The sequence below is a fragment of the Cupressus sempervirens genome, chromosome 8, assembly GCF_028749045.1.
Source record: "Cupressus sempervirens isolate cs-2001-9-10 chromosome 8, ASM2874904v1, whole genome shotgun sequence".
In the NCBI taxonomy this organism is placed as follows: domain Eukaryota; kingdom Viridiplantae; phylum Streptophyta; class Pinopsida; order Cupressales; family Cupressaceae; genus Cupressus; species Cupressus sempervirens.
In genome coordinates, this window is record NC_143125.1 from 370,308,947 (window position 1) to 370,453,125 (window position 144,179).

The 144,179-nt window shown below is 33.9% G+C and overlaps 1 protein-coding gene and 1 pseudogene across 1 annotated transcript; both read right to left on the reverse strand.

Moving 5' to 3' along the window:
- Positions 1 to 9,368: 9,368 nt before the first annotated feature.
- Positions 9,369 to 10,943, reverse strand: LOC149542856 (uncharacterized). The gene has a single exon (XM_089795762.1). It carries the CDS (start codon positions 10,941 to 10,943, stop codon positions 9,369 to 9,371), a length of 1,575 nt encoding a protein of 524 aa, XP_089651888.1.
- Positions 10,944 to 32,527: 21,584 nt separating this feature from the next.
- LOC149542857 (uncharacterized) lies at positions 32,528 to 115,100 on the reverse strand (annotated as a pseudogene).
- Positions 115,101 to 144,179: the final 29,079 nt, after the last annotated feature.

Genomic DNA, 144,179 nt, shown 5'->3' on the forward strand with positions numbered 1-144,179 from the left:
GTGACATGAATTTTGAGTATGTGAAGAGTACACCTTGTGACCTCTGCAAATACATTCAAGAAAATATAAAATCAATATCAAGTACTACTATGAGGTTGGAAGAAGTATTATGAAGTTGGTTTTATGAATCAAGATTTTTCTATGGTATCTCATTCATATTATCACTCTTTTGAGGTTTGATCTTTGGGATCTCGTGTCTCAGGAAGTAAGTATTGTTAGCATTGCCTTGAATTTAAAATGTTGGTTTATGTTTAGAATATATCATATACTTATTCTATTAAAAGTGATGGTTGGTGGTTTCCCAAACTATGAAAGTTGCACTGACTTCATTACATGACTAGTTTTTTTTCTCTTTTGCTAGGGTTATGTTGGGATTTATGTGAATGCTACTTTTTTCTGTGAGCTTGTTGAGGTCCTAGGATGGGTTGATTATAATTTACATTATTTTTACCGTCTCCAAATGTTAGGGTCTTATTGGTTTCATTGCCTCTTTACCCATTATCATTTTGACATATGAATTATTCCCAACTAGATATTGATCTCCCCAATTTTTCTCATATTAAACACAAACTTTAAACCATATTTGCATGCATTAAATTTTCTATTATCGACTAGTAAAACTGATATGTACTAAAATAAAAAACCTTAATAATTTTATTGTATTATAATAATAAATAATACAATAACAATCACATAATCCAATCTAATATACAATAATAACAACCAAATCAGAAACTACTAGAAAAGAACTTATAACTCCATAAGTGAATTTCACTATAAATTCACTGAAAATGATGAACTGAGTTTGTGTTAGATCCACCAAGAAGCCTAAATGCTTCCATTCTTAGGTTCTATAAGTAAAAGTTGAAAGATTCCCAAGGTTCCCTAAGAGAAAACTAAAATCTAAACCAATATCGATGCATGCTGAAATGAACCAAGTCTTCTTTTAATGCCCATGTAGTGACACTTCAACTTCCCCTTTGCTATCTTTTATCATATTTTTCCATTTTAATAGTAAAGTGATTTAAAAAAAAATTGCGTTCAGCTCCCAATTAATTTACTTTTAATATTTTATTAATTTGGGTTACAATTTCCTAATGTCCCAAAAAGGCATCATTACAACATACCATCTAGTTTGTACAAGAGGTCATAGGACTGCTACATTTCTTTTCTAAAGGGTGTAATACATTATTTGAAGTTAAAAATAATGCCATATTGTCAAATCAAAAATAAGGATGCATATCATCCATTAGTAAGATCCTTGGATCCCAAGTCAACCTTAGAAACATTGCTACATCTACTTACTGTATTACTTTGAACATAACTGCACCAAGCCTCAAATAGTAAAACAACTCGTCATAACCCACAAAAGGCAAAGTACTCATCCTATCAACTCTTGGATCATAAATCAATCTATTGATCCAATCTTGGCACTAGAATTATATGTTTATCATCTTACCATCTTCCTGTAACAATCATATGAATGAATGATCTACCTAATAGATCTCAAGCACACCTCCAATATGCACAAGAGTCAACCCAATAGGCCACCAATGTCACTACTATATGATATGCTAGAATTAAGTATGATGCTGAAGGTGTTATTATTCTCAAGTATATGAAAGAAATAAATCTCATGTGCATTATCTAACACATGGTCATTTCCCCACAAATGCCCATGAAATTCAATAACTCCTATAGACCAAGCCAAATCTGAAAATGCAATGTGAGACGAAGCAAGGAAACTACTAATAAAAAAAAAATGGATGAGGAAAAAATCACCAACCAATAAGCAAACAACTATCATAACATAAGAACTTAGTGATAAATCTATAGATGAGTTGTAGGAGTCTTCATTACTACTCAAAGACAACTCTAAAAGATTTGATTCAAGTGCTACCAATTAAATTAACATCTTTACTAATGAAAAGATTGCCATGAAGTGGTATTCCAAAAATGGTTTCAATTGGTTCATCTTTATCCTCATGATATTGTAAAGGTATATAACTATTGATATACAAATTTGAATTCTGGTAGTTCCCTAGTATCATATCCTCACTCATTTCAAACACCTTTTCACTGAAAATATTATGGATAATACTTGTATCAAGGTTACCAACACTTGTAGACCCCTAATAATATTTGTTTCTATGTGTTAAAGATACAATTTCATGTGAGTGTGAAGATAAACAATTTTTTATCCCAAATGAAAAGCTTAGACTCTAATTACAAACTTTCTTTGGATTCATGCACGTCCAAGGAAATTCTATCATGTGATACTTGAAAGTATTGCACACCCATTGGAGAAATTTTGTATGATACTAGAAGAGTATAACACAGACATAGAAACTTTATTGCCTAGACCTTGAAAGTATCACATGACCATTGAAGAAATGTCATACGGTATTGGTAAAGTATTGCCTAGGTTATATGGAATTATCGCTTAGGTCTGTGAGAAAACCTACTTGAGCAACCAACAAGCACTTTTTGATTTGACTAAAAGGTTTCAAGAGGTGATAAGGATGCCATTTATGGAGTTCTCAAACCTTAATGTTTGACCTTTCAAATTCAGGATGTTTTAGATTCAAATGCATTTTGTGACTTCCATAGTTTTCCATTTTTGTTCAATAGTGGCATTTGGAGATCTGTTGGTGTTTGGATGTTTGTTTAGCCTTCCATTGCAATCTTCATGATCCTTGCATGAAGTTTTCATGTGCATCCATACTTGTTTTATAAAAAAAATATCTTGGTTTTTATTTATCCTTGTTCCAAGGATCTCCAAGTAGGGTATTACACATCTCCCCACAAATGACCATGAAATTCAACAACTCCTATAGACCAAGCCAAATCTTAAAATGCAATGTGAAACCAAGCAAGGAAACTAATAATAACAAAAAAATGGACGAGGAAAAACTCAGCAACCAATAAGAAAATAACTGTCATACCATAAGAAATTAGTGATAAATCTATAGATGATTTGTAGGAGTCTTCATTACTCCTGAAAGACAACTCTAAGAGATTTGATTCACTAGAAGTGCCACTAGTTAAATTAACATTTTCACTAATGAAAAGATTTCCATGAAGTGGGATTTTAGAATTGGTTTCAATTGGTTCATCTTTATCCTCATAACATTGTAAAGGTATATAACTATTGATAAAAAAATTAGAATTCTAGTGGTACCCTGGTATAATATATTTACTCATTTCAAACATCTTTTCACTAAAAATATTATGGATAATACTTGTATCAAGGTTACCAACACTTGTATACCCCTAATCACATTCATTTCTATGTGTCAAAGATACAATTTCATGTGAGATAAACCATTTTTTATGTAACACCCCACCAAGGGATCCAAGAGAATTAACTTAAAGTTTTACTAAGTTTGCCAAACATTTAAAAAAAAAAAATCATGAAAGATAAACCATTCATATCAAACACATAGTAGTGGAAGCAATAACATACATACAACTAAAAACATACATAAGCATACATAATAAGTTACATTCCTTAAGGATCCCAAGACATTGAGTCACATTTAATCTAATTAATAGTAAGTCTAACAACTACCACATCCACATGAAAGAATAATGAAAATTCCATTGTCCCTAAAATAATATACATTTGTTTTGAATGCCTCTTGGCAATTAAATTTAGAATGCTCAATCATCCACTGTACATGTCATAGGGTATGAAAGGCTTAAAAGATTAAACATATGTAAAATTAAAGATACATCATCCTCTTCAACCATGATACAAGTGCAATAAAGTAAATGAAACTATTAATATTCATGATACATCCATCCATCAATAAAGATATAAAAACCATCATAAAAGATAACCATCCATCATAAAACACAACTAACTAAGTGCGTAGATCCTCCCAACCATCAATAGTATCATTAGACCATCATGGGCTCTAGCCATCCCTCGTGCATAACATCCCAAGCCACTGAAGAGATCATTGGTACTATAGTAATAGGGATGTTACTCCTAAAACATGCTACACCATATGCATAAAGAAATCTGACATGCAATAATAAAGCATAAGATGATCCTACAAAGTAGATAACATCCTTAGTTACATGCTAATCATCAATATAAAGAAACATGTTAGTAAATATCATCCATCATAAGATCCAAGAACATAATGAAGGTAAATGGCAACAAAGAATGCTCCAGCCATGGTGACTACATACAAATCTCAAATGGTAAGAGTGAAAAAGCACTACCACCTGACCACGTGGAACCTAAATGGCCCACTCCTACTGCACTGAGGAGATAATCTCAAGTCCCAAACAAGATGTCAAATCACATAACACAAATACTCTTTAAGTTCAAGAATCCTATAAGTAAGCTAACTCAAAGGTTTCAACACACGGATTGACATCTAAACCCATAGGCACACAAAGACACGTAGGAAATCTACTATGTAAGTAGGAAAGTGTCATTGCATGAATCACACTAGATTACCCTGGTAGTTTCTCAATAGACCCCAGTCCCCTAGTGATCCCTATGTGGCCACTAGTATCCTCTTATACTGACAAGGCATACTATGGAATGCAAGGTCACAACGAAGCGTTCTCTCTACTCCCATCCTAGTCTGTACTAGCACTCAAGGCATGGGTGAGAACATACAATTAACTCTTTTTAGATTCATTTTAATCTCCATTTGGTGTAATGTTTTCACTTATTAAAACAACCTACAATGAGTTAACCTGATAGCCACTTAGGGCCCCGACCCCCATTGCAAGCCACTTCCCAACACTACATATAGATAACCTACCCTAAGCTCATAAAATCACAAATCACATGATCACCTCAGCCCTATACAAGTGACTGGAAAGCACCAAAAGATAATCCACAATAATCACATCAGTTCTCCATGAGTAGCTAAAGGCATCAATGATAATTCACAAATATCCAACGGTTCTCAACGAGCAACCACAATAAATCACAATACCCATCGATTCTCAACAAGCAATCAGAAAGTATCCCATAATAAATCACAATACCCCTCAGTTCTCAATGAGCAACTGGAAAGTATCTCAAAGTAATACTGATCAAAGACTCCAAAATGGTCAAGTCAAGCATGTCACAACATGACCTCATCAAGATAAAAAATAAACACTTCAGTCCCATCGAGGTGATTGGAAAGGAACCCAAGTATAACTGATCGAGACTCAAAATGGTCAAGTCAAGTATCTCATATACATACATCTCAACTTCACACAAGAAGACTGGAAGCATCAACAAATAGTAAATACAAGCATCTTATAGAACATACCACCACATTACCATGGTTGGGCAACCAAGATTGAGTACAAATCAAAATGATACCACATTCACATAACTCTCAAGCCTCTAGTAGACATCCTATAATTGGTCAACAACCTAGTCAACCCCAAAACTCCAAAACACAAACAATATACATACAACAATGTAAGTTTCATGTTTGGGTTTAGTCTTAAATACACAATGTCAATTTATAGTAAAGTTCCAATTTTCATTTTAGTGTGAGTTTTCAAATTTAAAGGGGTAAATCTTACTCCATATAGTTTAACCCATTCTTTTCTTCAAATAGAATACAAAATCACCCCATTCAATTTCTTGAAATAATCAAGATGCAAATAAATGTTTTAGTTTGCTTTTGAGATCACATAGTTATGCCAAGTATGGGGTTTTAGTTTTCATTTCAAGTATATTTCAAGAGTATAAGATTCTTCATTTAATCTCCAAGTCAACTCATTTATCTTTTCGAATAAAACATAGAATTGTCCCTCCATTATTTTAAAGAAATTTCCTAAAATAATCAGAAGAATAATTATTTACTTGTTTAAATCATTGAACTAATTCCCATTGAATTTTAATAAAATCATTCACATTATTCTACTAAAATCAATGTTACTAATAATTAAATGAAACTCCCTTAAATCCAAGAGCATCTCCCATTATTCAAATCATTAGAACAATGCATAGCAACTTTCAAATAAATAATTTACCATTTCCTTAAAATACTCTAAGGATAATCTTTTATCTAAAATAATCTTTATTGATTATAAATGAAATAACCGTCAATTTCATAAAAACTAATTTCATTAATAATTCAATAGATATATAATTCCATTAACTAATTAATCTTAATTAAAATTATATTCAATTAAGATTAATTAACAATTATATAACTAATCGTACTAATAAATCTATGACCAAATTCATCATTATAAATATTAATATCTCTTTTCTTTTAATATTAATTAACAAATTATTATTAATTAATAATTTATTTTTAAAATTGTTAATATAATAATAATAACATTAATATATATTAAATAACATATAATATTTAACATATATTAATATTAATAAATATATATACATCATTAATTAAAACCTATTATTAAAACTTTACCATATATTAATAGGAAGGGCATTTTAAAGTTTTTAAGTGATTTAATATTGCTAGAGGATGATTTAAACTGTCGCCATTAATAGCTGTGCATATATAAATAAGCCAACTATGTGGCCTGCCCTCTGTCGCAGGGCCTGCGATGGCAGTCACAGTACTTGTGATAGCGGGTACGCGACCACCAGTGGTTACAAGTGAGTGAGGATGAGGTGGGATAAAACCCCCCCTCCCAAAACATATTATATATATATTTTAAATTTTAAATTTTTAATTAAAAACTTTCAATAGCGACGGCCTCCCACAGTTATAAATATATGTATATATTTTTTAAAGAAAAGATTATTGTTAAATAGACAACCAATACTCCCCCCATACATGTTTAAAATTATATATATATGAAATTTGCAGTTATCGTCTGATAGACGAATTACTATCAACTATTCCAATTTCTTACTCCATAATTTACTTTTTTCTATCAAACCTCAACAAAATTCAATTCTCAATTCTATTTTAATTCAAACCCAAACTCAATGTAATTTCCAAATCTTGATTCTACTAAGGGAAGGATTATAATGATATTTTTTAATTCCCATAACTAGATGAAACAACATGCATGCCCAAATTCCAAATTACAAGATTGAAGATCTCTCCACAGAGAATTATTTAGACAAACACTAGCAGGCACAATGAAGACAAGAAAGAGAAAGAGCATATCAAGATATGCAAAAATCTCAAGCATCTACTTGGACACTGATGCTAATCGCTATGCCCCAAAAAATTGTAGAGAAAATTCCTCCTCTCAGAATCTCCTCCTTTCCAAAATTTCCTTCCTTCTCCAAAATTCGTGGCACAATCACACAGTAGGCCAAAGAGTATCATCAATATGAATGCTCACTATTATCCAAAGCATTTAAAAGCATGTAGAAGCATATGAGCTTGTCCATACACACTAGGAGATCCTGTATATAAAGGCCTCTAAGATGCATCTAGAATGTGTCTAGAAAGAACTAGGAGATAAGCATGACAACTAAGCACATATCTTCCACGATAAGAAGATAAACATGATGAGGTGTCTAGAATGTTGTAGAGTCCATGTGCTTAAATAATGTGCTAACTTCTAAGTGTAGGCAACATGTGCATAATTCGAGTGTAAACTCCTATGTTGTTAACATGACAACTCACAAGAGTTTGCATACTCCTAGGTGAGTAAGTATTAAAATAATACACATTAATTTATTTAATATTCATTTGACTCCTTTTTAAATTAATTTATTAATTTTAAATCTCATGCACTTATCATGTGGTCATGAAATTTTAATAAATTAATTTTTTTTCCACTTTCAAATTTATTTACGAAACTTAATTGATAAAATATTTATTAACTTAAATAATAATATTATTGAATTAATTTCTGGGGAAGATTGTGTGAGAGTTTTTTCATCAACGTTTCGGATCATACTGTATGATCCATCATCAAGATGCCACTGAGTCACTGAGAGCAAAAAATGGAGTGCAGATCTAAGAGAGGGGATAAAAAGAGGATGGAGAGGAGGGAAGGGGCACAGAGACTGAGGAGGCACGGAGGACGGAGAGGGAGAGAAGTCAAAAGAAGAAAATGCGAGGAAGAAAGGATAAGAAATGAAAATGATAAGGAAAACAAGAATAAAATAAAAAAGTATAAAAACGAGAATAAGTATATATATATATATAAAATCAAAAATTCCAAAACAGAAAACAAGAACAAAAAATCAATAAATTAAAGTAATAAATAACAAAAAATAAATACCTAAGCCAGTAATCAGGCAAAAACCAAGAAACAAAAAACAAAAAATTACATATATATCTAAGGGGATAAATGAACATCTATATGAATATATATATCTATGAGAATATATGTATAAATATATATAAATATGAAAGAAAATCTAAATGAATGAATAAATCAATGTGAATAAATTCGTATAGATATATATACGAATATATGTCTATATGAATGTAAATATCAATAAGAATATATATATATATATATAAGCCAAAAATACCAGAAGCGATAGAACACGAACGCAAGAAACTAAAAAAACTAAAAAATAAAACGAACAAGAGAAACAAAAAATAAGAATGATAAAAAGAAAAAGAAAATGGTGCGAGGCAATAAAAACAAAAGAGTTTAAATAAAAATAAAAAATAAAAATAAAACAAACAAAAAATAAAAATAAATAAATAAATGGAATGCGAATAACAAGAAAAATAAATAAATAAGTGTAAAAAGTCAGAAAAACAAAAATAATATCCCCAAATATATAAAAATATAAATATAAAAACCAAAAATAAGCAAAACGAAAGTAAAATAAAAATAAATAAATGTAAAAAAACAAAAACTAATCAGATAAAATCAGAAAAATAGAAGTCAACCCAAAATAAATTAATAACTAATAAAAAGATAACACGGAAAGAAAACAGCGAAGTGACCAAAAAGAAAAATAAAAATTGGAAAAGAGAAATAAGACAAGAGAAATTTTATAAAAATACAATAAAATAAAAATAAAAAATAATAAAAATAGAAAAAAAAAAATAAAGAAAAAAAAAAGAAAAAAGAAAAAAAAGAGAGATTAAAAAGAAAAAGAAAAATGGAAAGTAAAAAGAATCCAAAAACTAAAAAATAAACTGAAAGGAATACACACATAAATAACTGTAAAAATAAGTGCAGACCGCAAAAAACTAAGGCAACCAACAAAGAGAAGAAAAAAGGTTGGGGACCCCGAGGAGAGAAACAAGACCGAGGGTGACGAAGAGGGAGGGAGAGGGAGAAAGAGGGGGAGAGAGAGCGAGAGTGGAGGAGACGAGGACAGGCATCCACCCAGAGCTGGAAAGCGAGGGGGAAGGGGGAGAGACAGAGGGGTACAACAGAGAGCCAAGAAAGAGAAAAGTGGAAGAAAAAGGGGAGGGAAGAAACCCGAGCTAGGAGGGAAGAACGCGAGGCGAAAGAGGAGGGAGGGAAGACAAAAGAGGATGCCAAGAGGTGTTCAGGTTCCAGCCGTCATCGTGATTGAGGTTGGAAGGGTTGTTGAAGATTTCAACAGCCTCTTTGAGTTTCCTCTTGAAGAAGTTGTCTTCCCTGCACACAACATGAGCGTTTTCTAGGGAGACATGATGCTTAGTGGCGACGGAGTGTTCTGCCAAGGCTGATTTGGCCACTCGTTCATGCCTAATGTCAGCAGCATGTTCTTTGATCCTCGTGTGGATAGAGCGACCAGTTTCACCTATATAAGGAGTGCCACATGAGCACTGGATCTTATAGATGCCCGATTCCAAGAAGACATCCCTGGGGTCTTTAAGCGAGGGGATGCAATTTTTTAAGGTGGTCAAGGGTCTGAAAGCCACCCGCACACCATGCTTGGTAAGAATTTTGGCGATCTTGTGAGAGATGCCGGCAACGAAAGGAAGAGAGACAAAAGAAGAGGGGTCTGGGGGAGAAGAGGAAGGGAGCGAGGAGGCACGCGAGAAAGACCTAGCGAGCTTGAAAGCCCGAGAGATTTGTTTGTGCAAGTAGCCATTCCATAGGAAGACTTGGCGAAGGTGGGAAAGCTCAAGGTCTAAGTTGTCCACATCGCAAATACGGAAGGCTCTCAAGGCAAGAGTTTTGATAATGCCCACTTTTTGGCTAGGGTGGTGATGCAAAGCAGCATGAAGATAGTGGTCGGTATGAGTGGCTTTGCGGAAAACCTTGCGACCTAAGGAACCATCAGGTTTCCTGATAATCAAGATGTCAAGAAAAGGTAAGCACTTGGCAGATTCAACCTCTTTGGTGAAAGAAATGCAAGAAGCCACATTGTTGAGATGCGCATGAAACTCTTCAAGCTTTTCAAGGCCATGGGGCCAACAGACGTTGGTGTCATCAACATAACGTTTCCACCATTTAGGTTTGAGAGGGGAAGAACGTAGAGCAATGTCTTCGAAATGTTCCATATAGAGGTTGGCGACAAGTGGAGAGAGGGGTGAGCCCATGGCTACACCATCCACTTGCTCGTAGATAACCCTTTGGAAAGAGAAGAAAGTGGATCGAAGACATAACTCTACTAAGGAGGCAACCTCAGAATTGACCTTGCGCTTGATGATGTCAATAGCATCGGTGATGGGGACTTTGGTGAAGAGGGAAACAACATCAAAGCTGACCAAGATATCCCTATCATCACACGAGGCATCACGGATAAAATCAACAAAGTGTTGCGAGTCCTTGACAAATGAGTCAACATTAGCGACATGAGGGGATAAGAGCTTAGCTAAGAAGGAGGCAAGCTTGTAGGTAGGGGATCCCATAGTATCCACAATGGGCCTTAAAGGAATATTGGCTTTATGGATCTTAGGGATGCCATAGATACGAGGAGTAAGCTCTTTGGAGGGCAAGAGACGCCTCTTGGTGGCATCGTCAAACGAGGAGTTGGCGATGGCCAATTTGACCTTCTTCAAGATTTTGCTGCATGGGTTGCGATGAACAACCCTATAGCTGTCAGGGTCTGAGAGAAGGTCATACATCTTGGAAATATAGTCCGATTTATCCAAGATAACAGTGGCATAGATCTTGAAACTTGGTCATTCCTCATTTGGTTTCTACTCTTTTGGGAAGATCTTGAAACTTGTATGCCCATTGCTATCAACTCACTTTCCATCGTGTGATCCTCACATGACAATTTTAATGCATGTTGTCACATTGTCTAGATGATGGTTCTTGTACTCCCATAAGAGACATCATAACAACTGAAGAATCATTTTTTCATAGCCTACATCCAAAATGACAATAAAAAAGTCCAATTTTCACAATACATTCCAAGGCCTTCACCTTCTTACCAAAAAGTAGGGTGCTTGACAACATGTAGCCCACATAAACAAGAAATCATTGGTCTTAATCATTCATTTAGATATTTCATTAACCTATATTATAATATGGAAACCATCAAGGGCTAAAAATCTCAATTCAAGAGCCTCTAATTAGAATGATCCATTTTGGATAGACACGAATTTGATTCTAGTAAGAACATAATCTACACTTCTCATAAACTTCAATTGCAACCCAATAATATACAACTCATTTCTTATTTATTTGTATTTCAGAAAGTCTCTTAATTTTTCCCCATTAAAGATGTCATTAAATTATTTTGAGAGTACTTTGCATTTCAAAATTTAAGTGATCTTTATTATGTCACTAAAAAAACTCCTCTTGTGAAACTAGAATTGCCTTATTATTTGGTCAAACTATTTGTATTGCTTATAAAAAAATCTGTTATAATATTTACTGAATCTTGCCCAATTTAAGACTTCTATGGTAGAATTTCACAATGAAATAATATTCAAAAATTTTCTCAAACAATTTACATATAATCATTCATAACCCAATTTCGGATATGCCAAACAAAGTGATATTCTTTTTGCCATGTAGATTAATAAAAATGATATAAAATTAGAAATTAGGAATATTGGAAAAATTTACCCCTTCAATTGTAATTAACAAAAACAAAATAATTGAGAAACTATGAAAAAAAATGATATGTTTTGGAAAAAGGAAATTTTTGGGACAAAATAAAAAATAGGAAGAAAGAGAAAACTCAAAGGATGCACACGAATAAATGGGAGGCAAGGAAAATAAAGGAAATGGACAAACCAATGATTTGAATTTTCATAGTTTTTTCTCTCGACTCTTGATTTAATGCTTTAAATTATCATAAATGGTTCGTGTTCAACAACAATTATTGTTGTCTATTGAAGAAATTGTGTGATGGACTTTATCAAACCTTGCTTCATTTTGTTTAGATCTTCTTAGAGATTATCAACCTACCCTCTTTGTTATATAATTAATTCCTTGTCTATTTTTCCATTTAGCTTTCTCATGACTGACCATTATGGCTGGGGGTGATTTAAGTTTCCACTCTTGGCATGGAATGCCTAATTTTTATTCTAATATCCATAAGACCCTCACTTCCACATGATAATATGTATTAGAAACTAAGAAAATGCATATTGTAGTAGCTCTTCTCCCATCGCCATTTTGCTATCTTCTTGAGTGATTGTTGAGATTTGATAATTGAGTGGCTAGGCTACCTAGCTCTTTGTACCCACACTCATGTTATGTTTTTTTTGCTTTTCTTTGTCAAATTTTGCTGCTGTAATTTTTCCCACACCACAACCATCATTGTAGGCTTGAGTCAATGCTTTAGAGGGAAAATCGATTATCAGGCATCAATCCCACTCAGCCTAGTAATGTGGTTTAATGAAACAACCAACTTGCTAATCACCCAACCTTATTACTATACAATGCCTCTACCATATGGAGTCCATTTTATTATTTTATTTATAAATCTCTTAGAATTTAAAAAAAATGTTCCTTGGGGGATAGTAGATTGGTGCCTATGTGTTTATGTTTTTCAAAGAAGGCTGCTCATAAAATATTTTATTTAGGCTTGTTTTATTTATCATTTTTGGCCTATGTTGACATCCGTCACATGAACCTTTTACCCTCTCTTTGGTTTGATCTATCTTGTCTAGTTGTGCATTGTTTTCTCTGTGAGAGATATATTCCCCTTTCTCAAAACCCTTGTCAATAAGGATTTCATTTGTAATATGTCCTTTATCTTGAATTAGGTATAAGAATGCAGGGTATCTCCACAATTTGCAATAGATCTACCGTAGTCAACCCATCTGGTGCCATGGATGTAAGTGTGCATCAATGAAGAAGATAATATATGCTTCAATGGAGATATCCTCCCTTGATGGCCAAAAATAAGCTAGATCTTGAAGAGGAAATGTTCAGAAAGGATCCTTCAATGTTAGATAGGAATCTCCTTGCTTGAATACTTGAAAATGCTTGATTATCTTGATTCCATGAACTCATTGAATGCAAAAGGAAAAAATATTGACTTGAGAACAAGAACCTAAGATTACTTGAGAGTGTGATCTGAAAATGAAGCTTCCAAGCCTCCCTATACATGAGTTTTTAGATGGGAAAACAATACAAGCTGACTAGAGATCACAACAAAACTAATTTAACCCTTGAGTCCTTTTAGGCCTTGAGCCCCATAATCACTTAGGACTAGGTCAACTTGCGGTCAAATTAGTCTAGAATAGGTCAAACCAAGTTGACTTGGTCACATAGATCAGTTCTAGAGTGCCATAGAAAGAAGAGGTAGTCACCAAAAGGAATAGGGTAGAAAGTGGAAGAAGATAGGGGAAAAGGTGGGCATAGGTACATCCATTGTTTGAAAAAGGTATTATGGAAAGGTTTCTAAAAGCTCTATCTTAAAAGAAAACTATGTCAATTTTAAGATGATACTGTAATCATCATGAAAATTAATGCTATGATATTGCTATGAGGATGATATTATTACACTTATGCAATTACATTAACATGGATGTATCTATGTATGATGTGAATATCCATGATGTATGATGAAAATTATGTTATTCTTATGTATATGATGGAATAGTATAAATGAATGCATTTATGTTGATGGCATTGGATATAAATTTGATGTAGTGCAAAATATGATGGTTATAAACATATCATCAAGTCATTAGTCTGTCATGCAACTCTCTATAATGACACTAATACATTTGGCATCGATTTGCGACGGCCAAGTGTCAAAATTGCGACGCAAATGTGTCACCATTGTGACGGCAGCAGACGTCATTATTTTTTAGTCACAAATTATGACGTCTATTCTTTGACGTTGCAATTTTGACACCTATCCATCGCAAGCTCAACATTCTATCCCATCATTGCTCCCATCGCAATGGATGTGGTTCCCATCGCAATTTTGACGTCTTCACCACGCATTGCGATGGGGTGGTGTCGACATCTGCCCATGGGTTCGCTGAGGTAGGAGCCTTTATAGTTCTTCCGTGGGCGTCGCACTTGCGACGTCCATGGAAACTTGCGACAGTGCTAGCGGCGCGGTAGTGCTGCTGTCGATGCCGCTGGCCATCGCAATGTTTGCGAATGTGTCACAATTGTGATGCAAAATCATCAATTGTGACGATGTCGCTATGCACGCGATGCTTATTTTGTCACAATGCACGTGCAAACGTCGCAATTGTGATGTCAATGGTTATCAATATGGCGGGGCCGCTGTGGTGGCGACGCCAACTGCCGTCGCGGCCACAATGGCCTCGCCACAAGCATCATCTTCAGCTGCTAGCTCTAGCAATGTGTTCGTAGTCATGTCGAGCAGTTGTATTGCTCCTTCATCAAATGCGGTTGCCCATAGCTCCCCAGTGTGGTCTTACAATTATAGGCGGACCATGTAGCTATAATTGCATTCCGTAAATTGCTTGTTGCATTTTTTACTGTACCATTCTTCATTTGCATTTTTAGACAACTTTTTCTTGCATTGCTTTCCTGCCACTTGGTTGGGGCAAGCTAGGTAGGATAGCTTGTCTGTGTTGATCTCTATAATGGTTGCTTTCACGATGCACTTTATAGCACAAGTAGAATGCACAGTTTGATCATGTATGTCATGAATTGTCATTCTCAATACTGCAGGAGGTTGTGGGGCATAGCTAATCGATGGCTCACTGTTGTCCTTAACATTGTCATCGAACCATGACTTTAACTCCGCTATCTCTGGAATTTGGAGATTGATCATCAGTTGTGTATTACCTATGGTGTTGAGTACTCTTCCATTGAACTCAGTAACACGACCTCCCTTAACCACTAGAACTGTAGTGTCTTGCAAGTAGTAGCTTTGTTGCAATTCACTGCCCACTTGCTCAGCTACTGAGCCCCAAAGCATCAGATCAATGGGCCTACGAGTCATATCAAGAAATTGGATGGCATGCCGAGAAACTTCCATTCCATTTGCTCTTCTTATTGTGGAGGTTGGTTGTACACATATTGTTTGCCGGTGCCCTGTTGTTGCTCCCTCGGCTAGTCTTGGAGATGGTAACAACATCCTCTCGATCTTCTGACTCCATTATGCAGCTAAATGAAATATATATTCTCGCCTTTTTGCTACCCATGCTTCTAGAATTTATACTTTTTACTATAACATTGTAATTCTCATAAGGTGTAGCTTGCTAAAGAATCACTGGTATGAGGATGAAGCTCCATGGGTTGTACCAATAGAGATATATACAAGCTTGCTTTAATTTATATCAATAACCAAGTGTCAAATTAAATCATAGTAACAGGAATAAGACATTGAAGTTAGTGAATTACAGGACCATACTATCTTAAACAGAAGAACAGAACACACACATCATTATATGTAAAATTGAGCTTGTTACAATTGAAGAATAAAAATGGAATTTGAATAAGATGATGAGATGCTAATTAATTACAAAAAACCTAAAGCAAATTTTGCAATGCAAAATATGAAGTTCAATGGAGTGGCTCATACACCTACCTATGTAGATGTAATTTATCCAAACTTTAACGGATCCCGTCAGAAAGACCCCAGTGTGAAACAACAACTCGCTTGGAGGTCACGTAATCTGACACAACCACCAGTAAAGACAGGCAAACTGAATTTCCTGGCCATCACAAGTAGCAGCGTGAGGATTTCAGGGCAGAATGGTTTTGGTATAAGTTTTCAGAGGCTGACAACCTCAAGGATCCTGCAGAATAATGATGTAGAAGGGTGGATTGGTAGAACTAAAAATTCCAAGAGACCAATACCTACAACAACTAAATTTAGGCCAGTGAAGGCATGGAACAATATTACACAGCCCTAACTGGATATTGTCAATATTTTCATCATTTGACTACTGAAGGTTAAAGAGCACAAAAGAGATAAGGTACACAAACTCAATAGTAAAATTGAGACTCCAAATCTATAACAAATTTGTACACCAGTATTAAATAGGGACGAAGGCTAAAAATCCAAATTTCACAACAGAAGAAGCTATCAAACCAAATCAGAACACCATAGAGCATGGAATTGCATAATGGCATTTTACCTAAATCACCGAAGAGAACTCCAAACACTATTGTCCACCTCTCCTACCGTTGTCCCAGTTCCTGTAAGAGGTAACAAAGAATGATGTAAGCAAAGTTATTGAGAAGCAGAAAACATGCATTCTTTCCAAACGATAGCAATCACACTTATCTATTCTAAATTTTATTAGTTCTTTAAATCCACTTGTTGCACAATCTTCGCAGAAGCAATTCTGTTTAGTAGTATGGATTGCAAGAACTTGCAATCTCTAAGAGAACTCTTTGGACAGATCCATAAAAATATTTAACATGAGTATGTTTGTGCAGGTTCTGAAGCTGAGTATCCCACAAATTTGATAATTTTTTGAAATGAGCCACTATTACTTTCCAATCAATACACCGCAGAAACCTACAATGAAATGCAAGTTATATAAAGCAAAAAAAAATTCTTGTGGAAGAGCTACCTTAACAATTCAGAAAAAATGGGTATTAGCAAAATTTTGATCCAACTGGAATCCAATGCATTAATTACATAGTTACAAGAAAACCATCCAAACAGCCAAATATGTGGTTTTTAATATCCAATCTCAATTGCCAAATTGTTTTTTGAGGCAAGTTATTAAGAGATTTAGTTTTCATCAAATTAGAACCAAGCACATGGATGAACTACTCGTTAACCCCAACCATGCACATTGTTATTTATAAATTAAATGTATTTTGTAGTATTTGGGGTTGATAGGCATGTAGCATCTTACATCCTCCCAAAATCAATAGCATATTGGTTGCCCACATTTATGCTGACATGTCATAGAAACCAACCAATATCAATGTAGAAACAACCAAAGAAAACCAAGCCCTTATTGGCACAATTTGTGTGGCAAGTGAAGGAATCGAGGATTAAGCTGCACAAAATATGGCAGAATAGAAATACAATGTCCATGTAAGATTTGGGGTTTTGATGAAATAGTTCTTATTGCCAGGAGATGGGACCAAACTGACGTGGAAGTAGCCATTGATGATGTTGAAAAAAAATTGTTGTTTAATTTGAGCAGCTGCCAAAGAATGTGGGCATACCAGCCAAAAATAAATTACACCTCAGCTTATAGATCTTAGACCACAAGAATGGATCCATTCACTATTGTGATTGGTGGGGAGGAGCAGAATATTGCTGTATGTGTCGAGAGGGCTTCCATTGGTAAAACCTTATTCCGCCTTAGGCATATAGTACACACATTTGTTAGAAGAGTCTCATCCCTTTCGGCAGGGTGGTTTTCTTGGGAAGTTTAGTTGGGCAGACTTTAGAAAATTGCATCCTAAATTGAGCTTGTAGATTGATTAAGGTATGGATAGAGACAATGCTATGAGCCTAGGGCTTGCCATAACACAATTTTTGTAATAATTTGAAGCCTGATTAAAAGGCTAGACCATCCAAGTAACATGTCAAACTGCGAGGAAGTGGAGGTTCAAGCTGGAAGGAATCACCAAATGTTTTGAATGGCCTACAGGGGAAGTATAAGTGTGCCGCTTATAAACTTGAGGATTTGTTTGATCGCTTATATGTCATAATGCTCCAATTGACAACCACTCAAAAAAACACTACAACACGGGAACAATATTTTTTTTTCATTTTTTGACAATCATTAATAACATTTCCGACATTCCTCTTCTAGGGTTGATGAAGTTAACGACACAGGAATTATCTCATCATGCAATCACTAAATTAATGCATTTGAAAGAATAGCTCTGAAAATTTTCTTAAGTCATCCAATGATATTCTAGAATGATTTCACAATAGTAGCACTACCCCTCAACTTCCTATGAATGCAATGGAAGTTTGAACCTCTTTTGTAAGAATATGTCAGTTTAGCATTGTGATAACGTTCTTTGAAGGACGAGGATAGTTTTCCATGAGTATCTTGGGGATGTTTCTCTTATCTAGCGATTTAGGACAATTTATCAGATCCTCAAACAAATGAGTAATGGAAATACATGCACTTCCATTTGTATTCTTTCAATCATATTCTAATCAAATCTTTCAAAACCACTCTTGAAAAATAACATCCTCTTTGCTTTATTCACCATAATAACATTAAATTCCCTATAATAGATTTTGTCATCTCAAAATTGACAATTGCAGAAGCTTCAACTTAAAATTTGGTTGTCTCCCCTCTTAAGCTACAACAAATTTTGTAACATAAAATTCAGTCCACTGCATCATCATGCACCAGTGTTCCTAGCATAATACCAGGCGTATGCTATGAAACACCATACTTATCAAACATAGATCCCTTATGAAGCATTGGATCACATAAGTAAATTGAGCTATCTCAACCAAGTATTGGCTTATGGCTTTGGAAAATCAATGTAGGTTCTTTGGCCTACATATTGAAGGCTTGGATGAAGATTGAATGGACAATTTTATTTGGCTTTTTAAGGAAATGGTATTTGAACTCATAAGAAATTAGAGTGGTGATCTCTTATGAAGTGTTGGAGTTTATGAGTGTATCACAACCTATATGGAGAATTAACACACATTCGTGTGTTTTGGGGTAGGGTGGTTATTTGAGTATATATCTTATGTTTCTTTTCTCCTCTTGTTTTCTCTTATGTCAACACTCTTATTAATTTTTATTGATTTGGTTTTGTTGCTTTATTATCTTCAACGGTCTAAGGAGGAGTTCATTATATTTTCTTCTAGTGTCAATAAAGTAAATATCAAATGTCTTACATGAAGAAGTACAAACAACTTAGATAAGTATTACTTTCAACTAGCCAAAAACTATTGTTATTGACACAAAATTTTCTTGTGCATTAACAAGTTATAAGTTTTTTTAATGTTGTGATGTTGCTATCAGGATTCAATTGTGTAGTTTTTGGTCAAACTCATTGGTCTATGTTTATGAGTAGTGTTTCACAATAACTTCTTTCTCATTAGAATGAATAGAACACTAAATACTCATTGCATCTAGGTTTGCTCACAGAGGTGAAGCGTTGGGCTTTCTTGAGATGTTACCCACCCAAGCACCACTCCAACCCAAATGTTCTTAACCATGGAGTTTTTTAAAGGTTAATGTCATGCTCAAAAATCAAGGCTAAAGCACACAATTTTTTTTAAAAAAGGTAATAACAAGTATCTTATTGAGCTTCACTTTGTTTCGAGAATAGTTTAATATTCTCTACTAAACAGGGCCAACCACGTGAAGGTGGAAGCTCATTTGGCCCCACCCCCCTCCCCCTAACATCACTCTACATTCCCCGTTAACATCTAACATTCATTCATTCTTTCAACCATTAATAAAATGTAACATTCATTGAATATCACATGATAACATTCAATCAATATCACATGATAACATTCATTAACACATTAGATTCGTTAACATGCAACATTCATCAATATTCTGCATTAACACATAATTCATGAACATTCATTAGCACATAATTAAATTCATTGAGACATAAAATATAGTCATTATCAATTAAGGTATGTAGTGACAATCATTTCTTTTTTTTCTTTCTATTTCTTTTTTCTATGTAAGCTCTAAGAGGAGAATCAGTGTCATCATCAATTCCCCCCTCATTAATTGTTCTGTTCTCTGTTCTTGATGATCTCAAATTCCTATGCTGTTGCAAAGGGGGGTCCTCTACAATAACAAATAAAAGAGTTAAATTAAAAATAATTTATTATAATTGTTACAAGTATTTAGTTATTTTAAATAACATAACTGTGTCTCTTTACCTGATCTGACCACATCATTTTGTCTGGACTCAACATCAACACAGTCATGAACATCGACCCCTCGATCCTCTACAGCTGCTATACAAAATGTTACGTTAATCCAAACACCAATTGCAATTACATATAAAAAATTTAATAGATAACATATACCTCCACCACTGGGATGCACATCATGCGAACCTTCGACATCCACAGATTGTGTAGAAGGATTGTCAGGCTGCATTCTAACATCCTATGCATTGTTATCATTGCTTGCTTAAAATAGATATACTCACTTTATATTGGAACTTAAAATCAAATAGACTAATTGGTAAAGTATTCAATTTGAAATAAATTTCATTTAGCTTATTTACCTGTGGCTCAGATGCATCAGTATTAGAACCTTCCACACTAATTTCAGCTCGTAGCCATTCAGCCACGGCTCTATAGCCTTGTTGGAAGCCAATTCTCTTATCATCTTCTGTGAGGCATCTCTTGAACTATGAGCCCTGCATTTTTGCATGGTATGGTGAATTTTACTTGCATTGTTTCATCAACCAATGGAGGGTAGTTAAAATATCAACAACAAATCATCTATATCCATCACAATATAATAGGAGAAAAATTGAGTAGTTTTGATGGAGCAATCTACTACATAAATGTTGCGTGTTTGTATGCTTTTCTTGTACCAACATATTTTCTCCAAATTCTTAAGTTGGGTAAGAGTTAGTTCAGCTCTTTGGAAATAAAAATGGCTGCAAGTGCTGCTGCATTCCCTCATTCTTTCAATCACTGCCTTTATTCTCAACTATTGGAGGAAAATTCAGTCAAGGGTGAGATTTTAAATAATGTCATATTAGTGAATCACAAGTTTTCTTCACTAATCTAGATTGTAGAGTCTTGACTTCAATTGTTGAATTGTTTATATTGAATATGAAAATCCACTACTGTTATTATATTCTATTGACCTATTTATAATTGATGAGCTAAATAAGGGATTCCTAGAATTTCCCTTCACATTATATAAAAAATTTGATACAATTTTTCATTTACTAATACTTACAACTCTTGCTTGAAGTTTCGAAAAACCACCAGAGCCGAGCTTGTGTGTCCTGTGCTTTTCTAGTCTTGCCTTTGTTGCCTTTGATGTGTTAGGCAATCTATGAAAAGTTTGAAATATGTTAGATAGTATAAATATGGAGGTTAATTAGTACATAATTAAATTCTCAACAGTATCACATACCTTGCTGTACTCTCCACTGGTGTAATATTATTTTTCTTGTCAGCTTTATACTTTCCATCCAAAATTAGAGCCTGCCACTCAACGTCAGGAACATAGGGCGGACGCTCGTACCTGGGGTTATCCCATAAATTTTTTCTGTACTGGTCCCTAATATACTTCAAACATAAACCAAATTTTTCAAGGAGCTTGTTTCTCTCGAATGCACGAGGTCCAAAGAGTTGGGTCATGCTCTCTATAAGATCATCCTTCAACGATTTGCATTGGTGATTCCACCTTTTAAGTAAAAAAAAACATGTTAGACTCATAAATGAAGTGAAGCTACCTTTAATATAGTTCAAGAAATGGACGAAAAGGAAAACTATTATAGCAATGATATGAAATCAAAATAGTGGTTTGGGGTTTTAGTTAGGATATGATGTTCCACCAGGTACGCATGGTGGGCTCAAATATTCGCAAACACTCATCACCAAGTTTTCTCCAAAAAGATCATTCCCTACAAAAAAATCATGGGATCATTAGTCGATGAAGAGTGATCAAAAACTAAATTACTATTATATCACTATAGAATAATAATAACTTTAAAGTACCTGGAACTTTGGCTACTTTTAATGGAATGCCTTCATCGTCGCTGACGATCAATGTGACATCCTTCACCGTTCCCGTACTAGGAACATAGGAACATCCAGGAAATGATGTTGCAGGTCCTATTGCAAAAAGTTTCATAAGTTTCATAAGTCATTGTCATGATTGAAGTATAAAAGAACAAATGATAATTGATGTTATAAAGTTGTAAAAAAGAAACTGTTTGTTGCTGTCATAAGAGAGAAAAAGAGGGATTTGTGTACCAGCAGATGGTGCAACAGTCTATGCATGTAAGCTGCGTGTTGCTAACTCAACAGTCAAAAAGAGATTTGTGGTTGTCCTGGATGGAGGCGGCGTCATTGTAGGATTCAATTGATGTGAAGCTGAAGAATAAAATTGTTAGAGCATGCATAAATATAGAATGCGTGGACTAGCATGGACAAGATTGTTAGAGCATTAAAAAAAAGGATTGTTTGAGCATGTATTGTCAATGATTATGATCATTCCTATATATATTCAGTGGAAAATAGAAGTGAGGAATGGAACATGCGATCTACTTGAACCACCTGCAGCACCCTCATCATGGGAACGAGGCTCAAAATCAAGCAAAAAACTTTGTAAAGACAACACATCCATATTTTAATTAATGCCATAAAAGAGCATAACATAAAAACCATTATTGAGCTCTTGTTATAATTAAAAATTTCATTAATACTTACTTTTAAGGACTCAGAGGTGTGCAACAATTCAGATGCCCTATCTTTTATTTGTTGAGTCATAGGCTTTATGGATGCCAAACGTAGAATTTCTTTGCTAATTTTCTTTAAATTAATTTTAATCGAACCGATCGGGTCATCGGTCTCTGCTAAATCGATATAGAAAGGGGCCTCCTCAGGGGGGGCCTGCTGAGGGACTGCAGGTTCCTTTCCCTCCCTCCGACCACTAGCCCTCTGTGACAAAAATAGTATTAGTATTATCAAAATTACTCCAAAACAATAAAGAAAACAACATTAAAAAAATAACATTTTGCTTCTATCTAGTTTGCACAATTACAAATGAGTTTTACCTGCTCATGTGTAGATGAGCCGGGAGCATCGTTAGCATCCCCTCTGGGTGGTTGCTCCATATTGTGCCCCTGTGTCAAAGATGAAGTACAAAAATGTTAGCCAAAAATTTATTGACTAAATGGTATGTTGGAGTCATTGATTAGAAGTTGGTTTAATAGTATGTACCACCCCCATGATAGTAGCCTCGTTTGTATCTATGCGGTTCAAATTGTAATCAATAAGAAGTTCTTCCCCTGCACGTATTGATTTTATCGCATAGGTGAATACACGATTTCCCTCGTGCGCCTCAAATATGCAATTGGGTTGCTTTATAGTTGACCCAGGTCGTGTACTATTTATAAAACCCGCAATATTCCCTGTTTCTTTTGGCCTTCCATCAATGTATATAGTGTCATGTCCCCTTTTCAAATAATTAAAAAATAATAATCTTTGCTAAGGCAGGCAGGCCCAAGAAAGTGAAGTTTCAAAAAAAGGGGGTTAATCTTTGGAAACCGTTGGACTAATAAATGAAAATTATTATTAAAATAGGTTTCATTAACCTCTCTTGGATGTGAGTTACAGTTATGCCCTCTTTTAAGGGGTTTTGGAGGCATTTTGGGCTCATTCCAGAACTTGATTTTGCTGATTTCTTTGTTATTCTTCAGAGGCTGCCAAACCTGTGGAGAAGGAGACCCAAGAACGGGAGTTTGTAGGTTTCCAGGGAGACCCAAGAATGGGAGTTTGTAGGTTTCTAGGAAGGCTAAGGATGGGAGTTTGAAGCCATTCCATGTGCATGCTCATACAGAGTTTGCCTTTGTGCTGAACAATGTAGATTTGTGGATTTTTGGGTGTGTTTTTTGCATGAGTTTGGTGTTTCCAGTTGAACATTTCATATCAGTTTTGGTTGCTACTGTATTTTAGACTTTAAGCTGTTAAAATAGAGCTGAATATATGTATTGGGACATGATTAAACTTTTGAGATAGTTTATTAGTGTTTTTGTGGTGTTTTCGGGCATTTTTGTGTTAATTTCGGGAGCCCGATGAGCATAGTTTTTGTCCTACATTTGTGAGCTGTTGTGTAAAGGCTATATAGATCTGGAAATTTCATTTTTTAGGCTGTTATGCTGCTGAAATTTTTGTAAAAATTTCCATTTTCAGATTTATTAATAATAGGTGAAGCTGTGAAGCTTTTGGCACTATTTTTAGCATACCCGATTTGGGGTTTCTGGAGAAATTTGGTGGATCTTTGTGATATTAGTTGTTTGATCTTAAATATCTGATTAAAGGTTGGAAATATCATAAAAAATCAGAAAAGGGACATTTCATATAGCCACACTTTTACTTTGATTATTGTCTTGCTGTTGTATATAATTTGCCGAGAGGGCATACCTACGCATACTTTTTTTATATTTAACAATATGCATCCAACTTTTGTAATCGTAACATGGTCCAACATACTCCATCAATTCAGAAAATTTGTTGTAAGACACCTTTATTCCGTCCATAGAAAATAGGCCCAAACCATGTAGTGATGATGGTGCTATACGATATATCCTCTCGTTAACACAAAAATCAGTGTTTATTGGAGGAAGTTCCTTGGGTATCCAATGTTTTTGTAGATGTTGGTACCTCAAGGGCACCTCGATGTCTCCTTTCATCTCATCATCATAAGAACATGACCCCCCTTGAGCAAGGAAAAATTTCATGCGTTTATTGAATTTCCTTCTAGTCCTTTAACCTCTAGTTAATCTCCCTGTTCTAGATAAACTGCATGTCTCACTTTCCTCTTCTATTCCTATATTTCCCTCACTCGAGGAAGAAACTTCTGACAAATACCTATTCGCTGGTACCTACAAATGGGAGAGATCTTAGAAGACATCAATCTTACTATTGATAAGTGTATTAAATAGACTGTCTATAAGGAGTATTGACTTATACCTGTCGATCCATGAGACTATGCGGGATGCTCCTGAAAGGGGTTCAATTTCCTGCAAATGTAATTCAATTATCGTGAGCATAATCACATCATAATCATAATCACATCCATCATTAGCATCACATAAAAATTAAAAACATTAAAAGGTACACAATAAAACACTTAAATCAGGCTCACATTATAAGCCTACTAGGGAAGTAGGCCTAGTGAAGGGCTAAAACTGGGTTTTTGTATCAACTGATGAGTTGAGGGCTTAGTCACCTTGGGGACATGCTATTTGAAGTTGTTTGATGTGTGTGGAGGTGGAGGAAACACCTAGACTAAAGCCACTTGCATAACATTTTGAAATTCAGTTAGATATTTTATATTAATTAAGATAACTGTAATTTCTTCCAAAACCCATTATAATAATTTTAAAATGGATTACTAGTTTCTTTTTACTTATCATGTAAATCCCATAGATCCAAATACATGTACTAAAATAAGTTTTCTAGTTTTAGTCTGTAAATCAACATACTGATACAATGTTATTCCTATTCTAAAATGAAATGTTAGAGATACTTGAATTATTAACCAACAAATTGGGTAAGCACTTATATTATGTTTTCCCTATGAATTTTATTCTAGGTACAACTCCCTTTTATAGATATTTAATGAATTCCCTTTTCTAAACTAAACACTTAAAAATGCTTTTGACCTGAAAGAAAATAAGGCTCAATACATTCACACATCAATATGTGTTTTAAATAGTTTTATTTAATTAATTTAGATTAATAGTTAATTTAGATTAGCAGTATTCTATTTGTAGTTGAAACTTGTAGCTTTTAAATAGATAATGAATAAACTATGTAACCATATATATAAGACAAATATATTTCTATCAAGAAATGAATATTAAATAGATTATGGATTGATGGCATACCTCTAAATTCCATCATCATCATCCTCGTCATCATCATCATCATCATCATCATCATCATCATCATCATCATCATCATCATCGTCCTCGTCATCATCATCGTCGTCCTCCTCGCCATCATTTTCGTCGTCATTGTCGTCATCATTGTCATCATCAACATCATCATCATCATCAACATCATCTTCATCATAATCATCAGTAGCAGCATCATCGTCATCATCTTCTTCTTCTTCTTCATGAAAATTTGTGTTAGGAACATCATCCAATAACTGTCGATCGTGATCACCATCTACATCATCTTCTACTTCTTTGGTATCTTCTTCCATCGCATTATACTTTATTGGCATTCCTCTTGGTTCATGTCTAACAACAAATGACCAAATCGGTTTATGCGGAACCTCTGAGTAAAATACCTGCTCACATTGGCTTGGAAGAACATAAGGCTCATCCCCAACTGGCTCAAATGACCTTGTATTAACCATTGTAAATCCATTATCATGTTCAATAATAGTTCTATTAGGATCATTTGGATTAAGTCATAGCCTGTACCATTTGACAACGAAGAGTACTAATTTGAAGGAACTAAAGTCACACTCAATTATCTCATCCAAAATGCCATAGTATAGATTTTTAGACTCTTGAGGATGTAAGTTGTTTCTAGATGAAATATTACTCTTCCTGAATCACAAGTTTTCTTCGTGTCATCCAACACTTTGACACGAAATTTTTGACCATTACAGAACATAGCCTTGTGGTGTTTAACCTGCAATAATATGTGAAACATATCAAAATTATTGTATCGTGAGTTGATAAACATATGGGTGATTAATAAATTTGTACGTACCTGGAAATCTCTTGAACCACATGCTAAATCTATTTCCCTTTGCGTAACATTGGAATCTCCATTACGATGAGCTTCTTTAACCAATGAAGATACACCTTCCCATGTTAATGTGCGACCAAAATGTTGACATCGTTCAATCCATACCGTCATCCAATCAAGATTGTTTGCAATATACAAATTTAGTGCATCCCACTCTCGAGCACCTGTACAAAAAAAAAATAGACAACTTACAACCGATTTATTTTGAAGATTAAGAAATAATTTATTACAATAACATCTTATAATTTATTACCTCTCACTTTCCTCAATGTACCTTTCCCCATCAAGTACTCCCCTTCTAATTTTTTAAAAGGCTCGAGATCCCAAATGCGATCTACATGGATATTTGATGCAAACTTAGGAAGATATTCAGTAATGTACACCATAGTCTGGTATACCATATATCCCTCTACCATAGAACCCTCAGGATGTGCTCTTTGTCAAACCAAAGCCTTCAAAGATTTCAAATGCCTCTCAACCATCCACATTGACCTAGTGTGTACAGGTCCACACAATTCAATCTCCTCAACTAGGTGTATGAGGTAGTGTTCTTGTGCATTGAAAAAAGTTGGAGGTAGACACTTTTGCATTTCACACAGTAAATGAGGAATTCTTCTCTTCCAATAGTTTATATCTTCTTTATGGATTTCTTTAGATGACAACCACCTATATTAAGAGATTCAAGTCACAAAAAATATATAGATATGAGACTTTACAAAATAATATACAATAGATTACATAGCAAGAAAAACAAATCACAAATATAATAAATATATACAACAAATTGAACAGATATTACTGCTTACCTCATATATTTTCCAAGATCGTATATCACTTGTTTGATGTTATTGTTGAAGTGCTCTGGGAGAGATAGAGGAAGCACGTACTGCAGTAATTATAAACCAATCATTTCATTGTTTTCTAACATAACATAACGAACAATTCACGTAGTTTATGAATATATTGTAAATACAGAAGAACATAACTTACCTTGAAAAAAGTATGCCAATCATGCATTTTGAGCCCTGGCCCAAATTCACTTTTTTTTGATATGAGATTATTTATGTTCGTAGCAAATCCTGTGGGAAATCGAATTTTTCGTATGACTTCTTTTATGGCATCACTTTGCTGCTTCATTAATAACCATGGAAGGGCACTTATATTAATATGATCTTTGTTGCTATTTGAGTGTGTGAAATTTTTCAATGCATGATTGGATTCATGTATGTCATTACAAATTTTGACAGTTTTTTCTTTGTCATGCCTTCCATCCAATATTTTCCACAATGTCTCTGTTATATTCTTTCCAATATGCATAGTATCAAACAAATGCACAATTTTTAAGTGCTCGTAGTAGGGAAACCTACTAAATTGTCTGGGATAGCTTTTTAGTCCCTTTGGAAGGTTGTCAGTATTGCCTTGACGACCTTCACGATCATCAATTACACAATTAGTCAAAAAAAATCACAATAGAAATATATAAATTACAAACATAAACCATTAGGTGGAATGGCATTACCTCGACGATTAATTCTATTATATTCCAACTTCCATAGGCGAGGTGTCATTCTTCATGGCTTTGATGTAGTCTCTTCTTTCCCATTGAAAAGATGTTTTTTCATACTTCGATACTTATGATTCCTGTGGAGGAAGTGTCTACACTCATCAAACACCTGCTTTCCTAAACTTTTTGAATGACGAGATTTCATCTTTGGACCACAAACTGGACATGCAAATTTTCCCTTTGTTTGAAGACCTACAAGATAATGATGTAACTGGATTATTAAATATGTTGATTTTTATAATTAGAATTATTGTGCGCAACTTGAATTCACTATAACATACCACAAAAATGTGTTAGCCCTGGGGCATCATGTATTGTCCATGCAAGTATTGCATGGAATTGAAATTGTCTTTGTCGTATTGGTCTAGACACGTCATACATAGTGATACCATTCTATAACTCCACCAACTCGTCGATAAGAGGCTCAATATATACATTCATATCTTTTACTTGATATTTACCTACTTGAATGTACAGTAACATTACATAGTTATTGTGACCGTTTTACTGCAAGATTTGTAAGTACGTGTAAATTAATAACTATCAAATGATAAGATACCTGGAACAATCATTGCCAACATAATGTGCTCCCTCTTTATTGACATCCACAAAGGAATGTTATTGTTGATAAAAAAAATAGGCCACACCGAGTAAATAGATATCATCTCTCCAAATGGATTGACATCGTCCGCTGCCAATGAAAGCCTAAGATTATGAGGTTCTTCTTTGAAGTGTTGCCACTTTTCCTCTATGTGCATAAATGCTGAACCATCCATAGGGATTCGAATAATGTCATCTCGACTTCTATTGCGTGCATGATAATCCATAAATTGAGCCAAGCTACTACACCTGAATAATTGTCGCATCCGTGGAATAATGGGGATGTAACGAAGAACCTTTTGAGGCACCTTTTTTGTTAGTCAATCTGTTCGATATCTACTGGATGACATACAGGGCATTGTGTTGCAAATTCATGTTCTTTATAATATATAATATGATCATTGGGACAAGCATGTATTGCTTCATACTCCATTCCAATATCTTTCATAACAACAGTTAATTCTCGATATGAGCGAGGTAGAATATTTGATGATGGTAATAGAAACTCGCCTATCAATCTACAAAAAAAAAAATAAGTTGTTAATATAAATAATATTAGTGGTACATTATTCACCCTTTGTTAACTATAAAGACATATATGACATACCTTAACATACGTGACATTGTTATGTTGGATAAACCATTCATAACCTTCAAGTTCAACAACAACAATACAACAGAGAGAAGAGTTGTTTGGGAGTCTTTGTATAGGGGCTCGTATGCCTTCTAAAGTAGAGGTACATCGAGGCTATCATCATCATCATGATCAGATACGCTTGGACTAGACGTGTCATGGATCAATGTATTTATACCATCCTCTTCAATTGTGTTTTCTGGCACATGATCGTCATCTTCCATGGGATCATTATCTTCACCTTGGATATTTGCACCTCCATGTTCCTCCACTTCAAAAACCATATTCTTCGAATTGTTGTGGTTCATATCATGTACTTCCCTGGGAAGATCAACCTATATAAAATTGATTAACATAAATAAACCATGATCATCAACTCATCATCAAGTGATTTCATATGTATATAAATTGTTAAAATGATATAATGAATGACCTACCAGTGGATGATAGTCATGCCCCCCAATGTGACCATTCTCCCTACAATGTCTCTTAACTGTTTTGATTAGTAGTCTTCTACGGTTTAAGCCCTTACAAATATTGCAAGGACAATAACATTTTCCATCACCTTTTCTTTTCAAGTTAGACCACAATCTAGCGATTGTCTCCCTGTTTTGTTCTTCACTTATATTATCTGACATGATCGTTCTTTGTAGGAAGCAAAAATTGGGCTATGAAAACTTCGGTCTACAACTTTCACAAACTAAGAAAAATTGTCAAAAGTACAAAAATCTTCTTAGACCTAGCTAAATACTTTAATATTTTAAAAATACTTTCTTTGACTTTATTCCTAAGATTATTTGTAAAAATTTGAACAACCGCCTGAAGGTCTTATTTCAAGAGACCTTACAACATTAAGCCATTAAAAGCAATTTCAAAACATATAAGCTAAAAGTCTAGTTAAAATATACATTAGAATAAAAAAAAAACAATTTTCATACCCGAGTGCGCGGCTATAACTCGTGCAATGGCCTTCTTGCTTAGCTGTAGAAGCTCTCCAGCAATCAAATTATACAAACTACAAGGCCTAACAAAAATTTGAAAACATATAAGCTACAAGTCTAGTTAAAATATACATTAGATTAGATTCAACAATAGCAAGCAATGCTATTCAGAATTAGATTCAACAAACCTTAGTAGTGTAAATAGCCATCTCCTCTAAACTGGACTCTAGACACGAGGGGGCATTCACATACTCTTCCCCTAAAGGTATCCTGAAGAAAAAAAGCCACTATTCTTGAGTTTGTGAATTGCACCTCGAGATGAATGAAGCTTAAAGGGAATGAAAATTGTTTTCATACATTTAAATTAGGATGTAATATTTATTCATAAGTATATACCTTGCAAGCACTTAAAATTGTTGTAAGGAACTTAAGCAATTTTTAATTTACCAAAGTTTTTGCTAAGCCCACATTTGCCAATTGTGTAAGGAACTTCATATGATGCTGCGAGGAATGTGTTGATGAAGCCAAAAAATGTGATTTTTTGATGAATCACTAATTGCCAACGTTCATGATTATGTAATTGTGAAGGACATGTCTGAATTGTATCTACTTTGATTTACAATCAATTTTCATCCTATCACTGTGAAAAATGGTAGTGTGATGTTGCTTATATTAAAAAAGGGATGTTGCTTGCCAATCTTACTGAGGGTACTAACCCCAAATCCCTATAAGGGACATTGCCTCTTGACCCTTTTAGGTGCTCCATCCCTAAACCTGTGCCAACGATTGTCCCCAAATCAACCCTTGCTAACCACCATCACCAAATCAAGATCCTAGGTCCCACCCTTCCCAAGAATCTAAAGGAACATTGATTTTTTTGCAACTTTGTACTTAGTTTTTAGGTTGACTTCATACAAAGGAAATTGTAATTGAAAACTATCAACAATTAGTTATCATTTATGTAGTGTGTAGTATGTATTGTGCAATACAATTTGATCAAATACAATATGAACATAAATAAGAAAAAATGTATCTCATAGTTTATGGAATAAGCTTTCATTTTATTTTATTTTTGTATCTCTATTCTATAAAACCATGTTTTGTTAATTTTTTCATCTTTATTTTACGTGTGTTGAAAATATTATTTTTTCTTGATTGATTCGTGATAGTTTGATAATTTCTGAATCTTTTGGTTTGCCTTTTTTTTACTAAGAAGATTTTTACTACTATGATAGATAGTAGGAAACCACTGCAAAATTTCATTTACATAAAATATAATGCCATGATCAATAATGTTACAGGCTCTTTTAAAAAGAGAGAATTACAATTAACTCTTGAAATGAGCTGGCCTATTACAATTAACTTTATCAATGTGCTGGACTATTAAAATTTTGATTGAAATTACACGATATAACAATGCACTTGCAGTTTGGTCTATTGCAAATTGACCACTGTTTCCAAAAGAATATGTTGCATTTTATTCCATTTCACAGAATATGATACTGCGAGCCTGCATTCCCTTCCAAAAACCACACTGTATTATGGTTATGGCACACAACTCAGGAATTTGACTTCAATTCTTTTGGCATCTTTGCTACTCTTGTAGAAAAAAATGATATTGCAAATATATAACCATGCAACTCAAGACAAAATTGTAAACCTGCTATATTATAAAACCTGTTGCAATCATACAAACTCAACAAGAGAATCATCCATAGGACAATACAGGGTTGTTGTGCCTCCTACCAACATTCCTTAGGGTGAACTAAAGCAATAACCAACTCAGATCACCTTGAAAAAAGAAGCGACTAGGTTACCCCCAAATTTTCTCAACAATTGGGTTGTTGCCATCAAGCAAACCCATAGTTAAAGAAAGTGGTCAGACCAACCATCGACCGAAAAGCATACAACAACACCATCAACGACTACCCAAAAATCAGATCCTATATGGACAAACAGACATCATCCATCTATCTGCAAAAAGATGCTATAGATGAGACAGTGTAAGTCGGATATAAAGAGAAAATGTTCCACTTGGAGCCAAATTGAGGGCCAAGTAATATTTACACATCAGAAAACTAGATACAAAACATATATAAACAAGTGCCATGTTGAAATATCTATATTTCTCAACCCATGTAGTGAACATCACTCATTTCTCCTTTCGGGCTTTTTGTCAACCAAATGGCTATTTCTCTTGGGGAGACTTTACCACGTCCAAAAGGCCTCAAAACTATGCTAAGTTCTTCTAGTCTCTGCTGTTGGAGTAATTGTGCACTAAGCTCTAGCAAGCCTTCAAGAGCTTTTGCTCTTTGTTGATATGATTTAAGATCTATTCCTCCTTTTACTCATTTTTGAGAATAATCAGAATCTCTGCTGGAGGTTGAGGTTGTCTTAAGGTGCTGATCTGCAATATGATGGCCAGTAACAGTTGTCCCCATGGGAACTGACAGGACATCTAGATCATTATTGTCTGCATCTAAAAATGAATTCACACCTATTCTTCCTTGCAGCAAGCTGCTCATAGTTCCTCTCTCTGACTCAGCTTGATCTGTACCAACTCGAAAAGTACTATGTCTAATTACATGAATAACATCATTGAAGGCTGGTTTCATGTGAACAGAAGCAGGAGCTTTTGCATTGATCTGGATCGTGCACTTCTCCTGTGTTCTATCACAGTTTACATCATCCCTATCTGAACCTGAGCTTGATGAGGTGGACCTTTCTAAACACAATCCATATGGGTTACTCTCTGCTCTCAAATGACAACTTTCTTCTCTAGGAATGTCTAAGTGAGTACCCTTAACACGTTGTTTTGCAGCGGGCAAAAAATTTTCAGAAGGGGCTATGGAGAACTCCACAATTCGATCACGTCTGGGTGCATTAACTGATACATCAGGAGACTACATAGCTCGAAGCCCTGGATATTTTTTTCTATTAGAATACCACAAAGTGGCAGCTTTAGAAACATAAGGTGACTCACTAGTTGCATCTTCTGGAGTTAGGTTTGATCTCTCAGTGAGTGCTTCAATTCTTCCAAATGAAGATGCTGATGAGTGTGAAGTTAAAGAAGATTTTTGTGGCCTAGGTGTTACACATTCATTGTTAACAGCTTTTACTTTAGGTGTTCCATTCTAAGGATTTTTAGTAATGAATGTAGGCTGTGAAACTGATGGCTTTGTTGGTAGGGGCAGGGAGGCCCTACGACTAGAAATACCTGGAGTTGAACCTGGTACACAAGATGGACGTTGAGATTGTTTTGTGTGTGAATATTTTCCATTGGAGATGCCAATTCTATATGTAACATGTTCTCTAGCCCAGTAGATTAGTGCTAGGCTCCAACTGTTACACATCGGGCAGAACTGTTACACGTCAGGGTAGTTCAGGGGCTTGATGGGAGGGCCTGCCTGTAGGTAGATTATGCTTGGTGGGAGGGCCTGCCTATAGGTAGATTAGTGCTTGGTGGCCCTCTCATAAAAAATTTGGTGTAGAGATATATGGCTCTACGAGGTGGGGGGGGCCGGTGCAGAGGAAGATTAGTCAAGGTAGGTAGCGAAAAGAAACAAAGAAAGTTATGGCATTGCAATGGATAGAACAAAAGAAAGCTAGGCCGATCCAGAGAATTTGGTAGGAATGGCCCGACCCACGAAAGATTTCTTTTTACCCCCCTCCTCGTGAACGCCCTAACTTCTTCTTGCCTCCCATCAAGTAAACTAATCAACTGTGCATTTTCACACTGGACCTTACCTGGGGGTTCAGGATGTACAGTGGTTCAACTAATCTAGCTCGAGCATGCTTTTTGGCTGTTTACCTTCCAGAACACCCTGGCTACAACATTTAGTTTAGTCAGTTAGTTAGTTATTTATCGGCTGGGGCTTCAGCTGGGAGGAATAAGTTGCTGGGTGGGACCGCAACATGCCGGGCCTCCCCGAGCCAGAAAGAAGGAACATAAAGGTCCAACTGCACTATCAACTAAGTACAGGAATGCAAGTTCTCCATAGGGTACCTATCAAATTTATGACTCAAGTTAACATTACAGTTAAGATAACAAAAGAAAATTGTAGAAATAATAAGAATTTGGAACTTACAGATTGCCTGCCTTGAGTAAGATGTGCCTTCTTTATAGAATCTGTTTTTACTCTAGGAGTGGGAAAAACTTGATCAGGGGTCCGAGGGCTTCCCACTCCAATAATCTCTTTTGCAAGTCACTTTGTTGCATTTGCAGGAGAGCTTTTCTTATGAACTATGGGGTGCTTTACTTCTTTATTTATATCTACAAGACTTTTCAAATTTTTTGCAAGAAAGCTATGGCCACAATGCCTATCCAATGGAACATCCTCTGAACACAAATTTGATTCCTCTGGTTCTTGCACAGCTAAATATTTATTTAAAAAAACTTGCTTGGAAGATTTTGGTAATTCCTTTCCTGTGTATGACCATGTACCTTCACTTCCAATGTTATGCGAAAGGCTATCCTGCAATGTGCCTTTCCTTTCAGAAGAACCCTGTGTCGCGCGATTTCATTCAAATGAGGGTTTTTGGCTTTTTTTTTTCTCTTATATCTCACTGGCGTCGCAATTGCGACGCCTGCCATCGCAATTGCGATGACATCAGGCTAAAATTGAAAAAAAAAAAGCCAAAACCACATTACCTTTTCTTGCCGTCGCAAATTAACGTTGCAAATTGACCCCTAATGTATTAGTGTGATATCTACAAGTGATCATCTAAAAGTTACATAGTACCAAAGCTATGGTGTCTACATGGTGAATAGATGCCTCGGTGAGTGCCAACACAATCTATCACTAGATCAATTCTTAACTATATGAAATGCCAATTATTTACAAAGACAACTTATGCTTCTTTCCTTTCCTATTTATTTACATAGTAATTTTTTCCCTAAAATTTGGGACATTACAACATTGATATTGGATTCATGCTCCAATTTCATGTTAAAAACTTTTTATGTTGAGAGTTGATGCTTTGCAATTAGTTTTTCTTATTGGAACATGATTGTTGTTAAAAGTAGTCATTGTTCCATTTATGACCCTAATTTTGTTTTGATTCTTTCCTGCAAGAAATCAATTATAGATTTACAAGTTCATATTGAGTTATGTTGTGGTTTATCGTGGACATCTTAGATGTCTAAAGTTATAGTTAATTTTTCAAAGTAACTAGTGCACCAAGAATTCTCATCATGGTGACATGAATTTTCTGTATGTGAAGAGTACACCTTGTGACCTCTGCAAATAATTAAATAAAAATATAAAATCAATATCTAGTTCTACTATGAAGTTGGAAGGAGTATCATGAAGTTGATTTTATGGCTCAAATTTTTCCATGGTGCCTCATTCATATTATCACTCTTCTAAGTGTGATCTTTGGAATCTTATGTCTTAGGAAGTAGTTATTGTTAGCATTGCCTTGAATTGAAAATATGGGTTTATGTTTAGAATCAATGGTATACTTATTGGATTAAAAGTGATGGTTGGTGGTTTCCCAAATTATGGAAGATGCATTGACTTCATTACATGACTAGTGTTATTTCTCTTTTGCTAGGGTTATTTTGGGATTTTCGTGAATGCTAATTTTTTTGTGAGCTTGTTGAGGTTCTATGATGGGTTGATTTTAATTTATACCATTTTTACCATCTCCAAATGTTAGAGGTTTATTGGTTTCATTGCCTCTTTATCCATTATCATTTTGACATATAAATCATCCCCAATTAGATATTGTCCCCAAATTTTCTCATATTAAACACACAAACTTTAAACCATATTTGGATGCATTAAATTTTCTGTTATCCAATAGTAAAATTGATAAATACTCAAATAAACAACCTCAAAAATATTAATGCATTACAATAACCGACAATACAATAAAAATCACATAATACAACCTTAAAATACAACAAAAAAAATCAAATTAGAAACTACTAGAAAAGAACTTAGAACTCTATAAGTGAATTTCATCTTAAATTCACCATAAATGATGAACCAAGTTTGTGTTCGATCCACCAAAAGTGTGAAGGTTTCCATCCTCAAGTTCTATAACTGAAAGCTGAAAGCTTCCCAAGTTTCCCTAAGAGAAAAATGAAATCTAAACCAATATCCATGCATGCTAAAATGAATCAAGTCTTCTTTTAATGTCGAAGAAGTGACTTTTCAACTTCTCCTTTAATATATTCTGGCATATTTTCCCATTTTAATTATAAAGTGATCTTTTAATAGTTTGCATTTATCTCCCAACTAATTCACTTTTAATATTTTTTAATTTGAGTTAGAATTTCATAATGTCCCCAAAAAGGCATCATTACAACATACCATCTAGTTTGTACAAGAGGTCATAAGAGTGATGCATTTCTTTTCTAAAAGGTGTAATGCATTATTTGAAGCAAAAGATAATGCCATATTGTAAAACCAAAAATAAGGATGCATATCATCCATCAATAAGATCCTTGGATCCCAATTCAACCTTAGAAACACTACTACATCTACCTACTACATTACTTTGAACATAACTACACCAAGCCTCAAATAGTGAAACAAGTTGTCATAACCCACAAAAGAAAAGTACTCATGATGTCAACTCTTGGATCATAAATCAATCTATCCATCCAATCTTAGCAATAGAAATATATGTGTATTACCTTACCATCTTCCTATAACAATCATATGAACGAGTGATCCACCCAATAGATGCCAAACACAACTCCAGTATACATGAGAGTCAACCCATTAGGCTACCAATATTGTTGCTATACGATATCCTAGAATTAAGTACAATGCTGAAGGTGTCAGTATTATCAAGTATATGAAAGAAATAAATATCATGTGCATTATCTAACACATGGTCATCTTGTAGTGCCTCTCATGTTTTTAGTTTGTACCTTGTTATATTTTGATCCAAGAGATACTTGTTACTCATGCTATTTTTACATTTGAGATGACCTGATGGTTAGATGTTAGATCACTATGTTGTTCGGTTGATCATATCTTCATGATGATGCCTTTTGAGATGAAAATATGTTTTGTGATGATATTTGGTTATCTAATATTTGGACATATTCTCTAATTATGTTTATATGTTGGATTTAATGCTATGGTTATTTACTTCATTCTTACTTTGTGATGCTTTATGTGAATGTGAGAGATGTAAATGGATTTATTTATTATAATTAAATAAATGGTTAAATTAGGTTATTTAATGCATTTATTGCTTCAACTATGTTATTATATGTAATTTCACTTGATCATGTATTTTAGTGTGTAGGAATTATATCCCTGGCAGTGACACATGGAGTTAGTGATTTAGTTCATATTTTACCAATGTCGTCATTGTATGGTCAACATATCTTATTTAATTATTTAAATTAAACCTTTTGATGATTTATTAAATTCAAACTCATTTTCATTAATTAGACCTATGAGCGTGTTTGTGCATTTAGAGGTTTGCAATTGTCACGAAAGTTATTAAGAAATTCTATAATTTTGGTTTAAGGGATTTTTGGGTTTTATTTTATTTAATTATTAATTCCTGAAATTTTTTTTGTAGTTGAATTCCAATTACTTGGAATAGCCTATTTTTTTTGGGTTGAATTAGGGTTTAACTAGGTGATTTGGTTATTTGCCATAATTTCTTATTCACTTGAAAAGTGAATAATTACTCAAAAAGAAGTTTATATTCCTCACTTCTCACATTCTAAAATAAGAAAATTGAGAGCAATTTCCAAATCCTCTTCTATAGGATTGCATTTTTGTTCACTATAGGAGCTATGGGTGTGGGATCTTCATGAGCTTAGCCTTGTTGGATCCAACTCAGGGAGACCTTCGATTGCCATGACTTTCGTTAGCTTCCCTAGGATATTTATTTTATTTGGCTGATGCCCATTTTCCCCCTTTTGGCTATCAGGTAGGGCTCTCCCATTTTTATGTTTCAACTCTATTTTTGCTTCTATTTCTAGTAGTTGTATGTTAGGAGGTTGAGAACAAGTGCTCCCCTCCATTTTTGATTGCTAATTCTGCTCAGTTGGTTTGGTATGAACATTTCCCTAATTTTTGGGATGAGGTTTTGGGGTTTCACACTATTATGTTGGCCATTTTTTGCATATGGTGTCCGAACCCAAGTTTTATTATATTTTTGTGGCTTATTCATCCTTGGGGTGAATGAATTTTATTTTTGTTGATTTTTATCAACATTAATTTTTGGGAGGTTTTCACCTCGATTTATGTGTTGCCTAGTTTTCTAAGGTTTTCTTGGCATGATGTTGGTTGTGGACTTGGATTATCCATAAGATGTTGGCTAGACCACTGTTTCACTTTTTATGTTGTATTGGGATGTGTGCTACATCCGTACTCCTGAGCTTATTTTTAGTTGAGTATTTTTTTGCTTGTGTTCTCATCCAACCCTTATTTTATGATATTTGTGATGTTGGTGTGCCCACACAAGAGAATGGACATGTGTAGTTGTTAGTTCTTGTGAGACCCAAACTCTTGGGTGATTCAGGTAGAGTTGTGTTCATTGGGGTTGGGTTGGGAATATGTATTGCCTACGGGCACTCATTGTGTGATGAATATGGGTATGTAGGGTAGATAGTGGAGGGGCTTCTCTCATAACCTTGATATCTATTTTTTGGGTTGGCATAAAGGACTTTCTAAGTAAGTGAAAACTAAAGAAATAAACTGGGTAATAAAAAAAAAAGATAATTAAAATGTGACACCCTATAGGGTTTGATCCTAGGGTACAAGCCTGTATGGTTTATCTAAGGGAGAGTGTCTTACAATTTGATTCTGAGGACACTTAGCGATGGCCTCCAAGGGAGTACTTTACAAGCACTCTTGCATTGGTGTGATGGCTTTCAAGGGAGTACCTTGAGAGAGTTTCCACACTTGGTTTAGCTTGGGAGTACCAAGCATATTACTCTTCGCTATAGTCCCTACATAGTTGACCCATAGAGTGTTTGACCATGACATATTATAACTACATTGTCTCATATCTTGGTTGTAGTCCTCTTTATTGTCTAGCATGAGTGTTAGCCATGGAATTTTTCCTTACATGTGTTTGTGGTTGGATCATTATCTCCATTAGTACATTAGGAGTGGACCTACAGGTTTCATGTGGTTGGGAGGCATAACTACCTATACCACTGTTGGGGACCAGTGTACGAAGATGGTCTATTTTAAGTTGCAATCAACGCTTGATGTTCACTTGGTATATTTGGGATTCCAGAGTATGCTTCCTTGTGTTTTATGCTTGGATATCATGTTTAGATGATGTTAGTTTATTTGATACATTCCTTTATTATAATGTTTAGCATATGGTCAGATGATGTGATTTACTTATTTGGAATATCTATTTCTTATTGGTTTAGCATATTACATGTTCTTATTTTTATGATGTTATTATGTTGTAGTAGTGATTCTATCATAAAAAAACTTCAATTATCTAGTTGGCAATTTGGGATGTTACACACGGGGGATGGATAAGGCCTTCGAGATCCTTGATGCTATTATAGTTGGGAGGAACCACACAAGATTTTAGTTTCTTTTTATACACTGTGATTTTTCTTTCAGTACATTCTCTCATATTGCTATGGTGGTTAGTTGTATTTCCATCTTGTTGCTCTTGTGTTTGAGTCTCTAAGCCTCGAATTATGGATTTGGTACTCCCTGGTGTGGAGGTTGTAACTCTCCCTCATGTTCATTCTTTAAAATGTTTCTTGCATTTCCTGGGTGACAATGTTCTAGCATTGGGAAATACTTGTAAAGTATTGCATGCCCAAAGAAGAAATATCGTTCAATACTAGACAGTATTGCATGCCCGAGGGAATTCTATCATCTAATACTTGAAAGTATTGCACACCCATTGGAGAAATGTCATATAATACTGGAAGAGTATCACACAACCATAGAAACTTTATCACCCAGACATTGAAAGTATTACACGACCATTGAAGAAATATCATATGATATTGGTAAAGTATTTCCTAGGTTGTATGGAAGTATCGCCTAGGTCTGTGAGAAAGCCTGCTTGAGCAACCAATGGGAACTTTTTGACTTGATCCAAAGGTTTTGAGAGGTGATTAGGATTCCCTTTACAGAGTTCCTAAACCCTAGTGTTTGACCTTTTGAATTTAGGATGTTTTAGTTTTGAACGCATTTTGTGACTTCCATGGTTTGTCATTTTTGTTCACTAGTGACATTTGGAGATCAGTTGGTGTTTGGATGTTTGTTTAGTCTTCTGTTGAAATCTTCATGATCCTTGTATGATGTTATCATGTGCATCCATACTTGTTTTATAAAAAAAATATCTTGGTTTTTATTTATCCTTGTTCCAAGGATCTCTGAGCAGGGCATTGCACATCTCCCCACAAATGCCCATTAAATTCAATTATTCCTATAGACCAAGCCAAATCTGAAAATGCAATGTGAAAAAAAGTAAGGAAACTACTAATAGCAAAGAAAATTCACGAGGAAAAAATCACCAACCAATAAGAAAACAACTATCATTTCATAAGAACTTAGTGATAAATCTATAGATGATTTGTAGGAGCCTTCATTATTCTTGAAAGACAACTCTAAAAGATTTGATTCACTAAAAATTACACCAATTAAATTAGCATTTTCATTAATGAAAAGATTTCTATGAAGTGGGATTTTAGAATTGGTTTCAGTTGGTTCATCTTTATCCTCATGACATTGTAAAGGTATATAACTATTGATATAAAAATCAAAATTCTGGTGGTTCCCTGGTATAATATCTTCACTCATTTCAAACACCTTTTCAATAAAAATATTATGGATAATGCTTGTATCAAGGTTACCAACACTTGTAGACCCCTAATCATATTTGTTTCTATGTGTTAAAGATACAATTTCATGTGAGATAAACCATTTTTTTTATCCCAAATGAAAAGCTTAGACTCCACTTACAAACTTTCTTTGGATTCATCACAAGTCACAATATCTTGGCTGGTCATATGTCTTTCTTGAGAAATCAAAGGTTGTGGCACATCACTTAAACCTACTTTATGATCTTCCACATGGCTACAAGTTGTTTCTTTGTTAAATTTTTTAATCCATTCATCAACACTTTAGATGTCTCTAGTATATATATAGTTTTTTGATAACATTATCTCCCATTTCTTCCCTCAAGAGTTCATCAACACACTCTACTATTTATTTACATCCATCCCCATTATATCCACTTCTTGACTTTTGTTTTAAGATGAAGTGAATTGATTTTTTGAATGGTATAGAGTGAAACAAGTCATGTTAGATTGGAAACAAACATCATCAACATCCCTTTTTGTCTTCCCTAAATTTGATAGCAAGTTCCCTATTCCCTAAGAGAAGAAAGTAATATGATTTTATCCTTTCAAATGTTTCTTTTATTATTTATAATTGCATATGAGTGACTGCACATAAAAGACTATGTTGTCTTTCATCAATTTGAGTTTTCCATATAAGATCTTCAATGAATTAGTGAGAATCATCTTCCCTTATTAACATTTGCACAAGATTCATTTTCACAACTAATAACTTGTCCATCAAATCCTAGAATGATAAAGCTTTTATTTAAATTTATCGAAAAGAGTACAGGTTGTCACACATCCAATTTTCAGATTTGGTTTAACTATGGAAGCAATATTTTCATTAGCCTTACTACTATAGCTAGTGAGTTACAATCTTCACTTTTTATTTTCTAAACATGTTTTTCCTCTTCATATATTTTATCAATATTGATCTACAAGTTACCAACAAAATTTTTTCAATACCCCTCATTTGGGATGATTGATTCTTCCTCTATATTAACTACCTCATCTAATTGGAAACACTTTTCCTTTGTACCTTCATTATGTCCCATAAGAGATAAATTCAAGGTTGCATCTCCATCATCACTTGGTTGAATTAAATCTTTCTTCTAAACAATATCACAAACATGTTCAAGTGACCAAGCCTCTTGGCATGTAAGACAATTATTTTCTTCCCTCATTTTGTTTCTACTCTTTTTGGAAGATCCCAAAACTTGAATACCCATTTCTATGAACTCACTTTCCATTATGCGATCCTTGAACCTCTCAATATTATGCTCAATCAATTCTTCTATGATTTCATAAGCCTTAAATGATACTATATAGTCCCCTTTTTAAAATGTTAGCAAAATTGATTATAATTATTTGCAAATGTCATCATCCTCATCTAAGACTAAGGCCATGTCCATTTTAATGCATGTTGTCACATTATCTAGATGATGGTTCCTTTAGTCCCATAAGAAACATTGAAATAATTGAAGAATCATTTTTTCATATTCTAGATCCAAAATGACAATAAAAAAATCCAATTTTCCTAATTATACGGTCCAAGATCTTTATCTTCTTACCAAAAGTAGGGTGCTTAACATCATGTAGCCCACATAAATAAGAAACCATTAGTCTTAATCCTTCATTTAGATATTTAACTAACTTGTATTACAATATGGAAAGCGTCTAGGGTTGCAAATCTCAATTCATGAACCTATAATCAGACTGATCCATTTTGGATAGACATGAACCCAATTCTTCTAGCTTGGTAAGAACACAAACTACACTTTTCATAGACTTCAATTGAAACCAAATAATATAAAACTCATTTCTTATTGATTCTTCTTTCAAAAAGTCTCTTAATTGTTCCCCATTAAAGATTTCATTAAATTCTTTTGAGAGTACTTTGCATTTCAAAATTTCAATTATCTTTATTATGTCATTGAAAGAACCCTTGTTGTGAAACTAGATTTGCCTTATCATTTGGTCAAGCTATTTGTATTGCTCTTAACAAATTTTTTTATAAAATTTACATGAATCTTGCCCAATTTCAGACTTCTATGGTAGAATTTCACAATGATATAGTATTCAAAAATTTTATCAGACAATTTACATATAATCATTTGCAACCTAATTTTGGATATGCCAAACAAAGTGATAATTTTGTTGCCATGTATATTAATAAAAATTACCTAAAATTAGAAATTAGGAATATTGGGAACTTTACCCCTTCAATTGTAATTAACAAAAACAAAATAATTAGGAAACTATGAAAAAAATTTGGCATGTTTTGGGAAAAGGAAAGTTTTGGGAGAAAATAAAAAATAGGAAGAAAGAAAACTTAGAGGATGCACATGAAAAAATGAGAGGCAAGGAAAATCAAGGGAATAGATAAAACAATGATTTTAATTTTTGTATTGTCCAAGTTTTTCTCTTGACTCTTGATTTAATGCTTTAAATTATCATAAATGATTTCTGTTCAATAGTAGTTATTATTGTCTATTGAAGAAACTGTGTGATGGACTTTATCAAACCTTGTTTTGTTTTGTCAAGATCTTCCCAGAGATTATCCACCCACCCTCATTGTTATATAATTAGTTCCTTGTTTATTTTTCTATTTAGCTTGCTCATGACTAACCATTATGACTGGGGTGATTTTTGTTTCCATTCTTGGCATACAACATCTACTTCTTTCCTAATATCCCTAAGAAACTCACTTCCTCATGATAGTATGTATGATAAATTGAGGAAATGCATATTGTAGTAGCTTTTCCCCCATTTCCATTGTGCTAGCTTGTTGAGGATTGCTAAGACTTGATAATTGAGTGGCTAGGCTACCTGCCTCTTTGTACCCACACTCATGCTAAGTTTTTTTTTCTGCTTTTCTTCATAAAATTAGACCACTGCAATTTTCCCCACACCATGACCATCGTTGCAAGCTTGAGTCAATGCTTTAGAGGGGCAATTGATTATTAGGAATGTGGCTCAATTGGACAACCAACTTGTTAATCACCCAACCTTATTACTATACATTGCCTCTACCATATGGGGTCTATTTTATTATGTTATTTTATATATTTCTTGGCTTTTTAAAAAAAATGTTCCTTGGGGACTGGTAGATTGGTGCTTATGTGTTTATGTTTTGCAAAGAGGGTTGCTCCTCAAATCTTTTATTTAGGCCAATGTTGAGATCCGCCCCCCCTCTTTGGTTTGATCTAGCTTTGTGCCTTGTTTGCTTCATGAGACATATATTCACATTCTGTTTAATGAGATAATAAGTAAATATTGGTTATTTTAATGGTTAGTAAAATTCATAGAAATCAAAATATCTATTTTTATGTTATTTTATTTTATCTAATAGAAAATATGCCTAATAAAAATAAATAGAAATGATAATTTATTAAATTGAATAGATAAAGTTCATTACTGGGTGTGACTTCATTTAAAAAAATGGAATAGAGAAATCTTATTCTTATTTTATTTAAATAGATTTCAAGTTATCAAAGAGTAAGATAAAGTTTACTTCCTTTAATATAATTTTTTTAGATGAACAAATTAGATGGTGAAAATTTCAATTTCAATGAGAATTTATAGATATAGCTTTTTGAAAAATAAATGTAACTATTTTAACCATTTATTATATTATTGAAGGTTGACGTTGTGGATAGGTTGGTTTACATAGTAAAATTACTATATTTATTTTAAATAACATAGTAGATAAATGTTATTTCATTTAATCAAAATGGTAAGCAAAAATAGTTATTTTTATTTTGTGGTAAAACACTCCTACAATATTCTCATCCTTTGAGTATCTTGTTCTAATTTGCTGACAATGTTTATGTGAAAACTGTGTATTTTTGGTAGTTTCAATTACTCCTTTAGTGTCCTTTTTTAGACTTCCATCTTAAGTAGGTTTTAGAGCTCTTGTTATAAAGGTCATGAGATTTTGGTATTCTTCTAACCGACAAATGATCTCTTAGGTATGTTGGTTAGTCAATGTTTTGAGATTGTTAAAATTGTCATATTTTGAATTTGAACATGTTAGTTATTTTCTTATATTTTTATATTTCTTTGAATTAAATTGGATGAAATAAATGTTGATTACTTAATGTGTATATTAACCTTGACTCTTATGGACTTTTTCATCTATTTAAGAGATTGTTGGCAAACTCTTGTTCTATAGGGATAATTTTTAGAATCATCATATACAATTATTCATAGAGTTATAAATGGAATACACTTCTTTATTTAGTCAGCCAATAGTTTCCTTTTAAATACTTTTTTAGTTCCAGAGACACCTACTAGAGGGTAATGTGACATTAAGATTACAAAGATATAATCCAACAATTTTAGAAGAAGATGAAGTTGATAAACTATAATTTTAAAGAAAATTGATGATAGTTATAAAAAATTGTTCATATGGATTAAAACATCTTTGAGACTCATAAATTTTTGTCAATTTTGTACTCAAATTTCAAACATTTTTATTGTAATAGTTTATGTCTTCTTAGAATCATCAAAGGGTTATTTCTGCAATAAACTCTAAGCTTTGAACTAAATACCAAGGCTTATACTATACCTACCAAAAATAAATCTAGTGTTTGTCTATTTGAATATCTTTGGTCCATATGCTTGCATATGGATTATAGTTACCCCATTGATCATGCAACTCCCAGATTTACTTCCTAAAATGTATACACCAACTGGTATGAATACAACATGTTGGGACTTTTTGTAGATGCTTATGTCCACTTTTAGCCTATTATTTGGATAACAAAATGATGCCCACTCTTAAACATCACATACTAATGGAAAAGTTAAGCTTGGGAAAATATGGTAGCATTGATTATTTAACACTTTTAGCTTAGGATTCAAAACTTAGTGTGTGATTGTCATGCCCAAAAACTTGAAGGCAAAAACACACACACATTTTTTTTTTTTGAATTAATAATTAAACATGCCCTAGGTTTGAAATGATTGATAATAGTTTTAGTACAGATTCTTTACTTTACGTCTTAAGGTTATAAACATGAGGGCGATTACATTGTTAAGATTTTGAAACTTTGTTACTAGATTGATATCGTTCATAGTCACGTTATTATATTAACTTCACAACAACATCCTAAAATTATTTAAATAACAATCTAAATGAGTACGATTAATATAAATTGAATTATCTACACACGGACTTATTAAAAGAAATCTCGTGTCTACCTATACATATATGTATATACTTTAATGAACTTCACTCAAATCTCAATTTTATTTAAACCCATATTGCTATTAAGAATTAAACATTTCTAAAGATATTAATAATATAATTTACACTTAAATAAGACTAGATGGTAAAGAAAAATGATTTATCATTTTCTCTTTGTCTAACATATACTAACACAAAAAAAAAAAAACAAATAATAGATCACAATAAGTTTCTTAAAACTTTAAATGTATAAAATTACTACTAAAATTATATTAAATTTTAAAACAATTAACTTAAAACAATTAGCAATTTAAACAAACATAATTGATAAGTAACTTAAACATATACTAATCTTATCCTACACTAACACGAATTTAAAGCTACTAATAATTCTTATTAACAAATAACAAAAGTACTAATCATAACATACTTACTAACCTATACTAAACTTAAATTATCCTAACACTAAACCCATCATAAAAGAAAATCTAAACAAAATAACTTAATTAACCCCTTACTAATCTATCCTACCTTCTCTCAAAACCCCCGCACGCTTTCCAAGCACTTTCCATGGTTCCCTGCCCCCAACACATGCGCTGGCCCATGTGGAAGAATGCTACCACAGATCTGCCAAGAGATATGACGCCTAGGGAAGCAAGGTGAAAAGGAGGTTGAGCATTAAATGATTTAAACTTTCAAACTGCAACAAGGATGGAATGAGCACTCCTTTCTTGAGAGGTAAGTCACTGCTCAAGACAAGATGGGGAGGGTACGGTGACATCACCCTATGGCAGTCAAATTGACTTTACAACATGAAGTTAGATTACTAACTTAAAAACTGCACTATTCTAAGCCAGCGCCTAGGGTTAAAGAGGACGCACTTTCCTTGGCTCGAGGTGGGAAAACATGGGAACGTGGGAGTTGACAACATATTAAATGTGTCCCCTCTCTTGTCATGGCGCCAAGTTTTGAGGTGAGGGGTTGGATTTAATAATACATACATATTTGTATGTTCATAGAAACTATTAAATGGTTGGTGGAAAAAGTCTTGTTCTATAAACTATATCATTAATATTTCAAACACCCATTTAAGTCTACTCCTTGAATAAAATATTGATCTGTAATCTAGAAACAGACTTATTGCTTTTCTTCATACATTTTACAGAGAACAAATGAACACCTACAACAAGAGATTTTATACTTTTATACATTCTATATTATTAACTGGATTTCCTTCTTTTGTAATCTAGGATACTCATGAAATCATTGTAAGGATAATTTGGAGCTTTTCTAAATTGAGTATAACTGGAAAAATTGTGATTCATTGACATTCAAACATTAAACCTAAGAAAATAGTTATACATTTCTTGCCAAGATTTTTTTTTTATGGAACTCTCTGATCTGTTCCCATCTATGTATGGCGAAGTTTTTAGAAACCTTTTTTTTTCTCAAGGATGAACATTATATAATGGTGCAATGCAAATTTAAATGTACACTCATACTTATAACACAATAAAACTAAGATGATAATAACAAGCTATAAGAATAATCCTTTCCTGTGAATACTAACTCCTCTACGATATCAAAATTTGACTGGAAAAATCTTTTTGTATATCACTCATAACATCAAGTATTCTAAATTCTAGAGAGATATTTCTATCCAAGACAATGAGACAACCAAATTATAGCAATGGACTTTTCTCCCTTGATGTTCTTATATTACACAAAGGTGGTGGCCACAATAACACATAGTAAATTTGACCTCCTAAATAACTTGCATTGCAATAAATCAACCATAGCCATTGTATTCCTTCCTTAATCATAATTTTCATTTTGAACATAAAAGGAGCTAGAAATTTTTTTTTTTTTTTTTGATTAACCCATCATCATAACTCCATACTATTTAGATATGCATCCATCCAAAATTAGAATTTACGATTTACTCACAGGACAAGCAATTATACCCAACACCAATTTTATTGGCCAAACTGATTCAAAGGCTCAGCCGAGAAAGAATCAGGAAGAAAACTTGGCTTCGTTGCCTATTTAAAATAAGGTTTTCAAAAAAAAAAAACAATTTCATAGGATATCAATCCTAATTTCAACAATTTTATCCAATTTTATTCATAATCATAATCAAGGAGTTTGTAATATTTTCTGCGTCTCATTTCAAGAACCATGGAGGGAACCAACAACTGATCGGGTGACAACCAAGCAGAACCAAAAGAAAATCAAACCTGCATAATCATACATGGTTTACACAATAGGATTCAGAATGAATCAAGACTAGGGGGAGGTGGATTCTTCCAACTGGAGAAGTCAAGCACAACACCAATTCAGATGCCCAATCGGGGCCAATAACCAAGAACTTCCGTTCTACCATTTTAACTTGCCATACTCATACCAGGTTTGTGCTAATGGGTAGGGGCCCATAACACCCTACCCTTTATCCCTCTTCTCATCCTGAGAAGAGACTCTACACAGGTTGGAGTCCAACTAAACAGACCTCTCCCAAAATTGGTCACTTCTGCCCTCTCCTAAGGTGAGTAATACCAAAACACCCATGCAAGGAAAACTCAAAATTTCAAACATAAACAAGAAAGGAAAACAACCAAAAAGACATGGTTTACAAATCTTCCCAACATACCCACAACCATACAACAGTAAAACAACAACAAGGTAACAAGAACATGAAACAAAACATAAAAATTGAATAAGGGAGATGGGAGTTTCCTACCTTCACAAAGAGGCAATGGCAATGAACCAGTTTGAGTAGAGTATCCCTCCTTCCTTCAAGCTTCAAGAAATCTTCTCTAAATGTAGAGATTGGGTAACCAAACCACTAAACAAAGGAAGGCCTCTAATAAGCCTCCAACTCAACCACCCAAAAAGAGCAATAACTATCTCCACCCACTTAGCCACTCTAGAAACTCCTAACACAACCTACACCATGGTTAAACCCTAAAAGGAGGTGGGGTAAGACAACTCATGACAACCACTTGCAATTTTCGCACAAAGGCAAAAAGGGACTTTTTGAGTGCCCTCAAAAGTCAAAGCTAGGGGCTTAGGGGTTGGAAAAGACCCCTAACCCATACCCACACCCATAGGTTAGAAAAAAAACATGTCTTAAAGCCTTAGGGAAGAGGTTAGAGACAAAATAAAATCTAGAAATAAAATAGGTCCATCTAACAACTCTAACTAGCAAATTAAGCACATAAACATTTTACGAGTATCAAGTGACACTGAAAGAACACAATTACAAACAATAGGGTTTCCAAATTTTAGCACATGGAGATCAGTTTTGTTCCTCCATAGGGTTCCTCGGCTAAATATCTGCACACTCATTGCACCCATTAGTAGTCCCGTAAAATCACATGTATATAAACGTATATGTATCAGAAATTTTCATAATTTAAAACATACATCAATAAAGTTTCTTCATCCTTTATAATTCTTAACCATTTGAAATATCTTAAATCACATCTCAATCCTACATCTACTGATTTCATCAACATACATATACATGAACATTAAATTACAATCATCAATTATATCTAGAAATAACATCACACAACATGAAATAATAAAATATGTTCTTAGCATCAGATAATGTCTCGACATCTCAAGTTGTGAATAACAAAATAAGGGTAATGTATCACTAAGCTATGATCGGTCGGGGCGAGGCCTCACAGTGATGTTTAAGCCATCCACAAAAGAACACAAAATAGCCATTGTTGTTACTTCAACAAACTCATACAATATGTTTAACCGATAGTTTAATGTGTAATATTCCAATTCTTACTCTACTTTTTCATTGTTGTACATTACTATTCATAGAAAATGTAACACCATTCACAATACTGCTACCAATACTCTAGTCCAAACACATGCTGAATGATATTTGATAAGTGAAGTAAGTGTTTAAAACAATTGCTCCTGAATCATTTTTCCAAGTTACTAAATAAAACTTGTACGTTACTATTTGATTGTACCCCCTTCTTATCTTTGTCATTTCAACAAAATTTCTAGCTTCATGCAGACTTAAGCATAAGTAAATAGAAATGACAAAAGGGAAATAAAATATTTCACCCTTCAAATGTGTTACACATTGTATGATGGAAAAGTCTATATTTCTTCCACTTCATAAAAATTCTCTTTGTGATGAAGACTTCTCCAATCTTACTGCAAATATATCAGTCTTAACTACATTTTTTAATGAAGATGATTATATACAAAGTCTAGTTTTCTTGATATCAATTGTATCTTCCCCATGATTGTTCAATGCCACTCAAATTTCCCATCAATGCCTAGAAAATACTTTAAAAATTACATATAGGATTAATAGGTTCTCTTACAAGTGGGGTTTTCTATTGACCATGTATGCCATTACCTTTGACCCTTTCCCAAATTAAAAAAATATTCAATTTTTTCACTTGTGTTTGGTTTTGTAATTTAGGATAAAATTTCTCAATACGATCTTCAAATATTTAGCTTATTATATAGGAACTGCCTGCTTTAAAGATATATGCCTATTCTTTTCTTATCACAATCTAGAGCTATTGTGAATGGTCTCAGTAATAAATGAACTTGGATTTCACTTACGATACTATAAAAACTAATAATAATATTCTCTAATGGCAAGCAAATTATTAAGTAACAAAACCTAGTGAGTTGGTCCTGAATGTTTTTGATTAAGAAAAACAAGTTTTATAGGGATCCTAAAACTCATGAGTTTTTACATAATATCTGAAATAATAATTTTAAATAAAGTCTAGAACCTATGCAACTTCCTATAGAAAGCCATAAAAAAATATAGGTCTACGGCCAGGAAACAAAAGTTAGATACTCTAAACTTAAGATAGGACGAAGAAAAAAAAAAGACCTCTAGCAATTATTTCTCACTATCTGGATCCTGCAAATTTTTTGCTTCCTCGTTGGCACTCTAGATCTCCATGCCCACTCATTCCTGGTTTGGGTCATTAGCTCATTCCACCTAGCCCTTGGTCTCTTTCATTTCTCCCTTGGTCTACTTGAGGTCCATGCTGCCCTTTTCTTCCTTTTCCCCACCGATTCCTGCATTTTTTAGCAATTCACCTAGACTATTGATGTTCTCATTTAGAATGTTTAGAGTAGCAATCACCTGATTAGCTAGGTTTTGAATTGATATCTCCATCCTTTGCACCTTTTTCTCAACCTTTGATAGATGATCCTCCTAGTCATCAAGATGTCCTTGGTCGTTGCTCATCCTATGGCCTTCCTCCTAGCTCCTTTTCTCCTTGAGCACTTCAATCTCATGGAACAACCACTTGATAGAGACAAAATTATCTATCATGCTATTTTTTGCATTATTGAGTAGACTGAGCCTTGTTTCTCTTGCATTATCTGAAATTGCAACTAGAGTAGGGTCTATGAGTTCATCAAAGTGGGATTTTCCTTCTATTTCATCCATGAATTGCAGGTTCATCATTTTCTCCCTAACAATCCCCATCTTCACTATTTGAGTGTTGAAGTTTCTCCATGACCTCCTTTTATCTTTCATAATTATCTCCCCACTATCTTCCACCATGGTTTCCTTAATCTCTTAAGATGGAGAGATAGAAGGGATGGGTCCGAAAGCCTTAGGGGTCTGATCTTTTCTCTCTTCTAGCTATAGCTCCTCCTCAACCTTTCTCTTTTTGGGGTTTCCTAGTAGAATAGTAATGTCCTCCCCCATCTTCTCAATATCCTCCTCCTTCTTCTCTTCCTTTGACTCTATTTCCTCTTCTTCTTCATTATACTCCTCTTCCTCCTATTTCATTGGATTGGGAGTTAAGCCTCGAGGGCTCTTTCTGCTAGGAAAAATACTAGCTAGAGGAGAATTTTTCTCCCCTTCCTTAAGCTTCTTTCCCTTTGAGGAGGTGTTATTCTCATCTTCCAACCTTAGACTTTGAAATTCCTCAAAATTAAAATAGTTTGAGCTCCCAGTGGCCTTTGAAGCATCCCCAGAGTGGCCTAAAGATTTCCCCCTTATTTGAGTCTTAAGATATTCATAGATCAATAAGAGAAAACCCTCATGAAGGGCTGGGTTTGTGTTGCATTTCTTCTGGTCTGGGTTTGTGTTGGGGTCTAAATGTTGAACAAGGATGTGTATCTAATTTAACTTCAAACTATTGTATTTTGTCCTTAATATTTAGGGGTGATATTTGATGACATGGATCTTAATTGTTTTGATGTTGTGGCACATGTTTTGGTGTGATAAATGGTCAACGATTTTTTTTTTGGGTTAATTACATCCTTGGTTATATATTATGTTTTGAGTCATGTGTTGGACTAGTTTGGCCAAAATTGAAGCCATGTGGTATGACTCTATGGAGAGACTTCAAAATGAATAAAACTAGCACTTGTACCTAAAGGTCCAAGATTATGCTAATTGTTATGCATAAATATTTAGACATTTCTCATAATGGTTCAAGATTGTGTTATCTCAAGGAGTGATATGAAAAGTTTGTGACATGAATAAAAATAATCAAAATGAAGTTGTACAGAAGAAACTAATCCATTTTACATGTGTCTTATACCTTTGGTTCAAGCATTGTCTCTAATAATATTTGGTCTTTTTTTAAATCTAACATGACCTTAGATCTATGTTGGTCTCACAAAAATTATACCAAACAAGGCAATCTAAAAGGATGCACAAAAAGTGTTTAGAAAAATTTAGCACAACAATTGTTGCATGGGTAATACAAATTACCTCTTACTAACTATAATCCCGTGATTTTAAAGATAGACTTGATAAAAATTTTATGCTCTTACAATTGATCAACTAATATATACATCAATTTACCACATGAAATGTAATGGACATGTTATATGCAAAAGACATCTTGTTCATTTCATTTACTTACTTACTAATTAATAAATAGATACTTTAGGGCCTTGGATATTTTGTTTCTACCAATTTTCATAGCCCTTCATATTTCTAAGTATAGCCCATTCTTAATTAAGCAACAATAGATAGCAGATATTTGAGAACCAAATATAGCTTAAGCAAACATTTCAGCCAACCCTAGAATTACAAAGTAGATATGTGGTGCTCAAAATTAATCCCAAAAAATAGCATGTACATAATTAAATTTATGCATATAATTTTTATATATGGATCAATGCTAGTTTTGTTCATGTTGAGATAGTGATTCAATGACATAAAATATTGAGAAACCACATTCCTTTGTCTAAAGACCAGCTCTGAGATATTTTAGGCAACCCATTTCTTGAATTTTATATTTATTTTAGGAGAGCAAGAATAAGAGCAATTCACGTGTACTAAAATATTGCAAATAGATCTTTAAAAACAAATATCTCTACCTATTTTCTAGTTCCTAGGTCATTTTGTAACATATAACACTACATAATTGTTATAACTTTCTCATAACCAAAACCTCATATATGGATATCATAGTATCCTCTCTCTATAGGGATTGTACTATCATGACAACACTCATCATTGCTATTCTAACTCCCTAATTTTTTTTTAAATATTACTTTCTTCTTTAACTACCCTTCGTCAGACACTAATAACCATAAAGTTGCTTTGATCAATAAATAGTGCATGAAAATTTGATTTATTCTACCCTTTATCTCTATAATTTCATGTAAGCTATCTCATTCTCTATTATCACATCATTGTGTCCTCCTTGTCATTTATCATAGGAGTCTTTCTTATTTTTCAATCTCCTTATTATTCTATCTTCTCAAAGTATCCCCAACTATATAAAGCTTGTCACAAATTCTCATTGAGTATTTAACTATATTGGACTTTCAAGGTTTGACAACTCTATATGAGTTGACTTATATAGATAGTTATCATTCTTTTTTTTCTATACAATTAGCCATCTCATTTATAATGTAGGATCACTTAATCATTATATTCTTTTCACAAGTGTGTAGATTATCATTCTTTCTATTTATCTATGGTTATTAACACTATCATGATACAATCAAATCTATTTGATTTTTGATGTTTACGACTCTTATAAAGTTAGAAATCTTAGATCAAGTTAAGATGCAATAAAAGAAATAAGATGCCTCTTATGTCTATTCATGGCTATGTACTAATGTCCCTTTCTCATGTTTCCACAAATTTATAGAAGTCAATTATACAAAACAAGTGAGAGGATTGGAAGTTAGACTTGGTCTTTGATATTTAAAATAGTTAGACTGAGGCATAATAAATGATTCTAGATTTGACTATGGTCATTGGTCTGATTTTTCACTTTTCTTATGAATTTATTTCAACTAGTTGCAAGAAGATTTTGTCTTATATTCTTTTAAATCTATAGTTAATAGGGTGTTAATTTTTTTAAGAAGTTATTTCTATTTGAAATGTTCTTCATTGAAACACATTTAATTTATGAATGTTATAAAATAATTTTTGGAGGGGCTGTTTCTTCCTTTTAGAACTATGTCTATTTTAGATACTAATCAAGAATAGTCTAAGGACAGATTTCTTGAAATTTATTGATATTGAACTTCATTTAATTGGTTTATAATTTATGAAGTTTTATGGGAGATTCATTATAAGTGCAAAGGGTAATATCATTACTTCTATCATACTAAATGCCATAATAAGATGTCCCTTTCAGATATCTAAATATCCTTTTTATAGCTACGCAGTGATATTCTTTAGGATCAATCTAAAATCTTGCCACAATTCCAACTGCATTAGCTATATTTGGTCTACTAAGTCAAATTCTACAATCCTCTAATCATAGATTTGTACTTCTTTTGTTCAACAATAGGTGTCTCATCCTTTCTTGATAACTTGTGACCATTTACCATAGGAGTTGCAACAAGTTTATAATTTTCTAGTCCAAATCTTTTCAACAAATCTTTCAAATACTTGGTCTGAGAAGTAAAGATACCTTCTTTGTTTTGAACAATTTGCAATCCTAAGAAAAATTTCATTTCTCCTATCATGCTCATCTCAAATTCATTCTTCATATCTTCTAAGAATTTGTTACCGACTTCGTCATTTCCTCCAAAAATGATATCATCAACAGATACAATGATTATCAACAAACCATTTTCTATTTCTTTCAAGTATAAGTTGCTATTTGCTATTCCTTCAGAAAATCCAAGTTTTGCTAGGTATTTATCCAACCTTGCATACCAAGTTCTCAGTGCTTGCTTTAATCCATACAAAGCTTTCTTTAATCTTCAAACCATACCCTTCTCTTCTGTCAAAGGAAAATCTTCTAGTTGCTCAATGTAAACTTCTTCTTCAAGTTCTCAATTCAAGAATGCTAACTTAACATCCATCTGATATACCTTGAAGTTTCATTTGCTACATATGCCAAAAACATTCTGACTACTTCCATTCTTTCTATAGGTACATATGTTTCCTCATAGTCAATTCCTTCTTGCTGAGAGTAGCCTTTGCATACTAGTCTTTCTTTTTTTTTGATCATTTCTCCTTGTTCATTCATTTTATTTCTAAATACCCATTTTGTGCGAATCACATTTTTGTCCTTGGGTCTAGGAACTAATTCCTATGCGTCATTTTTTATTATCTATTGAAGTTCTTCCTGCATTGCTTTTATCCAATGATCATCCTTGATTACTTCATCTGCACTTTTTGGTTCTACTTGAGATATTAGGCATAGTTCTTTATTGATTCTACTTCTTGTCATTACTCCTTTTTGTTTACTTCCTATTATCTAATCAACAAGATGATTTCTTATCACATTCTTATTTGGGGTAGGAGTTTCCATGCCAACTCTTATTTTAGGTACTACACTTTGTTCTTCTCTTACTTCTTTAGTTTGCACATTATTCTGCAAGTAACAAGTCTTGAGAAATAATTCATTACATCTGTTGGTCATCTCAAAATAATTATCTTCATTAGATTTATAATCCATCATCTTCTCTTTAGTACCAAAATTTTCATCTATTCTCACATTTGTGCACTCTACTATAGTTTTTTTTCTATGGTTGAAACATCTGTAAGCTTTACTTTTTAATGAATAGCCAAGAAACATACCTTCATCACTCCTTGGATCAAACTTACTGATATCATCATCTCTTTTGATGTAGCATTTACTTCCAAATATTATGAAATATTTGATTGATGGTGAGTGATCAAACCATAACTCATAAGGTGTTTTCTCCATACCTTTTCTAATTTGTGCTCTATTTAGTGTATATATTGTTGTGTTGACTACTTCTCTCCAAAAAGTATTTGGTACATCATTCTTGAATAACATAGCTCTTGCTACTTCAACAATTGATTTATTTATTCTTTCAATAATCCCATTCTACTCAGGTGAATGAGATGAAGATAACTATCTTCTAATTTCATGTTCTTCGCAATAGATATTGCATTCTTTAGAAGTGAATTCTCCTCCTCTATCAGATCTTAAGCTCTTGAATTTAACTCCATATTCATTCTCTACTTTTTTCTTGAATATCCTAAATTTCTCAAATGCCTCTAATTTTTCTTTATGAAAAGCTGCCCACATTATCTTAGTAAAATCATAAAAAAAAATCATAAAATACCTTTCTCCATAGAGTCCTCTTGTTCTTGCAAGACCATTCAAATATGTATGAACCAATTCTAGCTTTTTTGTAGTACCAAACTACTTACTAGGAAATGAAACTTCCTTTTGCTTAGCCAAGATACATTCTTGTGAGTGGGCTTAGTAATCTTAGGTAAATTTCTCACAAGTGTATTACTGGCTTCTTTTGTGCCATAACCAACTATTGTCAATTTTAGCTACTAAACATGTTATTTCAGTGGTGTTCAACTGAAATACATTACCTCTGGTTCTTGTGTCAGTACCAAGGAATTTTCCTTTCTTGTCCTTGATGATGCATGTGTCATTACCAAACTATAATTGGTAACCTTTGTCCATAAGCTGTCCAAAAATTAAAAATTTATGTTTCAGTCCATTAACAAAATAAACATCATCAATATTTGTTTTACCATCAAGTGAGATAGATCTAATTCCTGTAATGTTATAGGCTGCATTGTTCCCTACTTTGATAATTCCTCCATCATGGCTTTTGAATTTGACAAATTTTCTCATGTCACCAGTCATGTGATGTGAACAACCACTATTAATGATCCAATCTTTGCTTTCAACTTGTGAAATTAGTGCAATTTCTTCTCTGATCTCTTTATCAAGATCATCCTCCTTTATATCTATGAATCCTAATTCATCTTCACTTTTTTTTTGATCAGATTCTTCTTCTTCTTCTTCATTAGCATATAAACAATTTCTAGGTCTTCTAGATTTGAATCTTCCCTTATACTTCCTTTCTCTTTTAGGACACTTAGATGTTGGAAATATTATTGAAAAATTCATTGATGAAGATCAAAGAGAGAGATTACTGCAAAGAAGGAAGATTGTTGTTTTCAATCATTGTTTTGTCATTGATGTTAAACTTGCTATTTGTAAGAATGCCATTTTCTTATAAGATCCAAGTACTAGCACTTAGTTTATTGATGAAGAGGATTTGATCAACAAGATGTAACAAGAGTACCTAAGGGAAAGGTTGAGTTATGATGTTGTAATGAAGTACAAGGATCAGTTAAGACAATGGCTAAATGATGTATTGACAACATACTCAAAGATACAAAGGTTGGTCACACTTAGAAAAATTGGAGGAAGAAGTTGTAACAAGGTTGATTGCAAAGCTTAAACTAAGATCATTAGTGGGTGCTGAGAAAGTTAGTTGAAGTTGATAAAATTCTCAATTGGAGCTGAGTAATAGAAAATTCTAGTGTGTGCTGAGTGATCTTGAGGTGCCAAGTGAAGTTCAAGTGCCAAGCATCAGAAAATCTTAGTTGGTGCCGAGTGATCTTTAGGTACTGAGCATCAGGAAAAATACAGTTGATGCTGAGTAACACAGTATGTGCCAATCACTAGTATTTCAATAGTGCTGAGCTACCACATTATTTCAAATGATGAAGATTTTCCAAATCTGAGCTAACAAAGTGGTTACCTTGAATTTTTTGAACTAGTTGGAAGATAAGGATGATGAGCTGGTGGCACATAATTATATGTAAACCATTTTTAGGCGAATTCAAGAGGATTATTCAAGAAGTTTCTAGAGGAAACAAAATATGGGTTAGATGCAATGAATCCTACCTAATCCATATGAATTGAAATTAAAGAATTGGAGAATTGAGTGAGAAAAGGAACTCCAAGACTTCTATTTAAGGAGTCATAGACCAAGAAGCAAATGCTATTGATGCTGCTACTACAAAAGAGCCAAATTGTGAAGTGGTTGGAAGGGTGTCAAGGAGAAGATATCTAGGAGAAGGAAGAGCACAGAGGCTCTACTTCTACAAGTGGTCAAGAAGAGATGATTGCACTAGTACATTGAGCATAGAGACTCAAGGAGACTAAGCTTGAAAGAAGGGCAAGCTGTTAGAGTTGTAGAGATTGAAGACCAGACAATGGTATGAGCTGAGAAGTGATCTTAGATTTGCAAGTTAAGTTGTATGTTGTAGTTAGGTCAAATATTTTCTAATACTCTCTAGTAATTGTATTAGACATAAAAATCCTATGGACTTAGGTTGGCCTAACAACCATTTGTAAATCCTTTAATAGGGTGGCATTCCAAGTGAATGTTCTAAAGTCCTCTAACTAGGCCCACTTCTAACAAGGTGGTTAAATCCTCTAATAAGGTCACATTTAACAGTGTGTTGTAAGCCTTTAACAGGGTAGGCCTTTCACATGGCATCACTTTAGAAGAGTGAGAATTGAGTAGCATGTTACTGGTGGTTTTTCCCAAATTGGGTTTCCACATAAATTGCTGTGTTATGTGTTGATTTCTTATGTGTTATGATTGCATGTTGATTTACAATAGCTTGCTGGTTAGAAAAGTTAAAGCTTGGATGAATGAATGGTTGAATGGGCTCACTATACTTAGTGAAAAGTTTGAATAGGACATCTGGACCTTGAATAACTAATTCACTCCCCCTGCCCCCCACCCTGCCCCCTCTTAGTTATTCTAAAGAATTTCTAACAATTGGTATTAGAGCCATCTATTGATTTAGTTTCAAGGTACTAGAGGCAAGAAGATCAAGATGTCTAAGAGAGAAGTTCCCAAGCTCAAAAAAGATAACTTTGTTGCATGGAAGTGTCTAATGAAATTGAACCTTGGATCAATAGGTGGCTATGCACAAACCTCAATTGGAATAGAACATGTAAGTCTAATAGAACCTCTTACTATAGATGATTTGAACAGAAAGAAGGAGTACAATCAAGCAATGCTGGAGATTGCCTCTGTACTTAGTTATGTAGAATATGATGACATCAAAGATTGTGACACTACATTCAAGATGTGGAAAGCCTTATCAAATATCTATGGAGGAGATCAGAATGTGTAGAGATCAAAGAGAGAAAGCCTAAGAGGAAACTTTGATGACATGAAAATGGAGGAAGGTGAAAATGTTGCTCAATATGTTGCAAGAATGAAAGAAGTGGTAAGTGCAATAAGAAGTCTAGGTGGTCAATTGGAAGAAGAAACTATCACCAACAATTACTTAAGAACTCTTCTTTCTATCTATTCTATGAGAGTTTCATCCATTTAAGAGCTAAGGTATGTACAAGGAAATACACTAACCTTTGAAGGAATAGTGGGAAGACATACTGCATTTGAATTGTCAAATTTTGATAACTACAGACCTAAGAACCTTGAATCTACTTTCAAGGCCAAGATGAAAATAAAAAACACTAAGGAGGAGATATCAAGCAAGAAGAGAAGAAAAGGAAAACATACATCCAATGATAGCAACGTAGATGAGGAAGATGTGGAACAATTAGAAGCACTACTGGCTAGGAGATTTCATAAAGGCAAAGGTAAATTCAAAGGTAAGTTTGCTATCATATGTTTCAATTGCAATGAAGTAGGTCATATTGCTGCAAGATGTACATAGAAGAAGAACTACAAAGAAGGAAACAAGTACAGGAACATAAGAGAAGATGATAGCAAGGAAAGACAAGAGATTACATTATTGAAGAAGATTCTAATGAGAATGATGATGAAGTAGTCTATGTGGCTAGGAAGGATGAATTAGATAAAGATGAAGATGAAGCAACAATATTGATTACCTATGTGAACAAGAATGACAAGTGGATCATAGACAGTGGATGCTCACATCACATGACATGAGATAAAAGTAAGTTCATTACCTTTACTCAATATGATGGAAATAGTGTTAGATTTGGTAATGATGCTCTATGTCAAATCAAAGGAAAAGGTTCTATTAAGCTCACAAAGAAAATTTCATGTGATAATGCATACTATGTTGAAGGATTGAAATACAACTAGTTGAGTGTGTCACAGTTAGGTAATGTAGGTTGCAAAGTTGAATTTGGAAACAAAACTACCAAGATCTATGATACTAATGGAAATCTGATAGTACAAGGTGAACAAACTAGGAGTAATCTATTTTACCTAGATATGGAAGAAGTAACATGTCTTATTTTTAGACTTGATGATGTGTGGTTGTGGCATAAAAGGCTATGTCATGTTAACTTTGATAATTTGATTAGCATTAGCAAAAAGAACAAGATTAGAGGGTTTCCCAAATTAAAGAAACCTGAAAATACAATGTGTAAACAATGTCAACTAGGGAAGATGACTAAGTGTAGCTTCAAAAGAAAAATATACATTTCCAAAGAAGTACTAGAGTTAGTCCATACAGACTTATGTGGTCCAATAGAAGTACAAAGCTACCTAGGAGACATATACATAATGCTATTTGTAGATGACTATTCAAGGATGATGATTGCTATATTTTTAAAGCAAAAATATGATGTATTTCAAATGTTTAAGTTGTATTATTGAGAAGTAAAAAAGAAAGAACCTAAAATGCTTAAGGTCAGACATAGGGGGTAAGTTCACATCAAAAGAGTTTGAAATATTCTGCAATGACAAAGGTATCAAAAGGTAAACATCAACACCAAGGACTCCACCATAGAATGGTGTCACTGTAAGAAGGAATAGGTCAGTGATTGATTGTGCTAGAACCTTGATGATGGAGAAAAATGTTGCACTAAAGTACTAGAGAGAAGCTGTAAGCACTACAGTCTACACACTAAATAGAGTTCAAGTCAAGAAAGGTACAAATGCAAAACCCTTTGAATTGTGGTATGATCATTACATGTCCAACATTTAAAGATATTCTTACCATCTTTTTCTCTTTCCACAAGAAGAGCCACTCCTTCCTGGATCTTTTCCTCAATAGACTTGCTACTGCTAGCAATGTCTCCTTGTGCTTTTGTGTTCCTTGCTAGACTAGGTTTAATGTTTAATGTACTAAATGCCATCTCAAATTTTGCTAATTCTCTAGATTGTTTTAGATCAAATTGTTTAGCTTCCACTCTACTAAGCAATTTTTCTTTGGTGAAATTAGTAGTACAAGGTAACATTACCCGAATAATCTATGTTATTGTCTTGAAAGGTGGTGTCAGACTTTTCAAGATCTTCTACATTACTTCATCATTAGATTTCTTTCCACCAAGAGATGTGATTCCTGTAACAATCTTAGATATTCCACCAATATAGCTTCTTATAGATTCATCTTCCATCATTCTAGCATCTTGGAATGTGAAATGCAGATTTTGTAATCTAACTCTTTTTGTATGTGTATCACCATAATTAGCTTCTAAGGTTTTCCAAATTTCATGAGTCATTTCAAGTTGTTTTACCTGGCTATACTCACTTTTAAGTAGAGCTAACAATATCGCTTCTCTTTCCCTTATGTTGCACATAAATACTTCTCTTTGTTCCTCGGTACAAATTTCAAGATTGTCTTCTTTTGCAATGTTTTTAGGTGCCTTGATTACAAGCCAATATCTTGGACCCATGTACAAAAGACGAGTCTTCATTTTATCCTTCCATCTATTGTAATTTGTGCCATCAAATCTCAGATTTTCCTTTTTAAACATGTTCACCATGGATCTCTCAAAGTTGTTAAACTTTTTCTAAAAGGACCTGAAGCTCTGATACCAATTGTTAGAAACAATAGTCCACCTATATAACTGAGGGGGAGGGGGGGGTGTGAATTAGCTATATGAAAATTTAAAAATTTAGCCTTTTAAACAATCTTGACCATTCAAATTAAACCATAACCATAAAGAGATGCACATAAATAATTACACCAAATATGTTGACTAGGGAAACCCTTGATCAGAGCCAAAACCCCAGTGGGAATGATGCCCACAAAATGATGTACTAATATGAATATTCCTTGTTAGAGGATGGACCCTGTTAGTAGTCTATTACAACATTTAGTACAAAGAGTCCTTGTTAGAAGACTTTGAATCCTTGTTAGGAGATTCTAATGCTGTTAGGAGTTGTGGAAGGTAGCTGAACCCACTGTCCAAATAGCTTCAGGATCAAATTAATAAACCCACTATTCAATTGACCTTGGTACTATTCCTTTCAGAATAATGGATGTGTAACAAACTTTCACTTCTTCCTCTATCCAATATGTTAGACTCCTTCACCTTTAGATCATACAATTAGATCTAGAACTCTAAACTCAGTAACAATAACCCTTAAGGTCACTTACATGCATAGGTAGGTTACTCTAGTTTTGTATCATTTTACTACATAGTAATTCACAAGTCTTCTCATCTCTCTATTGATAAAACATAAAAAACATCTTTCCTTTATACCATGCTTAATAATAAATCCTTGAGTCAGATTTCCACATGTTAGTTAAATGAAGTACACATTTAATTAATGTTGTTGGCTCATAGTTATACACAAACTTTCACATGTGTGACTTTTGTACTTGTGCACTCTTTGATGTCATTAGCGGTTAGTACACTATCTCCAATTGACTACGCAACCCTTCACTACAATTGTAATGAATTATAGCAATCATGCAATAGGAACTACTTTCCTAATACTCTATTTCTGTACAGTTCTTTGTAGATCAACCATATCTTCCATACATTGTTACATTAGGTTCTGCACACTTTCCCTTGTAAAAAATACACACTGTAGTATGCACTAGTAATTGCACATCATTAGATAAGTAATATAATGTTCTCAATACAAAAATCACAGTCTACTACTCTGTCAGTCTTTTACAAGCTTATTACTATGTTTTCATCAATGACAAACACAATTATAAATACATTATATCAATGTTCTACAATGCTCACCATAGCATCAACATTCATGCTAATAGTTTTACCACCCTACCATGAAGCTGTTAAGCTTCCCTAGAATCTTTCTTGACATGAAAGATATCCAAGCTGATAATGGGATAGTCTAAAAAAGCAAAACTATGAGCAAGTATTGGAATTGTGTCCAACAAATATAAAATATCTTTTCTCTAATGTAAATAAAACTTAATTTATATTGAATAACATTCCATGTATATCATCATATTTTGAACTCATCTCATAAGATACCATTATAGGAGTACATATAAATGTAAGTGCATAAAATACATATGGAAACCTTATTTGTCTATTCAACCATCATGAAATTAAAAACCATAATCAAAAGTTAACAATATATATGAAATGTGACATTCATCCCATCATGTAGACCTACACGTCATGCATACTTCAATGTACATGATTCAAATAAAGATATTCATTGTTAAAAAAATATGATTTAGTTTCAAGTATAAATTTAATAGTATCACTTTCTATCACCAATTGAATAAGCACCTCTATCATAGAAGAAGGGAAATGGCATTTCAACACATGAATTTACCAATCACCATTTTTCAAACCATTGTACTTGTATAATCAAATCAGGAATTAAAATAAACACCATGTCTTTCATTTCCCTTCATATATAGTCATTCTAAGAAATACAAGTTCTTTATAATGTTTTGTGAACTGATGAAACTTGTACAAAATTTTACATCTAGATATTGACTTACCACTAATAGCTTTATAAACAACACCTAGTAATTTAGCATAAAAGAGATAGAAATATAATAGTTATAGAATTCTGTAAATTCTAACACCAAAAATGGTTAGATATGTTTCGATGTTGAGGATAACAGATCATCACTTAATGTTCCAGTTATAGTGAAGTAAAATGAACTCAAATTCATATCATAATCTCTATATTCATTGAAACATAAAAATATAAATATAAATTAGGAGTCTTAGTTCAATCAGGCAATTTGATAACTAATAAATTTATTTTCTTATAACATATGCTAGGTACCATATGTATCATAAGACTAGAGTTTCATTAACATAATACATCATCTTATGTGGTGAAAGAGAGAAAGACCTCTAATGCTTTAAACTTTTCACGAAATTCAATACCATAATAAATATTTCACTATGAATTAAGAGACTTGTTATTTGATGATCAATAGTTTTGTTGCCAATTGATAACTTAACCCATTCAATTAGTAACTTATTCCATTCAATTTCATTTCAAATTCATTAAACTCAGGATTGAACTATAAAATGAAAGGAAAATAGGGCTCCTTAATTATGAACACACATATCAACGTCCAATAATTGGTTTTTTCCTTGGTTGTAGAATGATTTCCAATCATGGCCTAAACCTTCTCAGCCTAGAAAACAATATCCATTCAAAATTTATAATGCTTTATTCTCAATTTTTTTTAACTCCAACTTAATTTCTTACAATTGACAGAGCTATTACTCGCCTTAACTATATGGTTAATCTAATGCATTTTGTAGAAGTAACTTTATACAACACAAAATTCCAAAATAAAGGAAAAGCAAGACATGATTAACCTTATCAAAGCAATTTTAGTACCCATATTTCCATATAGACACTATGATAGTTGTTGGGGTTGTGTGAAGACATAATAATTGTCAGAATCCTTTAATAATCTTTCCTAAGTTATATGCATCGAACCGGTTCTCTTGGCCTTTTCTTGGGTCAAATTCAAGGTAGAATTTAGTCACCACCTTTGATATATGGCTCCAACATAGTAGTATGACATATAGTTGAACTTCATTTTCATTTTACTGTGCTTTCCAGCAAAGCATTTTGGTATTTATTTTAGAGAAGTGGTGTATTGAGTAACCCAATTGTAGACAACCATTCTCAACTATACATAGTTGAGGTTGAACTTGAACGTAAATATATTTTCATCTATAACACTCAAGTTTCAATGAGTTTTGATCAAGGTTGAATTCTACAAATGAACTCAGTCAAGCACATTATGAACAAGACAACTCACTATGACTTGTGCAAAAAATAAAAAGTGCATCATCCATATAAAGAATTGAAAGAATTTACTTTTCTTTTATAAATGAATGAATAGAAATATCAAAAAGAGAAGTACACACAGGTCAAGTAAAAATTGGAGGAGCAAGTGACTTGCACAATCTTCAAACTAGTAAAAACCCATTTGAAGATTGATCATCATTTAGACCATGGTTTGCCCCAAATGGGAGGAAAATAATGAGCCCTAAGGAAAGTGAGCAACTCTTTCATCTTTCCCCTAAACTGTTGCCACATCTTTGTGTCATTTCACACCTCCCACATCTATTTGACAAGTCTTTAGGGCTTCTTGTTTTATGGTTTCCCCAAAACCATTTTTTTTCATTTCTTCTTCTATTCTCCAGCTCCAAGTAATCTCTCCCAAGAATGTTTCCCATGTTATTTTAACCACCCTCCATTTGTAACTAACATAATTTGTTTTTTTATTTGAATAAGGTGAGATATAATTTTATATCTAACCATTTATATTGTTAATACAAAGAACTGCAAGTCATTTCTAGAACATAAATTATTAAGTGAACAATTCCATGTGGAAATAGAATTGCCATCTTATCTAGGTTGAGGGGAAAAAGGTTGTGACATACATTCTGGCCAAGAAATAGAACATGAATACAACACATGAATACCATATTTATATACAAATTATATTTTTGTCTACAAGTAGCTACCAAAATCAGTAGGAAATAATATGACTTTCCACATCTTGGCACTTGGAATTAAGATTTAGAAAGGATCAATATTAAGTTAGATACAAATACAAACCATGTCTACTATTGAAGCATTTCAAACTACTTTTGTGGAAACACTCCACCCATTAAAAATAATATAACAATGCTCTCATGGGAAGAAACATTTTATTATGTTCCCCAAAGATTGAAATACAAAAAGTGATGATGTTTTAGGGCCATTTGCTAACCAATGTTCAAATCTATTACCAACAACAACATACAACATGTTGTCAATACTATTAACAAAACAAGGCCTCTGTAACTCCATTGGAAATTTTTTGAAGGGGATAAGTAAAAGAAATTTGAAAATGTTATTGCACATAGATTTAGAAGATAATAAAAATAGTATTTATAAAAGGATCATTGTACTCCCATGTATTGAGATCCATGTCAATGGTCCATGAAACCATGTCAATCAAATGCACTCAATAGCTTCCAATTAACATAGTTACTTCATATTTGACTAATTTTGTGATGATAATGCATTCAATACACAACTAAATAAGCTAGAAATCCTCGTTGCCAAAGATGCATGATGGCTACTAGTTGAATAATCTATTCATCACAATGAATGTTAAGCCCACAACCCAAGATATGGACCAATCCTTAATAAACATTCTACTTGCCAAAAAGTGGAATTTTATTGATTATTATTATTTTATTTGCATCACATATTGTTCAAAGTTAGTACTGTTAAAAGTTCACATCCATGACCGAGTAGTATTCAATTGATAATTTGTACTTGTATATTTAGATCCAAAATAATTCTTATTAAATGTACAATGCAATATAGTATGAGTGGATGTGTCCACATAGTTCTAGTCCATGATGCTACAAAGAATTTATCAAACAAAAAGACAACTCAAATTTCAATAGAGAATGTAATCACCACAACTGAGGGATGAAAAATAGAGAAATAGAAAGGTAAGAGCCCAGTGGGCTTGGTTCAAAGTTCCACAGAAAGAGATAAATGTATAGATAAAAGTTAATTACATTTGAGTATATGTTATGAGTTATTGCAAATGTATATCTATCTATTATATACTATATCTCTGCTCTTTATACCATTGTCTATGTATTCCTTTTATACATTTTTTTCATAAATGTAACTCTAGCTAAAAGTAGAGGGACTTGAAACTAGGGTGGAACCATTTGAACTAGTTGTTGGAAATCTCACACCAATGTGATTTGAAGAGGAGGTTGTGGGAACCAATGCTTGAACTACAACAAGAAGAAAACATTAAAATTCATTAATAATTAGGTTGGGGGAAAGAAACACAGTCTTATAAAAGTTGTTATAAATCATGATTATTTAGCATTCTATTGTGTTGCATATCAGATCTATGACATTAGAGACCATAGGTACTAGATGAAACCAAAAATATAGAGACAATACTGAATAATATTACAGATTTAATGTAATAATGTAAGAGATATTTTAACATGGAAAGGCTTTGTACTTTACTTTGATTAAAGAAACATGGTCTATAGTCGAGCTTCCTCATTTTTGTGCAGGATCATGTATGGGTGGTTTTATTTTTTTATGAGCCTCTCAAAGGTGAATGCTGGCTGGAGACAGATGCCTTCTAAGATTTTGACTCTAGATAAAGCTGTGAAGGTTAATCGTTATCTCTTTGTTTTTCTAATGTCAATCATAGCTCTTTGTAGAGTTAGTCCCTAAGATTTGTGTATTTTCATTCCCCATGCTATGTTGTTTGGTACTTTTCTTCTACTACCTCGAGATACCACCTGACATGATTTTTGGGTCTACCTTATTCCATGGTGCACGCATGTAGTTGTCTATTTGTACTACTATGTATAATGGTAGATTAGGTGGCTTTGAGCTAGGACTATAAACAATATCCACTACCTCACCTAGTGCTCTATTTACAAGTCCCACTTGTGTCCATATGTTGGCTATTAGCATGATTCATTGGCATCTAAAATGTAACACTTATGCTTCCAATTTTTCATCCTCTATGGTATTGTTAGTTGCAGTCCTTGTTCTTGTTGCTACACTTAATGCCACTAGGTAGTTTAGTTGCTTCAACATCTTTTTGTTATGTTTTTTGACTAAGTCCAATTCCTCCCTTTTGGGAAATGTTATTCTTGCACAAGCGCATGTCATTAGGAGCTCCCAATCCTTTTGTGTTAGTTCTACATTCTATATGTTTTGTAGTGCTTGGCATAATTGTATTCATTGGCTCAATTCTTGGTGGTACAATGTTTGAAGGCTAACAATTATTGTGAAATATCCCCAAAGTAGTCATGTTCCTGCATGGGTAGTGTAGATGGACTTATCCATTATAGATGGTAATTTTGCAAGGTCTCTGACTAAGATCATGGAAAGGCCACCAAAGCAAAGGTGATTTCTACAAGGAAATGCTTGACATAACTTGCTATCTATCTTTAGTAGTAGTCTTGGGCCTATAAAGCCCATTTCATCAATCAAGATGTATCTTATGTTCTTCAAGTCTTCCTAAAAGGTAGTTAATGCCTACCCTTGTAATGATTGCATTTCTTTGATAAGAATACATAATGCATAATGTATTGTTGTGGCATGTATGTTAAATGCAACAAAACCTATTCGAGTGAGGGTGAGTAATCAACTAGACTCTTGTTGTGTAATCATCTTTAGTGTAGATCTTATACAACCAATCATGTATGATTTTCCTATTACCACAGTGCCTCAAATGATTATGTATAGTGGTATAATCTAGGAATCTTTATTTTGGGTGATAATTTTATTCAGTACTAACTATTGTTGGCTAGACAATTCCCATACATGACTTGCATTAAAGAATGTTATATTTATGGGCGACAATCTTGTTTTGGGTATGGTCTATAAATTTTGTTGCTGTCTGATGAAGAATGGGATCAATTATGTCTTGGTACCATTTTTTGTTGTTATCAAATTCATGTCTCTCAATTTTTCAAGATCATTCAAATTGTTGTTGGATGTTGGGACCATCTGTGATAGCATCCATGTTATTTTTGTGGAGTCTGATCAATTTTCAAGTGGAAGATTGTTACGATGTGAAGCCTAATTATACTTGAAGGTTTATTTGACATAATTCATCCCCCCCCCCCCCAAAGTTATTTCAATAGGGGTTTGGGGGTAGTGCTCCCAAGATGGGGTCAAGGGGAAGTGGCCCAAGTGCACTCCCTACCATAATATAGGGTGGGGTTGAGGGGCAATGCCCCCGTATGGATTTTCAGGGGAAATGCCCCCAAAGAAAAAAATGACTCACTATTATAAAATTCATTGACCATTATTTTTCTACTGGATGACTTATTCCAGGCCTAATTTTGTAAGCAACAAAATCTTGTATAAAATGGTTTAGGGTTAGGGATTTCAAAATTTATGATAAGATTGTAGATTTGTGTAGCAATATTGAGATGTAAGGGATTGAAGATTGTAATCACTAGATAATAATAATATTGGACTTTTTGTTGGTGGATGTAGCCCAGGGATTGGGTGAACCATGTTAAATTGTTGTGTCTTGTGTTCTCTTATGTGAATTTTTTTTTTTTGACATTGGTTATATTTTCATGTAACTATTATTTTTGTCTATGGCTAATCCTAACAAGTGGTAGTAGAGCTAGACTATTGTCATTTTTTCTTTTGCCCAGACTATCCTTATTTCTTTTAGCTATCCACTACAAGAAGGTCTTACAGTTGAGTGGGAGAGATGGCAAACGAGGGTAAGCTAAAGGTTGAGAAGTTTAATAGGAAGAACTTTCAATTATGGAAAATGCAAATGAAAGACTATCTTTATTAGAAGGATTTATAGTGGCCATTAGAACGAAAATCCAAGAAACATGAAACTTTAATAGATGAGGAGTGAATTTTTTTGGACATAAAGGCACTTGGAAATATTTGATTGTGCCTAGCACAATCAATAACATTTTATATTACAAAAGAAAAGATGAAGAAAGAGTTAATACAAACCCTAGAAAATCTATATGAAAAGCTCTTTTCTTCAAACACAATATTTCTCATGAAGTGTTTATTTAATATGAAGATGATAGAAGGTGGATCTTTTGTAGATCATTTAAATGAGTTTTACAATTACTACTCAATTATCTTGTGTAAATGTTAATTTTGATGATGAAATTAAGGCTCTATTTATTTTGTGATCTTTGTCTAAAAGTTGGAATGACTTTGTAATGGTTGTGAAAAATTCTATTTCTAGATCTAATACCGTAAACTTTGATGATGTGATTGGTATTATTTTGAATGAGAAAACTTGTAGGAAAACCTTAGGTGGATCTACATTAGGAAGTGCTTTGAATGCACAAAATAGAAGTAGAATGACTAATAGGGGGAGTAATTTTGGAAATCATGGGAAATCAAGAGGAAAATTAAAGGGGAAGAGATCTTGATTCATAGGATCAAGAGATTGATGGTACTGTGGAAACTAGGGGATAAGAAGAAAGATTGTTGGACTTGAAAGAACAATGAAGGAGATAAACTAGAAGGGAACAAGGATGCAAATGTGGTAAGTAAAAAATATAAAGAGGATGCTTTGCTTCTTACTTTAGAAAGTGTTGATGATTCATGGGTTTTAGATTTTGGGGCTTCATTTCATGCTACACCCCATAGAGGTTATTTTATTGATGATGTCCAAAGGGATTTTGTGCTTGTTTATTTGGGGGATAATGAACCCTATCAGATTGTTGGAAAGGAAAAAGTTAAGATTAAGTTACAAAATGGGAATCACTGGCTACAAAATAAGGTAAGACATGTTCCAAGGCTAAGTAGGAGTTTAATTTTAGTAGGAAAACTTGATGATGAGGGTTGCATAGTTAATTTTAATGATAAAAATTTGAAGGTTTCAAAAGATTCCCTTGTAGTAGCAAAAGGTGTTAAAGTAGGCACCTTTTATCTTTGTATAGGTCATACTGTTCCTTCTAATTTAATTGTTTTAAAGAAAAATGAATGTTTGGGAACAATTGGTGTAGTTGAGTAGGGAGAACAAATAGTTATTATAGATTCTGATACAACACTATGGCACACTAGATTTGGGCACATGAGTGAGAAAGGTATGAAATTAATTCATTCAAAGAAAGTTTTACCATGTCTAAAATGTATCAATATGGATTTTTGTGAAAGTTGTGTGTATGAAAAACAAAAGAGAGTGAGTTTTGTGAAGAGTGGGAAGGAAAAGAAAAATGAGAAATTAGAGCTTGTGCATACAAATGTATAGGGAATAACTTAGGTATCTTCCCTTGGTGGATCTCATTATTATGTTACATTTATTGATGATGCAACTAGAAAAGTATGGGTTTATTTCCTTAGATAGAAATTTGATGTATTTCAAACTTTTAAGAAATGTAAATACTTGATTGAAAATGAGACTGGTAAGAGATTAAAATGTCTCAGATCTAATAATGGTGGTGAATATTGTAGTTATAAATTTGAATATTATTGCTCCACTAATGATATTCACAAATAGAAAATTGTTCCAAGGACTCCACAGGAAAATGGAGTGGTTGAATACATGAACATGACAATAGTGGAGAGTGTAAGGACCATGAGGTTGCATGTTGGGTTGTCCTTAAACATGTGAGTGGAGGCTATCAATATTGCTATATATTTGATTAATAGAGGTCCCTCTACTCCTTCAGGCAGTGGTATTCCAAAGGAATCATAAACTAGTAAGAAGGTGAGTTACTCTTTTCTCAAAACCTTTAGTTGTGAAGCATTTGCACATATAAATTTTGAAAATACAACCAAGATGGAAGCTATAAAGTTAGAGAAATGTGTATTTTTTTGATATGGCATTGATGAATTTGGTTAGGCTTGAGATTTTGAAAATCATAAAATTGTAAGAATCAGGGTTGTCATATTCAATGAGAAAGCATTATACAAAGATCTATTGCAACAACATGAGAAGAAAGAAAATGATCATGTAGTGTTGGATTATACTCAAAAGAAAGATGTTCCAACAGTCCCTCATTCTTTGCAACAACCACAACAAAAAATACCACACGCCCCAATGAATGTTAGATGGTCAACAAGGCAAAGTAGACCTCTAGAAAGATTTTCTCTCTCCTTGTATTCTATTTTATTAACAGATGCTGGTGAACTTGAATGTTATGATGAAGTTGTGCAGGTGGATAAAAATATTTAGTGGGAGTCTACAATGAAAGAAGAAATGAATTCTTTATTGAAAAATTAGACATGGGATTCATGCAAGTTGTCTGCAAGTAAAATGGATTTATAGAATAAATGGGTTTACAAGTTGAAAGAAGAGGATGGAGGTAAGAAAAGATTTAAAGCTAGGTTAGTCGTAAAATGAATTTTATAGAAAAAGGGAATTGATTTTGATGAGATATTTTCTCCTATTATTAAAATGAATTCTATTCATACTGTTTTTAAGTATTGTGATTTCTGAAGATTTGCATTTGGAGTAGTTCGTTATCAAAACATCTTTTCTTCATGGTGATTTGGATGAAGATATATATATGGAACAACTACAAGGATTTGAGGTCAAAGGTAAGAACTTAGTGTGTAGATTGCAGAAAAACTTATATGGCTTGAAGCAAGCACCTCGGCAATGGTATATAAAATTTGACAGTTTTATACATGAGCATGGATATAATAGGTGTCATTCAAGTCATTGTGTTTATTTTTAGAGGTTCGATGATGAAAACTACATTACTTTATGTTTATATTTTTATGAATGCTTGTAGCTAGGTCTAACATAGATCACATTAAGGAGTTAAAACAACACTTAGCACATTCATTTTCTTTGAAAGATTTAGGGGCAGCAAAAAAAATCCTTGGTATGAAGATTTGTAAAGATAGGAAAAATAGAAAATTGACTTTATCTTAGGCTGATTATATTGCAAATGTGTTGCAACATTTCTCTATAGAGAATGCTAAAGCTATCAACACACCTTTACCTAGTCATTTAAAATTGAGTAAGGAGATGTGTCCAAAGACATAGAAGAGGAGGCTAAAATGTCTAAGGTACTTTATGATTTAGTTGTAGGGATCTTAATGTATGCGATGGTATGTACTAGGCCATTTATTGCACATGTAGTGGGAGTTGTTAGCAGGTATATGAGTCATCTAGGGATTGAGCATTACAATGTAGTCAAATAGATTCTTAGATATTTGAGAGGAACATCTAGTAAGTGTTTATATTTTGGGGGCTCTACTAAGAATTTATAGGGATATTTTGACTTAGATCTAGCAGGGGATATTGACTCTAGGAAAAGTACTATAGGTTATTTATTTACTTTTGGTGGGGCAACAATGAGCTGGGTTTCTTGATTATAGAAGGTGAATACTTTATCCACTACAGAGTTAGAGTATGTTGCTACTACAAAGGTAGCCAAGGAGATGATATGGTTTTAGTTATTCATGAAAGAATTGGGATACCCATAGAGGGATAATTATTTTTTCATAGATAGCTAGAGTGCTATTCATCTTGCAAAGAATTTTGCTCTACATTCAAGGACAAAACACATACAATTGCGATACCATTTCATTCAATATCTTGTATTCTCTTCTATACAATTTTTTTTTTTTTGATATTGGTTATATTTACATGTAACTATTATTTTTTTCTATGGTTAATCATGACAATCCATCATTCATTAATTTCTAGATTAGCATTGTTTTTATCATTATTTTCTTCGACAAATTATACATCTTTAGTTATCAATGCATTTATAGTAAGACAATTGATGTGCCAGATTGTGTAGCTCATTGCATCCATTTGCTTCCAATTACTTTCAATTGTATCCTTTGTAAGGCTCGCATCATGTTCAATTTGGTGGAAATTTTTGTATAGAAGTAATTCTATGCAACACAATATTTCAAATTTTTTAGAATCTTGTTTGGAATACTGTTGAGGATATACACAAAAAATGGCTTGTACTGCTCTTCTTTTCCACTAGTTTTCTTTTTGTTTTACAGATTAAGTAAACAACCTTGCAGATTCAAGTAATGTTAATGCCTCCAGCTTGGGTGGTCATTTCAAGTAGTTTTGTATATAGTTATCCTATATTTCCATGACCTATGTTATTCGATGAAGTACCTTTCTACCTACATTCAAGGAGGTGAAGTGGCATCTAGATTATTTGAGAGGTAGTTTTTGTAGCATATGGCACATTTCTTGTGCTCCTATGTCACGTTCAACAATTATTTCTATCATGAATTTCCTATATTCTATTAGACCTAGATTGTTCATTTCTTGGGTTATACATATTCTTGATAACATATTTGTGCATGTTTATGATATTCTGTCTACTACTTGGCTATGTACTTGAGAACTAATTCCCTTAAAATGATAGGTTGGTAGTCTATGTTGGCCCTTCAGATTTGAAGCATTTGTTGGTTATGAATGTTTATCATCATTTTGTGCTGGTTCATATTTCTCATTTTCAGCACTATCAAATGTTAGTGTAATGTGCATTGTTCATTCAAGGGATCCTTCTAATGATATTAGATTGTTGTCCTTTTTTTAAGGAGGCATGTTCCTTCACTACATCTTGTGTTCCTTTGGACATGATTAACAAGGCCTTCATAGTCTTTAGAAGGATGTATAGAGAATCATTGTGTTGTGTCTAGTAAACATGGATCATCATTTGGAGATCTGTATACTGTATTGTTTCTTTTAGCTACCTCACAAGGATTCTACACTATTACAAATGTATCAAAGAATGCTCTTTCTTTATCAATTTCTATGTTGTGATTCCAATTTAGTTTATCAACTTTTGGTGCATTAGGGAGCCAAATAAACCTATGTATGTGTTTGATGCCTCTATTTTTCCATTCAGTTCTATACCAGTAATCCTTTGCACCTAATAACTTTTGGAAGACTTCTTCTTGAAAGATCTAAAACCATTTTTGTAAGTAGAGTGATGTGGTGTGTGGGTTATTTACTACATTTTCTAAGTGTTGCTTGTTTGATAATGTTCTTGGAGGGGTATCACCAGTGATGAGTTGTTAGAGATTTGGCCATTTAGTATTTGCTTCACTTAGGGTGAAGAATAGTGAAGGCAAAACTAAATGGTGGAGTAGGGTCTTTAGCTCTTAGCGTCACTTGTTCCAATATGGTCTAGTTTCTTTGATTGAAGATCCAAAGCTTGTGTATTGGGTAGACTTTTTAGGTGTGCTCATAGGTTTCTATACTCATTGGTATATTCTCCTCTACATTCTTCTTTATGAACATTGATGCAATGCCTTGTGTGTAGTGTCATAGCATAAGATTGTGGATGAAGTATCTAAAATGTGAATGCCTTTCAAACTATTGGTCATGGAAGTGGACCAAAAGTAATGCGTACTCATGAAGTTCTATCTACTTTAGTCATGGCTACATGCGTTGTGCGGCTCCAATTGGAAAGCGAGTAGGAAATGCCATATCAAGTATCCCATTAATTTTGTACTCATTTATTAGGGAGGATTCTAGTTCAGGCGAGTTGAAAACAAAATCCATAAGGTCATCAAGTTGCAATGTGTGGCATATTGTTTCCAGCTCATAACATGCATTTGATATTTTTAAAAATGAATGATAATGTTTGGGGCCTACTATCCATAATTTGGCCTTCATCTATATTTATCTCATCTGTATCCATCTTGCTTTAAGGTAGTTCAATGTCATGTATAGATTCAATGGTGGTTAACATGGATGAGACATCTATGCTCTATTTTGGTAGGGCAAGTAAGCACCCTAGATCTATACTTACATTGACATAGTATGGGTCATATTTTATTTTTTACATCTATGCATCCCTAACATGGATCCTGATCACGTGGCATCCATAATATTGTATTTGATTGTACTATTTCCATACAATGAGTACATCTAATTATGAGATTTAGTGGGGAAGGCCTATCATAATACTTTTGATGTCTTACCTAAAGCTGATGGCATGTCCATGGTATTTATACTGCCTACCAAAAACCTACATTACTTGTATAACTAGGTTCACTCTAGAAATGAGCATTTCTTCTATTTGTGTAAGTCTCCTCTAAACATTTGGTTGCTCACCTAGGTCCATGATGTTGAATATATACAACTGTTATATTCTAATCTCTTTAGAACACCTTTTACATGTAGTTCATAGTGTAGATGTTTTCAGGTAATCTCTAGGTAGCTTTCATTGCAAAGCATTCATCTATTCATTGCCTAAATCTCCATACTATAGTTGTGCTATATTCATAGTTACTATGTGTTCTATGAAAACCTATTGGTATATTTGAAGTAGTACATGTCTAGATAGGGGATGATGGGAAAGTTATCTAGTTAGTTGTACTTTTAGTTGCTTCTTGTTCATTTTCTTGTTCCCCATTGCATGCATGGTAATGCCTTTTCCTCACACTTTCTTTATGTCATTGTGTTTGAGTATCTTGGGAGTGGAATTGAATTTGATCTCTTTTATTTGTATGTCTATGGGCTAGTATATCATCTTTATGGACAATATAATAGTCCCAATCTACCCTCTATGGTTCCTCTATTGCAAGCTTAGTGGGATCAATTTGTTGTCTTTGGGTTCCCTCAGATCTTAGATATCTTAGTGGTAGCTCCAGTGTAGTATGTGATTTGATGATGGATGACAGAAAAGTCATCTGGTGCCTTTGTATATTTCTTGTGATGTGCATGTCTATGGGCTAGTTCTTGTCTTTATGAAGAGCATAATACTCTCGATGTCTCCTTTGTCGATCTTCTATTGCAAGATCAATTTTTTGGTTATAGAGATGTTGCTCATTGTTGGACATTTCTATTTGTTGTTTGTTGCAATAATTGGAACATCATGATTTTTAGGCAACATATGTAACACCTAAGCCATCAAAATGACTATAATGACATTGTCTCTTCTTTTCTATGAAAATCACATGGAAATGCATTAACATAATGTTGACTCAAGTACTAGTTCTTTACAACTAAATGGTTGACTAAGTTATAATTTGTGTTTCTAAATGCAAAGAATTCCACATGTTTTTATTATATGAGATATGTAAACTTGTAGGAAGCCACATTGTTTGCTATCAAAATCACATGGAATTGTAATAATGTATTGAAATTTGTGGAGGAAGGTAGATTCAAATTTTAATAGAGACTTCAAAGAAGTGAAGAACTTTTCAGCACAACAATTGATTGAGTTAGAATTCATGGTTCCAAATGTAAAGAATTTCAAATATTTTTATTATAATAGACATGTAAATCTATATGAAGCTTTTCAAAAATGTCAAAAAGTAGGTTCATGGGATGGAAAACTATAGTACTATTTTGTCATGATAGGTTTGTGATGATATCTCTATAGAAGACCTAATTAATGATTACATTCATAACTTCTAGGTGGTTACAAAAAAGTAGTGATATAGTTACATAAATATCTTACGATAAGGAAGTGTAATAATTATATAAACATTATTTTAAAACAAAAATAAAGTAGTGCAATAATTGCATAAACATTTTCTTCTTAAAAACTCTATATTATAAAGTTGATTAATGTATAGGCTGAACTAAAAAAATGCTAGGAATGAACTTAATTAGGAAAATTTCCCTTAGGGCCTATTAAGTTGATTTTTCTATAGGACAATGTTGGGATAGCTTGCATGGTGCCCAACATAGGGATGTAAAAATTCTTCTGCCATTGGGTACAACTCATCAAACCAATAAAGATGCTCAAATGTATGACATTGTAGCCCTCGATTGCACATGATAGGATACAATATTGGAGACAATATAAAATCCATTTTTCTCCATGTTGGTATCTGCTCTGTGGAAATTGTTCTAATCATCTCTTTGATTCGCAGGGCTAAGTAGATTTCTTGTGGCCCCCATGTTTGTATTGCTTATTGATTCCAAATTGCATTTGAGATAGACCCAAATTGTAGCCCGAATATTTCACCATGGTAGTGAAAACTCCTTAAACCAAAAGTATTGATTTGGGGCCTCAACAACATTTGTTCTATCCACATTTCTCTAGGTTTAGCCAGTAAAAAACTATACTATAGTTTAGTTTCTATGGATGCTGATTGGAACCATGTCTCGCTTGGAAGATAATGTATGTCCACTAGATTGCAAGTACTATAGCTAATCAATTCTAAAATACTTGGGTATGGAAATATATGATCTAAATTGCATTTTAATGGTAGTCAACATATAATCAAATGCCTTTGTGCTAACACTTGTTGTGTGAGAATGGAGGTGTGTCTTCCTTCATTATAAGTCCCATACAAAAATGTGTGTTGGATGAAGTTGTCTATCATAGTCATCCTATATCTCAACATATCTAGGCAATAGATTACAATTATTATTTAATCTCATATTTTATGCACGTTGAATCATCTTCATTTAACACTATTTTCTAAAAGCATCGAGCAGGTAAATAATATGCAAACATAATCATCTTTATTTCATGAAAGTAGTGATAGTAATTTTCAAGGAATACCCATCTAATATAATTTATTTAACTACACAGTTTAAAACATGAAGTGCATCATACAAAAATTGATTTTAGAAGTGTACTTGGTGAGCTATGGTTTACAAAGGATAGGACCTAGATAATAGTATCTATCAGTGTTTGTGTTGTGTATAATTTACAATATTATTGACTTTTACTTCTCCTATACAATAGTGTACATAGGTAATTTATTGTGATGGACTAAAAAAGTTAAAATTATACCCTAAATATTGTGTTCCTAGATAGCCTCCTTCGATTATTTGGACAAGCTTTTTAGTCATGGTTAAGTATGTTTATAGATGCCTTCCAAAGGATAAAATGTTATGGCGGTTATATATGTTTGAAGTGAATGCCAAATACCTCAATTTATCTATAACATAAAAAGAACCATGTACCCTTATGTTATTGATTTAACGCATACAATAAAATCACATGATCATTATATTACATGAATAAATTATAACAACAACAAATATACAGTGGTAAAACCCCACAAACATACATCTATTTATGGACTACACATGACACCAAAGAAAATATTCTATAATAAATGTTGCACCTAACTACAATTAGACCTAAAAGGAACAAAATAAAAGTACAAGTTTTGTTTACAACATTATGTAAGACACTTCAATATAGTGCAAATTTAGTCAATCAAATAGTTTAATATTTTTGTTATGAAGCTAACATGCCTAGCTAGGGTTGCCAAGTATGTATATGTTAGAGATAGAAAGTATTAGTGATCTTCTAGTCATTAATGTTACACATTAGTGTTTTTCAATGACCACAATACAAATAGAATTTAGGTAACCAATCATAGTTTAAGAGAACACAACCAATCAGTCATAGGCTGAGAAGAATTTCCACCCATCTCATAAAATAAACTTGTTATATTCATCCAAGAAAAAGAAATCACAAAGAAAGGAAGTAACTAATTGAAAGAAGACTTTAAATGCCAAGTGGGATAATGAGGAGCAACATGATTGTTGTTGTAGTCATATACTTGGAATAATGAAGATAAGGTGCTTTGATATACTCAGATATGTTATGTAGTTTGAACATAGTAAATGTATTAGAATCTACAAACTTAGAAAAGAGGCCTAAACATTATTGAATTTAAAATTCTAGTACAAAAAATATTTAAGATCACAATATAACTATTTGTTGATTTTATATTTGTTTAATTTCAGACATGTCAATTTAGTTACTACATAGTTTTCTCCCATCCGTTGCTACACTTTTCAAAGATTATCCTTTTGTCTTATTTTTGGTGTAATCATTCTTGTTTCTAGTGTAATATGTAGCCACACATAATAGAATACAAATAGCATCAAACAAAAATTGTATTCATGCATCCACTTTATAAGTAATGATTCATGGACTTAAGAGTGAAAAGAGAAGTGTCGATCAAAATTTGTTTGATAGAATACAAAGAGGATCAAACAAAAATTGAATTCACAAGTCTATTGTATAAGTGATGATTCATTTACTTTAGAGTGGAAATAGAAGCATCAACAAGACTTTGTTTCTTGTATACATTACATACGAACACTACACAACTATGTATATAAGACATAAGACAACTAATGTTTGATCATTGCAAAACCATGGAAATTTAGGACATAATAGATTATGTCCAACCACTGTACAACGATGGATTTGAAGGGAATAGACTATTAGTGCACATGTTAGGGTATACAGAGGATGAAAAAATCATCTCTAGCTATGGATGTTATTGCAAAAGTTTCCAATATTTTTCAAAAAATTGTCACTCTTGGCCACCATATCTACAAGTTCAATCTACTCAATAATATCTCTAAGTCAATTTATGTTGTTGTATGTCTATATTTCTTGCAAATTAGGCTTAAAAAAACCTTTTTTCAGAGCATCTCTTATAACTCATCAGGCATAATTATCATCTTCTCCTAAAGAACTAATAGAACATAGATATTTTATGGAAATACCAATTATTTGGGCCATGACTTCATTGAATGCAATGAACCACATTGAATCTATGTGGTCTTCGATCTTCATTTGTAGTAAATACCTACAATCATAATCAGAATGACTCACATTACACTTTGTACACATCCACTTCCCATTTGTTTCTTTGGTGTATTTTTTGTTACACTAATGTTCTTTGACTTTAGAAGGATAGGCTCAATAGTAAAGATCATATTCCTTGATACTCATTATAGTAGCTTTTACTATATAGTGAAGGGGTTCATACATGCTCTCTATTTTTTCTCAAATATCCAGGATTGTTATCCTTGCTATAGACATCCTTGGAGTGGTAGTTTTGATTGCAATGGTTTGTAACCTCTCTCTAATTTAATTATACCAATTCTTGATGCCTTGGGCCTCTTCAATATGTGGGTCTACTACCAGAGTGGTAGCAGTTGACATTGTGGTCACCTTTACATTGTAGTGACTAATCTGATCATTCTTTACTACAACCACAATCTCTTGATGTTGTTCATACTGCTGATATATTTGGTTACCCTCCTTGCCTGTTAGTATACCCCAAATAGTGAGATCTATGGTGGTGCTAGACTTATCAAAATATCCATATGGTATGATTTGATACTTCTATGTTTTCTCTTCTTCATAGGGTTGATGATGACCATACAAACATGGAAACTCTAATGATGTTGATGGTTATTTAATCACTCATGTTTGTAATATCAACAATGGGAGTAAAATGGAAATGGTGCTTTGGAATAGTATGGCCATCTTGTAGGGGGTGATCCTAGAGTTTGTTGATAATATGATTTCCAATCCACTATTCAACTTTTTATACATCTTATTGGTTCGATTTATATCTCCACTTGAAATTGTGTATGTTGTACCTTTTTCTATATTTGGAAAGTGCAAAAAAAAAACTTCATAGAAATTGGTCACACATGTTTTAGATCCTTCACTACCTACAATGTCAAAGCTAAACACCCATCCAAGGCCCCTCTGATTTGTATATTGCCTATTTTTTTTGTAACACAACTTGTTATAATCCATCTTGTTTAGTATTGATTTAAGTCTTTGATAGTGGTAGGCATATTTGGCATAACCCAAGGATGAATGAACCACAAAAATCCATTAAAAATTGGGTTTGAACATCATATGAAAAAATGAGTAGCATAATGGTGTGAAAGCCCAAATCCCCATCCTAAAAATTAGGGAAATTCTCATACCTAACCAACCGGGTAGAACTAGCAATTAGAAATGGAGTGGAACACTAGTTCTCAACCTTCTAACATGTAGCTACTAGAAAAGGAAGTAGAAACAAAGCTAAATCAACAAAATAGGAGAGCCCTACCTGATAGAAATAAGGGTTAAAATGAGAATCTAAAAAATAAAATAAAAATCCTATGGAAGTTTCTAAAAATTGTGATAATCCTAGGACTCCTTGAGTTGGATCCAAAAAGACCAATCTCATGAAGATCCCACACCTATAGCTCTTACAATGAACAAGAATACAATCCTACAAAAGAGTATTCATAAATTTTCTCTCAAATTCTATTTTCCAAAAGTGAGAAGTGAGGAATATAATTCCTTTTTGGATACTTATTCACTTTTTGAGTGAATTATGAATTAGGGTTAATGACCAGGTCATGTGGTTAAACCCTAAATCAACTCAAATGAAAATAAGCTATTCCAAGTAGTTGGAATTCATCTACGAAAAAATTGTCAGGAATAAAATAAAATAAGATAAAGACTAAAATTCACTTAAACCAAAATCACAAGATTCCTTAATAACTTTCATGATAAATACAAACATCTAAAATACATAGACACGCTCACAGGTCTAATCACATAATGCAAATGAGTCCAAATTTATTAAATCTCAATTTAAATAATTAAATAGGATATGTCGACCATACAAGGATGACATTGGCTAGATATGAACAACTGAATCACTAACTCCATTTGCCACTGCTAGGGACATAAATTCTACACACTAAACAACATGATCAAGTTCAATTGCATATTATAATATAGTCAAAGTGATAAATGCATTAAATTACATTAAATAACCATTTTGCATAAATTACCAAAATGAACAAGGTAATTATTTGTAGCACATAACCAATGAATCTAACATGGACAATTCATTTCTAATTATTTAAGCATTTAATAATGGTTAATTAAATAGCATAAAAAGGCACTTAAACCACATAATGAACATGGTAAAATACATGACTAACCACTACTGCAAGGACCTATTCAAATACATCAGGATAATAATACATAATGCAATCTCTACACACATCTTAGGGTAATCATGGAACAACTTCATGAGACCACATCAATCCTAGTAATCACTAGCACAAACCTTAGTGAACTATCAAACACATCATAATATCATAATTAGCCATAAGCATAATAAAAGAAAATGATATAATAACATAAATCTAATCACCTTAAGGTTGTATACCACTCATGTTCCCAATCATGATCACTTCACAATGAAAGACCAACAATGTTGCATCCATCAGGATGACTTACATAAATCAAATGGGAGAGGCACTGCATCATCCCCCCCAAAGATTAGGCTTACCCATGGAATCCTATAATCCAAGGATAAAGAAAAAACACACCAAGTGGAAAATCAAAACTAAGCAATAGGAATGATTCAAAAACCTCTCCACAAGTCAAACCCAAATCACTCCTGTACACTAGAAATGTGTCGCATTCTAAACCATTCTATCCAAATGATTCCATGAGTTGGAATGCTTAGATGCCGGCTTAGAGCTCCCTATCCACGGAGTGCAAGAAGCTAGTATTCAAATATGAAGGCTCTCAACCAAGCCTTAGAAATGTGCTTCTTGCTAGTAAACCATGCAACGAGAGGTTCTTTGAGACAAGAGCAAGAATGCAAGTGTCTACAATGAGTTCCTCAAAGATGCAATGCAAGATGGAAGACTAAACTTGAATGGAAATGCAAGATGCAGCTATGCTAGAATGTGAATGAGAGTGTTACAATACCATTATTTAAACTATGTGAGATTATTGCAAGAATCAAAGCTAAACTAACATGCAACTATGCTAAGAATGCCATATGATCTTATGTTAATATGATGGAATGAGAGAATGAGACAAGAAATGAGAAGTTCTCCACAAAGCTCCAAAGAAACTTGTTAGAAAACTTGCAGCATAACAATATTCAAAAGATGGATGGATTCTTTGAGGGGGAAAGCTCTCTCCCTTTTAAAGTTGTATGGACGGTAGAGATCAAGATGAAGATGGTGGATGATCAACGGTGGAATTCGAAAATAGGAGTGATCCATGTGCACACACAAGTCAACCAATAGAATATAAGTTGACTTGCCACATAAGACAAAAGTCTCACAAGCCTTTTCTTTTAATTGTAAAATAGAAAAAGGACTTTATGTGTGCACTTTAAGTGGGTTAGAAGAATGGGGTGTTTTATTTAATTAAAAGGGGACATGTTCTTTTAATCAAATAATGAACTTAGGATAGCATAGTCAAACTATAGGTTATAATCAAATAAATTGATTATTAGCAATTTGGTCTAGATAAATGATTAAATTAATTTAGCCAAAATGCTGAGAAGGGGGCTAATAGTCTAGATGACCATTTTTAGGTGATTAAATTTTCCCCTCTTTGACTAATGCGTGATCGATCTGGGAACACATTATGTTAAAAAAAGTCGAAGCCAAGTAGGTGATGATAGATATAGATATCTGATTCCAAAGAATGAAATGCAGAAATAGATAGCAAGTCCTGAATGCACAGCCTGATAGCGATAGTACTGAACATTAGGAAGATGATGTTTTGATCCAAAAAGAATTCTAACATCTATCAAAGTGAATAGATCGAGAGCAAGTGATAAGTCAAACAAATGCTTCTAAGAAATAGATAGTTGTAACAATAAGCAATAGAGTATTTCTGCCCCCTCGGGATTGAAATCGGAATGAGGTAAGAGGAAGTAGAAAGTAGCTAGACATGAGAAAATTGAGATATAGCAATGTATGATATGATAGATAAATGATTAGAACCCAAGACTGACTATAAGAAATTGATAAAATGCCCCATTTTGACCAAAGTTGACCGCAAAAGATAAATCATAAAAATTAGGTCAAATTGAGTAGAAAGAGGATTTAGATGTGAAAAGGTGAATAGAAGTAGATATGAAGCATAGAAATGATAAAGTCATGAAGAAATGAAGATGCCCCAGCGATGATTCAAAGATTAGACCTCAAACGGTCAGCTAACTGCTTAGAAGAAGGTAAAATTTTAAAATGCAATTTTGACCATCAAGATGAACTTTGATTTTGATTTTGATCCCGAGAATGGATCCAAGACGTCAAAATTAGCTAGGGGTGCAATTTTTGCGCAATTCTGAGGAGTTTGAAAATTAGGTCAAAATGAGGTTGGAGGCTATAAAAGGGGTCCAAGTGTCATTTTCACTATTCATTTGTCTTTTTGTGATTTGAGAGATTTTTTGTGGTCCACATAGTATCATGGCTCAGGCGAACATTCCTCTTCATCGACACCGTTTTGAGTGCAGCTGGTTGCACAACCGGCCAGAGCAATATGGGGCACCGATAAGTAACTAACTTTTTGTTGCTTTTTCGAGCTTTTTGTGAGCTTTTTCACAAATTTTAAAGTTTTTTGAAAAAAATTCACGCGATACTTTTAAAGTATCACACGAGCTCAGAAAAACTGTCGCGCAACACTTTTTTTCAAAAAAAGTGTCGCACCGTTCAGAAAAATATGTCACCTCGACGATACCCAAATGTTGCACAATGTGGTGTGAAATGTCGCACGACATAAAAATGTCGCACTCCTATGTAAAAAGTGTCACACAACACTGTTTCAAAAAAAAATGTTGCACTCTTTTTGTAAAAAGTGTCGCAAGGCTAGTTTTGTTGTTTTTCTTAATGCTTTTTTCATCATGTGACTATTACTGATGATTGCTTATTTTACCTGGATAGGAGGTATTCCCAGCATTACAGATTAGAGCTCCTAAGGTGGTTGGTTTGCGCATTGTGGAGCATTTGAGTGATGAAGAGTAGACTGTGCTAGTGGCTATGGGCTTGTATTGGGTTGTACGGATGCCCCATATTCGAGAAAACCACAGTTTGCTATCTATGCTGGCAGAGAGGTGGCATAGCGAGCATAACACCTTTCACTTACCGATTGGGGAGGCGTCGATTACCTTGAAGGACGTATATCGCATTCTACAAGTGCCATGCCATGGTGAGCCGATAAGTTACTTGGTTATTAGTTTGTTGATTTAGCCATTTCAATGTTGGATGCCAGGTGTACTGATGTTAAGTTTTGGTGATGGCACATGTGTACTATGATACAACCCTGATAGAGGGGCGAGCACGAGTGCAGGAGCTTTTCCAGGATGTGACCATTCTGGATCGTTACCTGAGTTGGGAGATATTGATGATTGAGTACAGATATGATTATCCTTTGTCCAGCTTATTATGCTCTTTGGTAGCCCAGGCCCTGGTGACAGACCGAGGCCAAAAGGGCTTTCTACTAGGATGGGGTTGACTGGCATATGATCTGATCTCCCAACCATGTAGGATGGCATGGGGGCCTGCTATACTGGCAGAGATGTACCATGAGCTTCATGAGATAGTATACCATAAGGGTGGGTCATGGGCATGTGGAGTAGTGTTAGTGCAGATCTGGGCTTGGGAGCATATCGCTATGATCCGACCATGGGTGTAGCCACATGAGTACAGCCAGCCGTATGGTGGTAGTTTGTAGAGCGACAAGTGGTGTTAGTGGAGACCACTACCTATGCTCGAATGCACATAGATGAGGGATTGGGATGGCTACCGATACTGAACTATCAGACAACAGTTTAGGATACCACAACACTAGTGGCAATTCCCTAGGATTATCACCCAGATGTGGCAGATGCAAGGGCTGATCCAGGGTATCTTTATGAGATGCAGAGACACCCATTCCCCCGGTTCAAACATCCAGATGCAGCACCTATAGGAGTGGGAGGTGGAGGTGGAGGAGGAGGAGGCAGAGGGAGAGGGAGAGGGGGTAGGCAAATGCAAGGGGAGAGTTCCTAAGCAAGGTGGAGGAGGATGCGAGTGTAGGCGATGCAGGAGGTAGAGGAGTCCTCAGAGTTTGAAGGTGATGATGGTGGAGAGGAGGAGATGCCCTTGAGGAGATGATGAGTGATTAAGGTAGAGGCACCCGCAGAGCAGCCAACAAGAGGAGAGGAGCAGGGTGCGAGGATCTATGCCTTGGAGGCAGATCTACAGGCAGCTCGAGTGACCATTGCAGTATGGGATCAGCAGTTGATGGATGAGCGAGCATGAGTAGATGAGCTATGCTGAGAGTGGGATACTGTGAGGTGAGAGGCAGCGCATCATGGTGCCTATTCTACATACTATTATGCTGCCTATAGGAGTGTGGTACCACTAGGACAGGGTCTTCCTAATTATTTGGAGCGAGTGGGTAGATCAGAGGGTGTAGTGCAGGCACTAGATAGGAGACAGGCTCCTCCACTAGGGCCAGCACCAGCCGTAGAGGGTGGTAGTCAGACATGACATTGTGTTTTGATTTGTACCTTATGTATTTTTGAGACATATATCCAAATTTTGGATCTCACATTTGTATATGTACCATGACACATTTGATATATATATGAGATACTGGGTTTATCGATATTCTTGTGTACTTGTCTCAAAAATGTATGTTTTAGCTTTCATATGATGTTTTAGTTTTTGTTTTCAGCTCATGTATGTGTATTGATTTTGATCTCTCATATGGATGGTAAAGACTTAAATATTTTTGTGAAAATGTGACACTTGGATAGATTGTATGTGATGATTCTGGATTAACCCCTTGTGATGACAGGGTAGCAAAGAAATGGAGCAAAAGATTAAGAAGGTGAAAAGACATGCAGAAGTGAAAGATAAAAGCAGCTAGTTGATATGTCCATGAAAAAGACGAAGAGAGAGAGCTCTTCCCACATGTAGGAATGTGCAACTAGAAAAATGACATGAACCTAAAATGCAAGCTACTATGCAAAGTGGTTTACCAGCAAGAAACTCATATCATTTAGACTCTTAATTTCATCATTGAGCGTTTATTAGGGACATCATGAGATCATACAACTATCACTAGTATAACTATGGGGATATGAATATGATCGATATTAGATAGGTATGTGGAAATCCAATCAAAGCATCAAAGACATGTAAGTCAAGATGACTATGCGATTAGATTCTCTAAGTTTAATTTAGCAAGATTACACTTGTATCAAGGCATAAGCGCTAGGATGAACCCCAAGCGTGGTCTTGCGAAATAGTCAAGGATGATACATTTGTAAGTCAAAATGTTGGATAGGACAAGCATAAATGCTTACAACACTATAGACAAACAAAGTATACCTACAAGCAGAAATCAAGAAAACATGCCCCATGCCCCTAGTCTTCTAGTCAGTGATATCCTTGAAAGACTATTAGGGATGGAAAATATAGTAAAGAAATCATCATAGACAACACACAAAGTAGATAAAGGTTAGCATAACTTAGTCATTTAAGTGTTTAAAATACATGTGTGTAAGTCACTTGGCCATTTCTTCAAGACTTGATTCTGATAGTGAGAAATATCGCAACATCAGAGACTGTAGGTAAACTATCTGAAAAGTGTTGAGAAACATTTGATGTCAAAGTGGGTGGAGGTAGTGTTGAGAAACACTATTTTGTGAGTTGTCAAAGAAACCCTAATGTACAAGAATACCTCAATGGGCTAAGCAATTGTGCCCCCAAGACGAGGACAAGAAACAATTCCAAGCTAGGAAATGTGTAGCAAAATAGGTGATTGAGACTGATAGACAGAGGTACAAGGGTCTCAAGTAGCACCTGTTTCTAGATTTTCACCACTTGATAGATTTTTTTAGGACTTTTTTCAATTTTTTTGTATTTTTCAATATTTCAATTTTTTTTTTTGGTGATACATCAAAGCACCTATTGCTAGGTTTTCACTAAGATGATCTTTTTTCAGGACATTTTTTGATTTTTAAGATTTTTCAGCATCATATATGATTTTTTGAAATTTTTAGAATAATTTAGAGATCACTAGTTCTCAAGCAAGATCACATCATTTTCTCCCAATGTCTAGCAAGGTATAGGACACGATGGAGAAACAAGCTAGTTGATAAGCAAAGATGGATAAGAAAAAAGTATGAAGCAAGTAAAAGTGATCCTCAAGGACTGACTCCTCAAGAGTACCCAAGCTAGGGAAAGAGGTGAAATAGTCATATGAAGAATGTTTTGGATAAGTAATGGAAGTAATGAGAAAGATAGCATGTAGGATAAGCGGTGAAGCCAACAAGTACAATAGCATATAAGATAAGTGATGGAAGCTAATGAGTAAGATAGCATGAAAGCGTGTAGTCCAAAAGAGTAGCCATGTCAAGAGACCTATGAGAACCATGTTTCATTTATTACGATCAAGACCAAGGGGTCAACTAGATAGGATAGCAATGGGATAGAGAAATAAAAATAAAGCTCAAGATGGAGGCTATGAGGGAATGAGAAAGCACAAATAGAGAATCTCATGGATAAGATAGCCAATATGCAAAGATAGCTTAGCATTGTGAAGATCAAAGAGAGAAGAGGGGATACATGGATGGTGGAAGAATTACACATGATGCCTGTTTGCTAGGTTTTCATAATGGTACTTATCCAAGGTACCACAAGATGTAGTTTTCACCATAGGATGCATTTATTTATCTTTACTTTTGCTACCAAGGTGCCACAAGAAGTAGTTTTCACCAAGGCACATTTTCATTTTTATTTTTATTTTCTTTTTTTAATTTTTTTTTTGAATTTTTAGAAAGAGCTCAAGATTTTTGAATTTAGATAGTGCTCCTATAGGAAAGATAAGCCATGATAAACCAAGACCATAGAAAGGTATGCTCAAAGATGTTGATAGGGTGATGAAAGGGAAATGGTAGTAGGAAGAATATATGGAGGATAAGAGTTCATGTATAGAAATGAGGTGTAAGCTTTAGAGGATTTCATGTGGATAGCTGAAATATTGGACAAGATCAACATTGACACACACCTTGAAGGGTATTGGAACAATGGAGGAATCATGGATGAAATAGCTTGAGATTTAGATGTATGAGGTGGTAGAAAAGATTTGGAAAAAAGTGGAGTGGAAGGCTTTGGAATATTTTTAGGAAGATTTTTGGATGAAGATGAAATAGAAGCCTTTGGAAGCTTGAATGTCAACTTTGAAGTATTTTCAATATTCAAGTCTTCTAAAAGAGACTTGGGAATCCATATAGCTTTAGATTTTCCTTTGGATACATCAAAACACATTTCTTCAATAATGGGTTTAGGAACCCATATTTTCTTTGATTTAGCTTTTTTAATACTGGACCTTTGTGGTCTCTTTTGTGCATTCTCCTTCTTAGCATTCACATGTTGATTAGATGGGACATAGTGATCTTCATTTTTCAATGGATTCTTATGTTTATTCTCACTTCCAAAGGACTTGGGATTTGTGGATGAATAAGGATGATAGGACTGGTTTAGATGTATAGATGGGTGAAAAGTCATCAAGGATGAGTGTCTTTGTTGATCTTGAGGTATTATAGGAGAGCTAGGGAATGAGCTAGGAGTGAATGTAGGAGATGGAGGAACATAAGGCCCCAATATGGATGGAAGGTTTGAATGATTTAGCTTAGATGGATAAGGACCAAGGATAGATTTAGAAGATGCAAAGGGATAGTGGGAAGGGATATCAACATCTTTAGAATGAGCAACATGGTCAAAGCCATTAATAGAATCATAAGTACCTTTGATAGGAACAAAAATTTTAATAGAAGCACTTGAAGCTTGAGCACAATTTTGAAGTGGATGTGGAGAAGTAGAACATGAGGGGATGCTTTGATCTTGACAAGTAGCTTTGGATAGCATATGAAGAGAACTTTTCTCATATTTTTCAGTAAGCTCAAGGGAGATAATGGAAGTGGTATCTTCATCATACTTAGGAGGTGGATAAGACATAAGATATGGAGGAGTGACATTTTGAAGGAGATGAAAGGGTGCTTGATCTTGATCTTTCTTAAAATTTATAGCTTTTTCATTTTGAGAGCCCTCTTGACATGGATCCACTTCTAAGGACAAGGGAGAATGAAGAGTGAATGAGATAGTGCTTGGATTAGGCACAGTAGTGCATGAAGATTGAGGATGTTTAGGATTAGTAGCATGGAAAAGGTTTGCAACCAAGTGAAGGTTAGCTTGAGTTTCTTTTAGAGGTAGCCCTTGAGGATACACGTAGTCAATGTGGAAAGTATTAGGTTCTTTATTTGATGGAGGCATGTTGGAAAGATTTGAAGTGTTAGGAGATGCACGAGTGTTGGAAGAAGTGGAAGATGTAATAGAGCTACTACTAGACATAGGTTCATTAATGTAATCTTGCTCAAGAAAAGTATCCTCATCACATGAATCATTAGAGGTATGAATAATTCCATTATCATTAAGATCTTGGATTTTATGTTTTAGCTCAATGCAATTTGAAGTACTATGCTCATTATGTTGATGATAAGTACAATAGATATCCAAGAATAGGTTTCCATATGAGCTAGGCTTTGGTAACATGATGATCTTATTGCTAAGAAGTTTTTGCAAAGTGTCATCATAAGAATCTTCCAAGGGAGAAAAAGTTTTATTAGAAGTATGTCTAAGATCTTCTTGTTTTTTCTCAAGTGAATAGAATGCATTCATGTCTTCATCATTATCTTGGTCAAAAATAGGTCCATCATGAAATTTTAGCATAGGCTCAAAGGAGGTATCACTTGCTTGTTCTCTAAAGTGGTCTTTAGATCTAGAAGATGAAGACATTTGATGTCTTGAAGTAGAGCATGTAGACCTAGAAGAAGAGGATGACCTCAAAGAAGGTGACTCACATGCATGTAAAGACCTTAAGGAAGATTCATGTAATGATGCAATCTTTTCCTCTAACCTTTTCTCAAGTTTAGACTTCATTTCTGTCATGTGCTTAGAGAGATGAAGGTAAGAAAGATCATTTGTCTCTTCTAGTTCTTTGTATTGTGCATATAGATCTTGAAACTCTTTAGTAGCATGGAGGATATCATGATCATCTAGATTTGGCCAAGGTTTGATAGCACAAGCTTTAGATCCCATAGTTTTATATGCAAAGCCAAGCATAAAAGAGCCTAGAAGATAACTTGATGTTGAAACTATAGGAGGTAGAGTGTTCACTTTCCAAGATAGTAGAGAGAGATTAAAGCAACTTGTAAAACAATATTTCCAAGAAACTTATGACATGAATGACTCAAGTCAATAGCTAGGCAAGATGCTCAAATAGCCAAATAAATAGAGCAAGCAGGGTGAGAAGTGAACAACTTTCTCAACCCAAGAGTGTAGTCAAGAAATCAAGGTAACCATTTTAGCAAAAGGATAACTAGCAAGCATGCATAGACCATGAAGATAGAAAGACCAAGAGAACCAAGACCAAAAAATCATTTTAAGCATGTTCAAGAACTAGAGACATAGAAAATAAAAATCAAATGATGAGACTCCCCTTAGCAAGCAACACAAGAAAATGTTTACATCTGATGTTTTGACTTGGTTGACAAAGTTTGACAATAGTTGATAGCATAGCAAGTTTGATGTTCAAAAAAAATTTCTTTCCAGGCAAGATAGTGACACATGGAGTATTCTTCAAACAATAAAGCAAGGGACAAAGCAACCTTGCATGATACAAGCATATGTGACGTCTCAAAATAATTCCCTAGAATTATCGTCATGTGTATGTTCAAAACATTTTCACTAGTATACCACATTTGAGAACACATCAAGCAATATCTACCTAAAGGACATGGTTCATTACTGAACAACTTGGCCCACGCTTGATGCTCCTTCACCTCACACCAAGTGGTTGCCCATAAGAGATATTGGCTTTGTCATGGAAATGCCATAAACATAACCAAGGGAACATAGATGGTGAGTGTAAAATCTTGGGGTGATCCGGGTAGTCCACTAGGATCGATCCTTGCACCAAGAAGTTGAGTGGCTAAAAAAGGTAGTTACTAACTTAGGGTGTTTATATAGGGCTTTCGTTCATAGTGTTCCTCTTTCTCCCAATCACGAGACACCTCACCTTGCGATGAGTAATCGATCTCGCGATCACAAGAGTACCTTAAGCATTCTTTCCTAGTGATCTCCCAATGATCAAAATCCCATAAGAAATCACACTAGGAGAAGATAAATACTACTTCTACCAAGGTTTTGTGTCCTTGATAGCCTTGAGTTTATAGTGGGTTGGAAGAGCTGGGTAATTTTCTTATCCCCACTTGGGTCGTTCCTCTCAGGTTGTCCAAGAGCAGGCCCTCTAAAGGATTCTAAACTACACAAAGAGTGGATCAACTTTTGGAAGCCAAGATTTTTTATTCACCACAAGGGTGAAGATCATACTCTCCTATTCCAATCATTTTCTCCCAAACATGCCAAGAAGATTCAGTTGCCTCTTACTCTTGAAACCAAATGGTAAGTCAAGATTTTTGATTCACCATAAGGGTGAAGAGCATACTCTCCTATCACCAAAAGATCCCAATTGTAAGTGTTAATGTGTATATGACACACATGTAAAAGTAAAGAATAAGAAAAATTGGGTTTTTATGTGTTGGGCAGCCCTGCAAACAATCATTAGTAGCCTTGTGCATTTGAAGCTTTGACATGCGTTCTTTTTATGCAATGTTTCAATTTTTTTCACAAAGATGGCAACTTGCAATCACAAATTGTTAGAACCACAAGTTAATGTGAAATAACATAAAAAAAAAAAAAAAAAGTGGTTAGTTGCCTCAAATATCCAAGTTATCTTCCAATCAAGTGTATGCAAAAAAAGGGCAAACTAATCACAAATGCTCTCATTTTTACTCTTTGCTTTTGATCTAGTCAACAAGATTAGACTTTTTTGCTATTATTTCGGATCTAAAAATAGAAATGAAAAGAATATACCCCTACTAAAAATCAAAGAGATTTCCAAAAATGTAAGAAATTCAAAAAAATCTCTTCATTTGTGCCTTAGAGACCAATTTTGTCAAAACAAGCTAGATTTATAAAATTAGGTTTTTGATCTCTAATACGACCTCAAAAGTCAAAACACAAAGAGATTACCCCCCTTAGAATTGAAGAAGCTTTCTGAAAATGTAAGTTTTTTTGAAAAATGCACTGATTTGCGATAAAAAATGACTCTTTATGAAAAAAAAAGAAAAAATCATAACTCCTACAAATCACATCAAAATTTTTTAAAAATTAGATTGAGACATTTTGAACACATACTTAACTTTTTAAAAAAATTTCAGAACCAAACTCCAAGCGGTTTAAAAGATATGATCAAATCTTTAAACCAACTAGGTTTTTGGCCTTCAAACCAATCTACTTATGGGTTGGCCTTAAAACCAAAGTGATAATTCTATAAAAGTACTTGATTAGATCCAATATGCTGCTGTAAAAAATTAGAGATAAGAAATGAAAGAAAATGGAGCTAGAAACTTGATTCAAGCCCCACGGTGGGCGCCAAAAATGTACACTAGAAATGTGTCACACTCTAAACCATTCTATCCAAACGATTCCATGAGTTGGAATGCTTAGATGACAACTTAGAGCTCCCTATCCATGGAGTGCAAGAAGCTAGTATTCAAACATGAAGGCTCTTAGCCAAGCCTTAGAAATGTGCTTCTTGCTAGTAAACCATGCAACGTGAGGTTCTTTGAGACAAGAGCAAGAATGCAAGTGTCTACAATGAGTTCCTCAAAGATGCAATGCAAGATGGAAGACTAAACTTGAATGGAAATGCAAGATGCAGCTATGCTAGAATGTGAATGAGAGTGTTACAATACCATTATTTAAACTATGTGAGATTATTGCAAGAATCAAAGCTAAACTAACATGCAACTATGCTAAGAATGCCATATGATCTTATGTTAATATGATGGAATGAGAGAATGAGACAAGAAATGAGAAGTTCTTCACAAAGCTCCAAAGAAACTTGTTAGAAAACTTGCAGCATAACAATATTCAAAAGATGGATGGATTCTTTGAGGGGGAAAGCTCTCTCCCTTTTAAAGTTGTATGGACGGTAGAGATCAAGATGAAGATGGTGGATGATCAACGGTGGAATTCAAAAATAGGTGTGATCCATGTGCACACACAAGTCAACCAATAGAATATAAGTTGACTTGTCACATAAGACAAAAGTTTCACAAGCCTTTTCTTTTAATTGTAAAATAGAAAAAGGACTTTATGTGTGCACTTTAAGTGGGTTAGAAGAATGGGGTGTTTTATTTAATTAAAAGGGGACATGTTCTTTTAATCAAATAATGAACTTAGGATAGCATAGTCAAACTATAGGTTATAATCAAATAAATTGATTATTAGAAATTTGGTCTAGATAAATGATTAAATTAATTTAGCCAAAATGCTGAGAAGGGGGCTAATAGTCTAGATGACCATTTTTAGGTGATTACAACTCCAACATTCACAAACCTTCTCGTCAACCCCCAAATTGGTTAACCAAAAGAGAAAAGGTGTCACACTAACACAAGATCCTTCAACAAGGAACTTCCTATGTGCTAGGAAAACCCATCTAGCCATACAGTCAACACTACAAGTTAAGGAAAAGTCCACTCTACCTCGTCAATAGGTGCCCAAATACAACATGCACCTATCAAGTGACCACAAAAAAAGGTCAAAACACTATGCACATAAAACAAGAGTTGGAATCATGGTGAATAACCATGTAAGCTCACTCTTTGAACATGGAGGGTGAAGATTACTACCAAAAATTCACACTTTTAAGGATACTCTCCATAACTAACCACCAAGTGTAGGAGAAGAGAAAGCTCAACTATTACTGGGAAATAGGGTTGCTTAACGCAACCAGATAAGTTATTAGCTTTCCAAAAGTTTGCAAAGAATTTAATCAGTGTACAAAATCATGCAATATCTTCACACCAACTCAAAATATGGTAACATGTGGCCAATGATACCATGTCCCTCTAGCAACATGCTAGGAATACTACACCCAACCAAGTGCTAAACTCAATCTCCAGCCTCAAGTCAATTGCAAATGAGAAACTTAGTTGAGACAATCCTCTTATACAATATTAGGGCAATATGCATTAGGAAAAACTCACAATTCCACCAACCATCAAAATACTCATTCAACACTAACTGAACTAGTGGCATAACCATGCTAGCCTACTTTTTCAAGAGAGGAAAGGATACAAAGATGTACCAAAGTCAAAATCTAAAAGGAGGATCTAGAATCATCAAAAGGACTAAGTCATTCCCAAATGACAAGGGCAACATCAACCTAAAGCAAGGAATGCTCACAATCTACACTTCACCTCACAAAGGTGGATTGATGTTCTAGGGAACACACAAACCCAAGCACGAATCCAAACTACACCCTTAGTAGATTATGCAGGCTATTAACTCCTCCTTTAAGAATAACATGAAGAGTTAAACTTCTCCATTAACCATAAATATGATATGTCATGATTGAATTGGCCTCTACTCGATAAAGGGTACTTAGAACATCAACCTGTTATCTTTGGAAGTGTGAAAGAGGTGCTTGCTGTTCCCTAGGAAACATTTTGCATAAGCACAATCTCACACAAGGTTTTTGACATAACTAGGTGAGATAATGCAATTTACTAGGTGAGAAAATACCTGACACTTGTTTACTTGCACACAATTCCAAATCAACACAAAATTTGCCTTCACTTCGGAGGCCATAACTTTCACATCTGAACTCTAATTGACTTTGTTTGAAATGTGTTAGAACAATATCAATGAGGCCTAAAACATGATGAGGTTTAGATAATCCTAATACCTAAGAGTTTGAATCAGCACTCAAGATAAAACATCATAGGCAAAATCATTTAGTCTCAGTTACCAAGACAAGCAACGAACACAATGTCCAAAAAAACCCACGAGAAACCATGTCTAGAATGACATAAGGCATGAAATGAAATATAATGCACACTTGAAACTAATATTACTTCAAACTTTCATAATTTCATTAGTTAATCAAAACACAAGCATTAATTCACAATGAAACTGAAAGGTACTCAAAACAAGGGTTCAAGAATCATGCACTATAAAACAAGTGCATTTCTTTCCAGAATAATATTATGTTTAAAGAAAAAAAGGTTAAGCCATCCAATCCCTCTTTTGATATGGAATTTTGGTCTAAAAATAAAGGTTCAAAAGGGAAAGTTTGATGTGGTTTTCCTTTTTTGGCTCTCTTAGCTTTTGGCTTGTTGTTCTTTTTACTGTCCCCTGGCTCTTTTGGCCTTTAGTCCTTTGTAGTGTGTCTCACCATGGGGTTTCAGGAGTCTAGTCAAAACCTATTTTTGTGGTTATAGTATTCTATTTTATTTGTATTGCCACCTTGGTCACCTTTTCTTTGGTGACATTTTTTTTTATAGGATTTCAGGCACCCTTCAAAACCTGTTTGGGGTTTCAGGTGCCCGTTCAAAACCTAGTTGTGTGGCTGATGAGTACTATGTTATTTGCAATGCCACCCTGGTCATTGTGTCTTTTTGGGTGACCTATTTCTCCTTTGGATTGTAGTTTTGGTTGGTTTGTTATCAAAAAAATTACTTTTAATCATCATTTAAACCATACAATTATACTAATAACTTTACATCTATCACAAACACACTAGCATGTTATCTATGATATTATCCCTTGTACGTACTATTAGAGGTTTGAGATGAACATGATAGTGTCACAACACACAATTGGGCAGCAATAAAACACATGTAGAATAGTCACTGTGAGACAAAATCAAAAGGCCCAAGTGGGGGAAATTGTCAACTCTAACAATACATCATAAAAGATCTCATTTCAACAATAATTCAAATGTGACAATAGCAACAAAGAGAGTGATAAAGAAATTTGATGACTAGTCCAAGAAAGGAAAATACTGAAAATTAATGCTAGCCTAAAAACATGAGGAAAGTATCTCTAGCCAAATAAAATAAGGCATCAATAAAATCACATTACATGTGATGACTGAGAATATTCACACAAGAGGGATAAATAACCACACCATGCTAAGGAATACATCATCCTAGCAACATTAGAGAACACACTCACACACATTAAGAAGTATACCATCAATAACCTCATGCATATGTAGACTAAAATAATTTCCTTAATTATTTTCCATGCAATGCAACATTTAGATTTCCATAAATTTTAGTACAATTTCCATAAGATTAAGAAGAAATTAGTTTGAGGACTTCAACCATTAACCCAAAGTATCTAATGCAAAACCTACTTCTTTGAAGTGGTTCACAATAACCACTCATTTCTCAATGAAAGGAATCATTTCATTACTATGTTGACATAACATAGAATCACAAATAAGATTCATTTATTTACTAACAATTAGGAGATAGGGAAAATAATGCACCTTACTCCACAAGGAGAAACAAAAAGAGGCGCTCAAAGCCAACAAATGGACACCAATCAATGGCTCCATCTGAAAGGGTCACATAAGAAACTAACCAAATAAGGCACATCATTTTCATCTACAAAACAAGGAAAGACTCACTTCCTTCTCCTCACACTGCTCTAGTTACATCTACTAGACAAGCAACAAGTCTATCACAAGTAGATACCTAAGAAATAAAACTCATGAGCTCTCAAAGAGGCGCTTGTGCTCACATAATCACAACATCAACCATATGGACAACATATACATCGAGATCCCAATGTTTGAACATGGGCTCTGATACCAGATGTAATGCCCCACGTAGAGATCCTTGAAACACAAGGATAAAACATGCACTAAATAATTTTTTTCTTAAGATAAGTTACTTAACAACAACATAAAGTAACCAAGTCCAAGAGTGAAGCATCAAAACAAGGTGAAAAGAATATGGAACATGGCATGACTCACATGTTCACCTACACCAACAGAAGTCTTACAACTACTTTTAAAGATCTTCAAGCTCTAAATGAAAACTTACAAACCAAGACCACATGAATTATGATAATATAATGAGGGGATGTTCTCTTTCAAACCCAAAGTAAAAGCTCCTATCATGGTTAGACATACAAGTCCATATCCACTAAATATGTCATAATCAAGAATCATAAGAAGAGACCAACAATGGTCATGTAGAAGATGATGGCTAAAATTTATAGCCACTTATCTACTAAACACCATGTTGAAAGATAAATGTCGACTCTTGAAATTCAGCTAAGCTTGAAATCCTAAAGCTTTGAAATTTGGCCAAGTCTAAATTTTTGAAGCCTTGAAATTTCCTAGAATCATCTTAACTCAGAGAGGTCTAGAACCTATCTCAAATGAATAATTTCATATATTAAAATATATATAAAGTATAAAGAACACGATATATTTTAAACCCCATAGAAAAACTATTTTGAATAGGGAAGTTGTGAAACCCAATAAGGTGTCCAAAATAAAACTTCTAATTTTTTTTTAGCCAAGCCTCAATTCCCTTGTTTCTTGTACAAGGAAGTGCACTAGTCTCTAGTTTCACATGAGACTTTTGATCATTGCATAAGAGAAAGTGCATTTCTTTGCATGAGGATCGACATCATGTCATGTGAGGAAGTACACACTCCACATGAGGAAGTGCTGGCTCATGTGAGGAAGTACATGCTCATGTAAGGGAGAATGTATGTCTGTGTGAGACAATACATTGTCATGTGACAAACTACCCTTCCCATGTGAGGAATGCCAATAGTGCAAAATGAGGCAAGATAAAAAACATAAAAATATGAGACATCCACATCAGGGAGTACCAGATCCATGTAAATTGAGGAATGATCACTTGAGAGCATAGAAGAGATAAAAAAAACATCTAACATCTAATCCACAACATCTAATGTAATCATGTAGAAAGAAACACCATAATGAACATACATGTGCATAAACCAAACATCATATGATGGAAAGTCTAAACATCCAAGCACCAACACAACAAAAAATTGTGCACAGTTCATCCCAACCATAATAGCATCATGAGACCTCAAAGGCCCTAGCCATCCTCGATGCATAACATCGCAAACTGCCAACTAGATAGTCAGAGCTATCTTATGAGGGTGTTACTACTAAAACCTAATATCATTATAAAACAAGAAGATCTAACATGCTAATCCAATAAAGCATAGATACTCCAACTAGTGATGAATCACATCATCTAACTATATGCTAAAAAATCATAGTAATGGAATGGATTAATGAAACTAACATCATCTAAACATGATATCCAAGAATTCCAATTAAAGCATAAATCACAAGGAAACATACTCCAGAAACCTGAATATACCAAGTGAACATCAAGCATCGATCTTAACTAGAAATAGATCATCTCTGTACACCAGTCCCTAGTAGTGGTATAGGTAGCTATGTCTCCCAACCATGTGGAACCTATAGGTCCACTCTTCTTGTGCTAATGGAGATAATTATTCAACCAAAAATACACATAAAGTAAACATCCATGGCTAACACTCATGATAGATAGTAAAGATGATTGAAACCTAGATCATGAGACAATGCAAGTACACCAAGTCCTAGTTAGACACTCTATGGGTCAACTATGTAGGGACTCAATGGAGGGTAAGTCGCTTGGCATCAAGTAGCCCAAGCTGAATATTGCACAGAATTAACTCCCCTACAAAGGCTCATGTATTGTGTCCTCAAACCAAACTAGGAGCTCACAGTTTAGTGTCCTCAAACCAAATTAGGTGCTCACTATTTTTGTTATCTTATATTTATTACCCAATAGTTTATTTAATTATCACTTATTTAAAATGTCTTCATGCCAACTTGGGAAATAGTCACCAAGTTTGTGAGAGAAGCCCCTCCAAGTTGCTACCCTACATACCCATACTCATCACATGATAAGTGCCTGTAGGAAATGCATAATCCCAATCCAACCCCAAAGAACATAATTCCATCGATAAAAATTGGGAGATTGAGCCTCACAAGCACCCAAAAAATGCATGCACACATGCTCGTGTGTGGGCACACCAATGTCACAAAGATCATAAAATAAGGGATGGATGAGAATACAAGAAAAATAAGACTCAACTGAATACAAGCTCAAGAGTATGGATTCTACATGAATCCCAATGAACAAAGAAACCAAACATCATGACTCACTCCACTAGCCTAAATCTAGAAGTATGGATTCTACATGAATCCAAATGATGCAACCAAACCAAACATCATGAACTCACTCAATTAGCCTCAATCCACAAGTATGAATTCTACATGAATCTTAGTGTCCACAAAATAAAAACAAGGGTTCAATCATAAACAATAACACCATGTACAAATCACTCAACCAAACACATGCTCGAGCATATAGATGTGACAAACATCCCAATGCAAAATAAAAGTGCAATAATGGTCACATAGAAATCCTATAAAATTTCTAAATCCATGACCTGTTAACACCATGCCAAGAAAACCTGAGAGAACTAGGTGACACACAAATCGAGGATAAAAACTCAAAAACCCAACATTGATGAAAATCAATGAAAATAAAACCCATTCAACCCAATGATGAATGAACCACATAAATTCAATAAAAATTAGGTTCAAACACTATATGCAAAAAATGACCAGCATAATGGTGTGAAACATCAAACCCCTATCCCCAAAGTTAGGGAAATGCTCATAGCTAACCAACTGGGTAGAACTAGCAATAAAAAATGAAGGGGAACATTAGGTCTCAACCCCCTAACATACATCTACTAGAAATGGAAGCAAAAACAAAGCTGAAACAACAAAAGATGAGAGCCCTACTTGACAACCAAAAGGGTCAAAATGGGAATCTGAACAATAAAATAAAAATCTTGTGAAAGTTGCCAAAAATTGCGGCAATCCAAGGTCTCCCCAAGCTTAGATCCAATGAGATTTATCTCACGAAGATCCCACACTTGTAGCTCCTATAGTGAATAGAAACACAATCCTACAAAAGAGGATTTGGAAATTTGCACTCAAATTCTATTCCCCAAAAGTGAGAAGTGAGGAATAAAATTTCTTTTTGGATACTTATTCACTTTTCAAGTGAATAATGGATTAGGGTAAATAACTAGCTCACCTAGTTAAACCCTAAATCAACCTAAACAAAAATAGGCTATTCCAAGTAATTGGAATTCATCTATGACAAAGCTACTGGGAATTAATTTAAATAAGGTAAAGCCCAAAATTCCTTTAAACCAAAATCACATAATTCCTTAATAGATTTCATAAACAATGCAAACCTCTAAAATGCATAGCTACGCCCACGAGTCTAATCACATAATACAAATGAGTTTGAATTTATTAAATCACCGAAGGATTTAATTTAAACAATTAAATAGGATATGTCGACCATATAGAAATTACATTGGCTAGATATGAATAACTGAATCACAAACTCCATGTGCCACTACCAAGGACATAAATCCTGTACAGTAAACAACATGATCAAGTGTAATTGCATATAATAATATAGACAAAGCAATAAATGCATTAAATTATATTAAATAACCATTTTTCACAAATTATTGAAATGAACAAGGTAATTATCTGTAGCACCTAACCAATGAATCCAACATGGACAATTCATTTCTAATTATTTAAACATTTAATAATGGTTGATTAAACAACATAAAAAAGCACTTAAAATACATAAGTGCACATGGTCAAATACATGACTAACCATTGCTACAAGGACCTAGTCAAATACAAGAGGAAAATAATACACAGTGCAATCTCTGCACACATCTCATGGTAATCATGGAACAACCTCAGGATGTGACATCAATCCTGGTAATCACCGACACAAACTTTAGCGAACCATCTAACATATCATAATCTCATGAATTAGCCATAAGCATAATCAAATAAATTGATACAATAACATAAATCTAATCACCTCAAGGGTGTAGACCACTCATGGTCCCAATCATGATCACTTCACAAAGAAAGATCAACAAGATTGCATCCATCAGGATGACTTACAAAAATCAAATGGGAGAGGCACTACACTATTTAATTCTCTTTCTTTTCAATAAACTTATATTTGTAGGTTCAAATCATTGGTTTGAGGATTAAAGTTTGTTATTGAATAAATCAAGTTTATTTCCTACTATATTTCATTGACAATTTCATCGATGGAATTACTATTCTTATTCCATTGAGTAATTTTCATAATTTTGAAGTGTTCTACTTTGCTGAAAAGTTCCTCTCCAATTCAACTTGATCCAAAAAGCTTCTTTAAATTTGTTCATACAAGTCCTTGGCCTAAGCATCCTATGTGGTGGAAATGGGCCAACAAAAACAATACCACCTACTATTTGGTGAAGTTAAGTTTCTTCTTCTGAGTTTAGGGATATGGTTTCTAATCTCTTTTTTCCTTTTCCCTCTTTCATCTAAGATAATTTGAATTTATAAATCTACTATTTTCTTCAAAGTTTCCTACCTCCTCAAAGTCTAAAGAATATTAAGATTTCCCTTTTCTGAGATACTTTGAATTTGTAAATCTACTATTTTATGCTAAATTTGGAAGGACCTGATGTTGACATTCCAGTTATGTTTGTTATTAGTGACATATACTTATTCAGATTATGAATTCATACTGAGCATATTGTATAGTTAACAGTGTTAACCAAGACTTTCAATTGTTATTGAGTTCTACAATTTCTACTGAGTCCTATGGATGGATTTTAGTTTGCACCGAGCAGTTACTATAGAGGTGATGATTAGTAGTATAAACCAAGGATCTTAGTGTATGCCAAGTTTACCAGTGCAAATCAAGTTGTGTAGTGCTTACCAAGTTTGTGTAGTGCTTATCAAGTTTGCAGTTGATGTGATGCAAGTCTAGTGTTAACCGAGCTACTCAATGTTAACCAAGATACTCAATTTATACTGAGCTTGAGGTAATAATGTTGACTGAGCTATACAATGTGAATCAAATGATTCAATTTTTATGCTGAGTTTCATAGTATTCACCCAATCACTAGTGGAGTCCAAGTTCAAAACTACTTGGAAGTGATTAGTATGGATTGAGCTTCTATGTCTACCAAGTGCATGATGATGTCAAGCATTGACAGTTGATGCTGAGTATCAAAACCTCATCGAGTCAGTCTTCAAAGCCCAAGTTTCTACACTTTGGTCGACTTTGTAATATTTTTGTAAACTTGTATTGTAGCTAAATCTGTGATTGTGTACTTAGATTGATATATATGTAATGTATTGTATCACATCCAAATAATAAAAAGATTGAATAGAGAAGTAATGTAATCATAAAAGAAGAGTAGAAGAGTGAATTACAAAGGCTACAATAGTATAAGGAGTAGCAAAGATTCATCTATCATAGCAAGGTGATTTGTACACTCAGAGGAATCTGATTTAGAAAACCAAGTTGTAGATCAAAGATCAACTACTATTTCATCCTAATAGGTGGATTAGTCAAATCCTTTAACAAGGCAGAGCTAATAGTCTTATGTAAATCTCTTTACCGAGTGCATACTTCATTGTATGTTTGTAAATCCCTTTTTAAGGTGGACCTAGTAGTCCTTATTTCTCCTAATAGGGATGATCATCAGAAGTGATCATTGTAAGCCTTAACAAACCAAATTTATACTGCAGTACTAAAGCTTGAGGGTATCATCCCCACCCCAGTTTTACTTTTTATTTGGAAGGTTTTTGGGTCACCAAATTTTCTGTTAAAGTGTTATGTATGCTTTCATCTTTTCAATTTCTCATGCATGTGGTTAGATCAGAATTCACATAAAGGATTAATTGCAAAATAGATAAAAGTTTTAGAAGTTACTAATTCACCCCTCCCCTCTTAGTAACTTAGCCTATCTTAATATTTCCAACAATTGGTACTAGAGCATTATGGTTCTCAAAGAAAAGTTTAACAGTTTGAGCAAAGATCACTAGTACATTTGACCCCATTTTTAGACCAAATTTTTTGACCATTATTAAAATGGGGTCAAATTGGTTGAAATATGCAATGAAAAATATGTTTTTAGAAAAAATCCATGCCTGTGCTGGTCGAAATTTAGACCAACACTAAGTTTTGGTCAAAATTTCAACCAACAGGGGCATGGATTTAAAAAAAAACATATTTTTCATTACATATTTTGACATATTTAATATATATAACAGTTACATCTTATATATTTAACATTTATTGTATTAAACAATTATATTATATTTAATAAATATAATAATTATAGTGTAATAAAATGAAATTTATATTGTATTAAATATGACATTAACTATATATTTTATTTAATAATTTCTTAATAATTTCTAATAGTTATTGTTACAATCATATTGTAATAAAAATAAATTTTAAATACAGTTAAAGAAAGACTAATTTTTTTTAATAAAAAAAGATAACGTAATTAGTATGAGAAAATTACAACTTGCGATGTCAAATCATCATTCCAAAAGATTGTATTTTCTCATCTATTATCATCCAAGTGTCTATGAATTGCATTCAATGAAAGTGACTAAAATAATAATAATTTGACTAATTACTAGTCTAAAGAGGATCTGCCATATGAAATGGAGAACTCGTGGAAAATTTTAAAAAAGCAACTGAAAAATCTTTTGCACGATCAGAGGACATAGGAAAGGAGGGCTCTTTATTCAACACGGGGTTGAGGCATTATAAACCATAAACCACATTTACTCAAGAGAGAGACCGAGTACATCAATTAGGTCTAGTATTTGTGAATATGCGTTGATTTTTACCCATGGTTCATGGATGCCTATTGTCGGGTGCTGAGAGTGGTTGAAGACTCATGACCAAAAGGATTCACATCTTGTTTCTGTTGTCGAGTGCTGAGAGTGGTTGAAGACTTGTGAGCCATAGTCTCTGTGGTAGTCATGTAACATGACTGTAGAAGGGTTCCAACTATTCTCCATCAAAGACAAGAGTACGTTTATAATGCTTTTCTTGGTAGCTTGAATTGGGTCCCTGTATGCTGTGTATTGCTGGAGATAGGTTTTCAAGATAAGTTTTCAACATTGTATATTTTTTTCCTTTTTCTTTGCCGGCATTGACTGAATTGCATGATAAAGAAGGAGTCCTCACAATGCTCCATCAATTGTATCAACTTATGTTGGCATTTTTCTGATGCCCATTAAACCTTAGCCTTGAGTTTTTGAAAATTTGCTTCATGAATTTGTGATATAGCTGAAAAGGATTCGGGATTCATCAACTTTGTGAGAAACACATTGGCTATTTGTTCAATTGGTAGAAATGGTGTTTGCCATTCTCATCCAAATTTTGCTATTTTGGTTTTGTGTAGCCCTAGTTTTCTGTGTTGGTGAACAAGATTTGGGGGTTTCTTTGAAGCATAGGGGCTTGTACACACAAGCAAAGACTTAGGATGAGTGCTTGGTGAATTCCTGGTGAGGAGGATGATTGCTATTTTGTAAATGAAGATTTGATGTAGGGTTTGGATTAGGGTCAAAATCTTCTGGTAATTTTTAGGCATCCCATGTTTAACCTCATTTTAGGGTTTATTTTATTTAGAGGGTTTTAGATTAATAAAATTATTTTAACCTTCATAAGTTTTTTAGGGTGTTTTAGATTTATAAAATTGTGTGCTTATTATAGCTACATAAATAGGTTTTATTATAATTTAGAAGGCTTAATGAGAATGATATGAGATCTGTAGGTTTAAAATCTTATAACATTTCATCCAATTATTGATAAAGTATAGTTTAGAATAGATAGGATGAAAAATGAAATTATACATTTCATTAGAGTTTAGTTAGAGCAATGGAATACTTGGGTTGTGGGCCACACTGCAACTTAAGTGAAAATGTCTAAATGCATTCATGTTATAAGAACTTTATCTTTTTGTTTGTTTCAATTCATGAAAATGAAGGGTGTACTATCATGTGTACAAATGATTGAGAGAGAAAAACAATTTCTAGCCACCCATGTGAAAATAAATGTTTGTCTTAATAAAAGACAGAGATATTGAGACATGGATGCAATTTTCTTCATAACAAAAATTGCCTATGTAGGTGTAGTGTGGTCCACCAGATTAGGCATTGATAGCTTCATACAATGAAAAGAACTGCTAAAAGCTAATCATTTCATTTTCTCTCATATTCTCTCTCCAACTTTAGATATTCTGGTATAAAAGTTATATTAACCAAAGCTTTACAAAATGATGCAATAACTTAAACTAACAATTTTCATTTGATTATCTTTAAGCTAGTGAATCTTATGTTGAAATTGTTGGAATGTCTTAATGGGAAGACTGCTTCTGAGGGGGGGGGTGAATCATAAGTACTAACCTTTTAACCACTTTTAAACCCTTAATCACATATAACTAAAATTAACATGCATGCATATAAACATTAAACAATCATGAGAAACAAACATGCATCACCACATAACACTTGAGATTTTGGTAACCCAAAAACCCTCCAAGAATAAGAAGGTAAAATTGGGGTAGGGATGATACCCACAAAATTACTGCAGCAATTAATTTTAGCCACTTTCGATGGTTTCCCCTATTAAAGGCCTGCCCTATTAAAGGCTACAACACACTGTTAAATCTGACCCTGTTAAAGGATTTCTACACCTTGTTAGAAGTGTGCCTTGTTAGAGGACTTAAGAACATTAAACTTAGAATGTCACCCTGTTAAAGGATTTACATAAGGTTGTTAAAGCTACCTAACTCAATAGGATTTCCAAATTCCTAATACAATTGTGAGAGAGTATTAGAATAATACACCTGAACTGATGCAATCTCTAATGCTGATCTTAGGCTCTTGATCTACTCTTCTATCCCTTGATCTCTACTAGATTTGATCTGTTGATTGTGTTCCTTGTTCTGTTCTGATCAACTAGATGTGTAAATGCTATCCTTTCCTCTTAATCTTTGACACCAATGTTCTGCGACAACCTTAATAGGCTCAGCTTTTTTTTTTCTCTCTCACAATTCCTCTCACCTCTATTACTCTTGCATTGTTCAATGGCATCAAGAATCCCTTATAAAGATTAGTGGTCCATCATGCATCCTTGGATAAAATGTTCCTGCTCAAACCCTTGAAATTCACCCATTGGCTGCATGCAGTCTCCAATTTTTTGATTGGCTGCATGATGATCACATAGGTGGATGTGAGGATTTGATCTTATCTCCTTATCTTGCTATGAGTCATGCATAACCATTTTTCATCTTTGTTTGTGATTGCACAAACTTTTATGCTGATCCTGCATTGCTCAGTACATGAAGTAATACTGATGCTTGACACCATCTATTCTGGATTGCCAGCATCCACTGTGTTTCCTATGTTACTCGACTCCTATAGAATTCCTATGTTACTCAATACCTTTTAGTTTTCTACATTTCTCAGCTCCTATTGGATCTTGAGTTACTCAGCACATACTGTAACTCGGCATGTATAGTGAAAATGTTAAGTGTGTTGACACTCATTTGTCAATCTAATTTATTTTATCAACAATCTCCCCCTTTGACATGAGTGTCAAAAACACTTAACTGATCATTCATGATCTAAACCTTATGTGTAAATTCTTTACTTACATAATTTCAAAAAGATATAATGAACAACAATATACCTTATGACTCCCCCTGAGTTGATTATGCCTTATTATGTCACGAATTCTGATATCTTGTACCATTGTGCCTGATGTTCTTTGTTTTTGTCCTGTTCTTTCTTTTTGATCCTATTTGTTCTCTATTTGATGACCTTGTCTTCATGTGATTACCAAAATTTGCATGTCCCTTGACTCCTTTATTGTTATATGTAGTCAATCAACTTCAGGCTGAACAAAATTTCAAAATTTAGCAATTGTGCTCCCCCTTAATATATCTCCTACATTATCTTCCCTTTTCTATATTATCTCCCCCTTTCTACAATATCTCCCCCTTTTTGACACTTATGTCAAAGGGTCCTAAATAGTAATGCCATGCTTGGCCAAAAATGTCTTATTTACCTAAAGGAGAATTTTGAGAGCTGCATCCCAGTTATTCAATGCAATATCCAATGATTTGTGTTGGATTGCAAGCTCTGCTGCTAGATCAACAAGTCCTTCATGTGTAGAAATATTTGAATCCTTCTTTAGGACTATTTCTGCATACATTTTCTCCTTGTGTAAGACTTCTAAATGAGGAGTGATAGAGGCTTGCATTTGCATTAGCTTTTCTTTAACAATAGCCTCTTCTGTTGATAATGTAGCTAATTCCCTCTGAATGTGAAGCATTTGAGAAAAATGTTTCTCACTTTGTGCAAGATTTGAGGGTAGTTGCATATTGGAGATCTTAAGGTTGCTCTCAAGCCTCAAATTTTTTTGATTTATTTCTTGTGTTAACTTGGAAAAATCACACAATTTTCTATAAAGGGAAAAGATGTTACCTAGTATAATCTTTACCTTATCCAATTTCTTGGCTAGATCAACCTATCCCAAAATAATGTTATTGGCTATCTTTTGGTTGACTTTTCCTAGAAACTTCTTCTCTGACCATTCCATGAGTTTTACATTTGTATCATGGTCTTCATTATTCACTTGGTCAACTATATCAAATAGTTGCTCAAGGATTGGCTTGCTTGAATCTGGAGGTTGTAGGCTGAAGGCATCCATGAATATGTCTTTGATGTCATTCATTGCCTGCTTGTATTTGTAGTCTCTCCTCAATGCCTCTTGCCTCCTTCTCTTATCCAATGCACTATGTATTTCATTCATCTTTTCTTCAGTTAGAGTGCTTGAATCATAATAGGGTATTTTAATTTCTTCATCAAGCTCAGGAATACCATAATGAATGGTCTTGGCTACCCTAGTAGAGCTTGAGCTTGGTGTACTAACTTCTAAAGTCAACTTTTCAGTACTCGGTTGCTAAATAGGTTTGGTAGGAGTACCTATTTTTGGAAATTCAACCAAATTTTATATTGCAAACTCCTCCTTATCCTGTTTTTCTTCTTTATCTTCTTCTTCTTTATCTTCTTCTTCTTGTGTCATTACTGCTGGGGGTGTACTTTCTCTCTATACTATTATACTTGTGGCTTCCCCTATTGTTGCACTCAACTCCTGATGAGCTTGCATGGCTATTCTTGGTAGTGATGGAGGTATTAGAAATGGGAATCTAGTAGTTTGAGTGATCTGAGGTGGTTCTTATGGTGACACCTTGGCTTCTTTGAGTTTATCGACTGCCTTTTGAAGCTCATCTACACTGACCAATATGGGACTTGTACACAACTGTGCTTGAAGAGTTGTTTGGTCAAGGATCTTAGTGAGATCCTTTGTAGTTAGTGGATTGATGTTTTGACTAGAGGTGTCAAAAACATCCTTAATCTTTATGATTTCTTTAGGTGTGATAGTAGAGTGAGGAGGGCTAGGAGGTGGTAGTTGTGTGTCTTGCATACTTTGCTTCTCATCAGTACCTTTTGTTTCATCCTGTTTAACCTTTTTTTCTTCTTCTATCTTCTCTCCTCTTCCTTCTTTCCTCTAGTTTAGTAGTGGCTTCTTCTTTATATTCCTCTTCAAATACATCTTCAATTTTCTTATAAAAATTCTTCCACGATCTGGTGGTTTTCTGTACAACTTCTTCAATTTTATTTTGAAGAATGGAGAATGCCCTATACTTAGTTGTAAACCTAGTGTTATGCCTTTTGACTGCTTTACTTATTTATTCCTTTGTCAAATCAGGCAGTATACTTGCTAGGGTTGATTCCCTCATCTCCTTCTCCATTACTAGACAGAAATGCCATCCATCTTCTACAATTTTAGACAATTCCTTTGGTAATTGTCCATCGAGTTCAAGAGGTGTATACTTGAACTATGCCATTAATGCATAGACTGATTTTTCTATGCTATTCTATTCCTCTTTACTAAACTTATTGAAATCAATCTTTTTCATATCACTTAAGTCTCCATTCCTAATCTTTTCACATAATATATCAACTGAAGACTTAGGACCTTCCTCGGATGACTTACCTTTTTAGTCTGATCTTCCTCATCAGTATTAGGTTGAGCCATATATCTTCTTCTTTTCCTTGGCTCTTCCTACACCTTCTTGGTTGCATTCTTCTTTGTGGTTTCCTCTTTTGCTTTTTGTGTGGAGGCCCTTGTTGTAGCTTTGGTTGTTGGCTTCTTGGGTGTTGGTTTGGAAACTTTCTTTGGTGTAGGCTAAGAAGCAAGATGTGTCTTTGCCTTCCTTTTGATGACTTTGCCTTTAATGGGTGCTTCCTTGGCTTCTCCTTCCTTGGCACTCTCATCTTTGTCTTCACCTTGGCCTTGTGAAAATTCAAGTGGCCCTTGTTCTAGCTCATCTTCATCTTTCTCATCATCGCCTTCTTCTTTATAATCACTAATCTCCTCTACTTCACCTACTGCACTTGTTTCTTCAACACCAAATTTCTTCTTTATCTTCTTCACTAGCTTCTCTTTATTCTTTACTACTATGGCACTCTTGAGTTTTATAACAACTCTTGATTTGACGGTGTCATAAGTTCCAAATGCATTTGTAGTTTTGTCCATTTCCGTTGCAAGTAATGCTGTGATGGCTGTAGAAGCTTGGTCAACATCAAGCTCATATCCCAATGGTTTAAGCCATCTTGCTCTTGGAAGGACTTCTTGGATATAAGTATAGTCAATATCAACAAGAAAGCATATATCATTTACATGCTTTTCCACCAGTGAAATTAGTATCCTCATTCTTTTCTTCATTGCATTCTTGAAATAATCAAAATAGATAGACATTTGATCATCAAAGCTATCTCCCATTTGTGCAATAAAATCATTTATTTGATCAACAATTTTTTTTGTTCTGACTCCAGTTGACTTTTCCAAATGAAGGGAATTCCTTCATCACATAGAAGAACATACAAACTAGCACTGACCCGAATTTGCATTGTGCTCCTTTGGACTTTCTAATAGCTCCAAGATTTTCACTAATGGGAAGAATGCTTTTGAGAGGGGGGGTGAATAAAAAATACTAGCCTTTTAACCACTTTTAAACCCTTAATCACATATAACTAAAATTAACATGCATGCATATAAACATTAAACAATCATGAGAAACAAACATGCATCACCACATAACACTTGAGATTTTGGTAACTGAGAAACCCTCCAGGAATGAGAAGGTAAAATTAGGGTGGGGATAATACCCACAAAATTACTACAGTAATTGATTTCAACCACTTTCGATGGTTTTCCCTGTTAAAGGCCTGCCCTGTTAAAGGCTACAACACACTATTAAATGTGACCCTATTAGGAGTGTGCCTTGTTAGAGGACTTAAGAACATTCAACTTAGAATTTCACCCTATTAAAGGATTTACATAAGGTTGTTAAACCTACCTAACTCAATAGGATTTCCAAATTCCTAATATAATTGTGAGAGAGTATTAGAATAATACACCTAAAGTAATGCAATCTCTAATGTTGATCTTAGGCTCTTGATCTACTCTTCTATCCCTTGATCTCTGCTAGATCTGATATGTTGATTATGTTCCTTTTTCTATTCTGATCAACTAGATGTGTAAATGCTGTCCTTTCCTCTTAATCTTTGACACCAATGTTTTGCGACAACCTTAATAGGCTCTGCTTTTATTTTTTCTTTTCCTCACAATTCCTCTCACCTCTCTTACTCTCGCATTGTTCAATGGTGTCAAGACTCCCTTATAAAGATTAGTGGTCCGTCATGCATCCTTGGATAAAATGGTCCCGCTCAAACCCTTGAAATTCACCCATTGGCTGCATGCAGTCTCCAATTTTTTGATTGGCTACATGAGGATTGCATAGGTAGATGTGAGGATTTGATCTTATCTCCTTATCTTGCTATGAGTCATGCATAACCATTTTTCATCTTTGTTTGTGATTGCACAAAATTTTATGCTAATCCTCCATTGCTCGGTACTTGAAGTAATACTGATGCTCGACACCATCTATTCTAGATTGCTCGGCATCCACTATGTTTACTGCGTTACTCGGCTCCTATAGAATTCCTGTGTTACTCGACACCTATTAGTTTTTTGCATTGCTCAGCTCCTATTAGATCCTGAGTTACTTGACACATACTGTAACTCAGCATGTATAATGAAAATGGTTAAGTGTGTTGACACTCATTTGTCAATCTTATTTATTTTATTAATAGAAATAGCTGGCCTAGTCATTGAAGTTCTAAGAAGATTATCTTTTTAATTTAACAAGAGGATAATAAAATCCATTTTTTCTCATTTAGCCTTCTAAATTATAATAAAACTCATATCTCATGTTTTTGTTTTTGTGCCACGCTTTCTGCATACTTGTAACCCTAACACATAATGTGTAGTGTTTTTAGCACAATTCTTACTTGTAACCCTTGGATAGGGACATTAAAATCAAGCTCATCTTTGCATACCTTTATAATTTAGTGAAACCATGGAAAAGATGAGAAGAAAACACTGCAGACTGACTGATATGTTAAAGCTCACAAAAAACTAAGGTATCTACTATTCTGACTGAGTTTCTTTTAGACTAGAAAGATATATGGGTTGCTTAATTTTATTGAATTGAGAGTTTTTGGTTGCTCTTATTTATTCTTCTCTAGCTTAATTAAAAAGAAAAAGTGGTATAGGCTACCAATTCACTATTCATAAAATTCCATAGCACCACTCTTGTTTCTTTTAGTAGGATATGACTAATAATTGATTATATCATGTGCAAAATACATAAGATGGTGATTATACAACAACTAATGAAAAAAGAATTTCATGTCATACATACAAACTAATGATCCTAGCACAACATCCTATGACATGTATTAGTTAAATTCTATTGTAGAAGCAACACCTAATAGTGAAATTATATGAACCTAATGCCTTGCAAATTAGACTTGAATCCAAAGTACGAAGAACTGCAAATGCAACAGAGGTTATGTTTTTTCCACCTCCTTTCAGTCCTCATTGATATGTATGTTGGAAGTAATATTTGAGGTCTATATTGGTCATTCATGGACATTTAAACAATTTATTTTGTTTCTACCATAGCTATATTTTGGGCTTCAAGAATTATCACATTTTGCATAAACAATTCATAGTCCATATCTACATCAAAAAATAAAAATAACAACGATTTCTCCCACACTTCTTGTGAGTTCCTTGTCCTTGTAGACAACCCTGACTTTAAGGTCTCTTCATGACCATATACTTCTTCATCTTCATGCCCCTATTCAAGGCATTCTCTCATTACTCCACCTTTCTCTTGCCATTCCTCAACTATGGCATTCATCTCATCCCACAAATCTATCTCTTTATCAAGTCCTTGTAGACTTGCTGCTCCACCATCTTCAACACAATTTTTTACCTCACATTAATCCTCTAGAACCTTTATCTTAGTAGGTTCCCTCAGCAACTTCCTCTTCTCATTTAGCCTCTTAATGGGTCAAACAATCTTTCTTGTCATCTTCATGTGCCAACTTGTGGCATTCTTCACCATCTCTATTTCCAAGAGTCTTAACTCTTCATCCCTTAAGGTCCTTGTCATCTTTGAGACCTCCTACAACTTATCTTCCCAATGCCATCCTTCTTGGCATTCAAACATGTCATCTATGGCTTGTTTAACAACCCTATCCTCTTTTTTTTTAATAACATCATATAAGGGACATATGACTATCCCAACTTGAATATCTCCACCCATGCACTCTTCTATTACCTCAGAAACCTCTGAGATATTCTCCTTTATCCCTGTCTTCTCATCTTTTTGAGCATCTTCCTTTTGTGGCTCACCTATCACCATCTTCACTATCCTATGATCTTTAGGTGCTAACTTCTCCATATGTATATGCACTTGCATATCTGTCTCTTCTTCAACTGAACTAGTCATCTCAACCACTGCCCTCTCTAGGATCTTTGTTTGATCCACAACTCCTTGTGCCTCAACATAGGCCTGATGTACCAAATCAATTTCTATCTTTCTATCTACCTTATCTTCTTCTTGTTCCCTTTTTCCTAGGAACCCCACTCTTTCAAACAAGAAACTAGTTGGCATCCTCCATGATGCTTCATCTTCTTTTAAAGATCTCAATATCACTTGTCTTCCACCATGTTTGAAGGTGTAACTATTCAATGCCACATCATATAATGTATGCTTCACTACTTTCCATGCCCTCCCAAGGATCAAATGGCATGCTACCAGTGGAATAACATCACATAAAACAAAATCCTCATAGGTTCCAATGCTGAAAGGAACATGTACTTGCCTTCTAACCTCAACTTGGTGTCTATCATGAAATCCTTGTGCCATGTAAGGGCTTCTATGCACTAGTTATTGTAGGTTCAACTTCTCAACCATCTCAACTAAAACAAAATTGAAAATTGAACTATTGGAAATGACCATTCTACAAACCTTACCCATACATTTGCATTGTGTTCTAAATTGCGAGTATCCATGAGTCTCCAAATATGTATTCATGATGGCTTTAACTTATTTTACCCTTCAACCTAACTTCCTTTACAAACTAAGATCCATCCAACTTTGAATCACCACCTTGGAATACTCTTAAAGGATAATTCAACTTCAAGGTTCAACAAGGGATTCTAAGTCTTCAAAACCTTAGTTTGCCTCCTCCTCTTCTCCCAAAGAATTTTCTATGCTGTCTATCCATCTATGCCTACCCTTTGTCCCCTCTATCTCCCACACCCTCTGTTCATTTTCTGTGAGGATGAGAAAGGAACTAGAAAGAATTATCTTCATATGGCTTACAATTATCTTCATAATAGCAAAGGAAGGGAGGATAAAAGGAGATTAAATTTATTTCTTATTTTCACTAATGATTTCTCTCCTTATCTAAATTAATTTATAAATATTGCTTCTTGACAAAATTAATTCTTTTCCCACATATTATGTGTCTATTATAGCTTGTTCTTGTTGTGGGGACAAAGCTGTAGCATGTTATTGCAACACTTGCACTAGAGAATGTGACTGGAAGTGGACATTTATTTGGTTCAAAGATCAAGCCACAGGATGAATTGTTTTGGTTTAACAAGCTAGAGTTGCTTCTTTCTTTGATCCATTTTATACCTTTCTAGGTATAAAATACTATAGATTGCTTTTGTGTTTACTCTTAGTCCCTATGACATTGAATTGGGTTGGGATAACAATGTGTTCTCTTTGGTGTGTGATTTTAGAGAATGCATTTGAGTTGGCTTCATTCTTTTGGTTTTGGGTATGGATTGGAATACACATATCTATAGGAGCTCTTGCTTTTTTATTATATATTACCAAATTTTTTTCTACATTATCTATTGTAAAATTATTTTAAGATATCTTTGTAATCACTTTTTATTTTTAATGTCTTTAATCAATGTAGTGGAAATTTGGATATAATTCATGTTATTTTAAGAATCACATGCTTGTCTATGTACATCTAATTTTGGGGTATGAAATTGATCATTTTATCACTAATTTCTAAGATTTTCTTAGGGTCCTTTGGATGTAACTTACATCTATTGTTTTGATGAAAAACTTTGCAAGGCAGTTTCCTTGTAGCTTCAATACTCTACCACTTCATGCAATTGCTACTAAAGTAATCCACACACTACTTACCCTTTCAAGAATTTTAGAAGGCCTTCAAATTGCTTTTGCAAACATATAAATGAGAAGACACACATATATAACACTTTGCACAAGGGCTGCACAGATTCATCTTTGGTCTGTTGAATTCTTAATCTCCCACCTTGGTTTCTGCATGTACCTCTGTCTCTTTGTCCCTCTCTCTCTCTCTGTGAATTATTTCCTACAAACATTAAAACACAATGTTCCAATTTTAGTGGTTCTAGACTCTAGTGTTTTTGTTATTGGTTCCTCTATTCTACTATAGGTAAAATATATCATATCTATACTGATGCTTTTGAGGGTGATTGACTGACAATATTGACTATTCTTGGCTTCAAGCATATTATATGTGGTAAGCCTTATTTTGGTTTCTTCAAAATTTTAATATGCATCATGAAAAGTAGGATTTTTAGTTTATTTTTATTTTTTTCCATCTTGATAAGATTTACTGTTTATGGCAGGTTGGTCATTATTGGATGGTTGCTTGTGACAGGAGCATTTTTTCTTAGCGGTGTGTTTATTGCACTTAATAAGTAAGTTCCCATTTGTTGAATGTGAGTTTATTATAAATGTTGTGATTATTAATCTATATCTACTCTACCTCTAAGTTTTTTTGGTTGAAACTAAGATTCTAAAATTTGTTGGTGAAAAGAGATTTAGATTTAAAAAGGGTTAGTGTTATTTCTATAAAGATTAGGATCTTAAAATCTTTTTACTAGAGATAAAATCCAAGGCTTGATTACATGGTTATTCAATTATCTATGGAAGTAACAAATAAACTAATTAGCTAGAGTTAATTTTGTATCTATGAGGCTTTAAAATTACTAGAGCATGGATATTTGGATCTTTCTCAAGGGGATCTATAGCCATTGGATTATACTTATTTATATTGATTTTCTTCCTTTGTAGCTATCTTCATATGAAGATTATTATAGACAAAATAGTATAGTATTCTTTCTCTAGGTCTTCACTTCAAGTGTTATACTTTATTGGACAATCTTATACCTCAACCTTGGTCTTATACCTCAATCCTGGTGTTTTTTGTGAATCTAAAAGGATGAAGCTCAAAAACTTGATTTTAGGGCCTAGGGTATAACAAACATTTCCAAATTTGCAATAGATTTTTCCTGAGATATCTCAACATTTGAAACTTGAAATGTCTCCTTTCATATTCCCCAAATAATTTTTCCTATTTAATTCTCCTAGTCTAACATTCTCTTCATTTCAAGATTCATATTGATCTTGATTTGATTAAGCCATACAAGAAACAATAAAATAATGATGGAACTAAGCCTTTTTAGAGATTGGATTTCTGCATTCATTCATACCTTTTTCTTTTGTAATAAACCTTTCTACACTCAGTTTTATTAGGTAATGAAATGATTATCAGATGTTGGCAGATACTTCTACTCTTATGCTTTAGCAGCTAAATTGTTTTTGGATATAGAGGAAGTGTTATGCTTCACTAGGTGATCACCAGTAAGGGGGTAAGACTTGACTAATAGGTGAGACTCAAATAGGAATTGTATAAACAAATAACTAAATTTTTTTCTATAAAGGGACCCCTTCTTTGGGTTTAGCTTTAACCAAAGATAGAGATAAAGAAGGAAAAATCCAATAGGGAGAAAGAACATAACATAGTATTGATGATGATGATGAAATTTTTGAAGACATGTGATGTTGAGGCTTTTGGGTGCTTATTGACATTATTATTTTTAATTATAATAATGAAGTTAGAAAATTTCCCTCTAACTATTCGAGGGTCTTTGAATTGACATTGCAGAGCTCACTGGGACATTTTTCATGATATTTAACTCATTTGCATTATAGTATTTTAAATATTTATGGTAGTTTAGTTAATTTTAAGATGTTGTGTGGTATTTTGAATTTAATTAGTACTTATGTGATATTCTAAACTTAATATCTACTACAAATTTGAATACATTTGTGATTTTAAATGTTTGTGTGTGGTTTTCCTTTAGTGGTCAAATGTGCTCGTAGGTCTAGCCCTCGAATTTGTTAAATCGGGATGAGGTTCCCCATTCGTGAAAAATGTCAAATGTTCTAACAAGATAATAGAAATACAAAATTATAAATAATTATTTATTTAAATATTAAATAATTAAATTGCTAAAAAATAGTAGAATCACATTGGAAGCAAACCTCAAAAATGGGTTGCCTTAATAGAAAAAGTACAATTGAATTGCATTAGTGAATTAAAAAAAATAATTAAATTTAGCAAAATTCACATCAAACTATTTAAAAATCAAGTCATACAGTATCTAACAGAGCCGAAGAATGTGTTTGTTGGGCATGTGTGGGTTCTAATTTGTATTTAAGCCATATCTGATAAAGTGATATGACTCCACATTTTGCAAATATCTAGGCCTTCTATAAATTATAGGATCATTTTAGTTACATTTGAAAACATTAATCAACAATTTCCATATGTGTAGATATAAACATTAACTACAACATTTCCAATTTATTTATACATATATTTTCCTGTGAAGAAAGACCATGCTTAACAATATGAACCCAGAACAAAGTAATGAGACAATGGCTGCATTGTGGGCTCAGTTCTAAAAAAAAACTTGATAAATGTTATTTTCCTTGCAAAAAGTGTAAGGGCTTAAAGAATCAAAAAATTCTAATCACAACAACCCAGATTCATTGTAGGCAACATGGTCACATTGAAGGGGGCCACAATTTTTGTCCATTGCTGAATGTGGATTTTGTACTAGAGGAACATGGAGGTGTGAATATCCAAGCTGAGGATAACACTTCCATGGAAGAAGATGATAATGTGCTAGAGGATATGATTGAAGAAGATGGTATTGGGGCAGGTGATGAAGAGACTCACAATGATGGTACTAGGGAATTTGATAATGATGATGAAGATGGTCTTGATATACCTTTACTTGAGAAGGCATACAAGCCCTTATACGAAGGCTCCCAAACAACTCTACTTTAGGCTATAGTGTTGTTGGTGAACTTAAAGGTTATGAATGGTATATCCAATGTAGCAATGTCACGTATGCTAAGATATGCCATTTTTTTATCTACAACGTTAGCATACAATTACTATTCATTATATTAACAATGCATATTTTTTTTATTGTAGGTTGATTAGTGAGTTTTTCTTACCACCATCAAACATTTTGCCTCATTTGTACTGCGAATTATCTAACATTATGAATCAGATTGGAATGAAGTATCAGACAATACATGCACATCTCAATGATCACATTCTATATCATAAACAACATGAATTTGCAATAGAATGCCTTAATTGTCATATTAGTAGATATCAGTTAGATCAAATAACAAAAAAAGTGCCTCACAAGGTTCTTCAATACATTTCCATTATTCCACATCTTCAATAATTATTCAAGTGTGCTAGCTTGGCAAAATTTATGGATTACCATGCATGCGATAGAAATCAGGATGACATTATGCAAATTCTTGCCAATGGTTCTGCATTTAAAGAGATAGAAGAAAAATTGTCACACTTTAAAGAAGAACCTCATAATTTGAAGCTTTCATTGGCAGTGAACGATGTCAATCCATAGAGATATGAGATCTGTTTATTTAGTGTGGCCTATTTTTGTTATTAACAATAACCTTCCTCCTTGGATGTCCATAAAGAGGGAGCACATAATGTTGTCAATGATTGTGCCAAATATTTTTTCATTTTATAGTTATCTAAATTACTTTAAGAATAGTGCATGAAAATGGTCAAAATAATTATGTAATGTTTATGTTCATTCAATTACTAGGTATATACCAAGTTAAAGATATGAACATGTATATTGAGCCTCTAATTGATGAGTTGATGAAGTTATGGAATGACATCACTATGTATGACATCTCTAGATTGATAAGACATTGACAATTTCAATTCCATGCAATGCTTGTATGGACAATACATGATGCCCCTAGGCTAACTCATTTTTGCAATATATTATATTGTTAAGATCACATATTTTTGGTTTGTTATAGTGCTTACACATTACTATCGAATGCTTAAGTTGCACATGATAATTGTACATGATCCGATTATACATGATCTTTTAGGTCTTTAGACAAAGGGAAAATTTGCATGTCCAGTGTGTGGTCCGAAGATGAAATCTTGTCATTCGAGAAGTTTAGGAAAGTAGGTGTTTGATGAATTTAGACACTTTCTCCACAATAATCATAGGTATCGAATTGCTAAAAAACATCTTTTCAATGGGAAAGAAGAGACATCATCAAGGCCATGAAGAATGAAACCTCATCTAAGGAAGTTGGAATATGATCAACTAAATCGTTAAGGTAATGTCTAATTTGTTGTCCAAAGTTTAAAATTTGTATTTTGATATTGTCTTATATTTACTAATGCTATAATTAATGCTTGTGAAGGTCATCAAGGCATCAATGACCAACTTCCTAGAGGAATGAAAAGTTATTCTACTCAATTTAGTAGGTTACCGTACTACAAGGATCTCCCAATCATGCATTTGTTTGATGCTATGCATATTGGAAAGAACGTAATAGAGACACTATGGAAAATGTTGGATGGAAGGTGTGATAGAGAACACATTGCTAAAATTTGTATTGACATTCATGAATCCAATCATGCACTAAAAGCTTTCATTGAATCAAATAGCAATGGAGATCACACAAATACAAGTGCCCTTCCTTTGTTATTAATGGAGCAACAAAGTGATGCATTAAAAGACGTCATAAAAAAAAAAAAAATTTCCAATAGGATTTTCTGCAAATATAAGCACTCTTCTATCAAAGAAAGTAATTTTGGGCCAAGGTTGAAAACACATGATTGGCATACCTTCATCAAGGTAAGTCATGTTCTCTGTTTATAGTATATTTGTAAGATTGAATGTAGTACCTATTACATTATTTAATAATATATTGAAATGATCATTTTTTAATGATTGTAGTTTGTCCTACCTCTATCCCTTCTACAACAGTTTGACAATAGTATTAAACAAGTTATATATGATCTTGAAAAATACATGAGGTTAGGAGTGTTTTTTCTTAGATTTGTAGCTTTTTATCTGAAATCTATTGTGTAATTTCATTTTAAATCTCATTTATGTGTTTTTTCATGTTGAATCTCTTTTAGGTGGCTATCATCTAAAGAAATTGATAAAAAAGATATAAAATATTGGAAGAGAAAAATTTCATAGCTTATGTGTGAAATACAAAAGTATTTACCTCCAACCTTTTTAATGCTCAAGAACACTACCTCATACATCAAGTTGAGGAGATTGAATTGTGTGGACTTGTACAAGCTAGATCAATGTGGATGGTTGAGAGACACTTGAAATTTATGAAGGGCTTGGTTCAACAAAGAGAACGTTCTGAGGGTTCTATGATAGAGGGATAGATGATATACCAGACCATGGTGTACATTAGTAAATATCTTCCAAAGTTATCAGCAGATATCCATGTAGATTATTTGGGATCCCAACTCTAATGACAAATTCAAAGGGGAGTACCTAACGGGGAAAGGTAGATTGAGAAGGGTGAAAGGTAATTATAAGTTATTTTTTTTGTATTTTAATAATTCTTATCCATCATCAATATATATAAGTTGTTTCTAACTGGTGCAGTCATCTTCTTTATAGTTGGTTGTGAGTGGGATACATTACATTTGTATATTACAAACAATCTTGATTGGATGATGGTATGGATTGAACAGTCTCAAGAAAATGGTTGCTCATTAACATGGGATGGTGTTGCATCGTTGGTTAAAGAAGCTCATCATAATGGAGATCCCAATGTTATGCCAATGGTACTTGATCTAATACTTGGCTTAAGGGATACAAAGGTACGCATAAGATTACTAATCATGAGACATAAGTTTAATATCAACTCACAGATCGATGCAAATAATCTTGACATGTTTGAATAATTGCAAGTCAAACACCACAAAGCTATGTATTACAGTGGCTATAAATTTTACACAAAAAAGTTAGATGAAATGAAGAAAACCTATGATTCTGGGATAAGTGCTATCTTCACGGTCACCAATATTTCATCTAGAACTGACATACATCCTCAACTATCTAAAAATTGATACTATGGCATTTTGGATGATATACTTGAGTGCAACTTTAATTCATTCAAAATAGGGCTATTTGTCATCAAATGGTTCAAGTTAAAAGTGAATCAAAATGATCTTGATAGGATTGTTATTGAACATGATAGTGGATTTACTATGATTAATACAAGGTCGTTTGAGCTAGTCGGAGATGAGCCCTATGTTCTTCCAAGCCAATGCAAGCAAGTGTTTTACTTTGGTGTTCCACACAAATTAGGTTGGTCATTTGTTGTTAGACATGAACCAAGAGGAAGGCCAATAAAGTATAAGGTGATCAAAGAAGAAGATATTGAAGAAGCACAAGAGGAAGTAAATGATTATCAGTAACGATAGTTACCCAGTGATGAAGAAGAAGAAGGTGATGATTTTGGTCATGTTAACGATAATGGTGATAATGATGATGATGATGCTAATGATGATCATGATCATGGTGATGAAGATGGTGATGATGGTCATGATGATGATGATGGTGATGAAGATGATGATGATGATGGAGATGAAGATGGTGGTGGTGACAATGACAATCAAAGTGACAAGTATGATGATGGTGATTATGATGATGATGATGATGACATCTTGGATGAAGATCACAATGATCAATGAAATGTCCAAGTGGGATCAATGTCAAATATTTTTTTAGATATACACATTAGTTACATTAGTTACACTAAATTTTTTACTTAAGACAAATGATTTACATATACAATCTACTTTATTATTAATATTTTTTTTTGGTCAGTCTATTACTTTAATTTTGCTGCTGATTTCTAAGACTTACTAATTTTTTTCATAGGGTGATATGGATCCACCATCTAAGATGCCTTCAACAGAGGTAAAAATTAATTATTGTAAATTTTATTGTTAATATAGAAATAAATGTCATATTATTATGTTCTTTTCTTTATGGCTTTGGAATTATTTTGATACAATATAATTGATATTTGATGTCACAAATGATAGGAAAAAGCTAGAACAACTGCCGATCAAATGTGATCTGAGATATAGGCATCATATTTACGTGACATCACCCTTAGTGCTGACCCTATGTTCATCACCCAAAAAATTAAGCAAAGATACACCGATGAACTTGTTAACATTATCATCGAGGGTGATAGAACCGAGGAGAAAGAGGCACTGAGAATAAAATTGGACTGTAGAATCTAATCTTTGAAGGTAAGAAGTAATTTGACTAAAGAAATAATAGAAGTTCAATAGATATTAATATTTTATAGTATCTGATGGATCATGATCTCTAATTTTATGTGTTCTTGTATAGACATATGTGCCAGTTGTGACATCACATGGTGAACATGGTGAGGGTTGTCATGCACAACCTTTGTGTAAGTAACATTTTGTTTGTTTTCATCAACATTATAACACTTACCTTTTTTTTGTGGATGTTTCTAGCTAGTATCCCATTTGATCTTTATCCATTTCAAATGTATTTGCTAACAATATTGTATTCTTCAGCTCATGATAAAGTGCAGACTCCTCCTTCAGTTGGCAGTCCAGTATTGCCTGGTGCATTGTCAACAACAAGGACCATGCAAATGTCCTCGTCTATGCCCATTAGAATTGGTAAAACCTTGTTTTGCTATATTTTGTAATGAACACTAAATCAATGACCAATTCAACATATATGTCTCCCATAAAAACTATTTTATGAAAAAAGATTCTTTACTAGGAGATATATAGGAGGGTGAATTTTTGTTGTATATCAGTAAGATGTTGTACTTGTGATATTTTAAAATATAGATATAGCTAATTTTCTTTCCTTAATTTAATTAAATGATAACGTGTGACATATTTGAGATATAGCATTGTATATATAACTTTGCAAAGACTAAATAGACCCAATAACTCCACATAACTAACTCATCAACAAACCCTAATTTCTAAACAACTCATTATTGTATCAACAACACTAATGTTTGTCCTCCTGATTACATCATTAAAAAAATCATTTTAAAACTAAGACATAACCCAACCATTAAAATAAATTATGAAAAATGCATATAGAATCTTGGATCATTGGAATAATTGCTAGTCTCATGATGCCTTCTATCCTTCAAGGAATCTACAAGTATTCAATAACCTTACAATCTCCTAATAGCACTAAAAAAAAGGATTGAGTCTGATTTGGCTTAGTACTTTAGAGAGGTATTCCTAAACTCACCCTATTTCAATGACTCTTTGAAAGTCTCTATTCACTTCACTGACCTTTTACCCTTTCAAATCCCAATGATTACCAACCCTACCTAATTATACTCTGAACTCACAGACAACAATTGTAAACTACTTACTACCATACTCAAGTTGCACCAAAAAGTCATTGTTGTATGTGACAGTCTTACCAAACTCTTCCTTTACTGACTTTTCTAGAAAACACAAAACACCAAGTCTTTGACCAGACAGAAGGTGTCAATACAATGTGTCTCAAACATCTAAAACAACTTCCTAACAATCAACAAACAAACCTACTCCAACACAATGTGATAGTCCTATGTCTATGCAGACCTAATAGGCCTAATTAGGCTTGATGACAAAGAAACTATAACAAAATGGGTGCATAGATAAGATGTTGTTGTTAGGATTAATCTAGGAACATCTCATAACTCTGATTGTTGAGCATCCTTGCTAATCAAGTGCTCTTATTGACACAAACTAAGTGCCTACACACCTATGATGCAATGTGTATAATCCAAAGACTAGATGCCATTGGCATGAACCTAAGCCTAAGTGTCCCATAGGTTAGAAGCCATTGGTTTATAAAACACCAAGTGGCCTAAAACCTTTACAATTGAACCAAAATAACTATCATAACCTAAGCCTATCTTGAATACCCAATCATGATAGTGATCTTCAATATGATGACCCCCTTAACATATGGGTGCCTTGCACCATATTGCCTAGCTTCAAAGGAAGTCAAGTCCCTTGAGTTGTGATGCAGGAGCATCCAGAGGTATAAGGGCAATCCTGTGTCACCCAAAAAAAAATGTACTTAGACTTAGTTTCTGTTTTATGTCTTTACATTTTTGGATACCCATTTGGCTCAAATAAAGGTTCCAACTCTCATAGTTCAACTATCAGTGCATTTGAAAATCCCAAAAAAATAGGAGCATGCAATTTGACCATCATTTTGGTGACCTAGAAGGTGCGACTTGGCCAGATGAATGTAATTGAGATTTAGAGCATTCCAGAAAAAGAATCAGGTCAAAAGGCCTCACGGTTTGAAAGTTATTGCAGTTTTTCGGGTTTTGGAGACCTCCTAAGAATGCTTTGAAGTCAGGTTTGGGGCATTAAATGACCTCAAAAAGGGCCAAAAAATGGGGGACGAGCAAAGCTGGTCCATAGGGCTATAGAGCGCTTCAAGAGCTTTCCGAAAATGTAAACGGTTCATCAATCGGAGCTACGGTTCAAAAGTTATGCCTCCCGGAAGTTCGGCTACCATTTCTGGATTCTTCTAGATTTGCACCGACTTCTAACGTGGCTTCTGGAACCTTCTATTTTGTCGGTGGATGCCTACTAGCACTTTCTAGAATGTACTCCTAGTCCTTAACCCTTCGGGGTCTATTTAAGGAGATTTTTGGCATTGTAAAAGGCAGTTCGGATTGGAGCTTGAGAGGAGGTGCTAAAAGGAGAAATATTCTCCAGATTTATGCTATTGTAAGCCCGCAGGGCATGTTTTGAAGTTTATTTTCTCTGCACTATTTGTACTGGCATATTTTCTCAGTTAATATAATTCCCCTTTCTATTGTGTCTATTCTGTTGTTGGGTTGTGTCCCCATCAAGTTGGGATGGAATTAAGAGTGTACCCAACTTTCAAAATCTCCACTTTAGTCAACCATGTAGCATCCTCTTGTGGTGTATCCTTCCATTTAACCAAATAGGAATAATAAGTACCCCTCCTAGTCTACTTGGTAACCTTCTTGTCAAGTATGCATTCAATTTGAGGTGGGATATGCTTTGGTAGTTGTGGGAAGTCTGCCTAAACATTAGCACCTTGAGAAACACCTATACCTACAATATCATCAGTAATAGGGGGTTTGAAAGCATAAATATTAGAAATATTAAAAATAGGAGATAAGCCAATGTCAGGAGGTAAATCAATTTTGTAAGCATTGTTGCCACATTTCTTCAAAATCTGGAAAGATCCTACCTTCTTCATCATCAACTTGGTGTACTACTCTTTGGGAAACCTCTCTGTTTCAATACAATTTGTTTAAGTTAGAACCATAATTCCTATAGTGATAGGGAAATTATTGTTTACTGGAATTTTGGATGTGATTTAGTATAATGGTGTAGTATGGCATTTATCTGATGGCATAGAAATTAAATAAAGGGGAAATAGATGTAGACTTTAAATTCCATGGAAGTGGCATACAAAATATCAAGGTGTGAAATTGGTGGCAAAACCATTTTCTTTAAATTGGTTCAAAAGCCCCCATTTAGGGTAAGTATATGTCGTTAGTTCTCATCATTCCCCATTTATATTGTTCGCTATTCAAATTTTAGAATGGCACTATCTTTTGTAGTTGATCAATATTACTACTACCCCTTAAATTGTATGAATTTTTTTGTATATTATAATGCATTTCTATAAGTTTCACAATTACAATGCAAGAAAGTTTAAGGCAGTGTTAACCTGATAGATTAAATTGTCTATGTAGATTAAACAACAAGCCAATAGGCTACAAATGGCAATGGTTAAGATGAAGATAAGCAATGCGACATAGATGACATGTTGTGAATGAGATCTTTGTAGATCCTTAGAAATAGGGGAAAATAAAAGAGCTAAAAATAGAGTGAATAGGGCACCGAATATGTGAAATCAAAACACAAATACTTCGTTGATATGGAAAATATGAACCTTAAATTGCCTCTGTTTTGATGTCTTTACAGGAAAGGAATTCTCCTCCATGCATCTATTATGTTCTACTAGATCACATAACTCAAAAGAAATATCTTATTTTTCTTTGTTTTTGGTCCCTAGTTCTTAAGATTTTTACAACCTTGTGATCACACATCACATGCTAGAAGATGATTCCGAGGCTGTTAATTGGACTGGTGTATCCACATGAAAAGGCTGAGGTGGTATGGCTATATCAATAGTGCCTTCTAACATTTGAATCACTTTCCTCATGGTATATGCATTATCTTGATTGTGTTGCTTGTAGATTGGTATTTATGGTTACTAAAGGGCCTCTTCTATACAAGGTGGCTCTTAATAGAGGCCTATGGTCAATAAAGCACAAGAAAATAGGAAAGACTTATGATCATCAGAGCACAAGAAAGAAAAGATTCCTCTTGTTTTGCAAATGACATTTTGATTATATACATGTCTAAATTTAGTACTACTATTGATTTGTAGCTAATAGAATGGGAGTACACAGGCATCAACATTGTCAATTTTGGAGGATTGAATTTATGAAGCTTTAATTGGCTCATCATCTACTATAGATTCTAAGATTCTAGTACTATAAGTTATTTATAGCTAGTGTGACAGTTCAAGTTGTAAAGCATAGTGATACAAGTTATTTGTACCTTAAGGTTACATTTTACTACATTTTTCTTAAGGTTTATGGTATAACAACATCAAAACATTTTTTATATAGAAATTCTTGATTTCAAGAAATTGGGAGAATTTTTAAAAATCCAACAAGTTTAATGGTGTATTTTACACAATTATTTCAATGATTGATATATAAAATTTCATGCAGATAAGATGAATGAAAGTAATACCCGACAAGATGGATGTGATATATGATCATTTTATAATCTAGGTCTATTTCTTTGAGCACTCATAAATTTGTATGCAAAACTGTACTCATCTTCAATAATTGTGTAATGTTTTTCACAAATTCAATAATTAATTGGTACCTTATTTAGCATCCACCTAGTCAGATGCAATTTTGACCAATTTTAATAGATTTTAGTATCTCTTAATTATGCCAATTTACCCAAAACATCTCTTCATGTTTTTAGAACCTAGAGCACTCTAATGAAATCCTACATATTTTTTGACAAGACTACATGACACTTAACTATTTTTACTTAATTTAGTGTTATAACACATGTTCCTCTTTTAAACTAACCCGTTTCTACTTTGTTACACGGTTAACTATGATTATATCATAACACTAACCCTTTGATTTGATTATTGTGGCAGCCATAGTTCTCTAAGATGCAAGTGTGGTATTGCATACTTGAACTAGTTGGTCTTGTTTATCTATATTTGTGTACCTTGATCGTCCTTGAAGGCTAGGTTGATTTGTTTGAGTTGCAACTAAATTTGCCTATTTCTGATAGTAGACACATTTTTTTATGTTAAGTGAATTTGTGGAGTGAATTGTCGTGTTAGCAAATTGTCAGTATTCATTTTTTATGAATGGTCTATGAATGTTAGAGGGGGGGGGTCACTTTCCCTAGGTGTTCAATCAAGTGAATTTATATTCTTATGTATTTAGTCAAGTGTAGCTTTATATTCTTATGTGTGTAAATTACTATATTACAATATGGTATATTGTACTATAGTTTGACATGCATGTATTATGCTACATAGCTTATTGTGTATTTGTGTACATGTGCATAAGAGTTACCATATGTTACATGGTCCTAGAGTTTGATATACATGTTACCATATGTGCATAAGAGTTACCAGTAGAGAGTAGTACTACTAAAGCTGATCCATTTCCTCGAGCAGTCCATGTAACTAGTACTAGTTCATATGAAGGGACATTGTTGTTGAATAAGAAAACTATGTTTCCGTTAAAAGAACAGAAGTTTCCAAGTGCTTTAAAATTGTTATTATTTAAAGTGTAAATTTAGTTTACTTTTACATTACTCATTTTGGACTGATAAATCCTTTATGTTTTTGTAGGTAATAATGTTTTCTTTGAACATCTTTTTCATATGACATTAAGACTATTTGGACCCACCATACGTAAAAGGTACCTAGTTTCATATCATTGCTACATAATTTTTCTTTTCTCCCATTGATGGGTACACAACCCAAGAACAGAATGGACACAACAGAAAAGGGAAATTGTATTAACTGAAAAATAAGCTAGTACATTCAGTACAGAGAAAATAAACTTCAAAACATGCCCTAAGGGCTTACAATAGCATAAATGTGGAGATAATTTCTCCTTTCAGTACCTCCTCTCAAACTCCACTCCGAACTGCCTTTTACAATGCCAGGAATCTCCTTAAATAGACCTCGGAGGGTTAAGGACTAGGAATACATTCTAGAAGGTGCTAGTAGGCATCCACTGACCAAATAGAAGGCTCCAGAAGCTGCGTTAGAAGTCGGCGGAAATCTAGAAGAATCCAAAAACGGTAATCGAACTTCCGGGAGGCATAACTTTTGAACCGTAGCTCTGATTGACGAACCGTTTACATTTTTAGAAAGCTCTCGAAGCACTCTATAGCCCTATGGACAAGCTTCACTCATCCCCATTTTTTGGCCCTTTTTGAGGTCATTTAATGCCCCAAACTTGACTTTGAAGCATTCTTAGAAGGTCTCCAAAACCTGAAAAATTGCAATAACTTTCAAACTGTGGGGCCTTTTGACCTGATTCTTTTTTTGGAATGCTCTAAATCATAATTACATTCATTTGGCCAATTCACACCTTCTAGTTTACGAAAATAATGGCCCAATTACATGCTCCTATTTTTTTGGGATTTACTAACACACTGATAGTGGAACTGTGAGAGTTGGAACCTTTATTTGACCCAAATGGGTGTCCAAAAATGAAAACACATGAAATAGAAACTAAGTCTAGGTACATTTTTTGGGTGACACAGGATTGCCCTTATACCTCTGGATGCTCCTGCATCACCCATTTATTGTAATATATTAAAGTTATTGATCTAACAATCTATTTGTTTTTAAAAAGGTGGAATTTACAAGCTGTGGAATTAAAAAATCAGCTCATTGCATCTTTTGAGGAGAAATTTGGAAAAAATATTTTTGACACTAGCCTACTTCTCAAAAGAGCAGCAAAGCATATAAAGACTGTGAGGGATCAATATAGAAGGGCTCTTAAGGATAACCCAAAGTACAACCATCCTCCTATGATTCCATCAATGGAGTGGAAAGGAGAAAAGGCTATGTAAAGATAGAGTAAATGAAGCAGCACATGGAGTAAATGAAGCAACTCAGGGCAGAAAAAAGTATGTCATGATAGTATTAAGTACATTGTAATCATGCACTAATTATTGATATTTGTAAATATATAATCTACGATGTTTGAAATTTTTCATAGATTGCAAGACACATCTATGGCTACAAAAGCAAGACTAGAAAAGTTTGGCCAACACAAACTTGGCTCTGGTGGCTATATGAATCTCCAGTCTCGACATGTAAGTAGGAGAAATGAAATTTCATTTTTTTTAAAAATATAATGTTACAAACAATTTTTTTTACTGAAACCATACATGGAAAACTAACAATATTAAGCAAAAAAATATAGGGTACATAATTCAATGTGGAGATCACAGATGAAGATAAAAAGATTGCGTTGAAGGAAGGCTATAAAGTCGTGGTTGCACACCTATGCAAAGAATCTATAAGCCTTGCCCAAAAATCCAGTGCACCAAATGATATCTCACAGGTAATTTGGTTAGATGAAAAGTAAATGAAATTGAATAGGTGAGAAGATTATTTTTTGGTATTAGTTTTGAACATAAATTGACTGCATATCAATGTGCATAACATTTTATTGTAGCCTTCATATCCTACCATAGAACCTACTCATGACAAAGGCCATGATGTGCATTATAGTGGTGGAGGTATTAATTTTCTATTGAAAATTAATTATGCAATTATGAATACAATTTAACATCTTCAATTGCAATTTAATGTGTATCCTTTTTTTGAATTTTTTAGAGCATGTTAAACATCACGTTGAAGGAGTGTAACATGTTCCAAGTGTTCAACATGTTGGGGTGGCAGAATATCAAAATGTTAATGTACATGATGTGGCATTGTTAGGTAAGAAAAATGCATGTTATGTTGTACTAGTACTTAATTATAGACTTGTAATAGTTGAAAAAAGAAAAAGAGTATGCCAATTTATCCCATTTACTTCTTCTTGCAAGAGAGTCCCTTTTAGTGCAATAGCCTCCTGCTCCTCCAAAGAGAAGGAGCTATCATAATTTGACATTACACATGCTAGAAGAGGAGGAGAATGATGCAAATATGGATGCTCCTATGAGTGCTTTTCCTAAGAGAGCTCAAAAAAACAAAAAGAAGAAATGATGTTTTAAAAATCTTCTTTGATAAACCTTGTTGGATAATGAAAGAACTTTGTTTTAAGTAATTATGTATGAATGATGTGTATTAATACTAATTTTTATTTTATGTTAATGAATATTGTTATGTGTTAATGAAGTCTAGTTTAGTATTGTGTATTAATGAATTTTATATCATATTGATGAATGTTATGTGATTGTATTGATTGAATGTTATAGTTCATAAATGGATGAATGAATGAATGAAGTATGTAATTAGATGATAATGGGGAATTTAGATTGATGTTAGGGGGAGGGGGGTGATACCAGATTAACATCCACCTTCACATGGTTGGCCTTGTTAAGTTGAGAATATTATAGCATTCTTGAAACCAAGTGAAACTCAAACTAACATAAAATGGACACTTTGCATGTAGTAGGTCTAAAATGATCCATGACTACTGCTGCCCATAACATGAATTTGTGAAATACATTCTGATATTACCAATTTCAACAGTCTATTTGAAGGGACTCTAATTATTTTCCTAAATCCCCCCTTTCTTGATTTTTAGACTCTAATTATTTTCCTAAATCCCTCCTTTCTTGAGAACTAGATGAAACTTTTTGTTTCTTTTCACATATTTTTATCTAAATATTTTATTCTATTGTGTCTAAAGAATGAATTTCATCTTTGTTCATGGTCTCATTAATTCTTGTGTATATGAGACTTGTCATTGTGCCTTCTCCTTGTGATAATGAATCCTTCTATTATGAATAAGCTAATATCTCCTTATTAAGCTATTCATCTGACAATGAATCTTTTTACTTCCCTTTGGTTTCATCTCTTTTGTTCTTTCTTTTAATCTCATTATTATTTCTCATATTTCTATTTTTTGTAATCTTATTAATTTTCTCTCCTCTGGAATCTATTTCCGGATCTGTGTTTTGGATAATGATATTATCTATTTTGTGTAATTTTTTAATCTACTATTGCATTTAAATGATCTCTATTGGAACTTTCTTGAGGTAAGGGGTTCATTCCCATGTACATAGTTGTATATAAGATTATGTTCTTTTGTAGGCTGTAGAAAGTTTTGGCTTGTTTAGTTTTCACTTGTTGCCCACATTCTTAGCAACTCCATGCACTTACATTATTGAATCATATGCCCAATGGATTTAACCCTGGTCCTTGCCAAGATTTTGGAGTCTTCTACTTTTTTCAAGAAAAAGTTGTACCCATTTAGAGCCATTTTTTGGGTTTTGGGGGGTTTCTAATCGAGCCTCATTGATGGAAAAAAGATCTATTCAAAAGTGATCCCAATTGGAAATAAGAAGTATAGATATGTATAAATAATATTAGATCAAAGGGGAACCTGTCATTCTCAATGCTAGACTTTATCCATTGATGCTTGATAAACATTTCTAAGCTTTAAATATCCTCACCAAAGAAAATTCAAGTATGAAACTTGGTGACTTACTCATTTTATTATAGGGGTAGGCATTTGGTGTATATATACATCATAGTCGAGTGTCCTTGAAAAACCCTCTTATTGTTGCAAAAGTGAATGCATCACAAAGCTCGGGTATGCCGCCTCCAAAAGATGAACTCAGTGTTATGATAACATGGACTTGGCAAAGGATATTTGTTATGCCGAGAGGCTATACAATGGCAGCAGCAAGGAGAATATGTCATAGAATCTTTCGTGTTAAGAAAAAAGTATAGGAGGCCATTACATATGAAATGTCTTTTATATTTCACAATAATGGGCCCAAATCATAAATAATATACATCCTTATGCATTGCATTGTATCTAGTATTTTCTGCTAGCTTATGCAAGTTAAAAAATTTCAAATGATTATTGAACCTAGAAACAAGCTTAGCATCTGTGCAGAGGCCTCTAAATGATTTTTTGATGTAAACAAAAGCTTACAAAAGGTTCGGATGGTGAAATGTTCGAACTCTTTTTAAATTTTTTTATTGTAGTACTTGTTAACTATGCTTTTGACTTTATACACAATGAAGAGGTTAAAAGAATACCCTAGATATATTTCATCTATTAGCCTTTTGAGCTTGAACACTTCCATGATTGTCTAAATCACATGCAGGTACTGTTAGAATTTATTTAGAATAATTGAGAAGGGGGTGGGGGTGAATTAGTTATTCAAGGTCCACATGTCCTATTCAAACTTTTCACTAATTGTAGGGAACCCATTTAACCATTCATTCATCCAAGCTTTAACTTATCTAATCAGCAAGTTATTGTAAAACAACATGCAAGTATAACACATAAAAAAACAATTCATGACACAGTAATTTATGTGGAAACCCAATTTGGGAAAAACCACAGTAACATGCAACTCAGTTCTCACCCTTCTAAAGTGATGCCCTGTGAAAGGCCTACCCTGTTAAAGGCTTACAACACACTATTAAATGTGACCTTGTTAGAGGATTTAACCACCCTATTAGAAGTGGGCTTGGTTAAAGGACTTTAGAACATTCAATTGGACTACCACCCTATTAAAGGATTTACAAATGGCTGTTAGGCCAACCTAAGTCCATAGGATTTTCAAATCTAATACAATTGCTAGAGAGTATTAGAAAATCTTAACCTGACTACAACATACAACTTATCTTGTAGATCTTAGATCACTTGTCAGCTCATACTCTTGCCAATAGCTTGCCCTTCTTTCAATCTTTGCCTCCTTGAGTCTGCATACTCAATGTACCAGTACAATCATCTCTTCATGATCACTCGTAGAAGTAGAGCCTCTATGCTCTTCCTTCTCCTAGATGTCTCCTCCTTGACACCTTTCTAACCACTTTGCAGATTTGGCTCTTCAGTAGCAACAATATCAGCAACTCTTTGCTTCTTGGTCTATGACTTCTTCGATAGAAGTCTTGGAGTACCATTTCTTGCTTGATTCTTCCATTTTTCAATTTCAATTTGCATGGATTAGGTAGGATTCATTGCATCTAACCTGTATTCTATTTCCTCTAGAAACTTCTTGAATAATCCCTTAGAATTTGCCCAAAAATAGCTTACATTGAATTTTCTGCCAACAACTCATCATCCTTATCTTCCAACTCATTCACAAAATTCAATGTAACCACTATGTAAGCTTAGATTTGTAAAATTTTCATCTTTTGAAATAATGCAGCAGCTCGACACTATTGAAATATTGGTGCTCGACATACACTGTGTTACTAGGCATCAACTGTGTTTTTCTTGATGCTCGACACTTGAAGATCACTAGGCATCAACTAAATTTTTTTTGATGCTTGACACCTGATCTTCACTCAACACATAAAGATCACTCGACGCACACTATAAATTTTTGTTACTCAACTTCTACTGAGAATTTTCTCGACACCTACTAAAGATCTTAGTTTAAGCTTTGCAGTCAACCTTGTTACAACTTCTTCCTCCAATGTTTCTAAGTGTGACCAACCTCTGTATCCTTGAGTATGTCATCAATACATTACTTAACCATTGTCCTAACTGATCCTTGCAAATCATTACAACATCATAACTCAACCTTTCCCTTAGGTGCTCTTGTTACATCTTGTTGATCAAATCCTCTTCATCAATCAACTAAGTGATAGTACTTGGATCTTATAAGAAAATATCATCCCTAAAAATAGTAGGTTTGACATCAATGAAAAAAAAATGATTGAAAACATTCGTTTACAAAAATCTCCCTCTTTGATCTTCAACAACAATGAGCTTTTCAATCAGATTTCTAACAGGTACTATAGTTACCTGGCAAGATACAAAGCTGCTTGTGTATTTATCTTTAATTATGTTGTATAATGATTTTCCTATAGTGATATTGGTAACATGCTTTTAGAATGCTCATTAACTGACCAAGTGATCTAGTTTTCTTGCTAGGCTCAAAAGTACAATGGTTTATACTTATGATGTTGGTGGTACATTTTCAGATTATGGATGAGCATGATATGCCTGATACAAAGTGATCCATTAGCCTTGTAACCCCAGTGTAGGTCTTTTCAGAATGTGTATGAATCTAGCTTTTTGTCAACATATTATTAGTATTTCTATTGCTTGCCATAATTTGATGAAAAGACACACCTGACAGTAAACCATGAACTTTAGGGAGATTACCACATCTTTTTCTATTAGAACAAATAGGAATGTAAGAATATAATTTACTTACAAATAATTCAGTTCACAATCCATCAAAATGAATTCTTCAATACTAGCTTTGCTAGTCAAAACAACTGCGCAGCTGTATACAAATTTACTAAAAACTATGATTTGCCTTGACTTTTGTTCAAATGATTCTTTTTATTTAGTTTTTCCCTGATATCCATCTCACCTCATGTTGGTACATGAAATGAACACTAGGATGATTAAAGAGCATGAGTGGACTATAGTACAAGAGTCAAAAAATATTCTCTCAACATTCAAGGCAAGTGTGTTTTACTTGATGAAACTTGTATAGCTATAAAAGCATGCCTCCATGAATACCCTATCTGACATCAATATTTGTGCTAATTGTTCCTGACTCAATGTTGATTCACAGATAAACTTATTGCAACCTATCTATCATACTTAGGATCATCTTTGTGATTTATTTGATATTTTTTAAAAGTTGTCATTGGATCATCTTTGTGATTTATTTGATATTACATTATATCTCTTTTACTAATATCTCACTTTTATGTTGTGCAAATTTCATGAACTTTGGATTTCTATCCATAAACCCTAGTTTTGGGCTTTGATCAAGTAGCTAAGCCCAACTCCTTAGTTTTAGCTTTGGATTATAATTGATATATAACTTCATACTTGACTATTGGGAATGAAGCATCATATTTGCTAGTGCTCAAAACTAAATTACCAAAGCAAGAGACACTTTTGTTCTCCATTATCTAGGAATTTTGTTATTGATATCTTTTGCAATAGTATACAATTAGTTTCTGGAAGTATGAATCTTATTTTACATTAGTAAGTAAATGGTAATTTATTAGTTGAGCAACAAATGTAATGAAATTGTAATGAACAACCCTACTTTGCTAACCAATTTCTCTTTTTTCCCTTTCCAAGTTTAATGACTAGGAATTTCATCATACAATTTGCATCATTAATTTCATAAACACTTAAATGGATATGCAAACATTGCATCAAATAATTGGCATGTTTTAGAGCTTTTATTTACAAGTCAAGAAATAGATTGAACATAGAGTACTAGCTAGTATTAAGTGGACTGGATATATTGAATATTTAATGAACATTATATCTGAACTTTTCCCCAATAGTTTCTATAGGGATTGATGGTCATAGAATATCCCCAATAATGATCAGATATGGTTGTATATTCAATCTAGATGTGAGGAAATGTAAGAAGAGCATGCCCAAATGGGAATAAGTGTTTTACATTTCAAAAATTTCCCATAACTATTTTAAATTTTTATACTCTAGTTTGATATTTCTCATTGGTTTAGAGGCTCTTCCAACAATCCTTAACCCTAAAATTATTTGTTCACTTCAATGAGAGGCAGCTAAAATTAAGACCTTTGTAATAGCTAGAAGTTGGAGTGGGGACTTCTAATGTTGGTGGCTAGTTTACTTGCCTCAAAAGGCTCTAAGTGATGTTGACTCCTTTAACATATTACATGCTTTCCTTTCTTCACCTACAGGTGGTGGCAGATTATATGTTCCTATGGATCTTTTGACATGTCTAAGAGATGGTATCTCTTCATGATACCAATTGGTTTATTCCATAAATAGATGGCATATCTTCATGATACCAATTGGTTTATTCCATATATCATACCTTTCATACTTAATGATTATTTGTTATGTTCATTGTTTTTCTATTTCTCCCATTTGAAAGTTTGGAATTTGAGTTCACATTTAAACCTTAGGGCAAAAACCCTATAGCCTCATAGGTTTTGACTTAAAAAAATTAAAACTTAAATCTGTCTTCTTAATCAATTTACATCAACAACTATATACATCCTTACAATCAAATAGGAGAACAAACTATTAACCAACATTTATAAAAATCATGTATCAAAATATCATTGAAGACTCAATGTTGATTGGAGACTCACAAAGAGTATTTGACATTGTTGCTGCATACTCTAGATATATCGAACACTGTATAAATCACGAGACTTTCATCCTGGCTCTTTTTGTCTCTTGCCAATAGCTTATTCACTCTATACCACGATTAGCTCTATATAATATATTCATTTTTGTCTTACATGACTTTTCAAAGAAATATTCATTGTTTTTGTTTGTGGATAAGACAATGAAATTTGTCTTATTCTTATTTTTTCATTTTGTGATGTTTGGCTCTTCTAGTTTTGTCTTATATTTGAAGTATAATATTGTTGCCACAAATATTTATTTTAACTACTTTTTCTATCACTGTTTAGTAATCTCAACTTCACAAAGTAGTTGTATCTCATGCTACAAACTATATATTATATCATTTCCACCTTATGACACTTTAATATCATGTCTTTGTCATAAAATTTGTATGTTGGGTGGTTGCACAATTGAATTAGTAGGTTCTATCATAAAATTTGTATGTTGGATGGTTGCACAATTGAATCAATAGATAGCCTTTGTCTTCAACCCTTCATATTATGTAATCCCTAAACATTTTCTTACTAGAAGAATCATTGTTTCACATGTATTAGCAGTCAAGAAATATGTTGTCTTATTGTGTACATACATTTGAAAACTTCTTGAATATTATTTCTTTACATCATACTCTAATTTTGACATTTTCTTAATATGTATTCCATTGGAAGTAACTAAGGCTCTTGTTATTAATAGCCACTTCATGTTGTTGGGCATTAGAAGATTGGTGTGCCTTCTAAAATGGTAAAGCATTCATCATTGATAACATACCTAGAAATTGCATAACTATGAGAATGTTAAATCCTTCATTGCTTTCTCATGTCTAGTGTAAAAATGTATATAATCTCACAGGTTTATATCATTAACTATTTATGAGATTCCTAGGTCTATCAATTTACATCAACAACACAATTTTTGAAAGATATCTGTTGCATATATTTTTCAATAATATTAGTTAAACAATAGAATTTCCATCAATATAGGTTAATATTATGATGTTAATAATGTTATTCCTTTAAAACAAGTCAAAAATGAATTTAGTCCTATGTACATAAAAAATACACAGTTTTTGAGTGATTTTTGTTGCTGTTTTTTGGCTCTTCTAGTTTTGTCTGTTTGGCTCTTCTAGTTTTGTCTTATATTTGAAGTATAATATTGTTGCCACAAATCTTTATTTTAACTAATTTTTCTATCATTGTTTAGTAATCTCAACTTCACTATTTTTGAGTGATTTAGGGTTGAGTTTTTTGGCTCTTCTAGTTTTGTCTGTTTGGCTCTTCTAGTTTTGTCTTATATTTGAAGTATAATATTGTTGCCACAAATCTTTATTTTAACTACTTTTTCTATCACTGTTTAGTAATCTCAACTTCACAAAGTAGTTGTATCTCATGCTGCAAACTATATATTATATCATTTCCACCTTGTGACACTTTAATATCATGTATTTGTCATAAAATTTGTATGTTGGGTGGTTGCACAATTGAATCAGTAGGTTCTGTCATAAAATTTGTATGTTGGGTGGTTGCACAATTGAATCAATAGATAGCCTTTGTCTTCAACCCTTCATATTATGTAATCCCTAAAAATTTTCTTACTAGAAGAATCATTGTTTCACATGTATTAGAAGTCAAGAAATATGTTGTCTTATTGTGTACATACATTTGAAAACTTCTTGAATATTATTTCTTTACGTCATACTCTGATTTTGACATTTTCTTAATATGTATTCCATTGGAAGTAACTAAGGATCTTGTTATTAATAGCCACTTCATGTTGTTGGGTATTAGAAGATTGGTGTGCCTTCTAAAATGGTAAAACATTCATCATTGATAACATACTTGGAAATTGCATAACTATGAGAATGTTAAATCCTTCATTGCTTTCTCATGTCTAGTGTAAGGATGTATATAACCTCACAGGTTTATATCATTAACTATTTATGAGATTCCTAGGTCTATCAATTTACATCAACAACACAATTTTTGAAAGATATCTGTTGCATATATTTTTCAATAATATTAGTTAAACAATAGAATTGCCATCAGTATAGGTTAATATTATGATGTTAATAATGTTATTCCTTTAAAACAAGTCAAAACTGAATTTATTCCTATGTACATAAAAAATACACAGTTTTTGAGTGATTTATGTTGCATACATTTTTCAACAATATTAGTTAAACAATGAAATTGCTATCAATATCTTGAATGCATAAGTTAATATTGTGATGTTAATTATGTTATTTCTTTAAAACAAGTTGACAATAAATTTAGTCTAGGGTAAGTGCACAAAGTTGTGGTGCCAAAAGGGGGATATAAGTGGACACCTTTTTCCTGAAATCTGCAAATTTTGAACTTCAACAAGAATTTGAAGATAGTTACGCTCAAAATTTTTAGATATGACAAAAAAAAAGTCATAGTCCTTTGAATCTAGTTTCTAAACTACTATTTTTTTTTCAAAATGGTTTAGTTTTAGGTCCTAAAAAAAGGGGGCCACAAAAAGTGGTACTGTTTATTCCAAAAAAACATAACACAGTACAAAGTGTGGCCCCTCTAAAATTTAATTTAATTTTTTGAAATTTTTTAATCGCTCTAGTCAAAAGTTACTTAACACTATGTAGTTTATCCCAAAATTTTTGGGTAATTTTATAATGTGCATTTTTTTTAATGAATTTTTTAACTAGACACATCCCAAAAACGTGAAATATCTGTGTGCTCCCCCTAGAAATAATTGAAAACTAATCTAAAATCAGAATTTTGTTTTTTCAAAGTGTGTAGAATGGATTCTAGTTTATAAAAAATTAAGTTATTACAAAATTTGATGAATGAGCTAAAATCTATAGCCCAATTAGTACGTGGTGGTTTTTGACAAAAAATTAACATACATTCAAAAGAAATTATAGATGAAAGGCTTGAAATAGTTCAAATTAAAAATAACTTATATGGCTAGATAGCTAACACAGAGACCTATAATGCTATGTAACCTGATCTTATCGATACCCAACCATGAGAAATCTTGAAGGGGAGCACAGAAGAAAAAATAATCATTTTTTGTATGTTTGCTGGAAAACACATCTCAGGCCTGTTCATCAAATCCAAACCTTTGGGTTGGATCTCCAAGGAAAAACCAAGCCTTAGGCTTGGGTTTAATTAAGGTTTAAATAGCACGTGTTCCCTATAGCGCGCACACGCTATTTAAACCTCAGTTCTAATTAGCGCATGCATGCTATAGTGCACACACACTATAGTGTGCATGCACTATTAAGATCTAAGTTGCAAAAGAGAACTACGTGGGGGAGGGATAGGGGAATGGCTATGTGTGTGTGTGAAAGAGATAGAGAGAAAGTAGGGGATAGGAGAGGGGAGAGAGTACAGGATGGGAGAGAGAAAGTGAGAAAGAGTAGGGGTGGCAAAGAGAGTATAGGATGAGAGAGAGAGAGTAGGGGTGGCAAAGAGAGGAAGTGTAAGAGAGAGTAGGGGTGGAAAAGAGAGAGTGCGGGATGGGGGAAAGAGATTTAAAGTAGGGGAAGGGAGAGAGAGGAAGTGTGAGAGAGAGTACATGTTGGGAGAGAGAGATTAAGAGTAGGGGATGGGGGAGAGAGAGTAGGCGATGGGAGATGGAGTGGGAGAGGAAGAACTTGAGAGAGAGGAGGATGGGAGTGCATGTGTGTGAAAGAGAGAGAGTATGGAATGGGAGAGGGGGAAGAAAAAGTAGCTCAAGAGAGAGTAGGGGATGGAAGAGAGAGTAGGCGATGGGAGAGGGAGTAGGAGAGGGGGAGAGAGGGGGGAATAGAAATGTGTGTAAGAGAGAAAGATAGAGAGAGAGAGAGAGAGAGAGAGAGAGAGAGAGAGTAGGGGATAGGAGAGAGTGTGAAAATTTAAGAGAGACTAGAGGGTAGAAGAGAGAGAGAGAGTGGAGAGGGAGAGAGTGAGAGTGAGAGAGAGTATAGGCAGTGGGAGAGCGAGAGCAAGTGAGAGAAAAAGTAGGGGATGGAAGAGGAGAGAGGGGGAATGGGTGTGTGTGTGTGTGTGTGAAAGAGAGAGTCAAGAATGAGAGAGGGGAGAGAGAGATATAGAGAGTAGGCAATGGTAGAGGGATGGGAGAGAGAGGGAGAGAGAGAGAGAGAGAGAGAGAGAGAGAGAGAGAGAGAGAGAGAGAGAGGGAGGGAGAGAGGTGGAATGGAAGCATTTAAGAGAGATAGAGTAGGGGATGGGAGAGAGTCGGCAGTGGGACAAGGACTGTGAGAGAGAGAGAGAGAGAGGGGGCGGAATGGGAATGTGTATTAATTTATAAGAGAGATAGAGTAAAGGATGGGAGGGAGTGTGAGAGTTTGAGAGAAATTAGTAGGGGATGGGAGAGAGAGTGAGAGTAAGGGATGGGAGAGAGAGAGAGAGAGAGAGAGAGAGAGAGAGAGAGAGAGAGAGAGAGAGAGAGAGAGAGAGGAAGAAAGAGAACTTGAGAGAGATAGATAGCAGGCAGTAGGAGAGGGAGTGGGAGAGGGAGAGAAATAGGGGGGATGGGAGTGTGTGTGATAGATGTAGAGAGTAGGGGATGGGAGAGAAGAAGAAGAGTGGGGGGATAAGAGTGTGTGTATCTATGAAAGTGAGAGAGTAGTGGATGGGAGAGAGTGTGAAAGTAGGGGGTGGTAGAGAGAGAGTACAACGATGGGGGAGAGAACGTAGGCAGTGGGAGAGGAAAAGAGAGAGGGGGAATGGGAGTGTGTGTGTAAGAGAGACAGAGTAGGGGATGGGAGAGAGTGTGAGAATGTGAGAGTAGGGGGTGGAAAAGAGAGAGAGTACGATGATAGGGGAGAGAAAGTAGGCGGTGGGAGAGGGAAAGAGAGAGGGGGGATGGGGGTGTATGTGTAAGAGAGATAGAGTAGGGGATGAGAGAGAGTGAGAGTGTGAGAGAGTAGGGGATGGGAGAGGAGAGAGAGAGTGAGAGTGAGAGAGTAGGGGATGGGAGAGGAGAGAGAGAGTAGGGGATGGAGGAGAGTGCGAGAGAGTAGGGGATGGGAGACGAGAGAGAGCAGGGGATGGGGGAGAGAAAGTAGGTGGTGGGAGAGAGAGAGGGAGAGGTAGAGAGAACTTGTACAAGATGGGAGAGAGAGAGTAGAGAGGGAGAGAGAGAAATTGAGAGAGAGATAGTAGGTAGTAGTAGTGTGAGTGTGAGAGAGAGTAGGGGGTGGTAGAGAGAGTATGAAGATGGGGGAGAGAAAGTAGGTGGCAGGAGAGGGAGAGAGAGGGGGAATGGGAATGTGTGTAAGAGAGACAAAGTAGGGGATGGGAGAGAACAGAGAGAGTAGGGGATGGAGGAGAGAAATTAGGTGGTAGGAGAGGGAGAGGGAGAAAGATAGGGGGGATAAGAGTGTGTGCGAGAGATCTAAAGAGCCGGGGATGGGAGAGGAGAGGGGGTGAGAGAGGTAGAGAGAGTAGGTGGTGGGAGAGGGAGAGTGAGAGAGAGTAAAGGATGGGAGAGAGTAGGAAGAGAGAGAGGGAGGGGATGGGAGAGAGAGTAGGGAGGATAGAGAGTGATGTGTTTTGAGATAGTGCTTACGCACTATAGTGCGTACGCGCTATAGTGTGTATGCACTATGTCAAATCACCAAAAAATGGTAAAAACCAACCCTTGGGGCCCATTTCATCCATTTTAAACTTTTGGTCTGTTATGCTCTCTGTTATTCTGACAGCAAACATGGGTTTCAACATAGAAAACACTATTTCAACACTTTTGGAAGCTAGCAAACACCAAATTCAATCATTGGATACGTGATTTGAAGAATTTTTGAATATTCCTTTAATAGAAAAAGTTAGTGCAATCCATTTTAAATATTGTTTGTCAATATATAGATACAAATTTGATTATAATTTGATATGTTATGTAATATATAGTGAATTCATTGAAAATTGTATGTTTGAATGAAATGTTATTTCGAAATGGTTAGAAATTTGACAAGTCGTTTGATATATATTGTGTATTCATTCAAATAATTATAATTTTTATATGTAATTGAATAATTTGTAATTTACACATTTTAAGTAATTCGAATGTTTGAATAATTTGACATGTAGAAATCATCATCATGCCAAGGAAGAAACCAAAGATTCAAACAAATGCAGATAGGGAGAGAGATTTGACAATTAAAAGAGATAAAATGAAATTACTACGTGAACAAAGAAAATTGCAAAGCAATGATGAAGAATCGACTTTCGAAGAGGATCAAGAACCACCAATACAAAGAAGCAAGAGGAAGAATTAGAAAGACAAAGAGAACAAATGAGATTGTTATGCTCAAGAACACAATTGAATTGTGAA

What these genes read in the sequence shown, in the direction of transcription:
- LOC149542856 (XM_089795762.1), bottom strand. Translation starts at nt 10,943, where the DNA reads ATGTATGACCTTCTCTCAGACCCTGACAGCTATAGGGTTGTTCATCGC.